The following is a 116243-nucleotide window of genomic DNA, read 5'->3' as shown; positions in this document are numbered from 1 at the left end:
TCTGGCTTTATCCTCGACTTTCTTCCCCGTCTTCACCACCACCAACCAGCATCCAACCCGACCGACCATCTCTTTGCCAGCAGACTTCTTTATTATGGGACATAAAATCCTGCGAAAGCCAACTTTACAGAGAGAGACCTCAAATTATGAATACAATTTTTTACGACCTTTGAGCCTCCACTGGCACAAAAAAGGGTAGAATGTCCCTTCTCGATACTAATTTGAGTGTAATTATGCATGCTTAAAACTATGAGAGGGTGTGTTATCACATTTCTAAAGCGTACTTAACTAATAAATTGTTTTACGTCTGATAATTTAAACGGACACTGTAAAACATATGTATTATTGGCAGGATAAAAAGGTTAAAAAAATCATGATTATGAAATTAGTTCCCGACGAAAAGTGTGTAGGCAGGCAGTTATAAATTAGGACGTGGTAAATTTAATGTCTGTGGTGTGAAAAACAGATTTCATTCTCATCTCCTTATCCATTAAGCGTACGTACGTATGAATGAATGGTGGAAAGTGAGGGTGGAAAAAAATTCGAATGCAGATGCACGCACTTTACGCCAGCAGAGGAGTCGAAGAAATGGGGGAATTATTATTATGCAAAAGCCAGAAACTGAGAATCCCCTTCCTCCTCGTATTTTATAATTTCAGTGCAGTGAGAAAGGCAGCCAGTCATTTGAGCCATCAGCCAAGTTGGGAAAAGTAGTAAGGAAATGATCTCAGGAAGGAAATGCATCCGAGATTAGAGATGGTCACATTAATGTCGCGAATACATCGTCATGCAGGTTTTATACGCGGGTAGAGTAGACACCACACAACCCTTCCACACCACGTCAAGTTTTTTTAGTTAACTTTGTTAGTTGTACATAAAGCAAGGATTATTTATACGTACGTACGAACGTGTGCATATTTGCTGAGCCAAGATTTTTTTTAATGCTATACAAAACAAGCCCTCACCAAAATTAGGATCATTCCGCGATCAGTATGCAGTAAGATTATTCAAAGCTGAAAAATTCAAGGAGGAAACTACCCACGCCTCATCTGATTCCTCCACTAAACTTTCATTACTTAACTATAGCATCTGCATGATTCGAGATGCAGAAAGCAATAAAATGCAGAAAATGACTTTGAAGAAAAGAATGCTCTCCTAGAAAGAGAGACGCCGCCATGCATGCACTATGAGAATAGTTTGTTCTCATTCCAACCTAATCTGTAAATAATGCCGTTCAAAAATTCAGGGTAAAGTATAAAAGATGAAATTTACGAGGGGAAGTGACTATCGCGATGCTATGTGTTGTTGCAGCATCATAATGTAATATCTCATTGCAGGTGAATAAGTCATGTCAAGTGCAGCCGCAGCAATGGAGTTTAACCCCAAAGGACAACCTTTAAATTTAAACAGATCCCTCTTCCTCCATTACGCCATTTTCCCCACAAATTGTTCCCTTCATTCCTCCCAACCACGAGAACTGGTCGTGTTCTTTCTTCCTTAAAAGAATAACAGAAAAATTGGGGGAGTTGTGCCCAGAGAAGGTTCTTTTTTCTAGTAAATCTGCATATGCATTGTCCTTGCTCTTGTATGTATGTCCATGTCCACATGAATGATTTTTCCCTCCCTACGACTTTCTCCCCCGTGAGGAAACTTACGCCGTTGTATTTCTTCAAGTGGTTCAAAAAGCAAAGCAATTGAAAGTGAAATTTGTGAACAAAGTTGTAAATCTGACTGCAGTTCAACAATGCAGTTTGTGAACTTTACATGTTTTTTAACGACTTTAAAGCTATTTCGCATGCGATAAATTTACTGTGTGCATATTTTACAGTTAGGAAGAAGAAATATTAATTAGTTTTTTTTGCTACGTTGCACTTTACTAAAAGCGGATTTTAACACGCTCTTCAATTCAAGGAAGGGGGGAGCATTTGATCTGATACCTATTTTGCGTATGAAATAAATGCTAATCATGGTTAAACTTGGGTATGACGGGTTGGTTGCTGGTGTTAAGTATATTGCATATCATATCGCTACATATGACCACGTACCCCTCGTGCCTATGAGTTGTTGTGTGCTCATTGTTGTGAGTAAATTGGATAACATTACGGTTGAGAGTGGGACACCCCGTTTTTGTTTGAATGGAACAGAGCAGTATCGTCATGGGACGTTCGAATCCTTTATCCAATTAATGTGCGAGGGGTGCGGTGCTCAGTGACGAGGTTTAAATTCACTAAATTTTTTTCTGTAATAATCAAATTACGATTAATCCAGAATTTGTTCCGGTCCAATCCAGCATTACATTCACATTTAATTCTGTTTTGCATTGACAGCTCAAACCCGACCAGTGCTGAAGCCGTACTTTTGTAACTGTTGGGATTAAAAAGGTTTTATGCCGAGAGAGGACGGGTAAATTTTGCCTGTTATCTGTGCCCATCAAGTAGAATAAAATTGATGTTGTGAGATGAGAGGTCTTTTGGTATTCAATGACAAAGGGTTTATAACACGTGGACCCAAACACGTAAAAAGTTGACACACCCTGCAATTGTTCTGGAGGGATTTAAATGCAAATTTGTTCTTGATTCACTTGATACTTAAATTGGTGTGATTATCCCATTGTTGTAATGGCCAGGCTACTGAACTACTTGCAGCATTTGCATGACAAACTTTTTCAAACTTTAATGCATGTACATACATCTGGAGACAAATGAGGAAAGGAAATTGGATCAGTTTATAGATGAGCAGCTTATACGTACCTATTTACGAAAGGCGATTGAAACATGATCTTGAATTCTATCGACGTAAATATAATTGAAAACTAAATCTAATTTTGTACATAACAATGCTAATCAAAGGACAGGATAGTCGTAATATTTCCAATTTAGAACTCTTAAAGTGCTAATTGAAAGAGTATAAAAAATCTCACCAGCATTTTGTCAGAGGCTTTCCTATAATAAAGTATTATCTACGATGTCTATTAAAATCGACAAATATGCATGTGCATCACCAAGATTGTCCATCTTATTCTATCTGCCGGATTTTTTACCACTCAAGGTTGCCCTTCTGCAGCCGCGACCTTTATTGCTCATCGTACAAGTGTCATCCTAAAAAATCCACCACGCAGAAAGCAGCACGTGCAGTGTCCAAATGTCTTTCTCCGTCAATGGGTTGGTTGGACGTATACAAGTGTTTCTAAATATGTGCCTGAGACAAAGCCCCCACTTCGGTCCCCCAATACGTGGACCAGGCTATTCCTTTCTCCAACGATAAATTAAGCCGAGACAGGCGGCAGACAGGGAGGAGAGGGACAAGTACGGAAAATAAGGGAGAGAGGACGACGGACGACCGAATGGAGAGGGAGCGAATGAATTATGATGGGCTGACTGACTCAATGAATAAATGGAACATTTTTCCCTGGTGGAATCATCAACAGTGGAGATTTCCCTTGATGAGCTTCATAATGTGAGATTTTGTTCCGGAATAGCCATCACCTCCATCTCCTTCTATTCATCACATTCCAAACCGTCCATCCCATCTGCTATCACCATCACCATCATTTTACTCCATACGAAGGAGAAAGTATCGCCACAAGTTCGTTTCGAATCCTCAACAACAAGGCACTGGTCATGCCGAAAACCAAGTACGAGGAGGAGGAGGAGGAGAGGAGGGTGTATCACCAACTGCAAAAAACAATTCCACGTCGGAAATATTTCCGAAATAACAAGACGGAAAATGAGGAGGAGGAGGGTAAAATATGCTCTTTGCGATGATGGACTAAATAAATCCGGACACAATGGAGTTCACAGAGAGAATTGGAAATTTCTGATTTCCCATCGCCGTCGCTCTCGTTAATGCAGAGGGCCCAGCGCGGATGAGTCCCTGTTTGTGAGATCATCTGTGATTTGGTCCTATCCAAAATGGTAATTAAAGTAGAAGCATGAAAATTACTCTTGTGCTTCTCTCCCCATAAGGCCTGTCACTCGGTTCAATGCGGGACAATGAGTGTCAGTATAAATACGTGGATCGTTTGAAACTTGAATTGAAAACGAGGTCCGAATTTCTGGACATTAAATGGACAGGGAATAATGGGAGGGAAGGTGGATTGGATTCATGCGAAATATATCCACCATCCACCGCCTGGATGTCCCTTCGGTACTAACTTGGGATTTACGGACAAAAGGGAAGGATTCGAATTTCGTTTTTGATTTAGTGCACACGTTCATCTCGGCATTGCGTAATTGGCAGGTGTGCAGAATCGCCATTAAATTAGAGGTACGGCCACCATTGCTTCTTTGTTTTATCACTGTTTCATTACTCGCAGTATTCTCCACAGATTAATTTACCTGTTTTCCTCCTCCCATTACAATTGTTTTGTGTTGGAATAGATGGGAGATAAAATGGAATTGTGTTTTTGTTTGGATGAGCCAAGTAGCAAATTAGGACAGCATGACAACCAACCAAGCACTCTTTTTGTTCCATCACCCTTGCTTTCTCTGTGGGCGTCCTGCTCCGCATCCAGCCACTAAATTGCTGTCAGACCAGTTGTAACCTAACCCTGAGTGAGATACGAGGATGAAATTTAGACAGGCAAGGAGACAGAAATAGTTATGTAGTAGGTATTTCGCCCCTTGTGCTATAGACTCCCAGAACGGAATACTAATTACTCTCCTGAGATGGGAGTTTAACTTTATGCAAATTTACATTATCAGCTAAAACCGGTTCACATGCGATGAGTTTACCTTTGGGAGTGGGATAAACATTTCCCTCGTTGCCCGTCATCAATTGAATTGTAACAACGTGTCTAATTTTTTTTATAATATTAACTCCACCAACAGATACGTATAGCAAAATCGTGGAAACGGGGGGCATTGAGATGCGTGCTCGACGGGGGGCATCATTCGCTAGGAAAATTTGGAATTTCCGACTTTTTGAGATTTTATGACCTTTGACCTCGTTTACACGGTCACCAGGAAGACGTTAGAAATGATGAGGATTCCTGAAATCCCAACCCCAAACCACGTCTATGGTATGGTCAAAATTAAAATTTCGACATTTTCGACCTTCGACATTAATACCGTTGCATCGTGACCATTTGACCTACAAGGTCAGCTAGCGAACTCCACTTACTTTTAAAATTAAATGTCGATATCCGCAAACAGAAGTAAACAAAAAGTTCAATTCTTTTCGAGCTCTTTCGAATTCTTTCGAATTCTTTTTCTGACGGACAAATCGATCGCAATAACTGCGATTCATTATATTCCGCCCCTTAATAATAATTAACGACCATTTTTATGCAAGTTTGAATTTGTAAACCTGTAATCTGATTCATTTTGAATTAATATCTGCATTTTCTAATCCTTTGAAAATTTCTTCACGCATTCTGCTCGAAAAGGGAGAAGAAGCTTTCACTCTCCGTTTTTGCACAATTTCTCCTCTGACAAGGCTGGACTCGCATTTAATTAATTGGGTCAGTTGGATAATATTTTCCAGCCGACTTTACATGTGGCAGGGTGGTGGGTAATAAACGTAAACACAAAAATGAATTCTTCCTCTCTGTCGTGCCCACTGACTTTGTTTGAGGTTAGTTGAAGCAGAAACCTCGAAATTTTCTCGAGATTAAAATATAAGCGCTGTGGGTTTAAGCAACAAGCACTTTCCTCCTTGGATTTATTCTGGACAAAGTTTTTACCCTTTCTCTTCCCAGCGCAGTTTAAGAACTAGTTTAACTTTTTAGCCCGTCCACCGACCCTTCTTCTTCCTCGTCTCCTTCTCCCCTTTCCATTATGTACGATTGCCTATGTAATGTTACGATTATTTCTTTTCTTGGCCCGAGTGAACAAGGTAATTTCCATTACACACGTCAATTTACATGATTTACCGCATGAGCCAGTTCAACCCTTACTTGTCCTGCTCCTCCTTAAACATGCCTAATAATACTCGCACTTTCCCTTTTACCAAAAGTGGGCTGCACTTGAATTAATTCAATTCAACCACTAGAATAAATATTAAAATAAGTAAAAGCGTTTCATTTTTTGTAAAAAAAATATCTCTCTAATCCCGACGGACCGAGTCGCTTTCAATTAAATTATTGTTTGTGTGTGCAGAATTTAGTTTGATAGAGAAGCGCCCAGAAAGAAAGCCTCGTGTAGGAGAAGAAGAAGATATCTGTAAAAAATAAACCATACCATTCGTGAGGAGCATGTCCATGAAAAGAGAGGAAAGTGAGTTGCTAATTAATTTGTGCGTTACATAATCACTTTCCTCTAATCCTCTTCACTCCTTCTTCCCAAAGTTGGACCAAACTTTTCCCAGGATCGCGTCCGTTCTTCGTCCGTTGGTGTAGTTAGAGGAGGACGATGGCTGATTGTGCAACTTGGTAAAACATAAGGAGCTTGTCCACTACGCCGCAAAGAAGAGTATGACGGGAAAGAGGAACGAGAATGACTAAGCTCTTATGGGCCCTCTACTCCAATAAAAGTAATTTCTCGTCTCCTCCTCCCCCAATATTCCGGGCCTCGCTATGGGTGTGTGGAAAGAGATGAGAAGCATTATAAGAAAGTAAGCCCAGAATTCCCTGAGGTGACGGAAATTAGTGGAAAGCCAACTTCGTGAAATCCCTTCCCCCCATTTAACCAGCTTTATGACTGACTCTGCAATTAGTGCATAGTGTGAGCCCCACCAACCAACCAACAAACCAATCTCCGCCGACCAATTCATTCATACAGGTCGCCGGCAATTATTACTCGTGAAGGAAGAAAGAGCTCGGTGAGACGAAAGTCAACTTTTTCTCCAAAGTAAACTTTTCCTTAAGTGCAGGCACAGGAGGAGGAAGGAAGGAACGAACAACAATAATTTCGAGGATTTTCGAGCACGAAAAGAAAAAGAAGAAGGCTCACATTCTCATAAAATAATAAAATAATTGTCATGTTACATTTAATGACAAACTTTCCTAAATAATGACTCGCGACCACTGCCACCTTTATAATCTCATCAAGTAATTGGAATCATGAGGAGAAAGCGTGCTATGCATGGCGTCATGTGGTCTGAAAAATTACAAATGTTTCCTCTTTTCCTTTCACCGACCACGGAGTTACAGCATTATTACGTATTTTGGTAGGGGCCTACGTACTTTGTACATACGGACGAATTCCTAGGTGGGGGAGGGAGCAGAGTTGTTATTACGGTAAATAAATCCATATTGATGCATTTCACTAATCCATTTACATTACATTTATTGCGTGGTGTTCGTGATGTGTCATTTTTATGGTGTTGTAATACTTAATGTATCTGATTCCGAGGAAATTGTCTACCATTCCAAATCCGTGGGGTTCCACTTGATGATTGAGTGAGTGAGGTGGACGCGGTTCATTTAATGTCTCTGTCCCATTGTTGAGGCAAAATCGAACGGAAGAGAGGCCAAAGATTTTACCTAGATTAAAAATCTATCATTTACTTCGCTCCGTGCAACAGTCGCCACAAAAATAGCAATTTCTTATGAGTCACCAGCCCTAAGAAAATGACAACAGCACATTATGCTCAATATGCAGCTACTACATGTATGTACTTGCTGGATAGGTGGATGGTACATGCAGGATTTTTTACGGTATGTACTGCAAGTCGGTAGATGTGAATCAAATTTAAAAGTGCGCAAACCACCAAACGACTCATCCATTTGCCGTTTTCTGGGCGGATTTGAACCTTGAATGTGTAGCAATATGACATTTAAGAGGACTTGAGAAGAAGTCTCATTTTGATTTGACCCTTGAGATTTCCCGTAAACGACTCCTCGCCTACGTGCAGCCCATAGTTAGGAGTCTGCCTACGTATGTGCATAGGAGCTGTCAGTGCCTGGTGGAAGCTGAATCGTTTTTATCCCCACATTTTCATCCGATTCTATTCTATTCTCTTAAATTTTGATCTTGCCTCACATTATTCCCTCCCTTCAACTAAATATGCAGGACATTTGGGTACATTACATGATGGCATCATCGGATAACTGTTGTTTTGCAAAGCCAACAAATTGGAAACTTGAGGACGACGAAGCGCTTTCAAGTAGTATCTCATCTTCCAGTGGAACAATATTTTCGAGGAGTATGTACTTTCCGTAATTCCCGTGGACAAGGTTAAAATCGTATAAATAGAACGATTTTAAAAAAGATTTGGGAAATAGAGAAAGTTGGTGAAAGCACTCTTTCATATCTAGCAGGCATTATGTTGGAGAAAGTAACTTACAAAATTATTTGATTTTAAATTGCATTTAACGATTTGTGTTTTTGTTAGCTTTCACTTGAAAGTTGTTGTTTACCGTAAAGTATAAAAATAGCCTTGACAATTATCTATGATGAGTTTCAGAAAAGAAACAAATTTTTACTGGTTAACGTATTGTGTTTCAAATATTACGTATTTATGACGTCCATATTTGTTCCTCAGTCGGATCACTTTGTGTTCCTCGTCTGTTCCTTGGCCATTACAAGAACGACAGAGTGAAGCCACCTTATTACGTGTGCTCGGATCTCTTCTCTAAACCATCCAGACCACGTGGAAAGGAGGGTTGGCCGTAGTAAACAATACAAATAGTGAAGTAATAAGGAAACGAGAATAAAACTCCTGGTGTGTTATTTGCAAAATGGGATATAACTAATGTTAATGGCTTCTGGTGATTCCAGACGTTCCTTGATAGCTCTGGGATTCTCGTACAATTTTTTACAGTCGTAACGGTCTATACGCATAATATTATTCACATCCCACGCTCATCACTATCTGTTCTACCACCAACCAACATCATCCATCCACCTTGCTTGCATCTACTCTCTCCGATTTGGTTCACTCGTACTCAACAAGAATGACTCCCGTACTTCCCACTTATTACCAGGTTTTTACCAAATGTTCCCTTTCCCCACGTATTTATTACGACTCTTATATTTTCCTCCGCCTCCAAGTCAACTCTGCCTTCGGTAAGGATGATGGCGGCTTTGGGAAAGTACTTGAGATTTCTGAGATGCACTCAAGGTTTACACTTCATGAACTTGAAGCACTTTCCCCTTCCTGTTGGTGCAGCGGTTGTACTGCGATGCACTCATATATTTAGGTGAACGTCACAGTTGTGCAAGGTTAACGCGTTTTTTTTTTACTTTTTAAGAAATATAAATGTCATTTGAATTAAATAACAAGTATTAAACTACGTTTGGATTGGTTAACTAAAGGGAAACTTGGAGGTATGCGTAGTTGGACAATAAAAGTGAAATTCCGAGGATGAAATAGTTTCCTTGTGGACGGAGTATAATGTATAACATGTCAACTCGTGGGGCTGAAATCCAATTAGACTCGTTGTTGCTCCGTCTGAATAAGAAGGTACGGACGGAGAATGAATTCCCTTAAGAACACGGCTCATTCGCTTCACTCGCTTCTTCTGCTATTCAATACAACAGTCACTCAGATGTCGAGGTCTACTTCGTCATCTTCCCTCAACTGTCACCTATTCAATTTCCATTTCGTTCCTTCCTTCGTCCTCTTGTACCAGTTAAATTCACAACAATTTTCAATTTGATTCCACTACACTGAGGACGAAGAGAGGAGCTCAAGGAAGATAAAATGAGTGATCCGCTTGCTTCCTGCTTTTCTCCTCTCTGCACAAACTGTCTTCACCCCGGGCCAATCAAGGGATTTCATCTAATGAAATATGACGACGTTTCAAGATGTTCTTCCCAATTTATAGTAATTTATTAAGCGAAATCCTTTGATAAAGGGAATATCACGGGATATACGGAATAAGTAAATATATTTAGTGGTGAATATTTTGTGGCATTGTTTTGATCGCTGCGTGATGTTTGGTTTTCTCGAAAAAATAATTGTTATAATTTTAATCGATTCGTGCTGTTCGGCAGATTCTGAAGATTTCCAGTTTTCCGAACAAAGAAACAGATTCGGGCCAGATAAAACTCATTGTTAAGCAAAGTGTCGCGCTCTGTGTGTGTACAATGCTCATGTAAAGAAGGTGCCTCTGAATGGGATCATATTACGCATACTATAAGGATATCCTTGCTGACGGAATTTTCTCTCCATCGTCGTTTCCTTTTCCACTTCTTCCGTGTTGATAAGTCGAGATGGCCGATAAGGAGTTGTTTATCCTTTCTCCACTTTCACCCACACGTCACGTCACGCGCTTCCAACAGACCAAACAAACCACTCGGAAGAAGTATAGAAAAGCGACGTAGATTCAATCTGGATCGAACTTAAGAGCATTTCGGATTGGTGATTCCTTTCCTTATTGCTTCAGTTTTGTCTTAGTTTCTTTAGCGGATGGCGAGTCTGTGTAAACCGTTTAAGTAAGCAAGCAAAGGAATGCAGAGGAATGAATGGATGCGTGGGATGGGCATTGTTCCCTAAGATAAGGACATGGTAACGATTTACCCAAATTGCACGGGATAAAAGGCTGTACTGGTTCTGCATATACATAAGAACTTATCTCATGATTTAGCTTTTCCATTATGGGTTTCAAAAACATTGTTTTGCTTATCGTCATGTCGGTCGGTCCTCATTTCCCCGCGATGGTCATTCCAACTTTCTTATTATTCTTGGCAATGCAATGCACTCATACATACGAATATTGCGGATGGAGGAAGAAGGAGAAGGGGGAACAAAAATCTGCATCCTCAGCATTGCATTACTACACATACGCGGTTGGACGTGGAGAATTTGCTGCTCGGAAAAGTTTAAACTCTTTTGGATGACTCTCAATTCTTCCTCATCAACTGCACACCTCCTTCGTTCCTTCGCATCGAGAAGCAGTGAGAGGAAGGAAGCAGGGAGAAACAAAGCAGTTGAAAATGCCATCGTCGCATGAATGAAGTGGAGAAATTGGAGAAAGTGGTCCCGATCGGGTAGGCACACCACAGCCGCGTTTGGTTTTAGCTGGATACTGGTCGGGCTGAATGCCTAGCTCTCTCCTCCGCGTATGAGAATGTGTGTGTAGAAGAAAAGCGAAACAGTTTAATGCAGCATCTCATCAGGACTCTGCTGCTCTCAGCATTAAACTGTGTACAGTGGGAGTGGGAGTGGAGAGGATGAGCGATATTTGAATCGGAGTGCGGGTGGTGCTTCTGGAGACGGAAGTGAGAGAAAGCGAGTATCTGAGTGGAAAGAGATGTAAGTAAGAATGCTAAAAGCTCAATCAATATTAATCCGCCCACAGTTTATCAGATGAAGAAGAACAACCCTACAGAAGACGGAGCGGGTTTTCTCGATTTCTGGCTCCTTACTCATGGTTGACATCCTCCTTTCTACTTTTCTAATCTCAGAGAAAAATGGCACAAGCGAGGACGCGAGAGTTGGTCTGAGAGATGCTCCTCTCTCTCTGTTCGTCTGCTCTGCTGCTGCCGAATTTTACTTGGCACATTCCTTTTACCCCGGCTCACTTTCATTCATCCGTCCTCAACCTCTGGGGAAATCCAGAATAAAGGTGGGCTGAATTATGAAGCATACTGGAAATTGATAGTAAGGAACAGGCGCCTCATGCTTATTCTTACCCGGATACATACACGCATACATATGCCAAGACATAGGCGTGTTGATCCTCTTCCTCAAACCAACAAGGATCCAGGCAGCACAGCAACACAAAAAGACGGAAGGAAAAGAGTGTTGAATTCTCTTTTTGTGTTTTACAAAAGAGCATCATTACCTTCTATTTTCTGTATTATCTCCTACCACTGACTCCGCTGGATCCTACTTCAACCGACTTTTGTTCGTCACACAAAATCACGCCACTATTCAACCGATACACACATGCATTGATACACACCCACCCCCCACCCACCCCCCACAAGAAGGCTGAGCAACCTCCTTCTCCTCTGTCTTGTGTGAATAAATCCATCGCTACTCTGAAGCCATGAACACACTCATTGGCAGTAGTTTACGACGGCGGTGTTTCCTTACGGGCAGAAGGAAATAATCTAAATGTCGGGACCAAGTTCCGCCCACTTTTACTTTTCTGAAAACTGCGACGTTCAACGAGCGGTGGGATGAATAAAGGTTGAATGAGTAGGTAGTTGATAAATAACAAAAGTACACAGAAAAAAAAGAGTTGGACCCACTTCAAATAAGGGATGAAGAAGCCAGCCAAATAAAGCTGTGTGCAGTTGTTGGGTCGTGGATGCCATGTCAATTGTCTTTTTCATTTCAATTTCTGTCCGAGCCGAAACAAGAGTGCAAAGTGGATGTGACGTTGTATTCCTAGCAGATTTCTTGTCAATTTCGATGCAACTGTCGACTCGATTTGTGCAGTTCATTCATGTTTCTTTTCCTCGTTCATGTCCTATGCTTCGTACATTTTCCGGCTCCTTCTGCTGCTGCAGGTTGGGAATGGGAGAGAACAAGGGAATTTCGAACACCCCCTCGCCACCGCCACGCCGTGCTTTACACAACCGAGCTCATATATGAGAATGGAAAGAGAGGAACAGAAGGCGCACAAATGATGAATAGGCGGAAAGACAGACGCATGATTTTGATTTACTGACCGCTTCAAACCTACGTTGTTTGTAGTAAATCATCAACATCTTTGAGTTCTGAACATGTAAGCTGTGGAATTCCCCAGAAGGGACTTGAATGAAATAACGAGGGCACAACGGTACGACGATGCATGTACGGTGCATGACAATTGGAAAACAATTTAATTTGGTGGGATCCCTATTTTATGTAATTACAAGAATTGTGCTAGTCCTCGATACTGAGTGCATCTTAAAGACGAAGGCCTAAAAGATGGGAGGAAAGGGGCCGTATTTCTCTACTCGACTAATAACACTGCAGTCCTTTTCTTCTACTCCAAAGAGTGGAACAAAGCCAGGCAGGCTAGCATGGCATAGGAATGTGTTCTTCGTGCACGTGGCACAATGAAAGCTGTATCTACAGCAGTTCTCAAAATGGTATCAAATTCAGGTCATAGCCCAAGATCACGTCTCATCTCGTTCGAGCAACATAACAAGTAAACCAGATCAGACGGAAGACGATTTTGCCCGTGCTTCTCCACGAGGAGAAATTTGAGTCGCAGCGAAGGTGGAAATAATGCCTTCAATGACTTTATCATTCCGAAAGAACCACGTGCGTGCATCATTCCAAACACTGGAGAGAAGAATATTAAATCTTGTTCTTCTTGGCACAGAACAACGAAACGAGATCACTGTATTGAATGGGGGTAGGTCGAGGTAGAAACGTACTTCGATCTCCTCCTCCCCGAAGACCGTGTTCTTACTTCAAGCTTCAAATTTCGAAGCAACTTCCCAACTCAACCGGAACCATTTCTGTAAACTCACAAACAACACGGAATAAAAAATGTCATTTACTTTTTTTTTTAGAAATGCTATTACTTTAATGCTGAACAGAGTTGGCAAAATATCGAATAACTTATGGCCACACTTTCACTACTCGTTGGAAACGACGACAAATATTTTTTGTCGAATGTTTGCCAGGAAGAAGAAACTGTTTGCATTTGAGATTTTTAAATGAAGCGAGGATGGATATGAAACACATCTTTCTCGAGTCAAAGCTTTATATGATGACAAATCGATCTGAAATTTATAAATAGCAGCTCCATCCACCAACAAGAGGAAAAAACGAGTTGGAGAACAAGACCTGTTGAGTGTCACATTTTAACCGGCTCCGATTCTGGAAAATGGTTGCTAAATGGATTCCTGTGGATCATGATGATGACATAAATCCTCAAAGATACAGATTTACTGCTGCTGATTATACACCAAAATTCCATTTACTACACGTTTTCAGCTTTTTTCAACTAGTAGCACGAGTAGAGTCGTATTTCATTAAACTGTTTTTTTTAGGATTGGTGCATTTTCCAGCATAACAGTATTTTAAATATCATTGTACATTTGAGAGAAATTTTGGTTTTAGGATTTCACGATGCAAAAAGTGAAACAAAATCGCTGGTTGCATGCAACTGTATAATTGAACATTTTGATAATATAGGACGAAAAATAATAGAGTTGACGTAAGGAAGATCGTTGTCCTTTTTTCTGAAAAAAATGGCAAGATACAGTACTTTCCAGGAAATCGTATCATCATTTTCCAATCGAAAGCTATATAAGTTCAAAGAAAGGAGCATCTGTACTTTACGCCCGGTTGCACCAATTTCTGTCTCTGTGAACTATAAATTTCCAGCTGCACCTGTTCAAATATTATTATGGAATATTTAATGTTAAAAAAGTCTTCTTTTTGACATTTTATGTACAACCGCCTGTTTAGAGAAACTGATTTGATTGTTATTCAGGTTATCTGAAACATACAGTAGCTTGTTACGTCCCATCACATTTGGGGGTTTCAATTGCTCTAAAGTGTAGACTCCAAACAGTATCCAGTGAATTTTCCGAGTTGTTTTTTATCGTCATTTAGCCAACATTAATATTCGGTTGTAGTCTGTCCTGCTATGAATCGAGTGTGCATGTTCTTTTACAGATTTTCTTTTACAGTTCATTAAATCACATAAAATAAAACCTTTAGGTACTTTAGCTTTACAGATAACTTTCCGCATCGTAAAATACATTGTAATTATTCCAGACATGACTCATTTTGAATTTCATTTTCAAATCGTACTTCCAATGATAACGAAGCATATGTGCATATCGAGCTTATTTTCCTAAACAGGGGTTCTGCAATTCATCAATTTCAATCTCAAATTAGCGTCAAATTAACTTTTTCTATTCAATTTTCTCCAGCAAACAGTTTAAAACGAGGAGAACTTTAGTAGATGCTGATTGACTATATCTTAAATATGTAAAATTCTGATATATTTAGATGCCACATGTATTCCAAAAATTTCCAAATCAGCATTTTTAATTCTAAAGTACACGTAATTGTGCGTACGTATCTGTCTGTACACGTTCTCCCCGTAATGATTTGCAACGTGCCATTCCCCACCCAATGGATTTTCGGGTCGGTTGAATATTAGTTGGCAGATTGAATCCTATTTATGGAATGGGCAACATATGGGAATGGAAATGATGGGAGGGACGGCACGCCGGAGAGAATTATTGCTTCTCATTGAGAACCGACATGAACAAGAACCATTACACCAAAATTTGATGTAAAAACCATATATCCAATTGTGAATGCCCTTCAACTTGGCACAAAAAAACGCATTGTTTCGAATAGTCTGAAACTGAATTAATATCACTGCCTAGATGGATATTGGGTGCGTTGTACGACTGGAAAAATACAGGGTGCCAAAGGGACCGAATATAATGTCTTTCAGGGACCAGGGTCATTGTTCCAGACAACGTGATTAGTTCCGTATCCGGAAATAATGATGGAATTATGGAATACACTGCACATTCAAGATTGGACATTGAACTTGGGATACTTAAATATGTCGATTACTTATACCCAGTCCACCGAGGGGCACTCTAAAGCTTTATTGCCTGCACTGGCCATTAGTACATCCCATCAATTGATGGTTGCTTCCGTATTACTATCATCATGGATTTGGGCGGCTAACGGAGGAGGAAATGAATTATTACGCAGAGCCAGAACGTGTATGATGTCGTCAAATGGAAACGTTGAGTGGAGAACGAGACCATTCGTTCCCAAGGAAGTCTCCACCAGTTTGAACGTGGGTTCAATTAATTGAATGGGGGTGGGTGGGGAAGGGCAGTTTAGTGCACTATTTATTTACTCTTTCGAACAAGTAGAATTCCAAATGGGGGCGATACCCGGAAAGAAAGTTCTCATCATATGCGTGAGTTATGTTCAGTGGATGCACTTCCAGAAATGCAGTCAAATTAGGAGCGAAGATGAAGTTTCTTTCTTTGGTCGGCAATAATGAAGTGTAGTTAATGACCAGAGATCAAGTGTATCGTTGTGCTCCTGTCTGCATCCGTTAGAAGAGTATAGACTTCTATTTCTTGCCGAGACTTGGCCCGGAATTAGAGCACAACGCCACCTCAGACCACACTACGTCCAAGATGCGGGCGTGAGTGAGTGAGTGGGGACCAAGATCCTGACAAATTGCATTATTCTTTATTTTCAAAGATAATAGAATCCACGGCGACCTTTTTTGTGAAAGTTGGTTGTTTCTGGCTTTTTGTTCACGTCCCATACACGGTTTGACAGCATCTAGTCAGATCGGGTTATCTTTCTCCCATTCATCTACTCCAAAGGACTGTCAGGGGAGCTGGCTTGTTATGTAAGGCGAATTCAAAACTTAATACTGTTCAGTGTACACTTGGATGGAAGCTAATCTAATTTTTTCATTTTTTTATTGCTCGTAACAGTTCACTTTTTACAGCAAATTGGGACATTTAATGCGACGTTGCACTTTAACACAGTCAAAATTATGACCTACATCTACATATGTATGTTAACAAGTTGCATGTATAGTACGAGACAGCCCACAATATGAGAAATTGCGTAGTAAATAATAATGAGGACTGATAAGGAGAGAGGAGGAGAAAGTCGACTGCATTAAAGCGACATCCCATTCGTGTGGATCTTGGAGACAACGGTGGCTGGCTGAAGGAAACAAAGTGTGACAAGTAGTAAAGAGCTCTGCGGAGGAGAATGCATGTTTATAAACAAGGAAATGGAGGAAAGTGAAAGTGATAGAAGTTTGCATGGAGCGAGAAACCAACCAACTTTTCCTGGTCCTTCCCTAGGAAATCGAATTTACAGCTGAATGACCAATTTCATGCATCAAACAGAAACCTATCGATTATTTTCAAAATCAAGTGTCCACCTCGCAGCATCACCAACTATGGAGATACAGAATGGAATAACAGTTGGCTTGTCGTGTGGTGCGACAGATGTGACTACCTTAAAGGTTCAAGAGCTCCTTGGATAATCCCAAAACAAAAAGATGAGCCTTGACACTGGTTGGTATTTTAAAATAGTGTGGAATTCAGGTGCCATGAGATGATTCTAAATTTGAGATTTCACCAATTAGTAACATTATTTTTCATTATGTAACATGATAAGAAAAACTTAACCAGAATCTGGTTGTGTGTGAGGAAATCGCCTAGATAGTGCAAACAAAAAAGATCCCAATTCCATACAAATCCTCTCGTGGCACCTTAATTGTGAATTCAGTACAACAAACTATCTTGTTTCCAGGAATAAGGATTTATATAATTTCAAAGATTATCAAGGCGTAAACAATTAATTTAGTAATTTGTTTACACCCACCTCACTTACCAATCTGCTTGAACTTGTTATTTCACATTAATTAAACCAACGTTCACCATTAACAACTTATGCAGTGTGCACCAACATATGTACATTGTCACTGGCAGAAGTGCATCTTGCTACAATTATGCATATTACATAGATTTTAAACCGAAATTTTCTCAGGTATGAATTATAAAGGGCGAATGAAGTTATGTCGTTTATCTGTATTTCTGTGTCAAAGTAAACTAAACACTATCGCATGCCATGAACATGAAACAAGCACAAGGAAACCCAAATCCAGTCCAATTAGTAATTCATCGTTTTACAAGTGTTGCGAGATGCAATCATTATCCACACTCAGAGGACATAACGACAGACTACATACAAATAAATACATCAGTTGAATAGTTCAGTTGGTGTTATGTCGTGGTAATTGGTTACCTGACACCGTATGAACGAAACGGACAGGAGACAGTGTCATCGCTCGTTTCACAGAGTGTCCTCTGATGTTGGTTTACGGAGGACGATTCTGACGATTACACGCTGTAGTTATGAAGACCGATTCCTTTAACATGATCTCAATCCGCCTCCAATGGCAATCAAAAGGGCAAATGATTTACGCGAGACAAAAATCGGCTATTAGATCTGGAAACGTGAAACATTTTGCATTGGCTATATTATCAAACTCATCCCTACTTAATGAAATTAATGGCTAAATATTCCATCCAACCTTTAATCTTGGCTTTCAATCCATTTTTGTCTATGTCAATCTATAATTGATAGTAAAGTAGTACGATTAAAGAGAGCGACTCATAAAATATTTCAAAATTTATTAATTGTCAGCCTACGGGTTGGCATTGAACATTCATTCATGCAGAAGACGCAAAGTTATAAGGACCAATAAGAGACATTGGGAGCCAAACTGACCAACAGGAGAGGGGGACGAGGTTTTGCCCACTCCCACGCCAATCAATCGAAAAATTACTCTACTTAAATATTAATAATTGTCTTTTTAACTTTCGGAGTCCGACTTGGTGAAAATGTATATTTCTGATTTTTAAAGAATCTAACAAATGTGAAAGGTTATGGTGAAAAAGTTGCGAGGGACTGAAAACCTCGAACTTGTTCAAAACAAGGGGGTGGCGGTGGGTGGGTCCTTGCGACATGTCGACAACAAAAATGAGAAGCGTTGTGCTCAATTTCATCCAAATAGGCCGAGAAATGGCAAAGTTATGGCATGGCGACGAAATTTGGCGAAAACAAGGCGGTGGCGCTGGGTGGGACCTTGCGACATGTCGACAACACTAATAAGAAGCATTGTGCTCAATTTGATGCAAATCGGCCGAGAAATGGCGAAATTATGGCATGGCGTCGAAATTTGGCGAAAACAAGGTGGTGGCGATGAGTGTGACCTTGCGACATGTCGATAACACCAAAAAGAAGTCTCTGTCGAAGTTTGATGGAAATCGGACGAAAAATGGCGAAGTTATGGCATGGCGACGAAATTTGGCGAAAACAAGGTGGTGGCGGTAGGTGGAGCATTGCGACATGTCGACAACACCAATAAGAAGTCTCTATAGAAGTTTGATGGAAATCGGACGAAAAATGGCGAAGTTATGGCATGGCGACGAAATTTGTCGAAAACAAGGTGGTGGCGGCGGGTGGGACCTTGCGACATGTCAACAACACCAATTAGAAGCAATGTGCTCAATTTGATGCAAATCGGCCGAGAAATGGCGAAATTATGGCATGGCGACGAAATTTGGCGAAAACAAGGTGGTGGCGATGAGTGTGACCTTGCGACATGTCGATAACACCAAAAAGAAGTCTCTGTCGAAGTTTGATGGAAATCGGACGAAAAATGGCGAAGTTATGGCATGGCGACGAAATTTGGCGAAAACAAGGTGGTGGCGATGAGTGTGACCTTGCGACATGTCGATAACACCAAAAAGAAGTCTCTGTCGAAGTTTGATGGAAATCGGACGAAAAATGGCGAAGTTATGGCATGGCGACGAAATTTGTCGAAAACAAGGTGGTGGCGGTAGGTGGAGCATTGCGACATGTCGACAACACCAATAAGAAGTCTCTGTCGAAGTTTGATGGAAATCGGACGAAAAATGGCGAAGTTATGGCATGGCGACGAAATTTGTCGAAAACAAGGTGGTGGCGGTAGGTGGAGCATTGCGACATGTCGACAACACCAATAAGAAGTCTCTGTCGAAGTTTGATGGAAATCGGACGAAAAATGGCGAAGTTATGGCATGGCGACGAAATTTGTCGAAAACAAGGTGGTGGCGGTAGGTGGAGCATTGCGACATGTCGACAACACCAATAAGAAGTCTCTGTCGAAGTTTGATGGAAATCGGACGAAAAATGGCGAAGTTATGGCATGGCGACGAAATTTGTCGAAAACAAGGTGGTGGCGGTAGGTGGAGCATTGCGACATGTCGACAACACCAATAAGAAGTCTCTGTCGAAGTTTGATGGAAATCGGACGAAAAATGGCGAAGTTATGGCATGGCGACGAAATTTGTCGAAAACAAGGTGGTGGCGGTAGGTGGAGCATTGCGACATGTCGACAACACCAATAAGAAGTCTCTGTCGAAGTTTGATGGAAATCGGACGAAAAATGGCGAAGTTATGGCATGGCGACGAAATTTGTCGAAAACAAGGTGGTGGCGGTAGGTGGAGCATTGCGACATGTCGACAACACCAATAAGAAGTCTCTGTCGAAGTTTGATGGAAATCGGACGAAAAATGGCGAAGTTATGGCATGGCGACAATGGTTGTCGCCATGCCATGCATTCATAAGGGGGGGGAGCTGTTGGCCGCCCTGAGAAGGGCGTTTCCAGAGCACACGACGAGGACGTCGCTCCCTTGTGCTCCACGCGAGTCGGCCCCCGCGGACGCCCGAATGCGTCCGCGGACGTCTACCTCTACCGACCGGGAAAGCCCTGCCCACGTCACCGCCTCTGCAACCGCGTTCCCCTAGGGGGCCCGTCTGACCCTCGCCTTACGAGGTGGGAGCGCACCCGTAAATCGGCCCCCATTAAGGCTTCGAACTCGGGAACCCGGTCGGCCCCAAGGGGAGGTATCGCTAAAGAGCGGCGTCACCCAAGGGTTGGAGGTAGAGAGCCCCTCTCACTTGCCAAGCGCCACCCGCACTTTTGGCAAGCCCCGCCGGCTCCCCACCCGGTGAGCCTGCTTGGTGGGAGGAGCATTGGAGGGGGGACCTTCCCGTAAGGCTCTCCCCTTGCAGCGTTGCTCCCCCGGACCACCCCTCCAACGGGAAGAGAGTCGGGGCTGTGGGACAAACCACGGGTGGACCCGACTCCCCAGAGAGGCAGGGCGGCCCAAGGGCGCAGCTGCAATGGGGAGCTCACCCAGGGACATGTCCGTCCCCCACGAGCGCCTCCCGCAGACTGACAAAAATTTCTGGTGCAGCTCCTTTTATACCCTCCGGAGGGCGGTGAAAGTTCTGCTATAAATAGAACCCGGTGAAAGTTCTGCTATAAATAGCACCCGGTGAAAGTTCTGCTATGTACAGATATATACATATATGTATATATATATACATATATATACATATACATATACATACATACATATATATATACATATGTATGTATACATATACATGTATATATGTATGCCTATGTATATATTATAGCCCCAACTGGGTGCTATTAATACACATAGCCTATGGGCTATTAATAGCCGTGTATATTAATAGCACATGAGATAAGCGGCCTCACATGTTCCGTGTTTACAATTGTTACAAATAATTCATTCTTAATAATTAATTATTTCAACGTTGTTAAGGTTGCGAAAATGTTGATTCTAATAATTTTTTGGTCGCTGATTTCGAATCTGACGTCAGTTTTTTCATTGCGACATCATGGGAAGGGGGATATGGCCAAGACATTTTCCTAAAATTTCTCGTTAAATTAGATGAATGTTATTTCTTTTGTCATGTCATAATCCAAGTTAAAATGTGTGACGGGCCAATCGACGGGCATATACACTAGTAACGATAACTGACGTAATTTATCTGAGATTCCCCTGCATGACTTAAGGACACAAAAAATACATAAAATTATGAAATAACAACATAAAATTATAAGTCGACATAAATTCATATAATTCTGCAGTACTTGTAAATTACAAATTGTAATTCAGAAACTGAAACATTGTTTCCGTCACAATTTGAGCCTTGTAACAGCTACCTTTTTAGCCTTTGAAGACTGTACTTTACTTGGGTGGCTCTAAATTCTCAGAAACTCGTACTTATTACAAGAGTACGGAAAAATTGGCCGTCTTGAATCTACTTTTTTCTGCTTCTTTCACCTTTCCAAGAAGTACGAGAACTGTCCTGCAAGTAATTTCAAATTTGTCAGAATTTGATTAAGCTATTGCCAACTAGCTGTATCGATTTTCCGTGTTTTTAAGAACTTTTGATTGCATCTATGTCGTCCTTCCACTTGGGAAACGGACTCAACCTTTTCGCGTGATGGTTTCACATTCCCGTCCCTCGTCAACAGCATTATTAGTGATAATTGGACTTGAGGGGTTCTCTTTCTCTCTACATCTCCCTTGTATCTGGCAGAACATCTCCGAGTAAAAGCAACAACAACCCACTACCTGGCCAACCTAGGACTTTAGGGTAGTTGCATTTTAACAAGAAATACATAGCGATAACCAGGCGTATTTAACTGCCTAAACCCATCTTTTAATAGAACATTTGAAAATAACGTGTAGTTGCTGTTGGTGGCATGTGTAGTTAGAAGAACTTGGTTAATATGATCTTTAACAGTATCGAACTCCTCGGGAAAAGATGTAATTATTCAAGACAATAAATGTAATATGAGGAAGGACGCGTGCCCCTTCAACTGGTGGGAGGGAGATGGTGGTGCAGAGAAAATAATAATTTGACCCCTGACCATCTCCGTTCGTTGGTGAATCACATGCTCGTGGATGGAAATGTCTTCCTTCTCCTCCTCCTCGCTGGCCACTTGGTCACATCACATGCACTAGACATCCAATCTGTCCAATTGTGATTTATGAACGCGCAGCAACTCGTTTGTAATTACACGAGTGGGGTGGAAATGTCTCAATTTTGTGGGATGAGAAAATAGAGAAAAGGGGAATGAGTGAGTAGGAGAAAGAACAGAAGGGCGTGAATACGTAATGTAAATACATTAATTTTTTCCCAAACTCGATAATCAACTTGATTTCTGACGTCTTCTTTTGCTCGATTACTCAATTTTTTATTCAATTATTATGAAGGAAAAGATGCATTGCTTCTAATGAATGAAATCAGTTGGAAAATCATGTAAATTAAGTCGATGTACCTCATTTGGCAACAGTTAAATGAAGAATCCGCATGATTTTGTAAATAATTTGCTTTGAAAACTAACGATAACTTGAAAACAGATTGAGGGTATTCATTTTGAGTTAGCAACGTTCGCAAAAAAATAAAGTTCGCAAGTTCGCAAAAAAAATGGCTTGAAAATCATTTTGCGAACTTGCGCATCTCCAGGGCTAGTATTTAGTTCGCAAAATATTTTTCACAATTTTTTCAATGGGAAAAGTCCATAAATCTCTATTGGTTACTGAAGTTTGGCCTTTTGAATTTTTGAAATTTCTTATTTAGTAAATTTCATATGCAAAATTTCGGTAACTAATGGAAATTAACGTATTTTTCCCATTGCAAAATTCGAGACATTTGTTACCAAATTTTCGCAAATTTTTCATTTGCGAAGTGTGTTCACTTTGTTGCTTCGCAAAATTCGCAATTTCGAAAAAGTTATGTTGCGATGCGAACATGCGAAGTCCTAATGAATACCCTCATTGTTTCATGAAAAAATGCTAAGCGATAAAAATGCATATAAATTATGTCAGCTTGTCACTTGAATAACGTAAATAAATTTATTCTGAGTGCATTTAATAATTTTCTTACAATTCAATTTATCTCCTATGCAAAAATCAGGCTGGTAGTAAATAATTCAATTAAGATCCAAATCCAACCAACTCAGAAATTATTCAAATAATTCAATACCTTGAACAATAATGTGTTAGGTATATATTTGTCCCTGAACTTTTGAGTAGGCTACCCCATAGAACTCATGGGATTAAATACAGAGTCCGGATTATGCAGAGAGAAATGCATAGGCAAAGTTCATAGGATTATGTAAATTCATTACAATTTCCAAAGTCCAGTCCCAAATTAATTTCTGATTTCAAACTCGCTCGAATGTTTATACGCGTGCCTACTTAAACAGATCAGAAACAGCGGGCGGAACTAAACTAACTATTTAAGTGGTTAAACAATAGTTTTGCTGGGTGTGATTACAAAACATTATACTTTCCCTTTCAAAGAAATTGTGCCTGGTTTCCAATTTTACGGAAATTCCATCACCCACAATGCTTCACATACATAGTTGAGGTGAACTACGCAGTGTACGTATGTAAGTAATATTATTGCTCCACGTGTGAGGTTGAGTGAGTGAGGTGAGAAGATAATTCCGTTATCCTGCTCCCGGTAGTAGTTCGGCCGACGAGAATAGAAATTCGGTTGGAAAACTTGTTTAACAAGGACAAATCTAATCCATTTAAAGCCGGATGGGAAATTCCACAGGGACTTCATTTGAAAGGGTTTTTTAGAGATTAGCTTCACTCATCTCGTCATGGTTTCAATATATTTCCCCTCCGCGTCCCCATTGTCCGTCCGAGAATGACATTCACTCACTTCCACACCCACCAAACAGAGAGAAAGGTCCGTCCTGCCTCACTGGCTGGGTGAAGTACTCCTCGTAAATAGGTTGTGGGATGACCAAATGTGCATTCGACACGGGACACGAAGTACATAAAAATGAGAGACAAGAATACCATGTCGAATGTTGTGTAATGGAAATTTTTGGAAATGCTTGGCAAAATTTGGGTGTATTGATTTGTATTGATATTTACGTATTTAAATAGGTACTTGCTGAGAACGTACGGGTTTTGGAAGATTGAATAACTCCTCTCGAATCTAAATTAATATGAATAGATTGGTCGTCTCACTGACTGACTGACCACAATGGAGGAAGGCTGAATTTGTTAGAAATGTTTAAATTCCTTCATGAATTTAGCTCATTTATCGAATTCTCTATTCCTTGCTGAATATCTGTCGCGGAATCCTTATCAGCAAGGCGAGCAGACGTAAACCACGAATCCGACGAGGATATATAACTTTTATAGTGCATCAAGTATTCCCACTTCCTTCCTTCTCTTACTTATATCAATGATTCTTGAGGGAGTTGAATGCCACTGACGAAATTAACGTGACAGGATGATTGAGTCGAGCTGGTTCGTTGGAATGGGCAGTCTCGAGCATCAATGAAATCAAACTGGGGTCAAGTTATCTTATGAATTGTGAAAGAAAAAAATTACTCTTTTCCTGTCCGTCCAACACTGTTCCTTAATAACTTGCACCTCCCCAGTTATCAAAGAATTGCAGGTTTCAAAGCATCCACCACCAAGTTTTCTAGAAGAATTTTTCAGGAAATTTACGATTTAGGTTTTCCCACATGCTCAAAAAATATTCAAGAGCGACTTGCTGTATTCTTGAAGGGTAAATTTCTTCCGGGAGAAAGCTGTTCTGAAATTCTTCTTCATCCTGCTTCATTTTGAGGGGAAAGAGTTTTGGTTTCTTGCAATAATCCTTTTCCCACTTTAATTTTGCAAGTAGTGCTCGGCTCCAGCGACTGCTAACTTATATACATTTCCAATCTGTGGAAATCTTTCAAGCAGTTGATGCCCGGTTGGTTGGAGCTTCTCAAAATGCAATAATGTGTCCATGTAAGCTGGCAACGGTATGTACATATGCTTCCTCTTCCTCCTCCTCCTCCTCCTACGTCCTTCACTTGAATCCACTCGTCCTACGCCTACTGCTTACAACTCTTCTGGGGTGGAGAGAGGGTCACATATTGTGTTCTTCGGCTGAGTGATCGCCAAGGAGGAAATATTTTTGAGCTTGTTCAATCCCTTTAATATTCGCACATTATCCCCGCTTGCTTATTTCTTTCCTTCATCATCCCCACTCACGACTGTTTACTTGTCCCACTCGTCATTCACTGAACTGCAACAACCGATGAAATGACCTGCCTGCCTGCCAGTAGGAGCAGCCCAATCCAAATAAGTCACTCTTGGGAGGAAAAGAGGATTAGCAGAAAATCCAAAAAGTTTCTCTTTCTCTCGCTCTTTTTGATTCCCTATCAGGACGACGGACGTACAAGTGGTCCAAAATTTCTCTGAGATATTATTGAGCTGTAACTCTTCCTGGCTGCATCATGTAATTCCGCACTCAATGATCTCTCCAATGGAACATCATAAATGAGGCAATTCAGGGGAAAATGAGCAGCATCGAGAGTGACCCTATGAAAATGAAATAGGGTTTCACAGCCAAGAATTATGTGAATAGGGACTCTTAGTTGGTCCGAGTTAGTTAGTTCGAAGGAGCCGGAAGACCGAGTCGAGAGGTATGAAAAGAAAGAAAGAATTGAAGTCGTGCCACGCCATGTCCAATCCAATGGACCAAAGCAGCAGATCCACCACCAGCACCATCACCACGATATTCCTTTGTCCAGAGTGAGTTTAATGCACACCGACTTGGCGGCGATCCCTTTCTACCGTTTAAATCATGAAGAGAAGGGAATTGGAGACAGGAAGTGAGCAAGAAGACTTGTTCAATGCTCATGAACCATTGGCTCACAATTTTGCTGGAGCTTCAACTTTCTCCATCCCTCAGGATGAAGGTTAAGTGTGGTGGGGACGGGTGAAAGCATAAATTCTTTCCATTTTTTGACCATTTGGACGCCTATAAGCATCCCTCCTCCCATTATTATTAGTTGGTCGGTGGCGGCGGTGGTATAGATATACTGGTCAATCAGCTAGGCACACAGAGGTAGCTGCTCGTCCGTCGTCGTACCCTCCGTTTGCGTCAGGCAGACAGACAAGAGAGGAAATTTGCTAGGAGGTTGTGTAAACTAGGAATTATTACCCATCAATAATCATTCAGGAATTAAGGTACACTAGTTCCTCATATTTTTCGTGTCCCGTTTCAATTTGATTTCTCCTACGCGTCCCAAAGTAACTTTCCTGGAACGAGGTTGTCAGAAAGAGTTGGGAGAGAGAAATGTGCCTAAAGTAATAATTTGCTGGGGAATAACTAGGATGCTCCGCAATCTCTGATTTTATTTAAATTCATTTATCCCTCCGACGAGCACGGAGCCTGAAGAAAGAATTCTTTCTCCTTCTCCTCCCATACACAGTCTCGCACAATCCCCAACAGTGCTCAACTGCTGGACCATGAGCCCAGTAATGGTGGACTCGGAGGAGAATGTGTTGGTGCCTTCTCTGTAAAATCAACAAACGAGGGGGAAATCAAAGTTTTCAAGACAATAAATTGAGCTTTGGTAGGCCACCCACCCATGCAGACGTAATGCTGGAGAAGGAAAAAGATGCAGTGAAAGAATTGAGTGAATCCCGCAAGAAATAAAAAGAAGACAAACCGAGAAAGAGCGTGAGTGAGATGCTTTTTCCTCTCTCTCTCCAAGAGCTGGAGAAGATTCTACTGTGATTTAGTGGGAAGAAGATGATTCCATCCAAAAGATGTAATCCTCTCAGAAATCAGTCAGACTATTCGATGCAATTTCCGCAACCCTGCCACCACCAACAATCCACACCACACTCCTCAATAGTCTCTTCTTCCTCTTCGCCTGACTATTCACCTAACCACAAAAATAACGAAATTCCTCCAAATCTCCTCGGCAGCTCTTCAATTTCTATCATCGTCCCCTCAGCCTCGCACATTGGGTGGTGGTGAGATCATTTCTACCTTTCTTCCCCACATGATGCAGTGACAGCACCATGTTGTTGGCACTAATATGGTAAAGTATTATCGTAGTAGGAGGAGTGGCGTGCTGGAAGCATGTAAAGCTCCCAATTGTAAACACGAAGCAATAAAATATGCAGCAGAGAGGATGGATGATTCTCCGCGATGCGATGCGATGCTGCGTCTGCATAAGTGCCCTTGGTTCAGGTTTTGTTCGTGAACCTGCATCAATTGTTGGGAGGAGTGCATCAACCAGGAACATGAACATTGCAGGAAAATGCAATATCCAAAATTACTCTGCTAGTTGAAAGCATATACGCCCGTTGCTTTCACTTCCGGCGAAAGAAACCACATTGCACTCTCAATCCTGGGCTGCCATGCTGTTGCAACATTCCTGCATCCCAGCCGAACGGCAATAAATCAAGTATGGGCTCGTAATGTCGGATCGTGTGCATTGCCTGGCATAGGACGACGATTGTTAATAAGGCATCTTACTCGTAGAAGTAGAAAGGGTTGCAAGCAAACCATATTATTGTCACCTTGTGCTCGACAACATGTGTTACACGTCCTGCTGCACCCGTTCATTTGTAAAGGCGGCATTTTTCTGGGCAGCCTTACACAATTTTGACAGGCAAGTGGGGCTAAAATGCTTTACCTTTTAGTAAATGCATGCCAAAAAATTCAAGCCCAATTTGACCTAGGGTTGCAGCCAGCAGAGAAAATAATACGCGAAAACGGTGGTTCCACTTGCATTTTTTTTTCTACCGGGCAGATTGGCGAGAGTTTTGGTTTCTCCTGCCGTTGAAATAAATACTCGGTCTGCTGGGCCTCCCTGCTCAGTCGTCGGTTTAGGGTGCACGAGCACGGAGGGACACGGACAACCCGGGTTGAGAATATCTCACTTTACACTTTTCGACTAACTCTCGAGCTATAAGGAGACCAGCACGGGGGAGAATTTTGGCACAAGTGAAACCGCTTTCGAACCGAGCACATCAACCAAGAAGTCTTATTCATAATAAATAATATTCAACTTGTGGTGACCAGCGAGAATAAAATCTTTCTAAAAACAAAAAAGATTTGGGGAAAAGTAATAAAACTGGTGAATACTATTTGGCAAATGAGTAAGGTGGTGGATAACACGAGGAGTTGAGAATACTGTGTGCACCAACCAGCCCTGGAGAAGGAGGAGTAGCATCTTTCTTTCAGTAACAGTCTGAAGTAAAAAGAAAACTTGGTGGAATTGTGCAAGTAAAGAAGAAGAAGTTGCAATAGTTGAGGCAGAAGAAGATTTTAGAATTTACCTTCGTCGACTTCTTTCTCTCTCCAAGTTGAACAATAATTGAACCTTTTGAAACTTTGCGGGACTGGAACAGAATCAAAAGTGGCATTTTCTTTAGACATAGACAGACACAACTTCAATCCAAGAAGGAAACCAATCCACGCGTTGGCTGGATTAGGACAAAATCTCGAGGAAAACCTTGAACACGGACGAACACCACGGTAAGAAATAGGAGTAGCAGGACAAGGAAAGTGTATCAGTAGCAGTGTTTCTTCTCGTGGTGCAATTTTGTCCAGAGTTGAATTGATTGGAGATGAATGTGCCCTTGCTGCAGTTACGCCTCAATCAAAAAATCTGATGACAGCAGGTCACCCTTTCCTCCTCCAGGTCCAATTCAGCAACAAATTGACCCATGTCGTAGACTCAATCACGACCAACTCCTCTTCTTGTTTCTGAAATATAATCTCGAGATTAAACGAGGTTCACTGATATTGCACGCTGGGCAAAAAAAACGAATTGAAGAGAGAGAGAGAGAGAGTATAGTTATTAGAGGCCGAATTTTTCTTAAAAAAGACGACAACGGGGCAAAAATTGAACAAGTGGAAAAAGAAAATCTTTCCGAGGAGGATTATCCCATACGGGGAAGAAAACACATAACTTAACAGACCCAAATTGGATGCCGTTTGTCGCATCATTTGCGCTCTGACTGTGTCTCTGTCGTCAACCAACATTTCTTATCGTGCTGCCGTTTTCATCTACCAACAATCTCTAGCAACTCTAGTGCACATTTCCTGTAATTCTAATCGCACCAAGGCTAATAAGTACCTCAAATCAAGACATAAAGTGTGTTGACATTGCCCCAAGTGTTGGTATAATAACAATGATATTTCGGTAGTGATTTGAGGTCTGACTAAAAAAAAAACAAGGACAAACTGCAGATGTGGCTCTATCCCATAAAACCATCGCTGATTGAACAACAATAATAATCATAATAATAATAACAGACGAGAGGGGACACCAGCTGGAGAAAGTACACACTTCTGTTGAACTCGTCGTCTCATTTCCTTCCAATTATAAAGGTACGTACATACGTTTTATACAGTCAACTGATTGGAAATGTAGAGGAGAGATTGAAAATTAGAACGCCTCTCCTCACTGACGAGGAGGATATGGTCCAGTAGTAATAATACTGTATGGTTCTTCTGCTTCTGGTGGTGATTAATATTCAACCGCAGTAAATCCCATTAATTATTTCCATTCCAATAATAATTATTATCAGAAAGCCGAGTGCCTAGTGAACCGTGGTTGTTGGTTGGAGAAGAGGAGAGGCAGCAGTAGGGAAATAAGGGCATATTTTACTTTTCTGTCTCTGTCAGCTCACTTTCCTGATGCCTTCTCTCTCTTCTTCTTCCCACGAAAGGGAATGAAACCAGCGAACAACAATTTTCACTTTCCTCGTTCAAGAAACATTCAATTTTCTAATCAATTCTTGCCGCTACTCTTCTCATGCTCTTCCATGAACTAGTCAAGCAGAAACAGATTCCATTTCTTCTCAGTGACATTCTAGTTTATAGTTTCCAACTTATTAGTGTCTTTGAGGAGAAAGTTGGTCCGTTGGGTGGGATTGTTTCTGAGAGAAAATGTACAAGCCAGGAACACTGTGTAATTTTAAACTCATTTTGTACCAATATAAATTAGAGGAGGATCTCCCTTACATGAGAAATACATTCATGCACGCAAATAATTAGTCAGACCCATAACTCGGTCGTCGTTAATAGGGAAAAGTTTGGTTTTATGGCAATTAATCTTTCCAAGCTTTTAGAAATGCCTTTACAGAGAAAAGTTGAAAGTGAAACCGACAAAATAAATAGTACGCAAAGAATAATCTTAACATGCGAGGAGAGAATTTCTATTCAAGTATCGAAGTTGACGCGAGTAGTATTAGAGTTGAATTAGAAAAGGCTGTATTCCAAATTGTAAATTGAGCCCAAAAGATGAAACCGTAGTAAATCCTTGGTTTTCTTCTCTTTACATCTCTCACCAATGGAATAAATGAGACATTATTGCAGCATAAAATTCACTCTATCCCCGTCAAATTAAATGCCACTTGTTTCACAATCTTCAGTTTGTAGTGGGTGGGGGTGGTGGGAGTAGGAGAGGAAAAGTAAGTAGCAAAACTGTGCTGATATTGAAAGGAGAAAAGTACAAGTGCACGCACATAAAGAAAGTAAAGTGTTGGTTGGTGGTGGTGGTGAATTGTCCTGCCATGAGCGTTTTACAGTAGTACAATAATGTATTGCATTACAACATCATTAGGAGAGTCAAAGACGTTTCAAGTTTCTCTTGTGAGTTGCAAATGAGGATAACATAAAATAAGGAAATTGGAGCCTGTCGTTTAAATAAAGTGTAAAACTCTCAAGTTAAGAATAAGACTTTCAGTAAGTGAAAGTAGGTTGTGTTCTCTTCTCTGTTGTCATTCCAGCACTGCCACCACTACGATAACCACCAAAAGTAGACTGTAACAGCCACCATCCTTCTCAAGTTGTTTTGGCAATGAGGGAGAAATTTACTTGAGGACATTGCATTGAGTGAAACTGAGGTTTTCGCCCATCAAGTATCCACTGCGGTGTAATCAAGAATAAGGATTGCATAGAACTAATGACTCTTGTTTTTCCTCCGCCTCGCCTCACCTCCTGCACTCCATTTATGGATATACAGACAGAGAGTTAGGCAAAAAGGGATGTCCATGATTTTTTTTCTGGGGCATAGCTTCATATTGTGAGCTTGACTTTCTTCTTCCTCTTTCTTCTTCTTCCGCAAATTAAGTTTACATTAAAAATCGTTCCTATTCTTGATGGGATCTCGAGGAGCCCAATATTTTCTTTGAGGCTTGGAATAAAAGGAGGAGGATGACGAGGCTGTGCGATGTGTTATTGTTGTACACAACAAGTAGCAAATAAAACCAATTTCTTGACATTCCCAGATGTCCTAGTGGTGGCTTTCTCTTTTTTACGAGTATTATTTTTATGGCATACATACATTCATACACACAGCTGCAGCTCCATATGTGCTACATGCTACATTTATTATGGACAAAGAAAGAAAGGGGACGAATGAAGTGTGTTTCTGCATGCAATGTTTTGAGTTTTGAGTCTCAAGTTTCCACTTATTTGGTCTTTTTAAAATAAATTGATGCAAAGGTTCTGAATTGAAGTTTCAACTATGAAACCTCCAAAAGTTGTCTTTTCTCTATCTTTTTGGCTCTCCGCTCAGGGTTCGGAAAAACCCAGGGTTTTAATCAAAAATTATAAAACCCATGGGTTTTAATGGGTTTTACCATGTTAATTGGGTTTTATTTGGGTTTAAATGGGTTTTATTGGGTTTAAATGGGTTTTATTAGTTTTAAGTAATAACTTAACAAAAATAATTAGGAATTTGTATCTATTCGGACATTATTTTTGTTTTATAACACTTGAAATCTGTGATGCTAAAGGATGGAGTCAATTATTGAATTGTTCCGAATTTTCATATATTAGAATAGTAATGAAATAAACTGCTTTAGAATGAATTGAGATAACGTCTTCTAACGTATAGGAGATGTATTTAACTTTTAGAATGTAGTTTTAAGGTAAAACTCAATTAAAACCCAATAAAACCCATTAAAACCCAAATAAAACCCACTTAACATGGTAAAACCCAGTGGGTTTTATTCATTTACAACCCATTAAAACCCATTAAAACCCAATAAAACCCAACCCATTAAAACCCAGGTCGGAATACCCTGTCTCCGCTGCTCCCATCACTTTCAACTTTTGACTTTGCAGAGAGGGAGAGAGAGAGAGAGTTTGTTGGCAATTTATAAACAAAGTTTTTCTGCTGTTTGATTCCCAGAATGGAAAGACAAAGAAGTCGACAAATGCAGCAGGGTTGGGAGAGATAGAAAAGCCCACTGGTTGGCAACTAACCAGACGGGTTGTGCCCTGTCTCTCACTCATATTTACAAAATGTCCTTGTTAAACAGTTTCAATTTCTGATATCGTGTACAAAGTCGCACAAGAAATGTATATGCTTGTCTTTGTACGTTTGCACAAATCAAGAATTGTGGTTGGTCGCTATACATATAAATCTAGGAGCGTTTAATATGCCTAAAATTTTTGTTGTTTTGTTTGTTTGTTTATTCTTATTTCCTCACTTTCACTTTCCCCATCATGTCACCAAGGGAAAAGTCGTCGTCCTCGTCGTCGTCGTATCACTTCTTCTTCCTTTTGTGTCACACAGTTTTCATTCATTTCCACGAAACTCAAAAGAGGAGTATTTGTTTGTAGTGGGAGTAGGACAGGAAATGAAATGCCGTGTGACACACACACTAACGCGACACACCAAACAAATTGTAAAATGTCTGGTGATTTCTTTGGTTAACTTTAATGGGGATCATCTAAAAGGAAAGTAGTGCAGCAGCAGCAGCAGCAGCCGCGACGTCAGCGTCATGTGCGAATGAATGGGAGCTTTCACTTTTCAGTTATAGAGCAAAAGGTCAGCCAGGTGCATATAGGACGAGAAGTCTCATGGAACAATGTTGTTTTGTGAAAGTTGCACAAGCCGTGTTGGTCCAAGGCAAACTGAGTTTATGCAGAACAAAGAGAATTTCTTCAAAGGTTTGGGAAACAGTAGTTGGGATTTACTTAAACAGAGAGCAGCGAGTATGTCGTCGACTCGTGGAGACGACAAACCCCACCGTGGCGTGGAGGATGAAATATCATATCTACGTATGTATGCTACTGTATACACTTATTCCTCCATACGTAGCGACAAAATGGGTCTAGACAAATAGGTTCATAAAATAGTGGCCTAAATCGTAGTTACAATAAATTACAATTTCGTAACCGCCGATGACTCAGCTTTATGCGATCTATTCACAGGAAGATATTTTTTTTTCTTGCAGTAAATCATGTTTTGGACTTCCTCAAATTCCGAATCTCAATCGTCACCCCCACACACGAGCGAGTCTTCCACGCCCCCGCCATTCATCTCGTCCTTGTTTTTCCTTCTCTTCTCCCCCTCGCGAGGAGGAGGGGGTGGTGGTGGGGACGACAGTGAAACGTCCTCCTCTCGGGGGAAGGGAAACGCCATGACCTCATCAGCCGGTCACCGACCCATGAACAGTAATCACAACAACCACCACCGCAAGGGTCGCAATCATCACCAACATCGTCCCCTGCACCACAGCGGCGGCAACCCCCGAAAGCGCCATAACTCTCGCCCCAGTGAGGATAAGGAGTTGATCACGGTGAGGAGAAGCCCCCGCAGGGGTGCGATGTCTCAATCGGCGGCTACAGACTTTTGGTGTGGAAAGAAGAAAGAGATTGTTGTGGGACTCGTGATAATATCGGTGCTTTCAGTGAGTTTGTATTGGAATAGTTTGGATGGAGATTTTGTCCACGATGATATTGTGAGCATTGTCCGAAATCCGGATGTGCGACCACATTCTGCCTCTGGGTGGTGGACCCTTTGGCTCAATGATTACTGGGGAATGTCAATGTCCAACCAAATGTCTCACAAGAGCTATCGACCCCTCACAGTCCTCTCCTTCAGGTAAGCCAGTTGCATTTTTTTATTACTTATCTTGTAAATTCTTGTCCCCAATCTTCCTTTAAATGAGTGGATTTCACAATCTATAAATCACAGAGTGTGTGTGATATGGCTACAAAACCCATCGAAATGAAGCCCTTAATGGTGTATCCACTTTTTCCGCTATGTGGGCGATATACACGTCGTCGGAGTTGGTGGTGTGGTTGTCGAACGGTCGCTAGCGTGTGATTAGACTCGTGGAAAATTCTTCTCACTTTTTATCATGTCGCACCTGTCTTTCCTTCAAAGGTTCATGATTTTGTGTCTGCTCGTGATTCCTCCTCGCCTCTCCGCTCGCCAGAGTTCCCATGTTTCAAAAAGTTTCTTCCAATTCGCTTAGTTGATGCGGGAGTGGAAGAGATCACGTAATTTTACGTGGAGACTCAAAGTATGTTTCAAAAAAGTGCTCCACCAGCTTTCTTCGTGTCATCCGAAAGAGAGAATATATATCTCGCGTTGTGCTGGCCAGGCACACACAAGCCAGAGCCACCCCATTATTCCCATGCTGAATCTCGTCTTGGCTTCAACTTCAATTCAGCATCTTTCCACTGAAGTTGGCTTGCTTGTGCTCCCTCCGTTCTTGCCTTGAGCAACAGCAAACTACCGCCAGCACTGCTACTACTGTGCCCGTCACTACACGAGAGGAGACCTATTTACTGGAGAAAGCATAGCCAAGACGAAGGCTAGACATCAGCAGCGGTGGTGGTGGTGGTGATGGAAGACAAAGTACAAGGACCAACCAGTTTAATGTTTACTTTGCTGCATTTGTCATCAAAGGAGCTTCATTTATGCAACACTATCCCTATTTACTTGTACTCCGTCCTGCCTGGCTTTCATCTCCTCAGTCACCGCACCGCTGGCCAAGTAAGTATTTTGGCAAGAAACGGTCTCTACCCCCTCCGCATAAATACTTACATCATCGTCTGACTCTCCAAATTAGTCTCAGACATTAACCAGTTCATCACAATGAATTTGCGAACAACGTGTAAACATTGTTTGACAATTCAAATCGAATTGTATGAATGAATTCGAAATGTGTGTCCTTTGTGCGAAGGAGGAAAAATCGGACGGGGAAATGATTTATGCGACGAGATGCATTTACTACTCGTATGAGAATAAATATGAGATTTTCACTTATTCACTTTCACTCATTCGCTTTCACCATTAAGACGAACGTGTGCACATAACTTTCTCCGCCAGGCAATTCAATCCGGCCTGTGGTAATGATGGCAATTTCGATCAAATATTTCGTCCTGATTTGATGGCATGATTTCTTGACCAAACCCAATACTTTCACTCACCGAAACGACCACCAGGCTAGCTGGCCGGATAAGATATAGATGTATACGAATGTATGCAGCTTTTGGCCATATTACGCCCCTGGCTTGCATTCATGTCAAAGAGTTAGTGTAACAACTTTCTCCTTTCTTGCACGGGTTCAAGTCTCCACAGCTCAATAGCCGAAAGGATATGAATGTAGTGGGATGTACTAGAGGAAGGAATGCATAATGCAATATTACACCCAGACGACCGACCGAGAGGGTGAGTTGAGGAGAAGACATTACCGAATGAAGTATGGACAACTCTCTCTCTGGCCGGGTTTAAGAGAAATGGAGAGATTTGCCATGAACTCGTCCATAGTCACCACCATGCACCTTCACTCAACCAGGTTGTTGGTTGGTACATGTAATAATAATTCTAAACCGGGTGTTACCTCGGGCCAAACGGGGATAACGTACAAAATGATCTAATTCCAATATCTGTATACTAAAATATCATCACCACCTCACCCCATTAATTCGTAGGAGCATAATAGTCGTGTCAACATAGATTTGTATGCAGAGTGACGCATGGAAATCTGCATATATGGGTAGCCAAACCACAAAATGAGTGTAGAATCCTCTAAATATATTGCGAAATTGTGGGAGCAGCTCACTCTACCTGGTTCGAGGTACGTACCGAGTGTGTAGCTAGAGGCTAGCTAAGCGTCCATACGACATAAAATTTGAGCTAAAGAAGTGGATTTGGTAAATAGGGTTGGGTGTGATGGTGGGAGGCAGGAGCAGATGCAATGCAAGGAAGAGGAAGTGGGGAGGATGTGGATTGTGTCTTCTACTTGGCCATGATGGTGGTATAGAGAGTATGGTGTAGTGGATAGATTTGTGCCCGTGATGGCAATTGGGATGAAATGTGGCGGTCATTCTGTTATCACATCGGAACAGAAAGCAGCTCCGGGAGCACCGGTGAAAGTCCAATGGATACATTCATACGAATTTCTCCATGTCTCTCAGCCACGACGAGGACCCACTCTTCCCTTCTCTCTCCTACTTCGTACACTGTGCAGCTCTTCATGCACACAATGCCTCACTCACGCCTTCTCCTTTGCCCATATATATTCCATGATCTATATTGCGAGCAACTTAATACTTTGTTGGTCCTGGTCTATATGAGCCAACGAACGAGTTGTAAACCATTGTCAAAAGTTAATGTTAGTGTGGCACTGGTTCAACCCTCGTATCAAAAGTCTGGGTGGACTCGGTCGCAGTCTCTCTCAGAGTGCTGGCTGTCCTGATGCTGGTGTGTCGCTCCTCTCCGCTGGGAGAAAGTCGTCGGGTGACAAAACTACGACACACATGAAAATAACTTTACATGTAGATTAAACTTGAAATTTTTGTGTTTTATGCGAATATATCCTTCAAACTGGGTCTGCATAATAAATCTTCTAGTTCCTTGTACATATTTTGAATGTAAATATGAGGCACTAAAGTATCTGTGAAGGTCTTACTTAGCCGAGATACGAGGCAATTTCTCTTGTCCACGTGTGTACCAGGAAAATTTGGTCCATGCTCGCAGATTCTCAGTCTCTCCTCCTTACTTATTATATTCCTCGTCCGTCTCAATCTAGCAAAACGGGTCTGACCAAACAAGAGGAGGAGGAGAAGCAGCAGGAGACGTTAGCAACAACACGGTCCTGATTTCAGAGGAACGTCATTGATTCTCTGTCTTCCTCCTCCTCGGCGGCAGTGTATGTTTTGGTGTGCGTCGTGTGAGAATTTCATTGCGGTCAGTGCAAGAAAGGAGAACAAGAAGGGCAATCCACCACCACCACCAGTGCTTACTTTGTGCGTCCATTTGCTCCTGAGATAGCCGCAATTTCCAGCCTAACTGCAAATTTACTGCTTTCTGTAAGCCCCTATGGACCCTACCTAGTTTATGCCTTCACTCATTCCTTTCCCGTCCGCCAGCCTGCCATGCGGAGAATAGCAGAGAATGCTACGTAGAGACGGGAGAAAGAGTTTCACAATGGAATGGACAGGGTGAGGGTAATATGCCATGGATTATCTCTGGAGAATGGCATGGAATTTTTAGCACATGAACTATCAACAATGCTGTCCCTTGTAATACACTCACTCTCTCTCTCTCTGTTTCTCCTGTTGTCCCTTATTTTCTGCCCGTTGTGTTTCCATCCTCCTACATTCTCATATCTCGAGCTTCTGGTTGGAGGATGTTTCCTGCTCTGCGTTATACAATACAGCCTAGTTCAGAAATCCCATTTGGAGAGTGAACCAGCGGTGGTCATTCTACGGACAGCGTACGCATTTCTGGCTTGCTTTCCTGAAGGGAAAACCACAAGGAGGGATATATCACCTGCATTATTTATTGCCGTCCTTGCACAAATTAAATGCCTCTTATTTTCCATCGTTTTCACCAGAGTAGTGATTTCGTGTAATTTAACTCACCCGGAGGTAAGTTTGAAAACGAAAGAGTGACGAAAGCCGCGATAAATTTGAAAAATATATTAACGTCAACAGGCTGACCGAGGAGGAGGTAGTGGTGATATTGTTGATGTATAAAAGTACGTTGTTTTCCCTCTCTTCGTGATTATTGTTTAACCGTCGCCTTTCATTTGATGGGAAAGTTTTTTTCTGGAGGGGATGTGCAGCACTGTCCACCCAAAAAGTTGGGTTAACTCGTGTATGCGTTTTTTCCTGCTCTTTGCTTTCTTATGCCGTGGTATTTTTGGCCTTCGAGTTCTAACTTTTTGCTACCATGCAACTACCAGTTGGTTGGTCAACTTGGTGACAGGTTTCTTGTGTCGAGAAGCCGTGTTTTGGGAGTTGGAGTGACACTTGACCGCATGATTGTAATCTGCCGCAAGCTGTAGTATTATGGCGTAAGCTTTATTTTGCTCGTTTCAAGTCGAAGACTAATTTTCTGGTTTGTTTTTTCCACTTCAATATCAGCTGAGGGAGTCTTGTGTCAAAAATGCCAGCATTCCAACTCCACGTTTATCCAAAAGTATTTCATCAGCTCGCCTAATAACAAATGAAAGGACAAGTTAAACATGAAAATGGAGAGGGAAAAAATCCGTAAAGTTGGAGAAAGTCAGTTCACTCAAGTGAAATAAATAAGTAGGTCTACACACTCCATCCAATAATATCATTTACCACGAGGGAGAGAGAGATATGGATCATTTTGCTTGACTTCATTATTTTTTTCTTCCACTCGCAAAAAAAGGAGAAGAATGTGGAGTGGAGAGCGGTCTAGTTGTTTGGAACGGGTTTGAATTATACGGGATGAAGGAATCTTGTATCAAATAATCTCGAAAGCCAGAAAAGAAGGAACAAGTGATGAAAGAATCAAATAAATTGGGAACATGTTTTCAGTTGAATTTTCCACATGTGCCAAAAAGTATATATCATATTTCAAAGTATAAAAGAGAGAATGGTAAATGCATGCAAATTATGTTTTGATACAATTCCATGAGCCACTCTCGTATGTATGCACAGTATTTGTTCCCATTCGCAAATTCCAGTGCAATTTCTCCATTCATTGACATATCCTATTTTGCAGACGGACGGCTTTCATTCTTACGCGAAATGCTGGAATATTTGGCTTTCATATCAGTATTCAGTAGTTAAAATATTAAAGAGAAAGATTAATTTTCCCCTTTTGACATTTATGCAATTACGCCAAAGGCCAATTTGTAAAATTTGTTCCTGAATAAAATGAAATCAATGACCGGCAACAACCTGCCATAAAATTAAGCTTCAAACTTATCACATACATGACAGGAGCGGAGGGAGGAGGGCTGCCGGGGAAGACTGAATTGTCGTAGTCGGAGCAGAGTATAATAATTGAAGAAAGGGCCATCAGCCATAATTACGTGCCATTAATGCAAACGACAATTTTTTTTGCCGGTTGGAAGAAAGGTGTATGAATGAAAAATGGGGCGACGATTGGCAGAATGGAACCGGAAAAAGTCATTCGCGCTGCATAAACCTCGTCAACTCGCTCTCCCATCGACATTTCACTCAAGGAACATAATCATTTATTATTGAGCAGCAGCACGACACAGTATGAGTACCAGGCCTGGTACTTTCCCTCATTGTGGCATAGACTTGGCTGTAACATAACTCTTTTATAAATATAATTTTGCCAGAGGAGGACTAATTCCGACGACGGTGTAGCTCATATTTATACCTTACACAGAGCTTCGCATATGCATAAATATGTTGATAAGTGTATGTATACGTATGCATATTACATGTGCATGTACATATTTAGCACCACCAATGAAGCCAGTAACGTGGGCTATGTGACATCAGGCAGGACTGAAACTGTTACGTAGTCCAAAGAGATGGAATGTGTGTGCCTTATGTGCTCACCCATAAAAATGGAGAAGGGCGATGGATGTATTAATTTTGTGCCTTGGCCTCCCTGACTGACACAGCTTAAGCCATTAAAAGTTACGGCAAAATTGCCGGAGGAAATCAGCACTCTTTCACTCTGTAATTTGGAATGTTCCAGGATGGGAAGTATGTAGTGGGTAGCGAGGGGAAAGGAATGGCAAGGAGGACAATTACGCATTTCGGAATTTCACTTGGCTTGCGAATACTTACCAACTCGCATTATTACTCGCCATACAAATACTTGTAAGGAGGACGACGACGACGACGACGACGAGAGTACGTACAATGGCATTCGTTCGTTCGTTCTGAAAGTATTTATAGGGGAAACATATGGTTTGTTGAAATCGTGGTAGGTTCGTGGGTGCAAAATTTTTTGACTTTTTCCAGCTCATATCTGGATAATACTGCTGCTGCTGGTGCTAGCTGCTCCATTTCTCTGATGACATTTTTTCCAATAAAAAATGTTGGTTATCATAAATACAACAAACAACATATCCCACTTGAGTTGCTCCTTGGGTTGACAGGTTGACAATGGTTGAACGGTTGCAGACATCCTTGTTGTTGTTGGGCTGGCTTGGGAAGTAGTGGTGGTGAAAGTGTGAGGGCTTCACGGTTTTGGTGCGGTTTGTGTCTTTTGGTGTTTAAAACTTTCTCCTTCAACCAACTCGAACCTTTTACTTCGTTTGAGTTGATTGTGTTCCATTCACGTCGGAATCGTGGAGCAGTAACCAACCACCACTAATTCTAAAATGAGCATCAACTAAATCGACTCGAGTTGTAGAGTGCGAGACGGAATTTTCAAATAATCCAAATTCCTCTCTAATTCAAGGCCTGTGGTGAAGGTTTTTTTTCAGTGGTACATTCGAAGTAGCGTGGTGGCAGTAGTTAGCGCTGACTAGTTGTTGTTGATGGCTATAGGTAGACATACATATTACTGGTAGATTAGTAGATAGGGGATCTTCTTGGCTTGGTGTGGCCTCCTCTTTTCGTGGGCTGGGTAGTTGACTCCGGGGACAAAGGGTTCTGTCACCCCCAGAAATATTTGATGTTTTATTGTTGGCCTTATTTTTTATTTGCACACTTTTCCTCATCCATTTTCCCAAGCGAGAAGTAAATAAAAGCTGGTCAATAACAAAGAAACCAATGGATGAAATTTGTGGTAGCCTTCTTAACCATCCATCCAACCCAACACGAGAATAGAAGCGGTCGTATTCTGCTCCTTTCTGCCAAAATATCCCGAGGAGTTCTTGTTTAGCGAGTTTAGTGAGGAATATTCCAACGTGTCCCAACTTTAAGAGTAATTTCCTACGCACTATGGGGCTCTTTTCCTACAGCCTTCCTCACCACCACTATTTCAGTGATAACGTTAAAGCGGTATTACGGTCCGACGTTTGTTAACTGCTTGCTACGTGGTGGTAGTTGGTGGTGATTGCAATTGTCGCCACAAAGTTTCACTACTAACTTCTGTTCTGTTTGCTCTTCTGGTAAGCAAGGTCTGTTGGTTGGGTGAAAAAGTTGTAAAAAAATGAGTGGAAAAGGCTGTCGCTCCCGTTGGTGGTTGAGAGTTACGATTGTTTTATCTTGTATTGTCTCCCTTCCCTCTCCTTCCTTCGGCCTTTCTTCTCTGATGCATGGGCTCTATAGCGTCCATCCGTCGAGCGTATATATAGGCGCTGGACGGCTAAAAGTGTTTGGTGAGCAAATGGCTGTACTACAGATTTTTACTGCTTCTTAGATCATCCCACAGATTTGATTCCTGCACACATTTTACTTTCCCCACTGCCACTATTCCTCATCATCATCTCTTGTTCGATTTCCCTTCGGAGAGAGATAGAGTGACCGACGGGTGGTGGTGAAAGTGGTCCAAGCAAATCACTGCTTTTATTATTCCTGCACTCAAACTATACGATTATGTCAATGATGGCCCTCGCCCTGCTATACCCCCGCTACGTATGTACGTACGTATATATTGGCGAGAGAAAGTAGCGGTTGTTGCTGATTCCTTCTTCCTCCTGGTCCGTGGCAAATGCTCGTCTTCAACCTGGGCATTTTCCTGCTTGCTAAATATCTCGAGGCCATGCAACTTTATCATTTTGTCCTTGTCACAAAATTTTTGCCCCTTTGGAGCCTTAGGACGTAATATAATGTGCCATCTTCTCTGAGGAATAACTGCGTATGAGTTGGCCTAATTCTTGTCCTGGTCGTCATGATAAAAGTAGTAAATAGCGTCACACAGCAGACATCAATTCGTCCGTTTTGGTTTATGAGCATTGTTTCCAAATATCGTTGACATTTTGACCGTTTTACTTTTACGACTGCGTTGCTCACTGGTTGGTGGAAGTTAATCCCTTCATTTCACTGCTATTTTGTCCGTCTCTCGCTCCTCATGTATTATATGCAGCAAGAAAGATTATACTTTCATCTTTCTTTCCTCGTGGACGGTGGGCTTGATGTATGATGATGCGATGCGGATAAATCCAAGAGACTGCAATGTAAAAGAATAAATGAGTATTTGTGACAGGTCGGGGGACATATTGCAATAGATTACATTTTGCACTGCACATGGCCTCTGTGTGGGAATACGTACGTACGTAGTCTGCCCTCGTCCCAGTTTCCTTGCTGGGTGGGTGGACCAAGACAAACAATTTTAGAACAATCGCCAATGAGTTAGGATGCTCTGGAGACGGGGGCATAAAGGGCATTTAAGTTAAATGGACGTGAGATGGAATGTGGTTGGGTTTTATTGTCCCCTTTTTCAATCCCAGAGTGAGTAATTTAATTGATGTGGATGTGTTTTGTTGTGTATTCTTCCCACTAAGCCATTTGTGACTCAGCTTTTCTCATTTTTGTGCGTTCGCAGGATAAACTACTGGATGGCTGGAGGATTGTCAGCGATAGTGTTCCACGCCACAAATGTCGTAAGTATTAATTTATGATGCTTACTTTTTAGTTGTACATGATACCAAATATGCATCATCTATGTATTACTTTAATTTGTGTACAAACAGGAAATGCGTAAAGCTCGACATGTGACCTATTTACATACGTATCTGTTTAATCATCTTGTTCTAAACTGGAATGTATGCCACATATTCATCCCTGGTTTAGTGATTTTTGTGATTTTTGTGACATTTCATGCTATAATTTTGAAATGGAAGATTTTTTCCTATTTAGAAATTGAAAATCAATTTTACTGATTAGTATGCATTTGAGTTCCCAAAGTCGAATTCCGAATTAAGTTCAATTCGGTCGTGTGGAAAGTGCACATTTAAGAAAATATGTCGGATTATCCTGTTAGGGATTTTTTTTGCGTTGTCACATTGTGCCAAGTCAAGCTAAATTTTACTCGGTCGTATTTACAGATGATTCATGTCGCGGTCTGCATCCTCATCTTCTGCGTCTCCTTCCAAATCCTCAGAATGAGTGTTGTCACCTCGTTCACCGCAAGTGCTATTTTCGCCGTGCACCCTGTCCACACCGAGGCCGTAAGTTCTATTTAGTTGCTACTTTCTTCCTCCTCATTACTCTTGCTGCCCACATTTCCATCCACCACAAACCACAAAATCGGGACTCATCACCGTTATTTATTACCATGTATTCCTCTGCAACCATGTCTTGTATAACAAAAAACCTAATAATTTAATGAGAGAGAAGAAGATTACACTCAATTATTAGCAATCCACGACCAGCAGAAGATGCCAAGTATGCATTAGCATATGTACATAGCTCCCATCAATAAATAACGGATCAGTCAAACCACACACATAAATATTATTAAGAAATGTGCACTCATCAATGCAGAGCGACCCGAACAATGCGTTGTGGAAGCCGAATTAAGGACGGATAAGAATTAATGAGCTTGGAGGATGGAACTGAGAAGAAAAAAGAACAAAGATATGGACAAATTACATATATTTCATTCCGCAAAGGAAGAAAAAACCCGAAGCCATGGGAAAAAAGTGAGCGCATTCATTTACTCAAGAATGCTCTAAATATTAACTAATTATCATTTGGCTTCACTCTCGGTCATTTGCTGCCGACAGAGAGCATAAAGAAGAAACACCCGTCGGTCGTATATACATATATTAGAATCCGACCAACAATCCGGGCATTACACACACACAAGTCTACACCACGGAACCGAAGGAAGAGGAGCGCAACTTACTCCTCCACTTATACTTTCCAACCACATTATCATTCCACTCGTCGTCCCTAATTTATTTGGAATGCTGCTTAATTCCACTTATTACCATGCATTCCTCATATCATCAACTAGTCGGGTTTAAAAATAGTGTCCATGACTAATAGCACAGCCTAACGAGCCGGGCCATATACCAGAGAGGGCACAATCTTTCATCAAGAATGTCATGCTGTAGATGGGTTAATTTTGTCAACACGGCTGGCAGGAAATTAAGACATTTCTGGACAGTGTTCCCCCAAAATGCTGGCTCGCAGTGCGTGTTTGCATGCTGTATTATACGGAATGAGAAATGAATTAACAAATTTGGAAATGCAGCTCTCTCAAGCAATTCGTGAGTACAATCCGTTTTAGAATGTTTTTCCATTCTCTCTTTTATCCACGGTGGCGGTGCAAATATGCAAATATCATTTTGCAGTTCTTGTCCGTAAGCTAACGATCATGTCAGTGTAATGATAAGCGATAGACAGAGCCAGGGAATGGATGGGGATGATGATTCCATCACTTGAGCAACTTTGATGGCCTTAAAGTATGTTTATAATAATCTCCATTATGGATGACGTTGGCCTACCCTTTTTCTCTTATGGCATGTCGGAAGCTATTACCGTTATGATTGTTATTTTCATTGTGTAAGCCTCTTATACATCAGTAGTCGTTGGTTGGATGTATATTTCTTCTTCCTGCGTAATAATAATGCCCAAGTCTTCTTCCCTCTTCTGCTGGATTGCATTAAATTTGCTTTCACTCCCTGGTAGCGACTACGAAGGAGATCAAATGTGTCGTCCAAGCAGGGAAGCATGCAACCACGAAATCCGTTTCGTCATACCTCATTTTCAAAACTACGGAACCTTATCGGCATGCCAAGACTCTGTAAAAGTGGAGATCTACATAAGATAAAAAAGAACAGAGTACATATGTCGTCTTCATCCAATATACCACGATATGTAATGAAGTCTCAATTAAAACCATATGCAAATTTGTGATTATGAAGTCATTTTACAGATTACCAAAGTTGACAAGGACTAACAACAAAATACGAAGAAAGTTTTTTTTTACATATGCAAATCCCCCATTTTTATAAATTTCATCGCCATCAAGAAACAGTTTCTTCACGACTTGCTTCAACTCTTCGACTCGACTCAATCCACTCTCACGGAATTTGTTCCAACAGCAGGGATGGAGCGAATAAGAGCGGAAAAAGCAATTGATCATGATTAAAGTCAGTCATAACCCAATCCAAGCATTGGAGAGAAAGTATGTTGCTGCTGTCGAAATACAAAACATTCACCCTTTTCAGCCTCAATTTATCAGACGACTACATACATATTACTACATACAGTGCGGCATAATAGGATATCGATTTGTCTCACATGTGGCGATATGTCATTTGAGGAGAACGTTGCAAAAAAAATCGTACATATCGCAAGGAAAACTCCAACTGGTGGAAAGTTAAGGAGGAGAAGAAGAAAAATCCCGTCCAAGTAGATGAAAGTTGATTAAAGGAATTAGAGAAGGACGTCAAAAGAAGTCTGGCTGTTTGTCGCTGTCTCGTGCACTTTGTCATCTGGCGTGCTGCACGGGTAAGTATGTTGGAAGCCGTAGCCAATAAATGGAGATGAGAACCGTGTGACATGACGTGCCCAAGCGAGTGATGATTATCCACAATCATGGGTGTCCGCTGTCTACTCTTCCTCCATACTCAACATGCCTCCTTGATTGGAGAGAAGAAGACTATTTATTTCATTTACTTTATTGATCCCTTCTCACGCAAAGTTTTAAAATGAGTAAGCCCTTGAGCCGAATGTGAAATCCGCTTTCTCCGCTTGAGCACCAGACCCACTCAGAATCAGGACCAAGTCTCACCAGTTTCATTGGCTTCAAATTTTGGCAGCCGACCAGTTGGACTTATCCACTCCCCCGCTCGCTGGGCAAGGTACATATAGCGATGTGGTCGGAAACCTATAAAAAAATCGAATGCAGATACCAAACTTGATGCTCCGTTTAAAATGAAAATTTCCGATGAGCTTCAAAGTTCCACGTGTTAAAAGTTACGCAACTTTGGTACAAAATATATTTAACAAGTCCCCACTTTTGTCCTCCTCGCCTTGATTGATCATAGATGGATAGGCATTTAGTTGCCCTGTATGTATGTATGCATATAAAGTTGTGCTGGGTGGTGGTGGTGTCCTGGCGGCTGTGGTGTAATGTGGTTGTTCAGCTTCTCATTTGTTCTCGAGCAAAGTGTAATCATGCAAATTAATGGATAATAATGTTGCAGGTTGCCGGGATCACTGGGAGATCCGATGCATTGGCATGCCTCCTCATGCTCGCTTCCTTCCTTCTGTATTCAAAGTAAGTCCCCTCCAAATTATATCGTCGTCGTCTTGCACAAGGCGGAAATGGCAACGCAGCTACTTGCACAGCGTCTGCCTGCCATGTCTTGTGTGTGTATGTACATGGTTGTATGTACGTATCTTTTATATAGCATCTCCTCATTTGAGGAGGACTGACTTTTACTTCATCCTTCCTTATCTACGTGTGCATATGACTTGGCAATTTCTTAATGGCCCATAATTCCTTAATAAAGAGGGAACAGAAAGAGTCTGGTAGTTGTTCACGAAATATTGTAAGGAGCCGCGAGACCTACCAAAAAAATGCCTTTTGATTTTTCATAAAAAGAATCAATAGCATAGTAATGGCATCTCAAAGAAGGGTTATCATTATGGCGGTATGCAGTATTGCAGTATTAAGCAAGCACATGGTCGTGGTGCTAGGGTTGGAGGAAGATAGCAGTACAAAATACCCCAAAATGGGCGAATCAACAATGCTTAGCGGTACGGAAAGGCATGAATGAATGAACAAAGATCATTATTTCCCTAATCAGCATTAACACTCGTCTTGTGCTCCTCCTGCTTAATGCATGAGTTGCTCGTGGTGATTATCTTCATCTCATCAGGCCTGGGCTGGTTGGTTCATGGCTGGAAATTTGGTTACCTATTTCATCCATCCCACCCATGTCAGCAGTTAGTCGGAAGTGCGTACGTACCCCTTTCCCGTGGTGTATGTATATCTAGCTAGCTGTTAATTGAATAAATGTTTTGCTTAAACATCTCCACGCGTTTTTTTCCATACTAATGGCAATGCATACGGATCCACCACAATGCGGAGGATACGATATCAGCCGACATGGTTAGCAGAGGAGGAGGAGGAGGAATGATTGTTGGCTTGATTTCGCTTTCTTCCTGCGTAATCATCATGTCGTCCTTTTCCCTGAACACGCGGGGACTGCTGCTGTTGAGTGCAACGGAGCTTTACCGGCCTCATTCCGAAGGAACATTTCCTGAACTTACTTCCATAGTTCCGGTGCAAGGCGCACTACCGGGTCGGGTCGTCGGCTCCATATCTCCATGCTGCTGGATGGTCTGTTGGTTAGTAGTGACTGCAGAGTCAATCTAAAATCCTGACAATGATACAGATTCCTTTTTCATCCTGCTCTTGTACACTTTTCAGGAGGAGGACAAGGGAAGAATAGAAATGGAAAAGTAGTCTGACTTAAGTGAGTTAAAGACAGATGCGGATCTTGTGTGAGGAGGGAAGAGAAAGGAATAAAAGTGGGAACATGTATAGATCTCAGTCACTACTTTGTCGTCGTCGTCGTCGTCGTACGAGGGACATATTCTCGAAAAAACAGATCCAATTGGGGTTTCATGTTTTTTTTCAGTTTGAATACGTTTACAGTTCCTCTCCAATGGAAATGATTGCATGTGCGAGAGCTAAGCGGAGAGGAGAAAGGTGTTTTGCAGGAGCAGTTTGTTACTCATAGCCATCGTATCACCCTTTCTCACTTTATCCTTGGTTGGCTGGGTTGGGTATTGTGTGTCAGCACTAAATTACGGAAGAGATTGTTTGTGTATGGACGAAGGGACTGGGAAAGAGAGAAAGTGGGACAGGGCAACCAGAGAGAGAGAGAGAGTCGAGATAAACGACATTGGAATGGATAGAGGAGCTCAACGCTGAGGTAATGGAAAATGTGCATATCCGTCCGTTATGTAATGCACTACTGTATGAATATGTAATCTCGGCCGGATACTGGATTATGTTCCGTGTATACGTCTGTACAGGACAGAGTCGCTCTCTCTTTGACTGTCTTATTCCCTCTCGCTCCTCGTGGCTTGGTGGATCTTCATCCTCCTGCACATTCTCCTCGCCTAAATTTATTCAGGGTCTGTCTGACCAATCTAGGCTAAGTAAGCGATCCGTTAAATGACCGAGGGAAGGAAGGAGGAAAGAATGGAGAGATGTATATTGTGCCATTTACTTCTTTTTTTTTTACTACTCTTCTCCTTCTGACATGCATGCACATGTAGTATTGAGCGTATCGTCATCATTCCTCTCTCCCTGAACATTCACTGCTTGAGTTGACTCACTCCTTTTAATTCCGTTCAATCAGGATAACGAAAACTTTGGGAGGGTATAAATTTGACTGTTCTCTCTCTCTCTCTTTACATGCCAAGGGAAAGTCTGCCGTGGTGGGTAGGTAGACTCTAATCGTGGATAAGTGGAGTAAGTTCAACCATCCTGGTGTCTTTATACCGAATATATGGGAATACCCATTGGGATGGTTAGTTTATGCATGGGGTGCGAGTTACGGGTATAGATTGAGAGTCGTGAGTGCACTTGAGCCACAACTCTTGAGCATTGTTGCTTGATATTTCCGTGTTCTTTTTTTTTGTGGTGGGATAAAAAAACTAGAGAAGCCATACGGGTTCAAAGCCATACGCACCAATGCACGGTGTTCTACGTATGAAGGTAAGGGGGAGAAATACCTATGCAAATTTATGCGTGTGATTTGCTTTAACATCTTAAAACCCTAAAGCACCCTCATAAATAGATAGGCGTGAATCAGCCCAGATTTTTGACGAAAACCTGTACGAAGCTCTTCTCAATGATGAAATACGACGACGACGCGGACGATTAATGATAAAAAACAATTTGGTAATGAAACTTTTTTCTCTGAAAATTCCAGGTCCCTAATCCCCCATTGTCGTCAGAGGAGGGTGGCTTCTTCGTCACATGGCGGGGAGTACAGTGTGATTGTCTCGGATTCTGAAGAGTCCTCAACCGACTCGCTCTCATCCACCTCATCAGCAGCCAACAATAAGATTACGGGAGAACGTGGACGTGGCAGCTCTGTGGCGCAGTACGGGTTGAATCCTGGCATTATTGCGTCCGGGCTTTGTGGATGCACCGCCATGTTGGCAAAAGAGACTGGGATCACCGTCATGGGAATTAATATTTTGTACGACCTTTACATCCACATGAGCGCTGTTAAACGGTGAGTGAATATGCACAATCCTAAATATTCTACCCCCGTCCATACACAAACACGGCCACCACTATAGGAACACGGAACATCAAACTATTGTACTCTGCCTCCTGTTCTTCTTCATTACTTATTAATTCCCCCGAAATCAGGAGATGGGGAGAAGGCAAGCGGCTGCCGCACTACATGCCCACCCACCCACTCACCCAGAGTCCACCTTCATTACGAATTAACAAAGACTACGAGGACGACGGACATGTTTGTACGCTTTCACTTCCATCGACTTACTTTTACTCTGCCAACAAAGTCCGCCATGTGGCAAAGGAGACATCAGAAATTGTCTTGGAGAGAGAGAGAGAATTTATCCGCAGCTTCTAAAATAGTTGTCTCTCTAATTTAGTAAACTTTGCCAGTTGAGATTTTAGCAATACGTAGTTATACCCATCCATAGTCGTGGTCGGTTGTTGCCTTCGCCATTTTCTATCCAACTCTGCAAGAATACGACCAAGAACAAAGTCCGACTTTCTGTGGTTCGATTCCGCACCAAAGTTTGGCCTCTGCACCTGACACACCTGTCAAGCACGGATGGGGAAGCTTTTTCATTTATTCAATGTTGTGTAATTAAGCCAACCAACCAGCATTAGTGGCAGGGGGTGGATATGGATGGATGGCAGTTGATGTGAACTGCGGTTAAGTGAGGTCTTCCCTTCATACATTTCTCAAAGTACGTACATGAGGAATCCACCAGTCCGCCAATCCAGGTTGGAATGTACGCTAAGAAAACACGGGCGGAATTTCCCACCTCTTGCAGTTATCAATTATGACACGAGTAGTGTTTGTCAGCCATGACTTTATCAATGGGAGAAGCATATCACGTGGAAAATATTGGTATTGAATATTCACCTGATTTTTAATGGCTTGGTGTCAGCCATACATTCATGATTTCAACTTTGACAGCGTATAAATAATGCCGCTTATTTAGGATGGCAAAGCAGAAGAAGATAGTTAAAAGTGCCGTCACTGCCATTTGAGACGTATCTACCCTAACGCTGTTCTTCTATATCTATGAAGTTGTTTGGTATTTAAGTGCTTCTGCTCCTGCTGCTGGTTGTCTACGGGTTGGCCTAGTTTCATTGAACTTATCCACTTTTTTGGAGAAAGGAGTGAAATATTTAACCAGCCAGTTCTCCGACCCATTTACAGAGGAGCCAGGTAGCAACCTTAAACAATATAATTGGTGAGTGAATGAGAGAGTGAGGCTTCTTGCTTGACAGAAAGACAATGGAAAACAATTCTGCCTTCGTCATTGGTGGTGGAAGTCTCTAATTTAATATTAAAGTGATAGGTGATGCGTGTGACTTGCTGCTGTGGACTTACTTTTGTTGACTGTCTCCGCACACACATGGAGAAACTACACTCTTTTCCTCTCACTCTGCAGTCAAGTTAATGATGGTTTGGTAAAAGTAAACCTCCAAACTTTTGTCAAACTCTCCTAATTTTTCTTCTTCAATTTCCGCCACTTCTTTCTCTCGTCTTCGTATGTACACTGCTGCGGCTGCCTTCACTCCTTATTACTCAATCCATTATGTCCCATGCTCCACCACTATCCTGCTGCTGCTGGATATATGTCGTGGGTGGTGGGAAAAAGCGAGCGAGGAGACCGCGAGGCGACATGCCAATGGAGAAAGGCTGTCTTAAGCAAAGTCACCATCTACCACGACCACACCACCAACGACAAGATCTCACTGAGGTGACGGAACGAGAACTTTTCTCGGAAATCAATTTTATTTGCACTCCGATTATGCTGTTATGCAATCAGCAATTCTGCGTATCTAACTGCATATACCGTAACAAACGATATCATGCCAAGTTATACAAGTCGTATAATCAATACTTTTAGCAATCTTGGATAACGATCAGAGACAAAAATAATAAAAATGATAAAATTGCAATTTCGTGAGCTGTTGATTGAATTTAGGGATGGAACGACGATGTGTTTTTGGGGGAGGCTTCCCTCCTCACCGTTACGAAACAAAGGACATGCTGGCTACTACCCAATCTCGTCCGCCAGGGTTTGACCCTTCCCTCTCTCCATTCATGGTCGTCTGTGTGCACAATATTTCAAGTTCATGTCTGGTAGCAGTAATACGTCAATTTCCAATTGGTTCCAATTCCACGCCATATACTGCTAACTTTGGCCGGGAATCTAATAATTTCTTTCTCCACTTGTTACAACGAGGAAACGCAGCGCAGTCACACGACTGCCTAATTCACTTTCACATCACTTTCTTCCTCACTCGACGTTTGCTGTCAATGCATCGAGTGTGTGTGTGTGTGCACAATGTACTTCTGGTGGGTGGTGGAAGGAGCAAACTTTTCTCAGACTTTGATGACCTTGTCCTGGACGGAACGAGAGAAAGTGTGATGGGCTGGGCAAAGTTAAACATTATTGTTACGTATATCTGTCCGCATAACTACCCACTACATACACAGCTCACTTACGAAACATGGTTTCTAAGTAAGAAAAAAAGAGCCTATAACTGCGACTACCTTCATCTGCGACGCATCAATTTTTGTGCATCCTTCGTCCTTGTCCTCGTCGTTTCTCCTCATCCTCCTTTCTCGACATCCCCGGTCGAAGGGAGGTTGTTAAAGTGAGGGACGGAGACCAAGAAAATATTTACTTGGTGAATTGCATGGCCAGTTGTTTGTAGGAGAGAGAGAGAGGAGAAGGAAGCAGGGCTGGATACAAGGGCAGGGCAGCAGTAATGCAATGCGGGTGAGTTGAAGCCTTGTTGACATGAAAGGAAAAGAGAGCACAATTGAATTCCCTGTGGACAAGTAAACTTAAAAGTGGAGGAAATAGGGGCTTCTTTTCCTAAAGCTGAAGACGAAACAAGTTTGGTTTTGTATATTCCATTCCATTCTCTCTCTCGGTACATTCCATCCATCCATCCTGAATCCACTGCTACTACGTAGGGACGGAGTGTAAGTAAAAGCTCGCTACCTTGTTCCCATCCTCTTCCCACACCACAACAGTGCCCACTACTACTCGCCTAATGCATCTCTCATCGCATTGACATCAAGAACCCACCCATTCATCAGACAACATTCAAAAAGCAAACCAAACCAGAGCTAAATGTGCTCAAGGCACTACAATAAAGTTCTTCCCAAGAACTCTCCACGTATCCCGTGCTCTTGCCTAACTGGGCATATGTACAGAAGTAAGTATACTTGGTCACGTGGACGTATAATGGCACGTATATCTGGATGGGAACGAGGAGAGAATAAGAATTTCCCTGTTCACACACAATGTAACAAGTTCAGTTGCTTCTTATTATTGGTTTTTGGTCGGTGGAGAAAGTGGAAAACATGTAGAAATCAACCAAAATGCGAGTGGGAGATGAGATGGAAAGGTTGTGAAGGGACGAAATGTGTGATTATGTACCGTGCAGTTACGTATCTACGTATTCATTTCCTTCTTCCGCTGAGAGAGAACTCATTCTCAAAGAAAACATTGTCCTACCACGTCTTATTTAATATTAAAATTGTTTCATTCAAATAGAAATATAATTAGACCAGGGTTTGAGTTACATACACATAATCTCACAGTGAAAGTACAATCTCCTAAAAAAACCGAATCTCGACCTATGGGCGGGATAACAACGGGCGAATGCGATGGTTAAAACAACGTCGTCACATACGTTTTTTTGGACCGATCAGAGACTGCATTGGATTGACAACATGACTGTTCTGTTGTGGTGGTTGTGCACAACAGTGGTCTGACTTGGCGAATTTCTTTGGAAAGATATGTTACTACCAGCGTATTCCTTCCGACCAAGTATTGTGTGTATCCACTGATACCGTTTCTACAGGATGGTTGCATCATTGGCCTGGCTTGTTGGTTGGGCAGGAGGAGTGGAAGTAGTGCGGGTTGATACTGCTGCTGCTGCAATGGAAATGCTTTCACTTGTCGATTCCCTCGAGAGGAGAATAGGCCTCGAAGAAGTGGATACAAAGAAAGAAAAAGTGCGGAGGGAGTGGTGGTTCGTAGGTTCGTGATGGTGGTGGGACGGATGGATACTGCCTTTGAATGGGCTACATAATGGTTATAGACATCGGTACAATCTCGTCGTAGGTATAGCCATTTGTACTCTTATTTCTCATTTTCTATTTGCTCTCTCTCTCTCTCTCCTTCCCTCAAGGTAGATTGGAAGAGAAACGAGTTGGAGGAAACAGGTTTTAAATGTTTGAAGCTCTTGATTCCAAGGAATTTATTTTTCCTTTCTCCGTGTGTGCACTTCGCATTTGCCACGGTCTCGACCCCGACAACCTCGAGGTGGTTGGTTGGGTGGTTGACTGTGATGTTGTCAAAGGTTGGCATAAACAATTGAATTTGTTCACATTGGTTTGTTTTGACTTGTCTCCTCTGAAGGACAACCAACCAGCTCGACTTGTGCGAGAGTGGTAGAGGCGAGATAACGGATTTCCCCTCGCAATAACTGGCTTGAGCATTGTGTAAAAAAGTAATTATTTCAACCCAGTCTACCCAAACCAATGTGTGTGTCTGCATGTGTGTGTTTTTGTTGGAAAAAACTTATGTAAACTGGCAGTCTATTTTCCAAGATTGAATTCCAGTTTAATCCAATAGAGCAATTGTGAGCACTCTTGTATTGAGTGTCATCTCATGTCATGTGCATTTTGTACGGTCGCAAAAAACCCACACAACGCGAAGAAGGTGTATGTTGATGACTTTGATGATTTTCTATGAGTGGACGTGGAATATCTACGTTCGCGAGTTGGAATCATGTCATCCAAGTCTGAATGTCATCTAAGGAAACACTTAACTTTTTGTCTTTTTCCATTTCCTCAATGTTTGTGTGTGTGTCTAAGAGTACATACATTGACGACGCTGTGTTCGTAGTGGTGGCTTTCTCGCAGAGTGATGTGGGGGAAGAACAAGAGTGGATTGTTTGTATGTATGGGCAACGTAATCCAATACAAGTTAACGAGTTCTTTATTTTTTTCTAGGTGGTTGGTCACCAAAGCGGAGGACCATTCCCAATCCATGTTGCGACGGAGGGTGAGCTTCATGATGGTCTTGGTAAGTTTTACTATGCTTCTTCCCGTCCGTCCCGAACATGGGTTTATGACGACAAGTCACTTTCTCTTATTGTCAAGGAGGTCTCTTAACTCACCTTGTCTGAGCAAGCAATTATTGACCCACCGGGTTTTCAAATTGACCCATCCCGTCCAATGTCTCTATTGTATTCGTCCTCCTACGTAAATAGTTTTCCCTTGTACACATTTCAAGATATCTACGTACGCATCTCTGTACATATATACTTATATATATACACATCTGCGTATGTGTGTAGCTTGCTGTAGCAATTAGTCAGTACAATTTTTTTGAGAAAGTTGTACGTATTCCTTCTCCGTGTACGTATGTACGTGTTGTGTGACACAAAAGTGAGACAAATTGTGTAGAATAATCTGTACACAATTTGTGTGTGCGGTGTGTGTGTAATGTGCTGTGGTGGTGGCCGTGGTCCTGGTTGTATCGCATGTTTCGACCAACCCAATAAAAGCTTGGTTACTTTCTCCGTGTGTCCTGACTCGGCTACCTGCTCATTCACCTCTCCATTGTAATAACTTACTTTCCCCCACCACTTCCCTTCCCTTTTTACTTCCCGGTGCAGTTACGAGTTGCAGAACAGAATAAAATTGGATTGGTTTCCTGTAGATTCCCTTTATTGCTTGGATTAATTTTTTATTCTGCTCAAAAGATTGTTCTCCGTGTCGATCTTGCCCGTTTTGTCTGTTGGACTGTAATTTCTCCAGAATTTCTGACAAAGTCTTCGTCTCCCTAATCTCCTCCTCCTCCTCCTCTCCTTGGCCTGGTTGACTGCTGGATGCCGGCTCTCCATTTATATTTACAAGTTGCTTGTGTATGTGTGTGTGTGGATGTATGTGTGCTAGACAGACGACGACCAGAATCGTTCGTGTCTTTCTTGATGGCAACGCAATGTAATTTCGTCTTCTGAAAGTTAATAGTTTTCAAATTAAGGGGGTGGCGTGGTGGGTGGGTGGGTAGCCACTAGCCAGGTAGCTGATATTGCAAGGTTGTTGAAGAAGGACAACTGCATAGAAAGAGAGAGAGGCCGCTCTTTCCTTCCTGCTTCTTCCTCCTCCTTGTATGTTGATTCCTCCAAAAGCTGGATAAAGTTATGCACATCACGATTTCACCATTTTAAAATTCTAAACAATTCCATGCCCTTTCAACATTCCAAATTTCCAAAGTTTTAGATTACATTGAGTTTGTAAAAGTGAGTGATACTCTTTGCGTATATATTTCGTGACTAGACATTTTTCACCAGCACATTTCCTTCCACATTAACCGCAACACAGGAGGAAGGAAGGAAAAATAACAAGGAAAAAACTTGCCAGGAGCAATCAGTCGCGATTTAGGCAGCGTTACTTCCAAGTGCACGGAATTTCGGATATTTTCTCCCTTTTCGGTGCAACAGTAGTGTCATTGATGTCCTATCCAGCAGGGTATTAATGTCTGGAGCTTAATGTCACTCATGAATGAAGAAGCAACTCGGTGCAGGTCTGGAAGTTATAGGGCCAATAATAATCAAGGGAAATCACCTTGGATGAAAAAAAGAAGCTTACACTTTTTGGTAGGCGCAATACAGAATATTAGGAAATTTGCATGATGCATTACACAGAATATTTTATACGCAATATCATCAGAAAGAAAGTGGAAAGTGAGATGATGATGAGTAGAAAGGAAGCATGACAATACAAATTTGTCAGTAGTTGCAGTTTTTTTTATAGCGTACGCAGTTTGTATGAAATTGGAACTGTACACACGTTCACCTTGTCGTAGGTATTTTTTGGCTGGTGGTGTGAAAGGAAATTATTTGTGAATAAAGAAACGCACCGAGACCCAGAAGGCAATCTGTCACTCGCTGTCCTGCTCTCCTTCGCCACCCCAACATTCAGCATTATTTATTTTAACATTATAATACGTGGTTAATGTTACGTCGTCGTGGTGGTAGGAGAGAGCCTCCGACATGCAAAAACATGCAGGGGCGCAAGAAAGTCAAAAGCAGTCATGCGGCAGGAGCTTAGCTTTATACGTATTTCCTATAGTTGGCCGCTGAACATAAACTTTACATTACTTTGCTTGTTTTCCTATGAGTGGAGCCCATTCATTCATGTTTTTCATGATGGGGATAACTCTCCACATTTGTGGTTTGGCTTATCCTTTGAGTTGCTTATTTATTTTTCAGGAAAGGCTAGATTTGACCTTACCCTGCAACCTGCATACGTACAGTAGCGAAAACCACGGTAATAAGTGTATCACAACTGCCCTCACGTTACAACATCACCAAAATTGGGAAATGCATGATATTTATAAAGGAACGTATGCAGAGATAGAAAGTGTGTCCATGTTCTCGCACATGTACGATTCGTCGGGGTTTTCGTGGTTTGGAGCTTGTTTTCATACCCAGTTTTTTGCCTGAATAAAAACAGATCTCTGTCAGCTTGGGTGCCCGACTTGCTCTCATGAATGGATCGTTTCCTCGCTTCAGTCCACAAGACAACCCGGCCGCCTGTGTCAGATCTGACCTTACTCGGTAAGTGAATGTTCTCTTCTTATACTCCTTATATTTATGGAACTTATCTTCGCTCTGGAACCTACTTTATGGTAATATTATCTTATCTGAAAAAAATAATGTCATTGGATGGAAAAAACAAGCCCAGTAGTTTTGGTTAGTCGGAGGACGACATAATTTGTAACGGTATCAGAACAGTTGCGGTACGATTTATTTAACAGGGTTCACATGCATGCTGACTAAATGCTTGGGAAGACCGAGGAGAAAAACGGGGACGAAATAAATACGGAAAAATATCCCAAAATCAGTTCATTTGTTACGGGAAGCAATTCAAGTCGAGTTATTTACAAGACCCAATTTGCCTAATGCACAATGCTACACAATCGTTGTTGCATCTCTGCTGTTTAGCAATGGGGTTGTAATACAACAACCATTTGTCGCACTGGTTAACAACGTGCGCCTATTTACAGTTTCCTTGATTCCCCTTCAAGAAGAAATTAAGCGGATTATCTGATTCCGTTCTGGGGATTTGTTTCTATGTAGTGAGGAAGGACTGGAGAGATCTTTTTGGGTGTGAAGGAAGAAAGGAAAGCAACAGCAGAAGCAGCTGAGGGCTAACCCATGTACATACGGAGTGAAAGCATCTCCACCACTGCCTCTTGTATACGTCCGAGGTAGACATGACACAAAGTTGTGGGATAAAACCTTATCTTTCCGGATCTTAATTCCACCACTCCGCAATTTTACGTTGTTTGTTACACCTTTTGCAAAAGTTGCGAGGAACAGAATTGCATCCTTCAAGTTCCTCGTTGTACGAATACATAGGCTGGAACGCTTGTGGATGATCCGTCTATTTTTGGGGGAAGCTTTGTGCATTGTTTCGCCTCGAGTGGGGTGCAGTGACACTACACACGCACAAGGATGCATTTCACCTTACTGTGGAATGATTGACTATAAACTTTAATTTTGGAAAATGCCAAATGCGTCTGAATTGCCTCAACTGCTGCCATGAGACCGTTGCTTCATGCAACTCCTTCTGTTGGAGGGTGCACGACAACGACGAGTGAGTGAAAGAAGGAGTGGAAAGTAATCTTGACAATGGGTGCACGTGGCATGACAGAAACGCATCGACGAAATACCCCGCGGGGCTCCGGCAAATCGTGGTTGGCAGTAAAAGTAATGACGAAATTTAACCTCGTCCTTGTCATCATCATTGTTACAACAATAAAACTTGCTGTGGGGAGAGGAGCCGGTTCTGTTTTCCATGTCTGTCTGCACTCTCACACACTATTCATTCTATAATTCTGGATTTATTACGTAGAGGAAAGGACTGAGGCTACTTTTTGCGATCGAGTTCTCCGTCCGTCCGTCGGTCAGTTGCATGAGAATGTTGAACGGAGCAGCTTCTCGGGTTCTGTTTTTTGATTTGGCATCTGTCTTGTGAAATAAAGACAAATAACGACGAACTGACCTTTTAGGTCAAAAGGTCACGACGCCAGGTCATAGGTCAAACTACTTTGAACTAAAAGGGTTTCATGTTAGAATTCAAATTGGTCGTATTTTGACGCATAGATCTATTCAATCCATGAAGCAGCCGGTGAAAGCTTGGTTCCTCCAACGTTCAATTGATGTAATTTTTAATAGCTTCGGAACGGTTTGCAGTGTACTCGTAGACCTCAGGTATTTTTCATTTGCAAGCCCATCTCTCGCACTCTAAGTCGCTATGTAGGGTTTCCAGTTTTGTGCACTCTGGGCAACATGGTAAGTTCAAATTTGCACAAGTATTCTTTCAAAACCTTTCAATCTCCTACTACTTTAAAATGGCGTGCCAGAAAACACTTTTTTACAAATTCCCAAAGCAGAAAATCTCATTGTTCAAACTTGCACTATTGCAGTGCGCTCCGTCATGATGCTTTACCACTTCCAAGGCCCCCATATTTTACGGCTGAGACACCGAATATCGATAAGAAGCCTTACACAACATGTGTCACTTCACCTACTAACCTTTCATCTCAGTATTGCAACATATTCAATGTACATACAATTTTCGTCACTTGGCTTCCACTACTTTATTACACACATCAGTTGCTGGAGTTTATTCCTCCCATCATCATTTTGGTTGTTGTCTGATAATTCCAAACTAGAGGAGAGAGTTAATGTCGATGGATCAGTCACTATTACGTACATATACTGGATATGAAATAGGGAAATAAGGTCTCATAAGGAAATGAATGGAACTGCCGGCTGAGGAGGAACGCTGGAGGGATGTTCCACTTATCCTTGTATTAACAAACAAAGTAAATTGAATGTTGCAACTTGTGATGTAATGATAAGAGAGATTGTGTGTGAGGCGGGCATGAACATTGGAACATTTTCCTAAATTATTATCATTTTTGAACTTGGATATCAACAAAATGCGAGAGAATGAAATTGAACAAAGTGATAAATTCGCCACAATCCTCACAAACTCTTTGAGGCCTATGGTTTGATATAACTGTGTGCGCACCCCCTCTCGCTGCTTCCCTCTCTCCGACCGGGTGCATCGTCGTCGTCATCGTCGTCGTCGTCGTGGGTAGCTACAACAGCCTGATAAAAGTTTTATAAGATAAATCGCACATTAATCAGATAGGCAAACACAAAAGGAACTGGAGGCATTTTCAACACGCCATTTGCTTTGAACACTTTGAACTTCCAACAGCAAAGCGGACTAAGCGGTACGGTGGCACGCAGTGGAGGAGAGAGAGAGAGAGAGAGTCATCCATTGTGCGCCTAAATCCACTTAAATCAGCGTCTGCAAAGACACTAAATTCAATATTGACCTAATCGGATTCGAGAGCAGAGGAATAATAATTCATTCATCAGGCGAACCATCTCTATCTATTTCCCAAGCCACCCGTCGCACCACCGAAATTGCAGGAGGAACATCACAAGAGCCCGCACCACATCATCCAAAACTGTTACATGCACCAACAAGAGGAGGACACAGGATGGATGATGATGCTCCATCATGTTTTGAATTTGGTTGGACGACTGTGACACTTCTTCGCTCAAACACGTTACCAGCATTGTTACACAACACATAGTTTTCACCAGCCCGAATTATGATGTTTTAATTTATAGGCGACACAAACCAGGGAGAGAGACGTGACTTGGGTCCTTGGCTGGTTCTTCTGTTTGTAGTCCCCCCACTGACTCACTGCTAGTTATTACTACTCACACCCACCCACCCACCCACCACCACCACCACCGCCGCTTTCATCCACCAAATAGCTACAGCCGTGCGGATTTACAACGTCAAACTCCATCTGCCCTAGTTAAAAGAATAATAGGTCATGCAAATTAGATTTTGGCTGGGTTTTCACCCATTTCAAAGGGAAAATTACTTGTAGATTTCCCCTCCTCCGCTATTAAAACACGAGTTAACAAGGGATTCACTTAATTCTGTAGGATGGGACAAATAAATATGACAAACTGATATGAAACATTTCACATGATTTTCCTCTCTCTCCATATGAGATTTCTCCATATGCATATGTTGAACTGAAACAGGTTCGGCTGGTACAGGCCGAAAGAAGACTTGAGTTGCATTTTCATATTACACCGTATTTTGCCTTACCATCTTACTTCCTTTGCCTACTTTTGAATGGCAAGTAATTGCAAAGAAACTGTAGGAAAACTGTGGGTATTATACTGCAGGGGAGAGTTTTGAGTAGAAAAGTGAAGAAATTTAACAACGACCCCATTCATTTTCTCCACGTCGTCGACGACCTCGTGCAGCGGGGAAAGTATGAAGGCTGGCTGGCTGCTAAAACCAAACGAGGAGGGCCAAAGTCTCGGCGAACAAGACGGGGAAGGAGATGAAATGTGTGGAGTTGATGCGAGTGTAAATGTGAATGGCAAATAGTTTCAAGTAAGTGAAAAAACGGGCCAAAATTTCAATCGATAACGACGAGAATGCAATTTAAGATGAAATCTGAGACCCAGCCTGAATTTGGTATGCCTGCTACATATATGCAGAATATACAGTGTTTTCCGCTGCTGTTGCTATCCATCCACCCTTCCTTCTTATCTCAAGTATTAGCAGTTTGGTGTGTGTGTGTGATGGTGGGAATCGTCGTGTGGAATGATATCATAATATTTTGCCCTTGTTCCATTCAAAATAGGAGAACACAAGAGTTGCAAATGTCTTTGTGATGGGATGGCGAAAGAGGGAATATGGGAGAGTGGCATTACGCATAATTTTCACCCGTCTACACCCACACACACATCCCACATCGCATTATCATCGTAAAATCGCTTACTTCCTTCCTCACTACTTTCTTTCTGGGAGAGAGATTTAAGCAGTTGGAGGAAAATCTACGTGCAAAATGGCAAAACTTGAATCGAGAAATTCAGATCATTTTAATGTTGAGAGATTTGAAAAAGTGCAATGCCACACTTTTAATGAATTCTGCTCCCCTCATGTGCTCCAAACTGGGTAATATAATGAAACCCAAGAAATCGAGTGTGAAAGGCAGAGGAGACGCCGGAACTGGCGTGAGATGACTGGAGGGAGAGAGAGAGATCGGTTTTAGAATATTTCGGGGTAAGAAGATGAAGTAGTTATTTCCAAGGTGTGATATAAATGCATATGTGAAAGCCATTTGAAACATAGGAACCAATCCACAGAGACACATCCAAGGATTGAACAGAGTGATGATGAATAATGCATTGACTTGTGAGCGCAAAAATATTTCAGAAAGCAAAATCTTGAGATATGCCACCAACCAGCCCACTCCCTTCCTTCCTTCCTTCATATCTCTCTCTGCCGGGCTTGACATAGACAGAAAACTGGCTGATGCCCCCAAGAAGAACATATATTATACGTTCTCCAACTGACAATCAGACTACTCCCACCACCACCACCAGTGAAACTCGGGCTGTATGAAATTGTAATTAAATTGTGTTTCTTTTTCCTTTGCAGATTTCTCACATACGCGTTTCTCCCCGTCTTCAACGCCTGGCTGTTGATTTGCCCAATTCGACTCAGCTATGATTGGCAAATGGGATCAATTCCTTTGGTGGAAACTCTTTGGGACTTGAGAAATGTGTACAGTGCGGCTTTCTACTTTCTCTTCTTTCGCCTCCTAAGAATGGCGCTGAGAAAGGTGAGTTCATATTCCTAATATTATATTCTAGCCTGTTTTCGTAATCTAAATGTGCGACGTACTTTTCGACGTACATAGAAAATAGATTTTTGGGTTTATGTAATGCTAGTTTTGATTGAAGAATTGTTAATCAGTCGAATAATTATTCATCAAAACGTTCCTTTAAATACATAAATGACTGGAACGAGTGAGTAGAGAGTAGTATCCGGATAAAAATAGAAAAAATAATGTATTTCTAAGTAACCGAGAAAATTGACAGCGCGGCTTGTTTCACTTTTCTAATTAAACAAATTTTGAGCGTTGGACGCCATTCAGGAGATAATTTACGAATGGATGTGGCTGAGAAGCCTTATTTTTCCCTTCAAAGTTGACTGCCTAACTAACCAGGCTTGATTTATGGACAAGCCTACTTTTCTTTCCTTGGCTCCTTTGTTCCTGATCATTTGCTCGTCCATGAATGAGAAGAGGGGTTTTGGTACAAAGGAAAAGTCAGGCTGGAGCTGAAGTCACGCTCTAAATTTGCATTTGGATTGGATGGATGATGACTAAATTATTGGTCCAATGAGACTGGGTGGAAAAAGATGCTCAGAGCTAATGAAACGAGTCCAAAGGTCTGTCCCCATCCAGAAATGAGGTTTTAATACCAAATTTTTATGGAAAGTGGTTTCCTCTTTATAATAACTGTTTGTACTCGTCGTACATACTACAAATTCCTGTTTACACGACCCAGTTTGCCTTAAAGTGCTTGATGCAGCATATTAAATGGGTTGTAGTTTTCTCCAACGGTGCGCTGCTGCTGCTGCTACATACGTATCTGGTCCAACTGCTTAAGGTGAAAATTGGGTCGGGTAAAGATAATGGGATTTTGTTGCACATTCCAATTTTGTCGGGTGGATCTCATTTTCCTCCGTTGAATTGCCAAAACCATGTGATATGGTCGTACTCACTGATAATCACCACTGCTATAAATATATCCTTGTACATCCAAACTTCCTCCTGTCCTTCTTGCATTATCCTTCCCTCCCTCCTTCTGCATGGTGAACAAGATATCAAGATTGCAAATTTGCTCACGAAACCGTTAAACTTTTGTAAACAATGCATCACAGACTTGGTATATTGTTTCTTTGAAGGTGTGTTGTTGTGAAACATGAAATAGCACAAGTTTGCTTTCTCTGTGTGTCTTACTACAGTTTTAATAACGGCAAAGATGAGCAGAATGGCGGTGGATTGTAAATTAGCAGAGGGAAATTATGACATGCTTCCATTTTCCTGTTTTTCTCCTGGTTAGAATTAGATGGGCATGAAGTTTGCTCAGAATTTTGCGGATAAAAGTGAAGGTCGGTCATCCAGATATGTATAAACTTGTAGGAAGTAAGGTTACTAGGATTACGTACTTAGCCACATCTACATCCTCGTAAAATGAATCATGTCTCGTGTGTGTCAAGATAACATTTCTAATTATTGGGGACGGACTAATTATGTAGCAATTATGTAAATAACATTGAGTTTAGGCTACTTTTTATCTAAACGCAGCTTCTAAAGTTCAGCTCATTTTTTTTTTACTTTTGACAAACAACGTTTCATGAATTCACGTCTCGTTGTAATTTTAATTAGTGCAGTTCCGCATGGCAGAGTCGACTTGTGCATAAATATTAAAACACACAAGTAGAAGATTTGAACGTGGGTTGGAAGGAACAGTCAAATGCTCGTCTATACGCCCTTCTTCATCCTTTTGTCTTATTTTAAATTTATTCTGCTGGCCCAAATAGTCGGAATAGTGAGTTGATGGCGAATTTTTTCGCGATATAGAATATAAAACAGCAAGCAAGAGAGGAGAGAGAGAGAGGAATGTTTTACTTTCCGTCCGTCTACTAGTGATTCCTATTCTTGTTACTGCTCTCTCGGAGAAGAAGGATGGATGGAGAAAATGGTGAAGGAATTTGCAAAAGTACTCAGAATTTGCTCGTTGAGAAAACAATTTGTTCCCTTTTATCCAAATTTAGCCTCATTCTCTGCCCATCCTACCACATTTCTCGGCCACACAATTGCAAGATTTGTGATTTGTATGTGTATCATGTGTATGCTGGGAGTGAGAAGGATATGAAGCCATTACAGCGTTTGTGATGATGCAATAAAGAATATTTCCTCACCGCTGGCTGCACAACAACTGTTTAGTCGATACTAACCAAACCCTTGGTTTTGCTGCTGCTGCTGGCTGCTACATTTGGTGCTACATTTTTGCCAAAGATACCTACATGACCACTACTGTGCAGAATATCTGATTTGCAACGATCGCAGACTATGTAAGCGTGAAAAGTAGCGGTAAAAGATATGTAAATTCCACGAGGACACTTGAGATGAAACCATAAAAATTGAATATGAGTTCAATTCGTCATGTAATTTTGTTCTCTGGGCGTTCCTCAATCTCTCGGGCAGTTTAGGACACGAGGAGGAAATCGTGTGGTGGTGGAAGTAAGCATCAGAATTTCAAGTGTCCAGTACACCAGGAAAGAGGGAAAGAATGGTTGGGACACGTATGGGCCATTAATATTGCAACTTATGCATGGATGCAAACCTCGTCCATTCTTCCGCATGTACAGACAATCCTCTTCCTCCTCTTCCTGCACCTCAACTACTGTTTCTACTGTTATGTTGCTCATGATGATAACATTCATTCAAAATGGGAATAAATGAGTGCAGCCGGTCGAGTATTTTGGTCGGTCCGGTGTGTTGGATGAGTGGAGAAAGCATTATATTGCACTGGATGGAACTGCCCGGTGGTGGTGGGAGCGGAGATACTTTGTTCATTCCATTATGAAATTCTTGTGTCTTTCTTTATGCTCCGCGCTCAACCCTTTTTTCCTTCCATGTCTTTTCCTAAGAAAGATGTCCATTTAATTCGTTCGCGCATACTTGGCCATCTCTTTCAGGAGCAGCACGTTCCACTCCCATTTGTGGTTAGCATTTCAGGCATGACTTTGTGCACAAGTGGTGGTGGGTAGGTTGGTGGGTGGGTGGGTGGTGGATGTGCGTTGGATGCGATTCTATCTCTCTCTCTTTGCCTTTCTCTCTGTCACCTTATTCTTTCCAGTCCTCCTTTCATAATATTCTGCCATGATACAACCAAGGATTACTCCTCCTGCAGCAAAGCCAGCCGGACTCGGCTCTAAAATTCCACTTCTCATGCATGAGGAAAACTCATTTCTTCGTCATTTAAAGGTTTTTTGAATGCGGGGAAAATAGGCTGCGTTTCTCCTCCTGTGTGGAATGGAGAGATGGAGAGAAAGAAGAAAGAGAAAGAAAGAAACGAGGGAACGGAGACAAATTTTTTGAGCAGGGTAAGACACACGATGGGACCCTTTATGGAAATCTCGGATTGCAAAATGTGGCATAAAGCTACAATTTAGACTGATTTTAATGACTCCATTGTTTCCCTTGTATTCCCGTGTTTCATGTCGTAGCTCTCTCTCTCTCTCTCTCCCACTTTGTTTCATCGCAACAACTCCCCCTGTAAAATGAGAGACATGTTCATAAGAGTTTAGTACGGTTTGGATTTATTGTATTGCGGCCCCCCAACAACAACAACTCTTTGCAGCTCCTAGGTTTTCTTTCCTTATAGAGTTGTGTGTTGAGGGTGGAGAGAAGATCTCATAAAATGCGGTGGTGATGCTGTTGTAATACATATGTAATACGACGACTGTCTTCTTTTACTTCTTCTTGGGATGCGTATACCTGACTTGTTTATGTTTGTTTCAGGGTGGCAGCAGCAGATTTCGCGTCTTGCTTGGGGAGGATGGACCAAAAATACTTGTCTCTCTCCTCTTCATCTCTCTTCCATTTCTCCCAGCGTCTAATTTACTTTTCCCCGTTGGATTCGTCGCTGCTGAGAGGATCCTCTACACACCAAGGTGAGTCAACAAGAAATCTATACATATTTCCCCCACAACAAATTCATTTACGATGCATCCACGAAATTATTACGCTATGCCTGAGAAAGCCTGTATGGCTAAAAAAAGTCGCGTTTATTTATACTGGTCGTGAATATGGTGCATTTATTGGGGGGAGTAGGGTGAGGAGGGTCTCGGGTTGGCCAGATTGCTGCATCTTATCCTTGAAGTAATGCCGAATATGGAAATAAGAGGACATCATAAAATGAGCAATAATCTGGAGCAACTCGCAAGATGCAGTTGGAAATGTATATACGCGAAGGAAGAGGAGAGCGAGCGAGTAGTTGGGCCTCCCTCCCGGTGTGGACAGATTGCTTAGTCGTCTCATCTCCTGAGGGAACCCTTTAAGCCCAGCTTTACACGCTACAAGATTTGCCATAATGATACACCTGTTCCATCTCCTTTACGAGGCCTTTTATACCGATAAAATCCCTCAATTTCGACAATCAAATTCGGGCTCATTGTTATGGTTTAGGTCACATAAGGAGGAGGCAGGGAAGAAGAACCACAGCCTTCCACCTCACCCATGACGACTAAACCAGTCTTCTGTACTTACTTAGAAATTACACTTTCCCAAAAAAGTTTGGCACTTACTCTTATGAGGCTGCCTGTGATGATGGAAATAATGCACTGACACCGACCCTACAGCAGCAGCACCAGCACCACCAACTTTTTTGGAAAGAGTGCTGCGAATGCATTTTTATCGAGGTTGGATATGGCACACATACTAATCTCTCGGAATGGCGAGGACATTCTTCAGTAATGATGCATTCAGAGAGAGCAAAGAAAAAACTTTCCCTGGGCAAACCTTCTCTTGACAATGTCCAATTATGCATGTGTGGTTTTCACAACTGAATTTAAATAGCGGTTGAAAATGAACGATAAGGTTATAAAACATCAAACGAGCAATGTTTTATTATTTCTGAGATTCTCGTCTCTCTTTCCTTCACTCTCAGCGAAGATGTGTGTGTGTGTGTGCTACATTCCTCATTGTTTTGTGTGAGCTGCATACCTTAAGCCAAGGGTTGGTCGAAGGGAAGGCGAAGAAACTGGTGGTGGTGGTGGGTGAGGCGACGGTGATAAAGGCAAAGTTTGAGGGGCCGTGTGATGTGGTGGTGTGTTGAGTAGTTTGATTTCCACAGAGCTTTCTCCACACTATCCTCTCTGGTGTGGAGGCAGTGGTGGTCGTCCCATATCGATTGGAGTGGAAATGGGGAGAAAGTCTGGCACGGAAGTAGTTGAGCCAGGAAAATGCCTCGACCTTGTGCTCTAAGCCAAAAGCGATAATAGACAAACAGGTCGGCTGATGGTCTCTTCCTAGCCAAAAAGTAAATCTCTCAAAAGAAGAAGAAGAAGAAGAAGGAGAGGAAACCGAGTACACGAGTTGGGTGCTTCCCTCCACCCACATTCCACTTCCTACCTGCCTTCCTGTCCCGTGTGTTAAACACTATTGTCTACACCACTTGCATACTTCCCAGCAGTCAGGAGAGTCCAACAAACAATGCCAAGAAGTGGTGTGTGTGTGTGTGGTTCTAAAGATGGTAAAATAGTAGAGCCGACCTCATGATGTAATACAATTGCAATGTTTACAGGCACTTTGATGCATTCACTATCATTCGAATCTGTTTCTCCTCTCCTCGAGATAAGACAAACATGAATGTGTGTCGGAATAAAGTGCAGTTCAAGGAGAATATATATTCACCAGTATTAAATCTTGTACCGTTTCCGTACACCCATCTCTTCCCTCCCTCCTTCCGAGAGAAGTGAATATGTTCACGTGTACATATATAACAGTTTAGCGTATGGTTGGAATTAACTGTGGGAATGGGTACGAACGGGTATAAGTCATTATATTTACGTTGGAAGGTAGGGCAGACTTTCTCTCCTTGAAATAAATTAAAGTCGCTCCAAACATTGTCATAAATTATAAATGTGCCAGTCTGCTTTCCCTCATCTCTCCGGGCTGCATTGAATTGAAATTTGAAACGCGACCCCTTCTCCTCATTCACAATGTTCGAAAAAGAGAAGAAACTGGGTTGCCGTTGCTTTTCGTACATCGTGGTTCCCTCCCAGCGCTTGGTTTGCCCTTTCGTTCTTCTTCCTCCTTCACCTCATCATCTTCTTGATTTTATGTATGCCTTTCCCCATTTCAACTTTGTCCCTGCTGAGGCTGTCACAAAAAAGACAGTCGACTTTGATTTTTTTCCTGTTTGTACCTACGCCCAAAGTAATTTTTATTTACACATTCCACTCTTCTGACTCTGGCAGATAAGAGTAAGTGACAAATTTGAAACGATCACATTTTTCTCTACAGGTTTAAAATCACACCTGCGAACTAACCACCTAGCTACTTAGTTGCATAGGTGAAACTTAATCCCACGAAAAATTAGAGTCTCTCCAACCAAATAGCATTTTAAGTCTTTGTGTAACAAACAATAAATTATTATTATTGCTGCAAGACACGAGGTGACAATGTGCCCATCCAGATTTCTGTTTATCAGACGATGCTGGAATATTTCAAGTTTATTTTGGAGACTCGTACATAAGTTCATACAGCCATATCTCTCTCTCTCTCCTTCCCTGCGTACGTCCTTCCCTCTCTCAAACCTCCTCCTCCTCTCCACCTGGCTTAACTAGGCTTATCACGTAAATTACAATCAGGACAGGAGGGTCTTAGGCCCCAGTTGAAGTTCCCTCGTACACTCGCACACCTTAATTTCTTCCATTCTGATGAAGACGGGAATGAACAACGCACCGACCAACAACTCCAGTCCGTCATTTGGAGACCAGCAGCAGCAGGACTTGTGTTGTATATCCAACACGACGCGACGTAATGATAGTCAGCCAGGGAACGATGCACTTTGAACTTCATAAATAAATAAAATTCGAAATCGAGCTAAAAGGGTGGGCGAGTACAGTACAGAGCGTGTGGTATTCATGATTATAATTGCTACAAGATTTAATATTTAATAGTTTATGAACCCCTATTGATTTTCATCGTGGCTCAGGCACTAATCCCCTCTATCTCTTACGTACGTCCATACAACAATACGTGTTGTGTGCAGGCAAGAAATACAGAGTGGAAATGAGAACAAGTGCCGTTTAATAAGCTCATATTTTCCTTTCATGACGCACCCTTACATTACAAGAGATACATGCAGCAGCACCACCAAGTTTTACAGTGTTCATGCAAATTAAATAAGCTCAAGTACTCTTCTTGTTGTTTGCTCCTATATAAATCCCACACTCGCCCCAGTTAAGTTAGTTCGGAGTGGTGAAAAGAAAAGTAAATTGAGAACAACGCGAAACACGTTTTTTTTGCTTTCGGCATCAAGAAAAAGTTTTTTTTTTCTCAAATTTGGTCTCATTTCAACTTATTTGAATTTGAAGTTATTTCATTACTTGGTTTGACAGAGAGAGAGAGCCAGCCAAAGAAAGAAAGCTACTGCTGCGTAGAGTCAAAAAGACCAACTTGAAATCCATCTTATTCACCTACGATCTTGTAACACAATATTATTTAGGTGACTCCACATGCACCAGGATAATAAGGATCATTGTTAACTCAGAGTCGTATCATCTCCTCAATAAAACAAATTGAGAGAGAAACAAGTCGCAAATTTTCAGTTTGCGACTTGAGAGTTTGAATATAAAAATATTCATGGGGCAGGTTCTCCCACTGATGATGTACTCGCTCGCAAAAACTTTGTGCCTCTCTCCTTTCGATCCTGCTTTCTCTGATGATTTGTCGTTCGGTTTGATACACTAACAAACAACTTGTCGTGTCCTTGCATTCATTCACCTTGTGCGAACAAAATTGGATTCATTTCTTTTTCAAAGGCTTTGACAACAAGATCCAGTCCCACACTCGTTCTCTCTCTCTCTCTATTCATCCAAACTCACTGCTTTGCAGGAGAGCAGGCCCATTCTGGTATCAAAACTAAACTAAGCATCAAATAAATCTCGCATCCAGCATAAACTATACAGCCACACACACTCCTCGAATTCATCCACCAGCACTTTCCCCACCCAACACTTTTGGAAAGTCAAGTTTTAAACTAAAAGTAAAACTAAACACGTTAAACCAAACACATTTGGGAAATGGAGTAGCCTGCACACACACAACAACAACAAGAAGGAGCTATGTGGAAGGCGCCAAAAATGAAAAGATTTATAAGAGCACTCGTTCAAAAATTAAAGCGCAGTAAAGGGAGTCGTAAACCCCGTAAATTTGAAACATGTTCCAACACTAAATTAAACTTGTTCTTTGCATTTCTTGCATTTAAATGTTGAAACACATGAGTGCATGGTGAAAGTTTTCGCATAAACCACACAACCGCAAACCATGAGATAAGGTATACGTAGTGGAGCAAGAGAGGAGTAGTGCTTCTTCGTTTTCAACATTTTGACAGCAGCGGTGGAGGAGAAAGCACCCAAACAACAAACATGAATATAAATTGGAAATTGACGAGGAGTTCTGGTAAACCCATCGTGACACAACATTGGAGCTCCGTCAGCGGTATAGCCCATGCAGAGGCAGGTACGGACATGTAGACACGCGCTATGTACACATTTATCTATAGAGAGAGAGAGAGGACGAAGAAGAGAGACAACATTAAACGCCTGTTTCGATCCTCCTTAAAGAACAAGAAAGTCGTCATGTGTGGATAACACTAAATGATGAACAACCCTTTGGATTACGAGACGAGTACACACACCTCCTTTTTCACGTTAAAAATCAGTAAATTCTGTATGAAGTCATGTTGGAATAATCTCCATTAATTTTTAAATGGCTGCTTCACAATTTCACCGACTTATTATTGTCAGCCAGGACATGCATAACTCTGCCTGCATCTCATGCGACACTCTGTCTGTAGGATTCCTTACATGGGGAAAGTTTGTTATTATTTACCTTCTCCCAATTTGGTCTTATGTGAACACAGGCTGAAGCAGCAGGGGCAGGGCAGAAGCATCAGTTTGTCATGTTTTTTTTATTCCGAGGAAAATAAAAGTTGTTGAATTTGCAATCCACAAAAGCAAGCCGTTCATTGCATCTCTTATCCATTCCGATCCAATCATGGACTGCTTACACAAGAACAAGTTTTACTTTTGACTTTTATTTCCAAGCTCAACTTTACTTTTCCTTGAGCTTTGATCTTCATCTCATCTCGTACCAGACTAAGATGAGAATGCGATGATGATGATGATGATGATGTTGGCGTCTAAAAGCAAACAAACAAAGTATAGTCGGCCTCCCTATACTTTCTCTCCGCTCTCTGCGGCATGAGACACGAGACGGACATAGAAAGAAGGACGCTGAGACGAAAGATGGGAAGCGAACGTCCGTCCTAAAAAAATGATTAAAATCAAATAGATCAGAAACTATTTGCAAGAAAAAAGCCGTTTGATTAAATTTGTCTAGTCATCCAAAAGTCGGGGAGAAATTGAAGTATTTTTTGGGTAAATAAGGTGCGTGTAGAAAGTTGGAAACATCTTCTCGAGTGACCAGCAAGAGGCAGGCAGTCAGACGGTTAGATAAGTGAGTACGACGACTTCAGCCAAACCCACTACTGAAATCAGTGATGTGTGGTCTCGTAGTAAAGGATCGCACAATAAAGACTGCGTGGTAGATACAGTTCATGTCCTTTTAGGGTCAAGTTTTAAAAGCCAATCACTAATACGGTCACCATCTAAGTAATGGTGGGATGTGGGACGTCAAGGTAAACAGTGCAGGCATGACTTGGGCTTTTTAAGAGGCCCAGCCAAATGGACAGTGTTTTATTGTGTCCAAAGAGGAAAAATTGTAAAACTAACCGAGATAAGAGGTATCTTTATCTCCACTTGGACATTGTGCACACAACGACAATGTCAACTTGTGTGAATGAGGAATGGGAGAATATACCAACAATAACAACAGCAACAAGAGTGGATGGAGAACCAATCCAATCAGTAATTCAGGTAGGACGTCGTAACTACAACCCCACTCTGTTGGTTGGTTGGTGAATAAGACGGAGCGAAGTGAGAGAGTCGGCAAACAACTTTCTCCTCAGTTTCACTCTATTGCTTACTTTATTTTATAACGTATCAGAGAGGGAAAATTGGTGACAGGGAAAAAGGACATCCGGCCACACACGAATATAAAAGTAAAAGAAGAACACATCAAGATTCGATCCTCGATTGAAAAGTGAGCAAGCGAAATGACGTCGCGGTCAGAAAACGGCTTTCTCTTTATTGATCAATTTATTCCTTTAGTTTTTCGGAAAAAGTTTCGTTTCCCTTTTTATCACTTGATTCGATCCATCAACTACTTTACTTACTTGGACGCAAAGTCAGGGTTAGAAGGGAAATGTTAGGATGGAGGAAAGTCAACCAAAATATTTTAGAATTTTCAACTCTGAATTTTCAACATCTGAAAAAATAAATGTGGTTTTCGTAACCTGATCGCTCAATATTATAGACAGCAGAGCAGCATTCTCTCTCCTCCTCGCCTGTCTTTTCCTCGTTTTTTTTTCTATCATCTCCAGTCATGAACCCTTCCGCTACTTTGCTATGCCACGCATTAGTTTGGTTCCTGTGTGTGTATTTATTATTGGATTGAATGGGCTATTCCTCCGTACATGTTTATGGATTAGGGACCAACAGCTGTTCCTTTCTCCTCGCATGTTATTAAAGGAAGAGTATAAAAAGAATATAAAATTAAATGCTGCTCTTCCCTCTGCCTTTATTGGGATAAAAACCTCTTAATACATTCACCACCCGTACATGCAGACCTATCTCAGCAGCAGCAGCAGCAGTGGCAGTAGTGCTTCCACTTCCCGACAAAGAAGAAGCACACCTCCATTTCGCCATCACACACAGGCAGACTTCATAATGGATTCGGAGGAGCTGAGATGGAGAAAGAGAAAAAAGGCACACGTTGCTTTAGTGTCCATTTTATTGACATTATCTGCATTCTATTCTCGTTCTTTTTAACTTGGCAATGCCTTAAATAAAGGATGATATTGGTGTGGGCTCTGCTTTCTCCTTGCAGCACATGGTCGCACTATCATGTTCTCTTCTTATGCCTTACCACCACAGGGTACGAGGCGAGAGAGGCAGAAACTAGTGAGAAGACAGTCGGAAAAGGCTGCATTATTGATTCAATTACGGAATAGCAACCTTTATCAGACAGTGAGATATATGGAATTGATATCTTAAAAAATATGAAGATTTTCAAAACAACTGCAACCAACGTATTAACTTTAATGGGAGCAGCTTTGTTGGTGTATGGGGGATTATATGAACACATGTGTGTACACACATGCGAGGAGGATGACGTGTCAGGTTGGTGGTTATGTGGTTGCTGCTGTTGTTATCAGTTTTGGACATAACCTCAATCAACCAATCTTCCTTTTTCCTCGGCATGTTCATGTTTGCAAGACTGCAGGGCTGAGATAGCACGAATCATTTCGTGAATGTCAGTCAAAGTGCAATTCTATCCGTGCATTTCATTCAAATGGTGAAAAAAAAGTTGGAAAGAAGCAGGAGAGATGAAGGTGATACGCGATACGTATAGTATTTGGGTTGTTGGTCGCTGCCGTCGGTCAGTCGGGTGGAGAAAGTGTTTGGTTTTGGCATGTGTTCTTGTATGTCAGGCTAAAAAAGAGACGACTACGTAGGTACATCACACATACACAGATATCTCTTATCGGCTCAAACTTATTCACTAATTTGTGGGTGTTTTGCATTTGAATGAATGTTTCCACCTAGATTCACTCCCACAAAATAATTGTGCTGGCTTTGTATTGTATCATAAAGAATGGGTTTCGGAGGGTGGAAGGAGGTTTGGGTGGGCGAGAGGGCGTCGGTGGACGTTCCTGGACAATAAGCCTTTTCTCCCGTTACTGTAATAATGTGCATTAACCTTGCATTTCTCACCAAATGTCATAGACACATGCGTCCACCCGCGTGCATCATTGTCAATTGTCATGTCCTGAATTTTTTATGAGAACGGGCCACATTAAGCTGCATATGGAAAGGAAGACTTTGGAAGGGAAAGTGAGAATTGCTTCTCTTATTCATTCCTATCAAACGGGAGTGAAGAGGACAAAACTAGAACCAACCAGAGGAGTAAGCAAAAGGTCCATTCAATATCCAAAATCCAATCTATTCCTCTTTCATTCCTGGTCCGAAAGAAATCCGGATTTTTCTAATGCCTGCATATATGGAAACCATATCGGAAAAAAGCTGGTTTAAACTGATAAATAATATTGTCGAGAAAAAGGTGTTGATCGGAAGCATTCTCTCTTCCCCTCGTCTTTTTCATGCCAACTGCTATTTGACCAAACAGAAAATAAGTCAGTCAAAATATTATATTGGGAAAACTGGACGCGTCAAATCAAACAAAACTTTCCTCTCTGTCAACCGACCCCAAATTTCGGAGTAGTAATTCAAATGCCAACTGCATACACAGCACCGCACCGACGGGCGCATGCTAGTATTATTATTGGCCAACCAGCAGTTTTCAAAATGATGTTTACAATACTACTGCTGCTCCTCTACGTATTCATGTACATATGTCCTCCTCGGTGGAAGTGGATGGCGATGCAGGGGGTGAAAGTGTGTGAATGAATGAGCTCAATCAAGTTTTACAAGGTGGGACTCACTACGGAGGGCAACCAGCAGCCATGTATGTTTCTCATTAATCTGACAAATTCACTCGTTCGCTCTAAACCGTCACATCAATATGTACGTATAAATAGCAGCAAAAGTTTTTTCTGGGGTTAAATGGTACAAGGAAACTTGCAATACATACACTATTTCATCATATTTAATGCTAATGTATGTATTTTTTTAACTTTTCAGCGTGGGGATGTGCATCCTCACGGCCCACGGAATTGATCGAGTTCAGCGTTCTCTACCCAAATTTCGAAAGGTGGTGCTTCTCTGCTTATGCCTTTTGCTGATGAGCTTCAGTGTAAAAACCTGGGACCGCAACTTTGTCTGGAAATCTCGTGCTAGTCTTTTCGAGTAAGTCTCAAAATGTTCACTATTTACCGTTTTATTATTACTGAAAATAATCGTCACAAGTTAAATTTTGTCAAAAAGTTGGTTAAGTTTTGACACGAGAAAACAACTGTCTCGTCAGTAAGATTCTCAGATTACAAACGCCCACGCTCATGAACTACGTAGTTTCGTAAGAGTCAAATTAATATTTCAGATTCGGAATCTTTAAAAATTTTAGTGATAAGGGTGATGTTGACAAATGTCGAGTTTGATGGAATAATACAGTAGGCGGACAGTTTAGGAAATTAGAAAAAGACCCTTCCCCCGATAATATTATTACGAATGGACGGCAACCACTGAGTGGAAACGAATCAGACTTTTTTTAAGAATTTAAACAGGAAAAATAGGTACAGGAATGAGTCGCAATAAAATAAGTGCAAGCCTGTCACAGAATAACGGTTCGTTTCATGGGTCTCGCCCCCCCGAAAAAATTAGAATGTTCACCGATCTGAAAATATTATTGTGTGTACATATTCTTTGTGGATTTGGTGAAATGCGAGTTGTCCGGGACACCACATATTTACACATTGTTGTCTTTTCCTTTGGACTTTCGCCCCCGCATTTACCGTTGTTGGTTCATCTCCTTTCAAACTCATCCGTCTCCTTCAATTCCTGATGGATGAATGGCGTTCACATCACATGGCACCCTCTCAAACTTTGTTGATTTTAACTTTGCATGCTACTCGGCCTGACCAAAGTTTTGTACGTTGAGTCGTCGTGTCGTCGTCGTCGTCGGATTGAAAGTAGTGACGTGCGGTGGTGTACCCCGGCCGCGGCGCTTTATCCCCATACATATGGTAATTTCTGACATCCCCTCCGCCGAAAGAGAGGAAGGATCACATCTCACCATCAGATAAAGATTGATACGATTCAATGTCCTCCTGTCAATTTTATCTCGTTGTCATCCTCATCCATCCAGCCATGCATCCGCACTCTCTCTCTCTCTCCACGACTTTCTCTCTAATGCCGAAAAGGAAGAAAAATAAGGAGTGGAAGAGGGGATTCACTTTTTGGGGTTTTAAAGTTAAGAGGTTTTGTGTAGAGCGTTTGTCCACGTGAATGCAAATAAACTGAATTTCGGATTATCACCCTTAAGCTGAGTTTCAACTCGACAACTTTTCATTCCTTCCCCTTAGATCATGTTTTCTTTGTTTGTGTATCATTTCTTGCACTGCGCCCTCATCCTCCCATTGCCTCAGTGAGGACTTTGGGGAAGCAGGGAACAAAACAATAGTCGTGGATGAGGTAAGCGCAGGCAAGCCGGTGTTTAAAAGTTGGTAAAGTCGAACTTTGTGCGTAATATAATTCTGTGCAATGTTTCGGGTTTTGCGACTTTGTTTATCCAACTGACTTTGGATTATGTAACCAAATGTAGCCACACTCGTGCAGGCAGCTCCTTGTCATAGCTTTTTGGTAGAGTGGAGTTTTTTACGTTTATTACATAAAAGGGAGCCTATACCCACGCAATATCGTTTCTTGTGCAGCTTTGATATCTGAATTGAAATTCCATCGCAATAAATCCGAGGAATAAAATTCAGATCACAAATCCCCCTGAGCAATGACATTCTCGCACTCTGGGTCTCAAAAAGAAGGGGGCAACTGCACGGTGAGGACATGAGAAAAGGGTGCATTTGGAATGGGCGAGTCTGTGCAAGGTTTATATGCAAAGCAGATAATAATACTTAAATATATGAAGGAATGGATTTGGTCGATGATGATGATACGATTTGCTGGATTCTCGTCGATCTAGTAATATTTGTTGCAGAAATCCCATTACGCCACGTGTGGATAGGCCTCCACGCACATGTAACTAACTTCCTTCATGGGAAAAGGTCCTTAAAAGTTGTAACTTTTAAACCTGTTAAACTAAGTTTGAAGCGGAACTAGCAGAGCGGAAAAACTCGCTCGTCATTATAACAATAATAATAATAATAATATAATAATAACACACCGTTATGCATCGCCTCGTTAAAATCATATTTGCCAGTTGTCAAGTCATTATAAAAAATTGGGAGTATTGTTAACAACCGCCTGCATATAGACATACACGTTCCTGCACAAAGTTTGTCAAAGGAACACATTCCCTCACTCGTTAGAAATGAGAAGTCAACAGTGAGTGAAAGTTGTAGAGAAAACATGTTAATGATATTTGCCTTTGTTGTAACTTCAAATTTTGTCGGAGGTAGACATAAGTAAGCAATAAATAAATAAACGTTGTTGCCTTCTCGTCTGCTCTCCAGGACGGAAAAGGTCTTGACTTGCAGCCGAGTTTTGCCAGTGGTCGTGGAGATACGAGAGGCCGTGTGGCGTGACCAATCACATGTTGTTTTGTACGTACATATCGCTGGCGGCGGCTGTAAGTTGTTGTTTGAGAGTTAGTCGGTGTCATCATTCTTTATTCATGGTCAGGGTGTGTCCGTCACTTAAACATTCACAAATTTCATAACTCAAAATTCACGCTTTCACCGCTCGTGGATATCTTGAATGCAACTTTATTGCTCGCCCTGTTTGCTTAAGCATATTGTAAACTTTCACATGATGCATTTCCATATGGACACATTCCGTACTGCGGCGGCGAGGCGTTGTGTGCCTTGCCTCATTTTATTTTAGTTCAGACCGGCATAAAATCTACGTGTCGGCAGGCACCAGGCCAAGTCCTTCTTGTGCATTAGCCAGTGATTTCCTCAATTTCAAAACAGAGCTCGCTTTGATTAACCCATTTAACTTTCACTCGACTTTCCTTAAACAACAAGATTAATACATTAGAGGGAATCGTGAATAGTTTAGTTGCAGGCAGGAGAACTACACACACATGGAGAAATGCGGCTCCCTTTCCAGTCACTGGGTTAATTAATTAGTAATTGTTGTGAGTGTGATGTGATGCACAATGAATGACTCCGCGAGTTCAAAACAGCCAAGGTGCTACTCCTCTTTTTTGTTATTTTACTTTTATAAAGGGCAGAATAACACAAAACAAGTCGGAATTTGAAACACAAATTATTTCTAATTATTCAAATCATACAAGAAACTTACAATATGACGGTAGACGGCTCGTGTAAAATTCATGACTGGTCGTTATAAAATCAAACGCATAACATGAGAGCATTTGTGTGTAAGGACGGAACTATAATGACCTTTACAAGTCCCAAATTATGTCGCATATAGCCAACTTTTATCCGCTTCGTCTACTCTGAACTAAACATACACAAGTCGGGACGGGAGGAAACATGGAATGAAAGTCGATATGAGGCGGGGAAGGTGCAAGGATTTTTAATTAGCAAGTTTTGAAACCTTTAATTAAAATCAGCAGCAAAACTTTGTCCCATACTTGCCCCGACGTCCTACTTACTTATAACTGAATGCATGCACAGATGGGATAACAATGAGTTCATGTTGGATGGATATTATTATGGAGGCCAGAATGGGAGAGTGTGGGCCATCCTTTATTTACTTGGATATATCTCAGAAAAGCGTCCAACTTTGACTGTAACGCTTGCAGGCCCAGGTGAGAAGACGAATATTGATTGTACTTTGTTGACGGTAGTGGCACAATTATTTCTTTCCCGTTCTTCAATCAGTGTATAAACATTCTACTTATTGAAGGAAGCATACCGACGTGGATACTATTTCCCCACAACTTTCCTTCCTAACTGGCTGACTTGGTTATATATTTTGCAACTCTTTTCATTTCAAGCAGCGTGACAAAACTGTGTCAAAACTCTTGAAAAGTGTGCAATGAAAGTGGATGGGATGAGTAGTCAAACTAATTCCCTTCTGATACGAGATGGATACACACGTTTCTGAGTGAACTATTGATTTTTGCCATGGGATGATGGAATTACGTACCATCCTGGGCTTCTTCTTCCTCTTCCTTAGCAGAGTGGCCTGGTTTGGGATGATATTTGATGCAATGTAATGTGATGTGGCGTAATGATATGATATTAGAATTCCGTGGGATTTCACTCAGCGATATGATTCTATCTGCCACCAGGAAAACCACCATGGAGAGATAGATGGCTAGATGTTGGCTAGATGTGAAGCATGGGGACGACTTATCTTTGTGTGTAATCGAGTTGTTCCTCACCCATTGTGTGGCGTGGAAGGCGAGGCGTAAGTACTCCGCCGGTGTGTCTCTCCATGTGTGCAAGGGAGGAGAGGAAAAGCTCTCAAAAGAACTGATTTCATATCAATCTATCCATCCACACCAATGAAGAGAAAGTGCAAAGGATTTGGTGATCCATTAGCGGCAGAGATTTCTCAACATTTTCTCACTCACTCTCATTCCAAAATCACCTCTGCTTCCTTCCTTCCTCTTCCTTCAAACGGAACAAACATTCCTCGCTCCCCGTAAATTAATACGCTCTTCAAATGACGAATCAATTCTGTAAATAAAAATAATTGATTAATTGACTAAGTCACGTTGTTGTTAACTAGACGCACCGTAATGTTTGCACTACTTTCTCTCTCTCGTTTCATGAAATGAAGAGAATGCCATTAACCCGGCACTACTTTTATCGTACAGTTTCTGTTTCCAACTAACGAACCAATACACAACCTTCGCCTTAGCAAGTCCATGGGCACAACAGATAAGTAGCATAGCAGACTTGGTGAGACATTGCACGTATTGATTGGATTTTTTCTGAACCCATTAGAATTCTGGTGAGAGGGAAGATAAGGATGAAAGTGTTTGCTTGGAAAGTCGGTTAAGTGAGGAGGCAAACGCACTGCTCCTCCACGACCTCCACCTCCACCTCCTGCTTATAACAGAATTTTGTTTTATTTCAGGTCTGGCGTGAGAGAAAATCCATGGAATGCCAAAGTTCATTACAATTATGCTAATCTGCAAAAGGACCTGGGTGATATTGAAACAGCTGTGAAACACTACAAAATTGCTATCAGGTGAGCTCTTTTCCCATATTTTATTCAATTCTGCTTCCTTTATTTCCCTCCATTCTTTTGCACTGGGTCAATCGATTTATTTTTCTCTTCAAACTTCACTCATTGTATCGAACTTTGCATCGCAACATAACGCACGGGCATATATGCATATGGGCATATGTGCGACCCACATGAGGCAGGCGGCCTTCTTTACTGCCTCTCCAAATTTGCAGGATATGTTTGTTGTAGTGTGGCGTCATTGTGGATGTAGAATTATTTAATTCATGAACCCACGTAGTTTACTCATCTGCAGTGTGTACATGCATGCATATTACGGCGTATGTACACATGTAAATATGTGTACATACGTAGTCTCGAAAATAGTTTCGAACATGTCTGCAACGCATCCAACAACTTTCTACGTCACGATAACCAGCGAGCAAGAACAGGGTGAATAGATTTAAATGGGAGCTCGTCCGAAAATATCTACTTCATTTAATCAATAGTTTGGTGGGTCGGATTTATCACTCTGTGTCATCTAATTGTTGTCCCTAACTGCTTGAGACTCGGAGTTGTATCTTCTCCTTGTTTGTTGGGAGTATTGATTTATTTGCATGGAACAAAAGCTGTTCATCTTCCATTCTGCTTGTCTAACCTACTTTAGTTGGGAGGTGCGACAGGGAGGTACCCAGAAGGACCATAGATTATACCAATTATATCCTCGTGGAGGGCTGACAGTTAATATTTTAGTTCCATCATCATTACTCAGCAAAATTCTTACAATCGACATGCTATTTTATTTTCAAACTCTGAAATATTTAGATTGTGGCCATCCTACTCGAGTGCTTACAACAACCTGGGAGCTTTATCGGAGGACATGGTCGAAGCCGAAGACTCGTTCCTGAGAGCTATCAAGGCTAACCCACAACACAACGGGGCACATTTCAACCTGGGAGTTATTTACATGTAAGAAAATATATATAATTGATGACACTGTTGCATAACGCAGCCAAAAATACATACCGCCATCCATCCAGCTAACCATGATGTCGTCGTGCATGAGGGTGATTACTGTCATTATTATTTGAAAGCTTTTAACATGTCCTGGTTAAACTGGTTTGCTCAACCACGAGCTCTTGGTGGTGGAAATCGTCGCTCCTTGTTCTACAGGGACGGAGAGATTCTTCGCAAATATTAATGTGTCAAGTTATGTGTACATATAAATAGAATGCAATTTCGTTATGTACATACCAGTTGCGTTGTTCAAGATTGATGAACTCTTACGTGTATAACAGAACAGAGCTGTAGATACGTATTATTATTATTGAAGAGGCATTTACCCGATACCCATTTAATCTTCGTCATGATGTACGACCTCCATTAATAATAATGGTTCAACCAATTCTAAAATTTACTATTCCTTGGAGGAAGGTTGAACTTAATAAAAATATGTCTAGAAGACTGTTATATATCTATTAAATAAATTTTATGGATTTTTGGACGACTTTATCCAATCGGATTTTGGTTAAATTAGAAAAAAATTGGTTCAAATGATGAGATCTTATACGTAAGAAGAGCCACATACATAAGCACTATCTAACTTTTCACTAACCAAGCGAAAAATTAGGTGGTGAATTACATGGGTTTCTCCTGAAAAGAAAAAAGTTTGTCAAAAGATTTTTTTTTTTTTACTTTTGACCAAATTGATTAAATTGACCAAAACTTTGTTTCGCATCCTAAGGCGATTGAAAAGATAGAATTTGCAATGTAACTGGAAGTTTACCACTAATAAACCACATTTTACTATTGGCTACTTATCCAATAAAAAGGTTGATTCGTTCTCTCCAGTACAAATTCCAATTTGTATTTGTGCGGAGAGAGAGAGAAGGAAGGAGATAAAGGGGAGTCTGGAGGACGAGAGAGGCTTAAACCCCGGCATGACTATGGCTTTGATACGGCCGAGTTTTGTTTTACTACTAGTGAGTGGGTGAGCCAATTTGAGTGAAAGTGAATGGCAAACTCAGCAATAAAGTGAGCAAAGCCGAGATTAATACGCTGTCCACGGAAAAAGATCGAAACAGGAGGACAAGGCTCCGTACCTACTGCTCCAACTACTCAATCCCCCTGCTATCAGATCCTCCAAAGGAAATCCCAGTGGACCAAAGAAGACATCCTCGCGTGGTTGGTGAACTGAACGGCACAGTTTTATTCAAGGCGAATAAAAACAAATTGAAATCTCAAATTTCAATAGACTTATTTATTTCACTAATTGGGTGTAAATTGGAAAATGGTCGGAAATCTTTAGGTAGACAATTACGTTTCAGATTGGTCGTCGTCCGGGGTACGTAATCCTGTATTTATTTCACCTGAGGATGACGCACTGATTGAAATGGACATGGCTTCCCCGAAGATCTCCCATCCATACGGAATCCTGCTGTTGCTATAAAAAAAGTCTGTTTGCAAGACGCAAGAGAGGATTGTATTGATGAAAGTTGTGATTTTAGATGAATTGAAATCTCCTTGGAAATCATGTCAATGAGAATGAGCTGGGGAGAGCGAGCGGAATAGTTCTACTTTGTGAAGAGAGACAGCTTTCGATAGAGCTAAGTATATACTAATCCGACATATTTATACCGTGGGTTGTAGCCGGCAGCAGCTCGTGCTCATTTCTTCCCACGGATGGACGATGGACTATAGTATTCATGATGCACGACCATTCATCTCGCCTCGTCTTCCTCCTCTCCTTCATCTTCTCCCAGCTTCCATCATGTCTCATTTTTTAATTAGTTATTCATAGTTTCATATTAAATATGCCGAGTTTCGGAAACTTTTTATCGGTGGATCCATCTCCAATCTGGAAATTTCAAAGTTTCCTTGACATGAAGTAGAGGAGGAGGAGAAGAGACTGGCGGATGCTTATGGTGTGATCATCTCCAGCCCGCAGTTTCTTTATAAATTTTCTAAACTTTTAAACTTTTACTTGGGGGAGAGTGAGTGAAAGGAGAGAGAGAGCTGAGATTTGAGCTGTGTGTCACCACGGTGTATCATCATCCCTCCCTTTTTCAAGCATGAGAATGTTTGCCAGCAGCAATAAGTTACACTTCATGCTTCCAAATGGCACGGTAGGTAACGGACCCTGTCTGTTTCCTGCATAAGCCAGGAGGAGAGTTTTGACAGGATGGAATTACTCAAGTTTTTGGGAGGCCCCTAATTTAAATAAATTGCATTTTTATAAAGATGAGCAATGAATTTGGAATTTAAATTGATTGGCAAATCAGCCTGGGATGATTGGCCCATAAAAAAATAAGCTTAATTTCAAACGATGACTTTCTGGGTTAAAAATTTTAAGGAATCGAAACTATTTTAGATGAATCAATTGAGCAGAATTCTTTTTATAGAAGAGGTTACTGCATAATGAGCAAGTTTATTAGGTACGCATGCCGACAGTCAAACTTTTTTTGGTAAGGAATTGAGAATCGGAAACTAGGCTGGCTAGACCCACCTCCTCTCTCTCTCTAGTTCCGAGGACAGTCTTTACTTCAGTAATCGTCATGAATATGCAACCCGCAATTAAAAGTCATCACTCCATTGATTACTTTTATTGATTTGTAAAGCTTCCAATTTCTCTCCTTTCCAGTTCTTCCTCCCACTTTGACTGACTGCGTTGCTTGATGTGCACCCACCATGACTACATATCTGGCAATGAATTTGATTTGACAAACCTACCTACTCTGCAAACTCTGGTGGAATTTCATGTCTGCAAAAAAAGAGTTGCAGGAAAATGCAAATAAATGTAGTCAATGTCACTGCCACTACGAGTTGCCCTGAAATCATAGCAAATACACACACCCGCACGCACCTGACCCGACTGGCTTCCTCCTCCCTCCCCCATTATCACGGGGGGAAGGAAGAAGAATGTGAAACCTTGTGGAGTCCGTATGTAGTTGACATTAGCTGATGGGGTAGTCTGCTAGCTGCTACTTCTGGCGTGGCAGTGGTGGAGATAGCTTAAGCATAAAATCATTTGCATCATTATCATCCGAAGCACGAGCGGTTGAGAGATAGAGATGTGAGACTCTCAGTTTTGTAAGAGGAAGTGAGTCTTAGTTTTATGGTCTTTTTAGCATCGGGAAGAGATCATTCCACTCTCAGGTTGGTACGTAGCATACAAAATCTACAATCCCAATCTGGCCTGGAATCTGGGAACATTCACCTCCCAGTTGGAATGAGAAGGATGAGAATTTTTGGGGATTTTTACCCTGGCATGAGAAATGGTTGGCCCCCTCGAGTTGATGAGATCTTATACCATCACCACACCACTACAACCACGACTTGGTAGGTCCGACAGAGGAAGAAGAAGAAGACAGACAGACGAACCGGTTGCTGCTTGCTTGGTGCATTCATCGTGGTAGTTATTGCCGTGGTGGAGGAGAGAAAGTGAGTGCATGATGAGCAAGTGGTTGGTCGGTCGGTGGGTTTGGTGGAGAAAGCAAAGTCTGAAAAACTCATCTGCATTGAAGTTGGCCCAAAGCTCTCATTCATATTCATTTATTCACTTCAAAAACTATTGCCACGTACTTTTCAGTGGATGGTGGGAGCGAGGAGGGAGAGCGGAAATATGGTTACCTTTAACATATTCGTGGCTAATTACGACTGCCTTGATGAAGGCGGACGAGAGGAGAAAACTCTTCACTAAAAGAGCATGATAAGATCGATGATCTCAAAATTATTCAAATTTTTCTGCAAAAACATTCCAACCCAGTCAGTGGTGGGTGGATGGATGGTCGGAACGTATCCCATCCAACATCAGGACAAGGACAAATTGTGAATGGGAAAGGATCTGTTGCTTCCCATGCTTGTTATTATTATTATTTCCTCCAAGCTTGCCAACCACAATTTCTCCTCATGAGAACATAAGTAGCTCCATTTCACCACTGCTCAGTTCACCCATTAAGAAAAAGAGTGGCAGGGCTCTCTCTCTCTCTCGGGCTCCTCTCTCTCTCGGGCTGCTTCAGACTTGGTGAAAGTGGACAAATTGCTGCTGAAATGGGGGAATTCGGCGGTGCTGAGATTCAGACGGAGCAGTTCTTTCATAATCCTGTCATCATCACCACCACCACCTGGATTATTCTTTCATTACGTAATATATACTCAAGTGCAGGATATGAAAATCTTCAAAGATTGAAATTGGTTTACATGTAAAATCTATGCTATACATAGGTTTTTCCAAGCTGAAAAAATATTTGTATTTACGCATTTTTCTTAGCATACTTGTAGGTTTAGTGCAGTCTGGGTTTATTCCTTGTCTTTCGGATTATGAAAACATGGCAAAAAGGCCAAACATGTTATGATACGAGGCGAGGCAAGTTTTTCTGCGGGGAGGTTTCTCCTTCCAGGAACGACTATGACATGGGGAAAGTTGGAGAAGAGAGTGAGCTGGTGAGTGAATTGTGCAATAAAAAGTGTGGGCTCATTAAAAATTTTAAGAGAGCAGGGAAGGTACTCAAATCCAGCTGTTGAAATTATAGATAAGCTAATACCAACTCGGCTCCATGCGAGGAAAGCGTTGTGCAAGGTGGTGCAAGTGTGTATAAATATATATATGTGGTTTCACCTCGCGTCAGCCGAGAGGAATCTGCTCATGTGACGCCACACCGACTACGACAACGACCATCACCATTTTACCTCGGCGGCGGGGAGCTGTGCAGCGGGGATAACCCGCAAATCGGTGGATTTGTCACGGAACAGTCATCGCTACTTTGAGGAAGGCAAAAGTAATAAAACGCTGCGGACCTCCTGCGTATTTTACGGCCGAATTTGTCTCCGAAATGAAATTGTTTTTACCCCTTATCCACTACTCCTCAAGATTATTCTTTGTTGCAAAAAGTTGCGGTTAACTTTTTGCCTTTCTCCCCAGCCCCACTTTTTTATATGCCAATGCACTAAAACTGTGGGGTGTAAACAAGAAAAAAGAACTCACAAAAAAAACTAGATTTTTCGCTTTACAAGAAATCAGCCAGTGCAGTTTCACCTCGCATTATTTAATTAATTTCGGTTCGTGCGAGTGAGCGAATCTCTTTATCAATTTGTCGCCAAAAAGAACAAGCGAGTTTCAGGAAGTCGGTAATGAGAAGTCTGACTAACTACTCTTTTGTTGTGATCTAACTAGCGAGAAAGGGAACACGAACCTCGACAGTGCGTGCAGTAATCACGAGGAGAAAGTGTTATGGTGCCTGTGTTACCTCACGTGAAATTTTGCCAGAACCAGGTGGTTGACAGAGAGCTGGGAATAGTTCAAATATATCCAGGTTAAAAAAATAGGAAATCACATGTGGGCCCACTCTTTGATGTGATTCAGTAGTTGGGTCGAATTTACAAAGGGTTTTCGAGCCTGGGTTTTCGGGCCTCGGTGGCAAGAGGTAGGGAGTGATGATGAGCACCTCAAACCGATTCAACTGTGCCTGGTGTGTTCCTCCCTTTATTTCATTGGTGGTGGTGCTGGTGGGGACGAGAAGAAAGGGAGCGACTCCACTAATTGGTGCCGGAAGATCAAAAGAACGGGAAAGTGGAGTTGAAACCGCTCAGGTGGCAAATGCGGGGACAACAATAAGAGAGCCCTCAATTACTTATCCATCCATCCATCCATTCCAACCAACCAACCAGCCAGCCACCAATACCCCTTTATTTCTCCCATGTAGCCATCCTCGATTACTTGATACTCCTGGCTGCACCACCCACCACCAGCTCGTTAGTCGGCCACTATTTTTGACAGTAGACACAGCAAAGTTCTTTTTTTACTGTGGTCTTCAACGTTTTAAAAAATGTGGAGTTTGAATTGGAAATAATTTCAGCTTTCTCCTCTCCTTCTTTGTGGAGAGGGAAGAATCTGGTTTGCATTTTTGTCTCCGAGTCCCCCAAACTTTCACTCGCTCGCTTTTTTCGCGTGTATCCTGACCCAGAAAGTGAAAAGAGTGAGAAAGGAGGAAATGGGAGAAGAAACATCCCCAATAATGGTAGGAACAGCAATAAAGATCCTGTTCTGTTGTACCCCTTGGTCGGAGGAAGAGCAGTTGGCGGCGGAGGAGGAGGAGGAAGAAGGCGAAGAATGAAATAAAATTTTCAAAAATTTATTTCACTCCGGGAGCAATTGTGAAGTGGGAGACAGAGGAGAGATTCATTTCTGGGGAGTTGACTATTGGTGCTACTGGTTGGTCTGGGATGAAAGTGTGTGGAGCTGTCAGCAGTAAATGAAGAATTGCTGGGAGCAGGAGAGAGAGGATGGCAGTGGTGGAACAGTGGAAGAAATACGCTCCGTTTTGTTGGATAAAGTTCCTCCTTTTCCTCCCTCGTATACACTATCTAATCACTACCACAATAAGAAGAAGAAGAAAAGCAATGCACTCCTACAATCTCCGACCTTCCTCGACAAATTTCTCACCCAAGTGGTACTCACACTTACCAAAAGGGTGGTGGTGTTGCTTCTCCTCTCTTCTGTTGGTCATGGATCATATCGCTCAGTTCGTAAATCAACCCACCGCACTGAAATTCAAATAAATAGAAAATGTAGTACGTACGTATATACAGCAAGAGAGAGAGAGTGAGAGAGAGAGAGAGAGAGATGAAACCACTGCAGTGGAAAGTTGTTTATAAGAAGAAGAAGACGAACACGAAATAATACATCCGTGTATCTCGAGGATGGAATGTTGAGAAGAAAGCGAGACGCGGCTCGCGTTGCTGCTTGGAATGAAGGAGAAAGTCATTTTTAGCGAATGTAGTGGAGTAAGATGATCTATAGAGATTCAGATATTGTAGATTGTTGCTGCTGCTTATTGCAAAAAATTGCTTTCAGCTTGCAATCAGTTCGTGTTGTTGTTGGGGGAGACGTCTTGGTTCAGTTTTTCTTTACCGACTCTATCTCGGGAGATCAGGGAGACGGTGTGTATGTATGCTATACGAGGAGATTCCCATACGAGCAGATTTCCCAGCGTCCCTCCAACCTGAGGAGGAGGAGGAGAGAGAGAGAGAAAGAGATATTATTTCCATTGTTGTTGTTGTAGTTGGTTTATAGTTTGGCCAGGTTTGGTTTGGTTGAAGTTTGAGAGGACGAGATTCCTTTAATGATAAATGCGTACAGTAAATATTGTTTTGTAAAGTGCAGACGTCAGAGTTAAAAGGGACCTTGGGAGTAGTAGCTCAAGATTACGACGTATTGTGAACAGCGGAAGGTTCCATAAAAATGGAGTTATGCCTTCTGTTTGCGCTCTCAACTGTCTCATCATTCATCCCAGATATGAAATTTTATTTCCTCTCGGATTACAACAACGCTCTTCCGCCACGCTGCATGAGCCTCCGTCTGCCTTCCTCCTCCTCCTCCTCCTCCTCCGCTGCCTGCCTGCCTGCGAAAGTCTGACAGGAGACACTTCACAAACTCCAGAGGAAGAGGAGAAGAGGAGCTCCATGACCAAATCAAATTTTGAATTAGCTTCCCCATTTTTACATGACTTGCACAGTTTTGGAAAAGTTTAGTTTATTTGGTTCCGTGTAAATAATGGGAAAGGATGAACAATGGTGTGAAACATCCCATCAATTTTGATTAGGGAAATAATTGAATCACTTTTGGTTGGAAAAGCAGTCAGTCCTTGCAGTACAAATACAACGCATTGCATGAGGAAGAGGAATGAGGAGGGATTCACTTAAAGTGCATAAAGCACATACCTGCATCTCCCTCTTCATCCCATTGTATTGGACCTCCATACAAAGTTCTGGCTCACATACGAGGATCGCCTCCCCCAAAAACTGACAGAGTCTCATCCCAGTCATCATCATCTCTCCTTTATTCTCAATCCACGCATTCGTAGTCGTCCTCCTCCTCCCGCATTCCTTCTCAGTCAGTAGCTATTCGATAACTGCAGCACAATTGAATATTTGAGAGGACGGAAAAGACGGAGACGACCAAGGAGTGAAGAAAGGTGTTTTCGGGGGTGGTGGTGGTGGTGGTGGTGGTGGGGGAAGTGTGGTTAGGTATGTTGGTTGGCAGGCATTTTCTCAAAGTGAGTGACACATCTTTTAGCAGACAGGAATTAAAGTGTTTAATAAAGAAAAGCCATTTTTCGTTTAGAATTCCACTCTTCACAACAATACCTAATGCGAGTCTTGATTACTTTGCTTTCACCAGTTGGCTTCCATCAATTGTCACCCGCGAATTGTCTGCTCCTCATTATTCACGAGGGGGAAGTTGTGCTTTATTAATTTAAAAAAGCGCATCAATCATCATCCTCACCCATTTCCGTAATTGCGACGCGGGCAGAGCAGAGTCGTGACTGGGCTGAGTGACAGGAATGGAAAAATATTGATTTCATCATTTATGTCGCAATAAAAATGGTCTGACCAAACAATGGAATGAAATAGAATGAAATTCGAGATGGCACACGATGGAGGAGCTATTTTATTAAGGGAATAAATAAGGAAAATGATGTCATCTCAATCCAACTCTAAAATGTTTTTATTGCTACGAAAGTTAAATGAAGAAGCGCCGGGTCGATGGCTGTGGACGATAACCTTAAATTGGATTGGATAATTGGAAACATGCATATTCCATGCGGTGGAAGGAGGCATATTCAGAGAGGCGCGCCACCGCACACTCCAACGCACCTGTCGACGACGTTGTAGCGCAATCAGGGACCGATTACAAAACATTGCAAACTCGACTCTTGTATATAGAGTGGCCATCACGATGCCCTCGTAAATTGTTCATGTTTCCTTTATGAGAAACTGCTCCACTTCAAATAGGAATTCCAGTTTACAAAGACATCTTTTAATCGAGGTAAACATTTCCATCCCAATTTGGCCAAATTGCGTTCCCATGTTTTGTTATTTTACCTGCCCATCAAAATCAACTCTTGTTGTGTCAACAGAGTTCATGCCACCTATAATTTCCAGGGAGGCTTGAGGCTCCTCAAGCTTCGCTCGTTGGCTGGCTGGCTGATAAAGGAAAATAGGCGACCAAACCAGACCAGCAGGCGAGCGAATGGATTCGTTTCATCATTAGGTTTCTCCTCCGCATTGACAAAATGTTCAGCTTTCTTTGTTTTCGACATTTCCTTTGATTACGCAACAAGGTTCAAGTGAGACGACTCAATAAACACGGAGACCATGCATCAGAAAGCCAATGTCAGTCCGCTCTTGTCACCAAGCATTGTCAAGTCTCTCACCACCACCACTTTTCATTTCAAAAAACTTTACAAGCACGCAAGGCTCTTGTGATTTTTAATGAAGTGTGACAAAATATCTCGTCGTGGTGTGATGACTTGAGAAATGAGTTGGAGAACTCAATCTCATTGCAAAATAGTATATACATTTGTGGTATATGCATGCTTCTATTTGTGGAAGATACGTAGGACACTGAGGTCGAGGTGGAGTGACTCTGTCTGGCCATCTTGAGACACAATGTTCATTAACACGCTGATGGAAATTGTCACATCGGGTCACTCCATCCATCCGGAAAAGTTGGCAAAAGTTGTAGTTGAGATTAATGTCTTGAGTCATATAATAATGTCTCTTTTCTAATATTCCTGTCCCCACGAAATTTCGAAAATAATTTTCACATTACTTTTATATATTTTTTAAAAGAGAAATTTATCAAACCACAGTTACATATTTTTAAACTATCATCCAGCGACTCTTGGAATTATTTTTAGCCGCAAGACTTCTAGATTTATTCAATATTTATCAAATTACGCTGTTTCTACCCACAACTTGAGCGAGCAGGAAGGCCTGGAAATTACGTAGTAGCAATAAATCTGCTTAACAATTCTCACGTCATGTCCCGTCAGGTGAAATTAAAACTTGAAGTAATTTGAACAGACGACTTGTTGAATTGTTAACAATTTGACAATTACGAATTACGACGAACGAGATACATACCTACATAAAACTAGAGTTTCGCCGTACGCATGTATGTGCATGGCAGGCAGGATATACATAAGTAGGTTCATCCCCGCCTAAGCTAGGCACATATCAATAACAGCTATCAAACGAGACCAATTCCACCCTGGTCGTCGTCCTGACATTTAATTCATTGCATGCACCCGTGACTAATTTCAAGGAGAGGAATTTAATTGGTTGAGATCGGTTGGTTGCGCTGTTGCGACTCAACCATTGTTTAAATTTATACAATGAGGAGAGGTTTGTCTAACTCCTCGTCGTGCCTGCGTGGATGGAGGTAACTTTTATGGAAGGGTAATCCCCCGAATTAGAATAAGGTGAACAATTTGGCCAAGTGTTTAATAAAATTGGCGAGAAATAAATAAAGAGAGATAAATTACCTGCTCATTCAGCCAGGCTTTCGTGGTTGCTGGCCTGGCTGGTGGAAGGAGAGGAGGAAGAGACAGAGAAATCACACTCCAAACTTTAGAGCAGTTTGGCCCGGAAAATGAAATGAAAGTACGTTGCAGTGTTAAACACATTCCTAATTGTAATTGGTGAAATGGGAACGAGAATAAATTTCCCAGACATCCTTCGTCCTATCTGTCACCTGCTTAACTAAACCGGAAGATTGTTTTAACTTGGCTGAGATAAAATGTCAGGATTTTCTCAATTTGTCTGGAAGAAAGAGAGAAAGTGGGGAAGCAGTAAATTCAATGATGCGATGGCGTATGTATATACCTGAGGCCAGACTAGTTTAGTGCCAGGATTGCCTACATTTTAGAATTAGTAAGGGAATATTTCACACAATGGAGTTTATGTATCATTGTAATGAAAATGAGACAGGCGATACGCTCAAATTGGTGTGTCTATTTATAAAATCTAGAAAAAATTGAGCCATTCGCCCTCCAAAGAGATCCCTCTCCTTCCTTCGATATCTCGATATTGCATTGAAACAGTAAGTTGTTTTGAAGAACGTAACCGTTACATCTCGACTCTGGCACTTTGTGCTGCTTTGTTGTCCACTTGTGTACGAGTTTGTGGAGGGAGAGGAAGAGAGAAAAAAGTCCTTGGGAGTAGTGTGGGACAGTTTGTGTTGAGGAGTTCAGGGATTATTTTGGTCCTCGGGTGGTTGTGGAGGAAGGGCGGCTAAGGTGTTGAGAGGAAAGGGAAAGACAGATTAATAAGGCTTTGTAATGGATTTCCTTTTTTATTCTTTCACAACTTTCCCTCTTCGTGCCACATGTGTCTCCTCTGCATCATTACCACGGCCTCACAACACACTCTTTAATCTCTTCTCTTCACTTATCACTGAACTCAGGAAGGCTATTATGACCCTGGTCGCGTCTCTCTCTCTCTCTCTCTCTCTCTTCGCAGAGTCAATACAGGGCCAGCTGTGCACCAACGTCCATGATGCCATTCCATAATGCCATACCTCCTCCTCCCAGTTCCGCTACTACTACTTTCACTTTCCACTTCTGCATTCTCAAGAATTCTCGCCCAGCCAGCCAGCACCAGATACATGTGTGTGTGTGTGTGTGGGGTGGAAGGTGGTGGGTGGATGCACACGGAAAACCAAAACGGATTAATTCCATCTTTTCTCCTCTCCGTATGACAAAGAGGAGGCAGCAGCTTTTCCCAGCCGTCATCATCATTTTGCCCAAAAATTTCCATATTCTTTCCTCTTCTCCTCATACTCTTTTAAGAAGGAGAGGAATTTTCGCTAGGAGAATCTTTCGGATTTATTATAATAAGACTGTTTGTACATCCCGAAATGTATCAATGGTCTCTTTGATGTCATTATAAAATGGTTGCACCTCTTTCGAACCGTTCTTATGCTACACATATCTTCACTCCGACTGCTTTTCGTGGTGGTGAGGCGGGCGAGTATTTGTTTAGCAGTTGAACCCAGGATGAGTCAAAGGCTTTAGACTTTCTCTTAACTCTCTCCCTCGTAACGTATTAGCCGTGGTGGAGAGACGAGGCTGGTAGTGCTGCTGCCTGCTGATGGTAGTATTGGCCAAGAATGGCGTTGTATTGTATCCGTCCATCCATTGAATCGCAGCATTCCTTTGTTTTGTCGTCGTCAGTGATGAACCACTTCTTCTTCTTTGGAGTTCTATGGTGCAGAAGATCCTTTGAATTTTAGTTGAGCAGAGCAGAGCAAAGTGAGTGAGTGAGTGAGCTTAAGCTGCTAAAGGATGAAGGTGGTTGGTTTCTTGACGATAATTTATTTTATGTCTTCTGTTTGTTTCCGCTGCCAGACTTCTTAGCGGACCATGTATGCCATGGCTGGCGAGCGAGCGAGTGAGCTGCTGGCTGGCGACGTTTTAAAGAAGAGGCACAAATGAAATTTTCTAAATTCTTTACCCTTTTAAATACTGGCCAAAGTTGTGTAATTTTCTGGTGGTAAAGATATTGAGATTCGTGCCAAAGGTGAAGTGGTGGGAGCGATTAATTTAATGGAATGCGCAACACACTGCTTTCACTTGAATCTCGGATTATGTATCCAGTTTATTTTGGTTACTTTGAAGCAGATACAATTTAGCGGTCGCTTACATACAATTGTAGAGACATGTGAAATGCCATTGGGTAAAAAAAACTGTAAAAATTTGTGACGACAAGTCCACGAGTTATTTACTTTCATTTGCCTCTCTTTTCTAAATGGGCTGCGAAGAGGGACGCAATGTTGAGGCGGATCAGGCTGATAATTTGTACTGTGCCTGGCAAGCGTGCCCACTGCTGTCCGTGCAGCCGTGGTCGAGTGATGGGAGGAGTCGGGGGAAAGACAAAGGTTGAAATTTCACTTGATTAAATATCTTTACTTTGATTCCTTTTCAGCAAAAGCGAGAAGTACGAGGAGGCCTTAGAACATTTGGAAGAGTGCCTGAAAATAGATCCGTCTCACGTGGAAGCCTTACAGTATTTGGGTGCCTGTTACAACGTGCTAAACAAGACACACGAAGCTGAAAACGTCTTCAATAAATTGATTAGTTCTGATCTTCCGCCATCAATATTGCACACTAATTTCGGAGTATTTCTTGAAGAACTGGGTAAGTCACACTCACTTTGAGCAATCCAACCTGCTTTTCTCTCCCTCTCTCCACCCAATCCAATCAAGAATGTCTTCTCCTCCGCGTGTCCTCCTTCCGCTCAGAAGGACCAGGACTACATTGCAGTGCTATGTATGTAGGTCCCGAAAATCGGGAAATTGTTTTGCTATCTTACCTTCCTAATAATTCCCAGTTTGTAGTCTGCAGCAAGAATTTCTCCTCTCGTGGTAGAAAATTATATCCCTCCGCACATTTCTCCAATTGTAATGGGACAAGTTAGTGGCCCTAATTGGGAAGGAAGACGTAGAGGAAGGAGAGCGAGATACCTTCCTCGTCGACTTTCTCCTTCCTTAACAAAGAGTTATGAGCAGAGAAAGCCACCACCACCATCAACAAAGTATCATGGGAGAAGATGCACTTCTTGACTAGTACAAATTCCCTTCATTTGCATTTCAAACTTAGTTTTGGCCCCCTTATCATTTATTATCACGAGATGGAATCGATGATACAGTTGGATGAGTACTCATCTGTTTTATGGGAGGATCAAAGCAAGAATGTGCCTACTCAGCGGCATCTAATACGTGCACGAGGATGTTCCTGTACGAATTAAAAATCAAGCAAGCCTTTCAATTTGCCACCTTTCAAAGGGATCCTTAAAAATCAAGTGGATCTTTCCATCCTCCAAATTGCCGCTGTGCTTATTAGTGTAGCGCTTTTGAGCCAAATGGAAAAATATGAATGCCATAATATCAACGCATTGCTTGCTGATTGGAATACCCAAATAGAGAAAGTCAGTTATTACTTTCATCCTGCAAACCTTCCAGAGCAAGTTGTCATCAAAAGTGAATAGTAAGGTAATGAGTTGTCCAAAGTACGAAAACCACTTTCCCCACACCAGTTTATAAAGTTAGGCGTAGAATTTTATGTTTGTCATTGTCGTTTTCCCAGCTTACTTCTCTCCTTGGAATGGGACCTGATATTTAGCACACAGAGCATTACCATACTTTTCAAAATTGGTCGCCATGCTGGATTTTTTCCTCGTGAAGATGGTAGAACTGCTGCTGCTCCTCCTGATGATGATGCACGGGGCTCACTTTATTAACGAGGAAGAAGACGGCAGGATAAAATCCGGCTTGGTCGTCATCATCAACTTATTTAGATGATTATCCCTTCTTCGTATTCCTCGTATTTGACATTATGATTGTGACCATCTTCCTCACATCCGCTGCCGCCCGCCCGCCCGCCTCCACCCACCCACCACGTTCTGCCCCCTCCCATTCCATTTCAATTTCCTCGAGAGAAAGCTTTTATTTTTCGGCAACAACTTTTCTTCTGATGACGTGCTTGAATAAAAAATGGCGTAAGCGAAACAACCTCAAGGGAACAGTATCACCAAACCAGCCGCCCCCGACGTTTTACTTTACGTCTCACTTGACAAATGGAACATTTTTACCTGATGTGAATCTACAAAATGAATTCATTACACGGATTATTCTAAATAGGGCAAATTTAAACTGACAGGAAGACTACTTGTAAGACTGAAAATATTTAGAAGGGCTAAGTAATAATGGGGGAGAAATTATGTAGGAATTGCAATTTCCCCGGATGATTGACAGGTCGTTATTTCCTTCGATAATGGAATGCATACATAGATTTTCAACGATTTGTGAAGTTAAATATGGGGAAAATGTTGTTTGCTTTTGTGCTGAAGGAATGAAATGCACACAAGTAAGTAGTGGATAATATGCAACCCTGGGGTAGAATTGGATCACTCGTTGACTTCATAGTCATCTCGCTTTCTTGCACTCGACCAGATTATTATTACGGAGAAAAAGAACGGGGAGGGAGGAAACTGGAGGAGAAGATCTGGAGAATATCCTCGAGGAGAAAGAAGCCTGGCTTATTTACTTTTTGCTCTGAATGAGCCATGGAACGGAGGATGGACGGAGGACCAATCTTTCTGAACGAATAATATCAGAGTGGACAACAGGGCGGAAAAAATATGTCTTTGTATCTTTCTTTCCCTCTCTCGGTGGTTAAAATGGAAGTCTGAAAATGACTGAATAAATAAAGGTGGGGTCACGATCCAGCAGACGGGTTGGTTCTCAGTCTGGTGAATAGTATCATACGCATCAGTATGTATGTAGTTTAGGCATATATAGCATTATTTGCATTTAGAACAACATTGATGAAAAATAGGCCATGGAGTAGATAAATTTGAACAAATCCTGGCCTAGTTGAGGTGAAAGTGAGTGGTTGGAGAGAGATAATTGAGGCAGATAACAGGTTGGCTATAATGTGATATGAATAGTGTTTAGATGGTCAAAACTGCTATTAGCGTGGGGAGAAAGCTTTCCACTTGTCGTCTCACTTTAGAAAATTAAGGAATTCACATAATTTTCCGTTTAAAGCTCTCATGCTTACAAAGCGTGGTTCCAACTTTCAAGTCATCTGCTCCTAAACGAAGTTTAACAGCTCAATTTATAAACTTCAGCCAGATCTGGGAATCCCGTACTACATGCGGTTCTGGAACTCAGGCATACATACACTTTCTCTCTCCAACGCCAAACAAACAACCAACGTCCTCCTCCTCCTCCTCCTAATGGGCTTAATACTAAGCTGAGTTTAGTTAGTTGCAATTTATGTCACTCCACCAGGAGAGAGAGAAGCGGAAAGTAAAGTTTCAAAGTTAATTATAAATTGTCCACTGCCAAAAATTGAGGAATGGAATAGTGATACGCTCCTCAAAAACAAAATTATAGACTTTGCGAAAAATTTTAATACAAGTTTCAGAAGCAATTTGAGTAATCCATTACCGTCTTTGGACACATTTTCGGTGCTGTTATTATTAGCACGTTTCGGCCCAGCGATGGGGTTCGGGTTGAATTGTTATTAAACATTTACACACAAACAGCAAAGTTGGATGGACAAGTGGAGGACTGTGTGGGAAGGTAGATAAGTGGAGTGACGCTGGTGGGGAGGAGGGACGCGGAACTTATCCTCCACCGATTTTAATGCCCTTTGGACATGTCGTACGTAGTACCCGATGAGTGTACCAAAACCTAAGTTGTAAGACTTCATGACCCCGCCACATCCACTCAAAGGTACGAAAAACACGAAGAAAGTCCCATTTTTGCTCATTCAAACCTTCACGAAAAGTCAAACTTTTGTCTAATTTCGAACATTCTTGCACCATTGCAGTCCCAGATAGTTTCTTTGTCATATTCAATATCAAACCTTTTTAAATTTCAATTTATTCAAAATTTGAGAATAAATATTGAAAATTTTCACAAAGTCTAGTTTGGTATTGGATACGAAAAAACAACTATCTGGGAGTATAATGGTGCAAAAATTTCCAAAATCAGACAGAAATTGAATTTTCGACGAGCCTTAGAATGTTGCAACTTTTGTTTTCCGTCCCTGTGAGTGGGTGTGGCGCCATGGTGTCGAACAACTGTACACTCGCCTAGAACTACAGCATACCCAAAAGGCATCAAAATCGGTGGGTGCAAAGTTCCGAGTCCCTCCTCCCGAGCTGGGCGGAAGACAATAGATATATGAGTTTTGGTGTGGGAAATGAGGGTAAAAGTGGATTTGAATAAATTGTATGACAACTCTTATGACATGTTTTATGTTTGTAGGTCTCACCTCCAAGGCCCTCACTCACTTTCTTTTGGCTCTGACAAAAACCTCGTGGGACGTACAGGCTTTAGTACACGCTGCGAAACTTGCCTATCAACTTGGTGCTGAGCAACTCTTCCAAGAGCTTTCCGAGAGGTGAGTTTAAGGCAGAAACAATTCTTTCGTAACGACAAGAACAACGTGCGGGTGACGTGACGTCCGATGCGTAAAACAACAGTTGAAAAATAAGTTAAAAATATGCACAAGAAATTTTCAGTTTCCCAAAAACAAACTTTCTCTTTCTGCGAATGTCACAAACAAAGCTGGCTCGATATGCATTTACAAAAGATCGGTTGGGGGTCTAATTGCAGGTGCTTATGTACATTTACGTAACAATGAAATAATCCAGTTGAATGCTTAAATTTGAAGAGAAAGTGTTTCTTTTTCATCTTTCCACCTTTCGACATTGCAGATCATAACCAAACAAAGAAATAGTATTGATTACCCGATAATACTTTTGTTCCAATGAATGGTAGAATTTGTCCTCCTGGAACTAGAACAATTCCAACACGGTGATGAGAACGGTGGTCAAGCAGTCACTTTACTCCTCCCCATAATAAATGGTGCTGTGGACGGATATGTTACCTAATGGAATTCTAATTAGCATATAGCAATTTGCGCGCAACTCTGTAGCCTAGCACATAGTTGGTGGCGATTGTGGTAAAGTTTATTTTGGAGCACGACTTGCTAATCACCTTCCAATCCCATTGGCAACATGCATGCAATTAATTGACGATATTGTAGACCACACAGTTTCAGGATTTACTTTCTCTCTCTCTTGTCCACCTCTGTAGGAAGGTACGTGTACTTAAGTTGGCTGGTGGATAGGTAAGCACATTCGCATCGAGTGCGTCAGCTATAAATCTTTAATTTGCTCGAGGGACACCTTCCTGGCAATAATCCACAGTCTTCTTGAGGTCGACCGAGTCTGGGAGGCTTGTGCGTACACCATAACATATTTATGTTCACCACGTAGCAAATAAGCGTATGTGGAATACGTTATTCCACCAGAGTTATTCTTTTCATTATGTTGGTCAGATCAGTTTGCGTCTAAAATGTGGAACAAAGACCGACGTAGTGCATACAATCTTCATTATTGCTCTCTACTACATATTCCACTTTTAACTACGCTCCAGAGATTTAATTAAGCCTTGCCTTAATAATATTAAGTTAATATTCTAGTACTTAGCATACCACAAGACAGCGCACATTTAATACCCACTCGCAGCTCGTACTGTATGTAATACTACATACGCAGGATTTATGCATAACCTGTTGGTAAATGGACAGGCAGACCATCGACACGCAAATTCAAGCATGTTATGAATCGACCACGGATTCCAATTCACTTAGGAAAGGATCCCAAGGGCAGATTAATAAATTGGTAAATTGTCATTTGCGTAAAGTGAAAACATTTCTGTGTCGGTGGGTTGTCATCCTAAGCCTAATCATTATTTGAATGTGCTTAAATCGTGTATTTCATGAAAAGCAATGTATCTATGTATAACGCAAAGCCACTAAATTTCCTCTCCGTATTTCCTTCTCTCCGCAGATTACTGAACATGAAGTTCGACCCCAGCGTGGGCTACATGCTGGCCACCACCTACATGGAGAAAGGGCAGCTGCTGGATGCAAAGTTACTGTTCGAAAAACTCTCCGAGGAATCCGATTCTTTCTACAAGGTCCATTATGTGAGTAACAATGGATGCCTTTCGTACGGCAACTTTATTTATTATTCCAATTCCAATCTCAAATTAATTTTCAGCCTCCCCTCATTCCACTTAATCTGTGGTTTGTAGCATGCATTCCTCACATTCTTACTCGACATAATGAGTATTTGATCCAAAAGGAGTGGCAAGGAATCCAATTTCACTTACTTAATAAATGCAAAGGAAAAGTAAAAGTTAGTTAAATTGGTGCAGCCGGTTGGAAATGTTTTATTGATATTCATCTGTCGAGCCATGCAGAGATTTATGTCCGCTCGGGACGGATAGCTTTTTTTTCTTCGATTCTTTATCACATCATTAATTGGTAACGTATTGACTGACTGGGATTATTGAATTTTATTATTGCAGACTCAACTCTTAATGAAAGTACGTCGCTGGTCGGACGCGGAATGGGCGATAAAAGGAATCGAGCGGAATGACCCTGACTCGGTGTGTTTATCGGGATTTCATGTTTCAGTAAGCAATTCACTTTCTTCCTCTTTACAACCAACGCTTTGGGTGAGGTCAAGTTTGCACAAAGTTGAAAAATGTAGTAATTTGTAAGGCTTATCCATTTCTGATTTTATTGTTGTTTATTTTCATCCATATTGGAGTATTGGGGTTTAACAACATTGCAGAGTGATAAGCGAAAGATGTCGATTGTAAGATTGCATAACTAGACACATAAAATGAGGCTAAATGATCTACTTCACTATATTTGAACGCTTAGCTAAGGAGTAATGTCCACTCTTACACAAGTGGACATGTAATCTCCGTCAGAAAACTTTTTTATGCGCAATGCTGTAACCGTTTCTAGAGGTCAATTCTCTCCTGAAATATGAAATGTACACAAAAATAATTGTTAATAGCCAATTATGGAATACGTTTATGCCACTAAAATAATGCCATTTGGAATTCATATCACTTGCATAAAAAGAATTAGCCATTTTTATTTTGAGAATCCAAGGAAAAAAGTGAAAAGTGAAAGTTTCCGAATTTCATTCGAAATGACCTCAAGTTTATCCAACATTTTATCACATTTACGTGCTTGGTGTAACGTTTTGCTCCTTCATTTTTCCAGGACCCGAACCATCCCATCTCGATCCTGCTCTTGGCCCAAATTTACGAAAACTTGAACAAGACGATGGAAGCGTACGACCTGCTGCACTGTGGCATAGATAACTTCTGTCCACAAGAGGCCAACTTATGTGCTCAGTTCTACAGCCAGTTGGGGAATCTCATGCACACCACCGGGGCCTTCCTCTCAGCTGCTAATGTAAGTTAATTCGCATTAAATACATTTTCATAAATTTTACACCAACTCCTCCTCCCTCCGCTCCTCGCCAAGCTTCCAAACACAAACGTATCGATATTGTGATCCACCAGGGTTCAGTTTTCCACTTTCTCCCCCCAAAATTAGAGCTCGCACTAGAACTACCTGTTTGGCTGACACAGAAAAACTCTAGGCGTCCACAAAGTCCTCCTGGAAACCCTGGTCTGGCAGGGCACCGAAGGATTGGAGCATGTCTAAATAGATCTAAGAGGGAAAGCACTTGTCTTAAAAACCCTGGAGAATTTTTTAACACAGTTGAGCTGAAGAGAAAGCGGACTTTGTGTGTTGAAAGAAATTTGCAAGTTTTTTTAACTCAAAGCCAAGCATGTAGGTTGGTTGGCTAGACGGTGGAGAGAGCCGAGGAGTGAAGGAGGATACACTAACTCCCGACTTGTTTGGTCCAAGTGAAAGGCATGTAGGAAGTAAAGTGTGTAATTCAAGAAGTTTACTCAGATAAGTTTTAATTAGTCTCAGCCAAAGACTGGCTGGCTGCCTGGATGACGACTACTCTGTGCTAGGAAAGAGCTCAATTAGAGACTTGTGTGCACATATTCATTATCATTCGGCTTAAGAATAAGTTTAGAAAAGACCACGGACATACATGCGTACGGCCCCACGCACACAATCCACGCACACAAATGTATGCCAAACAAATAGTCATGGGAGAGAAAGAAGTGTTACATAATATTGCTTGCCCCTTCGAGGAAGATGATTTAGGTGGCTGGTTGGTGAGTCTCTATCTGCATGCATATCTGGCTGTCTGCCTCGTCAGGAGTGTCCATGCTATAACAGTAACACAGACAGTGGTGATTCCCGTCAGTCTTCTTATCGTGAAGGGACGACTCATGCTGTTCTTACTAAATATGCACGAAACCATGGGACTATATAACTCCTCTTCCATAACAAATCAAGTTAAAGAACCAGCCAGTTTTCTCCTCATACTTCGGTATGCACAACTAACTAACTAACTAGGATACACGTTGGAATTTCTGAAACGGTTTGAACTCGGAATTATTTACCGTCTCAGTTTTATCCTTCCATCACAAGGACGACTTGACATTAGAAACAATTAAATTTCCATTAGGGTCCGAAAAAAGTCGATGATTTGTTGGAAATGTGTGCCAACGGGGAAAGTGGAATCAATTTGGAGCATATAGCCAACCAGCCCTCTATTTTATACACGTTGGTATTATTTCTCGCCCGAGAAAGAAAAAAAAGTTGCATGTATTTTACAATGTTGCTTCTTCTCTTTTGCAGTATTACGACATGGCAATCAAGTTCAACCCGGATTCAGTTCAAGCTCACACGAATATTGGGGCCATTTATCATCTCATGGTGAGTATTGCTTCCTCTCTCCTCTCATTTTTCTTCGCCTGGAATAACACTCAAGTCGTCACAAACCAGGGAAAAGCAAGAGAAACGTCTTTTTTTTATCAAAATTTGAAAAAGTCTCATCCCATTCTACTTGTTGTTAGTTGTTGTTAACAGGTTTGTACGAATACGTATGCATGCACGTGGTAGGCATATCTCTACGGAGACTCGTCATCCTCCTCGTTGTACCATCTGCAGAGGAGAAAGTTGTTGTTAAAAGCATGTTATAAAGTGAAGAGTCAATTCCACCATCCAACCAACTTGTAAATGATGATACGAGTTGAAGGAATAAGGCAGGCAGCCTAACAACATTTTTTCCTCTCGCACACACTTTTCAATATCAACAGGGAAGAAAGCTTTCTCCTAATGCGTTGCTGGGGCGGAGAGAGAGAGAGAGAGCTAACAGCGTAGATATTTTTGTGCTCATTGTTACCACGACTTTCAGAATTTGCACAAAAGAGGAAAAAAAGTTTAAACATTTTTTTTAGCACAAACTGAATTCCCAGTTCCAAACGTAATCTGGTGACTCACACTTTTTATTACGTTGTATGTTACTGCGACACATTGGATAAAAAAGGGAATTAGTTCCCATTTCACGCAATTAGATGTAAGGGTCCAGAGGAGCTCATTATTATTGTATTTGTGTTGCCTGCCCAACTCCATTCCTCTTGCTGCTCGACTTGATGAGGCGGAAGCAGTGGCAACAAACTAACTAAATCAACCATTCTGCTTACTATACGCATATGTGTGTATTTACTTTTCCACTGTTTGGTCGGGTTTCCCAAAACCCAAATCAAAAATCGGAACTAGAACCTTCCCCGTAACAAAAGGTTGTCGAATCGTGATGTGTGTTTGTATGCGTAAAAGCTCCGTCTGACATATGTGTGTGTGTGAAACTATTAAGTTCCAATTGAATAAATATTTACTTCAAGTAGGGCAGCCTCGTATGTAGACGTCGGGAGTAAATAAGTTGGTATCTGAGTGATGCATCTGTTCGTCCTCTGATATAATTAGGTCCAATTGTGCACGTATTGCATTGTGCAGGAGAACAACTTTGGCACATCTGCTCCTCCACAGAGAATACTGAATAATAAATTCCGTTTATGATTAGCACTGAGGAGTCAGAAGCTATTCAAATGAAAAATTTAGGTTTAATGGTTCTCCACGTTTTATTATTCACTTTACTACACACACATTTTTATCGTTGTTGGGAGAAAGAATTTGCAAAGAATATTCGACAGACAGACAGACAGAGAAGAGGTATTTGAATGGGTGGAAATATAGGAGCAGAGCAGCTCTCTTGTGGGACGGACTGGGCTTGTCGTATTATTTGCAAGTGAGCTGTGTGCAGCCCTTTTCTATTTATTCGTTCTTTCAACCATCATTCTCCTACATCATGTAAATATATTTGCCTGGAAGGAATTTTATGCTGAATACATGACTTTGTTATTTTTTGGAATAAAAAACCAAATTTTCTGCTCAAATGAGCCAGGGAGAGTGCAACATAGTTGTTTATTTGCTTAATAAAGTATTCGTAATTTTTATACGGAGCGAGATTTTAGCGACACGAGTAATCTTGGTCATGTAGTGATGCACCATGCATGAAATTGCCGACTCTCTTATTATTCTCATATGTAAGTCCTACCCAACCTCGTTTTCTCCCTCTCGCTGATAATGGTCTCTATATCTAATGATCTGTCGTGAAATTCACAGTCCTTGTCTTTCCCACACTTTCTCCATCCCAGCTCTGCATTCGTCTTTGTCTTTCTCAGAAGCCAGCGCCGAGAGAGAGACCAGAGTCGATTTGGAAAATGGTGATGCATAAATGTGTGTGCGTACGGAAATGGTAGTGAGTTTGGATCAACGTCAAAATTTGAATTCCTTCGTCTCCCAGCCCCACCTCCTCTTCCTTCTCCATCCATCCATCCATCCACCATTCTTGAGGACTGGATTCTATTTACAATAGCCGTGGTAATAATAATGTGTGTGTGTGTGTGTTTCTATGAAGTACAAAAGAGACGAGGGAAGTCATTAGCCTTTCGCCCTCAAGGAGGTCTCTCTCCTGACTCTCCCACTTCACAATTTGGCCGGAATTTAGAACACTAATGAGCTAGTACACACCCATTATTATTTAGCATTCGAGTGCGTGAGATCTCAATGTCAGGACTCAGGAGTATGATGAAGAATGTGTTGTTATTGCTCATGAATGAGTTGAGGAGGAGGAGGGGAGAAAGGGTTGAGTTGACTTTTCGGAGGTGGCGAACTACGCCCGAGGTGCATATGGATGTACGTACGTAGATCACCTTATTATTTGCAGAGCTATCTTTGAGTTTGTTGTTTGTACATATTTGCCGACTGATACCCATGGCATCTGTTTTCTATGTTTAAATATGGGCAGGTGTGCACAGGGCATTTTCTTGAATCAGAGAGTGAGTCAATAAGTTGGACGACGCTGTTGGTGATGTGGCGTCAAGATGTGAAACGTTTCCAGCGAAGGGAGCAGATATCTTGGTAATAATAACTCGCTACCACGACCAACCAGCTACTCATATTTATTGCAAAGATAAAATATTTGGATAATTCTAAACAAAGGAAAGTTTAGTCTGGAAGAAGAACAAGGGATTTGAGAGCAGAGTTTATCAAAAGTTCATTCAGCCGGAAGAGGTGATAGCTACTACGAACGCAGTGGCAAAGAGAAAATCAAGCAAAGTGTGTATGATGCTCCTGTTCAGCAACACAAAGTTCAAACACAGCCCCACCAAAGGGAAAGTTAACTTGGGAAGAGTTCATAAAATATTATTATTTCCCACAGTAACACCCAGTTTCGTCAGCATATTTCCCACAACCAAAACCTAACAACATCCGCCACACTAAAATGCAAACTAACTATCATCACTTTGCATCCTCCTTCTCCTTTGAGTGAGCAATAATGCCGTCCAAGCTGCACATTGCGAGTGAATTCATCTGGTTGAGTGGGATAAGGGACGCAGAAATGTCATCAGGTCCGAACAAACTTGGTGAGATTTCTCCGCCGAACTCGAATCAGGTGTCAAAAAATGTCTGATTTATTTAAACGCGTGTTAATAGCGAGTCACATATTTATACTCGCATTTCATGGTAAGAAGTTACTCCAAGGGTATAGTGTGCGCATCCTATAAGATAATTGTACAGCAAGACGAGAATACTTCACATTATGCGCTCATTTGAAATCTGGATGACGGCAGAAGAACAACTGGGCTCATCTATTGATTGGAAAGTAGTTCGCGTCGGCTGGTCGTCGGACAATAGTTGTCAGATACAAACCTTAATGAACTTTCTCCCTCAGCCAGTCAATCTCCTGTGTGTGCTCGCCTCCTCTCCGTCTCTCGTCTGAGCTGATCCTGAGTCTACTTGTCGATTGACTCTGCTCAAGAGACTCGTCCTTCTACACACAAACTGACAGTGAGAGCAACACAAACCAAACTTGGTTGCATGTAATAATAAGTGTTTGATAGAGAGCAGATTGGAATTGGATGGATGGGTGATTAACATTTTCCCCAAATTTCTACTTACTCTCATCATCATCATGATGATGAGGATGGAGGTCTGTTCCTGAAATCAAATTGGTTTCCAGTTTAACTGTCTGCGACTCAATTCCCACTTTTGTTTTCAGACTAAAACTGTCAACGAACAGGAGATTTACCTTAGCATGATCTCAATCAACTATTGTCGTATCGCAGATGGGATTGGATATTATAGTTCACTGGGTTAACGACTACTACCACTTTGGGCATACTCTCCTCCTCCTCCTCCCAGTATAAATATGCAAATGTAGTAGTGTGCATATATATAGGACCGGGATCACATAATGTATGTAGATGGGAGATACGATAGTAATGGGTATACGTACATACATACGTCAGTAAAACTGGGAGAAAACACGAATCTTATTATACGTAGTGAAAACAGGGCTAAGTAATGTGTCGCTGTTGTTCAGTAATTGTAATTGCAGTAATAACAGAGAGAGGTAGACTACATACATAGGAACTAATATGTCTGGTATGCAAAACTGGGTGAAAATCTCAGCAGTCCTCCTCTTCCGTTTGTTAGGCAGCCTACATTTCGGCGAGGAGGTAATGAATGAAAGGATAATTAATGCGATTAGGATTTTCGGTACAAATGCCACACACACACACATGTACATATTCGCACACGCAAGGGCATTCCTCGCTGCACGACGGGGTGAAACTTATGTTCTGTATACGTACGTACGTATGTATGTATGGGTACTAATCTGTTTAAAAGGGATAATTGGCTGGTTCTTGGTATACGTATTGCCCGCATTCATGTGAACATTCCGTTCCCTATCCAATCCACCTACATCCATTAGCTTATCTCCAAGCCCATAATTATTATCAAGTTATTTACTTAAAAATTAAGGATTGTATCAAACATGGGTCAATTTGTGCTAGATTTAGGGTTAAAAAATACACATTACAAAATTTTGCATATTTTGAGTTGTTTATTACTATTTTGATGTTTATAATAACTTCACATTAAGTATGACAGTTAGTTAACAAGCAGAAAGCGAGGCGATTCATTTTCACGGCACGGGTCTTAGGAATTGGGACTCTTACATGGGTGTATAAATAAGTGAATTGAATATTATATGCCAATTGGACAGCAAAGGGGGGAGTCTGCAATTAGTTACCCGTTGACAACACGCTTCCGGCTCCTTACAGGCCAACAATTTAACTTTTATGTCACTCCGAGTTTCCCAACCCCTCGTTCATGTCAGAAAGGTTGTAGCGAGCGGTGAGTAGTAATAATATCAGTGCCTGGGAGTAGAAAGGCAGCAGGTACATAAGTAGAATTGGACGGACAGCTCCACACAGGAGAGAGAGAAATTATGTCAGGCTGTGCTGTCCGTCAAATTGAAAAATTCTTGTACATATCGTGAATTATGAGGAGACAGTGACCCAGGGGAATAATAATAACGAAGTTAAGCTTTGCTCTGACTTCAACTTGGTTACACTTCTTGCTTGATGAAGGCAATAATTGAAGTGACTAACTCTCCCTCTCCCACTGCTGCACATACCTCTGAGCGGTTCCTACTCCTCGGTTGGTTCGTCGGTTGGTGTGTACGTACTTCGTGCAAAGGAAGAATTAAAGTCCATGTCATGCCATGTCAGCATGTTTCAACAGTTTCCAATTCTCATTGCTATTAATATTTTATTTAAGATGGACATATGGTTACCGATTGCCCTTACACACTACACACTTTGTCCTAACAAACTCTGCTCATATTCACTTGAACAACTTTCTCCATTTAAATTGGCTTCATTCCTTTCGCACATACATTCCCCCTCGCTCCTTCCTTATGGAGATCCTACACTGGCAACGTTTACCCACACGCAGCGAGTAAAGCTGTCCTTCAAACTGGAGAAAGTCCCCTTTCCACTGCGTACGTACGTCCGTATGAAAGAAGCGAGTAATAATATGGAAGAAACGACGACGACGACGACGACGACTGTGCTTTTATTTCTTTGTGTGGAGGAATGACGAAAGTTGGTATGGACAGCGAGAGCACGGCAAGGGTGAGGTGACGAGGTGCATAAGCAAGCAAATTGGTAACTGTCTTAGACTTAAAATCTAATAATGTCGTAACAAGAGAAAAGTTGTTGAGTTACAAAGTCCAATAAATTTGCATACAACCGTCGTCCGCACCACCCGTCACTCTTTCTATGGTTCCTTTTCGACGACTTATTCCATTTCCGAATTAATTTGTTGCCAAAGAATTCTTCCCAATGCAGTGCACTGAGTCGGACCAAATTTCAAATCAGTCATCTTCTTCCTGTAGCGACTAACGTCGTTTGTTGCAAATCCCGATGTGAGCGAGTTTAGCAGTCACTGGTTTCCACACGAGGAGCAAATGGCTTTATTTGTCCCCTTTCTTATCCCACCACGTGTTGGGGAGTGTTAATATTTTCAGCTTTGGTGGATGGTTGGGGGGACGAGGGAAGAAAGAATTTGTGGGTCACACAGGTACCATCGTCGTCATCATCATCATCATCTGCTCCGGTGTATTTCCTCACGGGGAAGGAAGGCCCAGCGTGAATAGAAATGAAATAAAATAAGGGTGAAAGCGAGGAAGGAAGTAAATGGAGCTCGGCATGAGATCGGATCGGTCGGGGTGATAAGTCGGCGGAAATTGAGTTGACATGACGGGGCTGAGAAGTTGTGTCTCATTCAATTTAATGATACCATTATCACAATTCTCAAGACATAAATCTCACACAGGCTCGCATGCCATGGCACCACCGCCGCCTCACCTTTCCCTGCAAGGATTTTACTGACTGATGGATACAGCTCGGTGACGGTTGTTTGAAGGGGAAAGAAAATACGTTTTTTACAGCTTTTGCAACATTGCAATGTCAAATGCCTTATTTGAGAGCCTTGTTTGGGGGACACGCCACGAAACAGGTCGGATAGTGCTGATTCTCACAATATGAAGATCTCGCTTCAATAATTTGTGTGCTTCGGTGGACATAATGCATGTCAGGTCTAGTCAGGTTTTCTGTCACACGAAGCAGTTCTAAATTTCCCCGTGCAGTTCAGTCTTTAAAATCGGGTTGGCGTTATTATTGTCCTAACAGAACTCTGATTATTGGAAGTTATGGATGCGTACCTACCTAATAATCTGATGATGTAGAATGAATATATTTTTTAATATTTATGGACGATATGATAGGAGCAGCAGTGTCTTACGGGGTTTCATAAATAAAGTCGTATAAGGCACGGTCTCATATTTATGACGATGTGTAATAAAATAGACTAATGTTGATGTTACTGCGATATCGAGAGTGAGAGGGATCGTATCGTTTTTTGCATGTTGTAATGGCCGCAGCCAGTGTTATGATTTGGAGAAAGTTGAGGACAATGATCTATGTGGTGGCGTGTTTCGTGGCGATTTAAACGTATGGAGAAACCCTAACAGTTTGATACCCCAGCAAAAGCTGAGATGAGATTGAGGCTGTGCGGAGACGGGGCCTGGAGACGGCGTTGAAAATAGACCCCCTGCTCCGAACAAATGATTACTTTCGCCAACCAGATGCGTAGACGACCTACAAAATTGCATACACATTGTGTCCTCGTCCATGTACATACATTCATTCAACCTCTAATACACCTCGCTCACACTCTCCCAAGTTTGACCACACATCATGATTTAAACTTTAGCCACCAACCAAACCAACAAACTGCACACTAAACTAAATCGTGTTCTCTCCATACGCTGATCGACACTTTATTTTTGTTTGTGGTCCAACGTATGTATAGACCAACAACCTGTCAAACCAATACCTTTTTCTTCCTGATCCCCACAGCATTTGCATCCACGGAGATGTTTCAATTATTGGCTATTGATCCAGCATCCAGACCAAAACGCGAGAAAGGGAGATTTGAGGGATATTTTGTAACAAAAAAAAACTTTGTTGAATTGCATATTCCTTTTACCAACAGACTTTTCTCTGAGGAGAAAGATTGAAAAGCGTGTGGACGTAAATATGTAGGGGTACGAATTCAGAGGAGGATTTTGAAATGAAACCTTATCTCTCTAAATCCACCCAAGATTCGGGGTCGGACCTTTGTTGTAATAATGTTACGTTTATGTGCAATCATAAATACTCATAATGCCAAGATGAAAGTGAACTGTGTCTCGGGTAACGACGTTACTTCGCATTACGATTACCTGCTGCTGCCCAGAAAAACACGAGCTTCCCACTACTCATCCACTCACCTTCTTTAAACCTGCTCATAATGTTTCCCAATAAAAATAAGCAGAGGTCGAACGAGGAGGAATTCCTGCATATACGCACATAAATATATTAGAAAGAAATTCACAAGTATTGTTGTTGATGCTGTGGCCGCGGCGGCGAGGAGGATTTCTCCGCCGTTAAGAAAGTTCAAAGGCAGGTGGTGGTCGTGGTTTTGCATCAACTTTCCAATTTGTTTTCGTCTTCCTCCTGCGAGAGGAGAAAGGGTCGTAAAGCAAACCCTGTAGCGGAGCAGGGTTGAGTGGAATGCATGTGTGTTATGACGGCAATCTTAATATTTCTACTTAAAAATGACTGCCTTGTGAAAAAAGCAGGAAATGAAACATTGGCTGACTACGTAATTCACAATATTTTAAAAAGTAATTGTTATACATAAAGTGAACGAGTTATGTACTGTGCGGGTGGAGCTTAAACCTACGGCCTCCTGAAGTACCTTGTGCTGAGACTAGGGTTTCTCGTGAGTTTAGCTCCATTCGCACAGCACATAACTAACTCACTTCAAGTATAGTTAGGATGACAGTTTATCGAAGAACGTAATTGATACATTGTGAAAAGGTGGGAAAATATTGTAATAAATGGCATGCTGTGAAAGCACGTACGTACGAATCCATCTGCATGCTATGATTGTACGTACCTATGTAAGTAGGAAAAATATGTGTTTTGAAATTGGTTACAAACCAAAACCTTTGGAAATTGGGAAACACGTTTTTGCACAAATTCACCATTTAGTAGATAGATGTGGAATCCGACATTTCTTTGATTTGATTTTATTTCATGGTTTTGACTTTGACACGAAAGTGTGAAACATGAGAAAGGTGCCCATCAACCACTAACCACAACTTGCTCTCTCGCTCCTTCCTTCTTCCCTCCTGTGAGACAGATATGTAGCTAAATATACGGCCACCACGCTCTTCCGAAAAGTAGTAGCTGTCAGGAGAGTGAAAGGGCAAAGATGATGGCAGCAGCAGCAGCTAGTCTTGTAAGGTCAAAAAGAGTAGAAGAGTGAAAGATCAAAGTTGAGACTTGCATGTGAGAGATCATCTCTCTTCCGCACTCGCCTACTTTGAGCTTCCTCCAACACCAAGAAACATCCGATTGGGATCAGATCGCTTGATCAGGCAACCAACTCCATCACCACATCACCACCAAAACAAGTACAACCAACCAGAGTGATGTGTGTGGTGGAACGTGAATCAGGCAGCAGGTAAACTTGTTGTTGGTTTCCTTTGACCTCACTGTTTCTCTCCACTTTCCCATCAAAGATCACAAGAGAAAATGAACACGGGGAGAAAGTGCTCTGGCCCACCGACATACAGAGTACAGGGAATTGAAAATCAGTGATGGTGGAAAATGCCATGCGACAGACATCTTGGGTTGTCAACCACTCGAAATGGAAGAAGTACGACGAAATCCGACTTTTTTCCATGTAGGTGAAGAAAGAATGTAGGCTTGTGGGTCTTTAGTGGTGGATGCAGTAGAGGGTATCTGGAGGACGAGGAGTTATTACGCGAGAGGTGATATCTTCCTATTTCAGTGCTTATCTAGAACTGATCACCCCATGTTGTTGAATTGCGACTAAATAAACGAGAATAGAAATTATATACGTTCGTTTGTTGGTTAACTGATTGATTTAATTACAGAAAAGTAATAATTATGAAGAATAAGCAGTTGAAGAAATGGGTTCAGTGTGACCTAATTTAATTGAAATTATGCGATATACAGACAAAAGTTAGGGTATATAGACTGCCATGTACACATATATGCATCTGTATTGTGAATGAGTATGTACATATATTGTGGTCGGACTTTGTAATCATAACCATAATATGACGCCGAATCTGCACATTGTGGTTTCCCCCCTGCCTGAAATTTTGGCTTATTTGTCACAATCTGCAGATGATAGTTAAGGGTGGAATGAATCTGAGCTTTATGATCCCGATTGCCCCAATTATGTTTCCCCATCCCCTTCATCGTCTCTCGGGGTGCAATAAAGTGAAAGGGTTTAAATTTTAATTACACGTTCAGTTATTGACTGAGGCTCCAAACTGCATGCCAACTATGTAGATAAAATATGAACGTATAAATGCATAGGTTTGTACTCTTTAATTTTAAAACTTGGAATACATTCAGTCGTAAGAGACAGTTTTGTAGCGTTTTCATCATTACAAAATTTAGCGCTGGTGTTCCCACAATAAAACCGAATAAACTTGAATGGGCAATTTGGCCAAATACAAATAGAACGGAGATGAAATTCGTTTCATGACGTGTGTTCAGATACCGTGTGTACAATATTGTTGTTAAATGCACAGTTTGATGAACAATTACACTTTCATACTCCATCCACTTTCCCCATCAGTAGTTGTACAAGAAAGGAGACAAAGGTTGATGGGAAAGTCATTTGATGCAATAAACTGGAAGATACGAATTGCATACGGTATCTGCGGACGGGGTCTTAATGAGTGTGTACATCCACTCAATGTGCATGTATTTCCTTGTCAATCACAATTCAGTAATGACGCACTCCTTCGTTGTCAGTATTACACAAGCCGGGTAGAAGATACGTATTATGCAAATTGTGCATATTGGACGTAGTTGTAAATAATAATAAACAGTAAAGGGCTCATGTTCTACTTTCCACGAGAGGATAATCCGAGAATGGTGTATTGTACTGTGGTATATCTATGTATGAGTAGCCTTGATGTGACGGCTGATTGACAAGGGCTTCCAGAATATTATGCAAGTCGCAACTACCACTTAGATATTCTGGTGATGACACTAATGACGATTTCTTTGCAATTTAACAGAGCAACTACGAGCAGGCCGAGTCCCATTACCTGGCTGCGCTGACAATCGAACCCAAGAATGAAGTCGTGTTGGGCAACATCAAAAAGTTGAAGAGGGCTCAAACCTCGGTAACTTCCACCATCTCTGCCACCGTGATTCCCACCACCCACACTCACCACAACAGCAATCGTCCCCACCAACAACATCTGGCCCAACATCCCCACACCCACTTTGGCCGACCACTCCATCATCACCACAGTCCTCATAAATTCCACTTTTCCTGGCGGTAGGCTGACGATAAGATGAACTCGTGATGAAGTGCCATATAGCCCACATACGTACGTACGTTCACACAATCAACTAAGCCAAGCGCCCAATTAAACTTGCAATGAGAGGGGAAACGTTTTGGCTTCCGTTATGTATGTCCAAATCAGCATCGCACTTTCTCCCGAGAAGATAAGTCACTCACTTACCAAGTCTTCTTCCTCCCCCAATTCGTCCCATAGCAGAAGCAGCCACGACTTTGACGACGACGAGGATGAGAGTGCGGAGCGAGTGAATGAAGAATGAGCTCCTCCGCAACGTCTATCCAATGGCACAACATTAATTTTATCGGGAAAGAGGCTTCAATATCATTCATTTATTCTGCGGCTTGGTCGTGGTGAATGTAAATTGATTAAGTGTAGAGAAATCTGTGGAGAAATTCATATCGGAGCATTTGTCTTACGAACTAATTAATAACGAAGTGAGAGAAGGAAGGATGAGAGAGGAGCGTCTACCACAGAGACCATCGCTCATTTATCCAGCCAACCATCAACGAATCATCATCTTTCTTGTATTTTTATCCTGAAAACAAATGAAATATTTAACAGAGTTCTTCTCACCACTAAAACGCAGTGGAGCAGTGAAACGAATTAATGCTTCTTTCTACAAGAAGCATGCAGTTCACAGAGGATTTATTAGCAATGTTCTAATATTACAGTAAAAACTATGCGAAAGTATTAACACATTATATAATATCTATCTCATCATTCAACAAGTTTATATAAGTAGCCCTAGGTTTTCGACATGCTTTTCCTCTCAGAATTGCATCATGACGACCAAAACTTAAAACGATAGAGTAATTAATTAATCCAAAATGGAGAAGAATTTGTTGCGAAAGTATTACAAATATTTCATACTCTTCCAACTCATTGTTAATTTGATTTCATCCGCGAGAACCAACTTGCCCAGAAAGTTGTTGAGTTTGACCACTTTTCATATTTTGTGACGTATCTACGTAAGAGTAGTTTGGAGAGGGAAGATAGAGTTCTGCGTGGCTATGTATCTATCCTCCATCCGCGGATATAGTGTTGATCAATTGATTGACTCTTTGTTCCAAACCACACGTCCAACCAACATGATTCACTGGTTTTGTGTATCTTTGCTGTTAACTGCAGCTAAATTCGAAGAAAAGTTTGGTTTGTTTCAGTTGGAAATTTACTGGCACGACGACGAGGAGCAAAAGTAAGTGTGGTGATCCGCAAAATTAGGTCAGAACTTTCTATCCAATATATTTCGGAATTATTTCTATCGCTCGTTCGTTGGGGGAAACTTTCCTTTCCAACTGTACAGTTGCAGGTGGCTTCATTACATGGCGTCGAGTTGTTCCAACGCTAACGAGTTTAATGAACTCAAAGCAAATCAGTTATTAGACCATCACATTGCGTAGGTTGTGTTTCGTGTAATTCATTGTCGTGCACTCGCTTTTTTCTGTGTGGACTTATGTATTAGTACGTGCGTATAAAGTTAAGAATAGATTGCATAAATATTTGTGTTAGGTTAGGCAGTTGTTACTTCTGAATTGAAAATCTATCTGTTTTTCCATACAAAATATAAAATGCATATAAAAAACAATAAGTGTAAGTCAACACATTGTGATGAGAGTATATTTTAGAAATATTCAGCTAGCATGAAGTATGTATGTACTAGTCGTAGCTAAATATTTAGTTTTAGCAAGTTTAGGAAAGTTATCGTTGTCACGAGTAATTAGTTTTTGCAAGAGTTTGGTTGTGAAACTGTGGATATTTTAAACTCGATCCTCTCTCCGTGTACCTTTTATTATTACGTGTCCAGCTTACCTCTGGGAATGATAAGTAATAATAAAAAAAAACTGTGAATAAAACCCTGTATCTAAGATGTGGAAGAAGGAAATATTACTAATAGACAGCCAAATTTTCTGTGTCGTAATTATTTAGCTGAGGTATTTAGCCATAAGAGAAAACTAGATGAACTAATTATTGTGCAATCTACTAATATGTAAATGTATAGTTTATGTATAATATAATGATGATAAGAATCATACCTAGACTAGATAACACCTAGTGATAGATCTTCTGCCAAACTATTGTGTTGGAAAAAGAGAAGAAAACGTGTTATTTTCTGCTACATGTCAAAAAATTCTAAAAAAGTACAATATATGCTTAAAAATATCCACGTATGTACCCGTGTCAGCTTATCTGTCTGCCACACACAAGAAAGGAACCAAAAAATCAAACAAAGATCCAAATAAGTATTGAAGAGAAAATTCTTTTCCTACAAAAATAACCCAGCTATATTTGTATCTCGGATATTAAAAAAAAATCAAAACGTGAAACTATATTTGACCTGGAACAAAACATTTTTATCCCTTTTACCGGATTCACTTTTATGCTAATTACGTACTGCATGTAGTTAAATGTTTAATGTTTAATCAAGAAATCATGTTTAGTTAAGATTCACTGAGTGACAACATTTGGGTTAACGTGCGTCGTTGTGAAACATATTACACATATTATATTATTATCTAATTAATTGATTGTGTATATTCTGCGTAGAGAATATTAACAACTTACTTGTGTAGACTTGTTAGTTTTACGAGTGGTAATTTTTGTGAATAAAACCGAGCTTCAAACAGTTCTAGCAAAGAGATGAGAGGAGGAATGAATGGTTTAATGGATGCTTTGGGGGTAATCATTCATTCGCCCTTGGTTTTCTCCTCATTATTTTCTCATTTGCCATCTCTTAATTACACCTGGACATAATTTCACCTCAGAATCAACTTTCTCCTCCAAAATTTAGGGAGGAGGAGGACTGGTCTGAGAATTTCTAATATGCACATTAATAATTTGTATCATTCATTTCCATTTTATTCGCTTTTCTGGAGAATGAGAAGCCAACGAAGCACGAAGTGGAAAATAACAAGAGAGAGTTTGGGAGCGGAAATTGATGAGGATGATGATGACTAATAATGAGAGGAGCTCTCTCTCTCTCTCTCTCCAGCTCCTTACATATCTCTCCAGCTCCTTACATGCATTGCTGGCTGCCTGGTTGTTGGAGGTGATGAGAGAATGAAATGGCACATCCGTCCGTCTCGAGCAACCAGGAGACGACTAAGGTGGACGGGCGTCGGTAATAATCAAGTATGGCAAACACTTTCTCCACTTCATTACGACGACGACGAGGACGACGACGAGGACGACGACGGTATGAGCACTCACTTAAGCCAACTCACACCCCTTCACGAAATGCCGAGGAGGAGGTAAGTTATTTATTATAATAGATGCTGCATGGATGGAAGTCGTCCTCCAGCATCATGCATAAGACTCGGGGTTAACTTTGCGAGTGGGAGCAGGCAAACGGAGAAATTTGCAGAAACGAGTGGAAATGTGTTTCTGACAGATAGGAATAATTAATGACCTCGTAATAAGAATCCTGGAGGTAGGTTCGACTTGTCCATGGAATATCAAACAAGAACATGCATAACCCT

General features: G+C 41.5%; 1 protein-coding gene across 1 annotated transcript; it reads left to right on the top strand.

Annotated features, from left to right (window-relative positions):
* Positions 1 to 27883: 27883 nt before the first annotated feature.
* LOC110843565 (protein O-mannosyl-transferase TMTC1) lies at positions 27884 to 115393 on the top strand. Its single transcript, XM_022089532.2, has 20 exons — positions 27884 to 29389; positions 33253 to 33902; positions 42492 to 42549; positions 42994 to 43116; positions 46108 to 46181; positions 48856 to 49164; positions 54184 to 54256; positions 56695 to 56798; positions 61741 to 61924; positions 65681 to 65832; positions 74713 to 74877; positions 79699 to 79812; positions 80614 to 80757; positions 93556 to 93767; positions 97409 to 97544; positions 99001 to 99139; positions 99524 to 99631; positions 100236 to 100430; positions 101745 to 101822; positions 112477 to 115393. Exons 2-20 carry the CDS (start codon positions 33259 to 33261, stop codon positions 112744 to 112746), a joined length of 3282 nt encoding a protein of 1093 aa, XP_021945224.2. The 5' UTR covers positions 27884 to 29389; positions 33253 to 33258; the 3' UTR covers positions 112747 to 115393.
* The last annotated feature ends 850 nt before the right edge of the window (positions 115394 to 116243 follow it).

This window comes from Folsomia candida, unplaced genomic scaffold (assembly GCF_002217175.1).
Source record: "Folsomia candida strain VU population unplaced genomic scaffold, ASM221717v1 Fcan01_Sc002, whole genome shotgun sequence".
Lineage (NCBI taxonomy): Eukaryota > Metazoa > Arthropoda > Collembola > Entomobryomorpha > Isotomidae > Folsomia > Folsomia candida.
Note: the sequence above shows the minus strand (reverse complement) of the source record. Positions and strands in the feature narration are given on the sequence as shown.

Excerpts from the sequence above, each read along its gene's own strand:
- LOC110843565 (XM_022089532.2), top strand. The coding sequence starts at position 33,259 with ATGTTTTGGACTTCCTCAAATTCCGAATCTCAATCGTCACCCCCACAC. Across the intron at positions 93,768-97,408 it reads AGTATTTCTTGAAGAACTGG|GTCTCACCTCCAAGGCCCTC; the intron begins GTAAGTCACACT and ends TTATGTTTGTAG. Across the intron at positions 99,632-100,235 it reads TATCGGGATTTCATGTTTCA|GACCCGAACCATCCCATCTC; the intron begins GTAAGCAATTCA and ends TCATTTTTCCAG.